A 114,578-nucleotide genomic window follows, 5' to 3' on the forward strand; every position below is an offset into this window, starting at 1 on the left:
GGTCAGGGCCAGTGGGCAGAAATGGTGCCCAGAGTACCACAAGGAGCCAGACAGAAGGGTTCAGAGGCAGCGGCGTGCTAGTGAGAGGCAAAACCCCAGTGACCCTTGAGTCACGGGAAGGGACGGATCATCTTTCTGTTTGCTGTCCTAGTCCTGGGCCTGGCATATAGGAGGAGGTCCTGGTTATTTGGGTTTGTGGATGGATGGATGGATGACAGAAATGAAGCCCCAGCCCTGTCTTGATAACAAACTAAAAAGCCCCTAGAGTACAAGGGACTCCTCTGGGGTCACAGCTGATTGGGGCAATGTTACCCCATCAACTATTCATAATTCTGACCTGTGTCAAGTTCACTCTCCACCTCTTTATTTCAGGGCCCCACTGGAAGACCTGGACTCCCAGTAAGTAACTTATTTCTTCTCTCTCTCTGCCTCCTTTTCATGTGGGCGCTGGGGATAGAGCCCGGGGTCCTGGCATACTTCAAGCATACTCGCACTGAGCCACACTCCAGAGCTGTCACTCAGTCTTTCTCAGTCCCTTGACTGGCTGGCTTGGGGGGCAAGTTCTCCTCACAGTTCTCTGAGTGTGGCCTCCCTCTGGAGTCTTTAATCTGTGGCTGAGGGCAAAACCACACCCATACCCTCTACTTTGGTACACTGGAGAATACCTGGGGCCTATGGCTACAAGTCTTGGCAACCCTCCTGAGGTGTTAGCAGGCAGGCCCAGCAGCAGACCCTCCCAACACAGGAGCTGTTGTCAAGATAGATAGTTTCATAATGGGGGACTGGAACAAGTGGCCAGCCCCTGGCTCATTCCCACCCTCCTTCATGGTAGATGACATTCAAATTACTGTTCTAGTCTTCCTGCGGCCCTCTGGTGAAAGGTGGACTCCAAACCTTTGTTCCTTCCCAGTTGCCACAAGAAGGCTGAGTAACCACAGAGACTTTGGACAACAGTGGGTAGAAGTCATGTGACTAGCCATCACTTCCTGGCGCTTTAATAGGTCCCGGGCATTCTGAGCATCCCCAGCCGCAATCGCCTGATAACTCAGAGAAAAACAGTATCAGCTCGGAGAAGTGGGTATTCCCAAATCCATGTCAGTGACGGGAAGACAAAGGATCAGGCTCAGGAGGCGGCGTGCATTGGTCAACCCGCCCCAGTTTCCCAATAGCGCATTGTTAGTGGATTATCACACCCCCGCTGAGCACTGTGCTTCCTTGTGGCCCACGAATGACACTTATTGGAGCGCCATCTTTAACGTCTCCTAAGAGATTTGTCTGCTTAGGTAAATGAGATGAGGACTGGATATGGATGCTGTGGGCCATGGAGCAGGGAGTGGCTCAGACAAGATGCTGTAGCCGTCTAGGGGGTTAAGGAAAGGCATGGATGGGTTTGGAGTATGGCAGGTCAGGGAGGAGGCGTCTAGGCAGAGTATGGAAGGGATGCAGGGGAGGAGGGCTTACAGGGGTACCTTTGATACCTGTCTTCCCAGTCTCCCTTTGCTAAAGGCCACTTCCATTGGATTCTAGAACCTTCTGGATATGAATTCTACTATAGCCTTTTGACTAATTCAACAGCCTCTAGAATCTGTGGCCAGTAACTTTGTTAGTCAAGTGCTGAGATGCTCCCAGGGCTGCAAGTGACTCAGTCCAGTGAAATCTAAGCAGGGGGATGGTCAGGTGACTGAGAGGAATGTGGATGGGCTTTTTTTCCCTCTTACAACATCCACCTTTAAAAGGCATTTAGGGGTCGATCCGAAGAGCAGGGACACTGCCGAATTTCCAGCCACTGGCCTTCCCATGCTTGTCCCTAACCCAAGCATTTTATGGCCAGGGCTGCAAAGAACATTATTTTCCAAAAAGAAAGGAAAAATAATCCAAGACCCACACACACCCTGGAATATCATTCAAAAGTCCAAGCTTTTGAATGGTGAATGGACTGTGAGGTCGTCGTCTGTCAGAGCAGACAACAGGCACGGGCCTGGCGTGGCCTGGGGGGAGGGGCAGATCTGCTGGTTGAGGGTCTGACCTTCCATGCGAAGGGCCATGAGGTGACCTGCTAGCAGGTGCACCTGTGCTGGCCCTTTATTAGGATATAAAGGACAGGAAGTGTCAACATGCGTACAGAACCGTGGTGCTGTGGGCTTCCGCTTTATTTAGCCCATGCCTTTTTGCCCAGCATTCACCAAATGTCAGGTTCTTGGTATAAGGCAGGAGGAGCATCTCACAGGGACCTCAGCAGCCTCAAAGCTGTCACCCCCCCATCTCCCACTCAATAAGGCTGGTGCTTAGGGAGGATGGGGAAACAGTTGGTGCTTACAACCAGCACTGTGCCATTCTTAGTAAAGGCAGAATGCTTTGCTCATAGATGCCCTTGATCTTGACAATGTAAGCCTACCAGGAACTGACGGTCTTTCTTGTGTGTCCCACATATGTCTTGGGATGCCGCTTGTCCCTTGAGGCATTTTGCCTCTGTGGTTGCCTCTTAGGGATCAACAGATCCAGAGTCACCTCAGAATGTCTCCCTCCCCCAACACACACACACACAGCCCTAGGGAAATTTCAGGGTGATCTTCTCCTGTCCAGGAGCCTGGACATCATCTTCTATACCCTGTTGCTCCTCATCCTTTGAGGCCCCACCCCAGATTTTTATGATGTCTGCGCGCCTATGATTACAAAAAAAGATTTTCTACTGAAAGGGGGACGCATGAAACTTTGTAAGCAGATTTCCAGAGCCAGAAGATGTAACCCTGGCTACAAAACAAAGCATGTGAATGCACATGCTGGAGCAGCCTGCGAGAAGAGGGGGCAGGGTATGACACCAGAGCAGGAGAAGGAGAAGCTGGGGAGCATGGGCGTTGCTTCCTCCCCCCCCCACCCCACCCCCGCCGCCCCAGCTCTGGCAGACAGACATAGGGAAGTCATTCGCCCTTGCTCTGTGTCTTCAAGTCAAAGATGACGACTCCTAGGCCCATTTTGGCTATCACTGATGGGCTGCCACAACACAAGCCTAAGGGAGAAAGGGCCTTGGAGACACCTAGGGACACTGAGGCCCAGGCTGATGACCTTCCCTGGCTGTAACCTTTATTCTGTAGCACCATGCTTGAGTGCAGAAAACCAGAGGTGAGAGATGAGAAGTCTGGCTCCATCCAGGCATGGAGGTCCCGACACTGGTTAGTGAGGTCTCCTGGGTAGTTCATCCACGACATCCACATGACCCTTGGTGCCACTCCAGATGTTGCTCCAGCTGCCCCAAACAAAGCTGCCTAGCTGTGCCTCCAAGCCAGGGCTGCACAGGGCATGGGACTCTCTGGCGGGTGGCAGCCACATTGACTGTTTCCACCTCCTTCATCAGGGGAACAAGGGTGCCATTGGGATGCCTGGACGTGTGGTGAGTTGGCCCACATGCCCCTGCTTGCAGGGTGGCCATTGCTTGCTTCTCCATGCTGGCTTGTCCTCCATGCATAGTGAAATGCTGCCCAGGGCAACTTCAGCAAGGCCAAGGAAGGAGAGGGGAAGATATTTTATTCCAGTCTCCAGTCTGTTAAAAAAAAAACAGCATCTTGTGGTTCATCTGCAACACACAACTTCAGTTCCTAGAGTCCAGTATTTCAAGAGAGACCACATCTGCCCAAACCTCTTAGGAAATATTGTTACACTTGTTCTATTTAATACAAACCATTGCTTTTAATTTCTCACTGGGCCGTAGTACTTAAGGTCCCAATGCCAACCAGGGTTTCCGACACCTACTGAGGGCTTGTTGGAATATGTCCTTGGAGACTCAGGGACTTGGTATTCTGCAGAACACTGGACAGCAGAGGAAAAAATACAAGAAGGTCGCTGAACACACAGGGCGGGATGGAGTGAGAGCTGAGTACTCCCAAGGCACCAGCTGCCCCTGCAACCATCCCCAGAGCTGCCACTGTCTCCCACAAGCGTCCTCTGTGGATGGGCGCTCTACACTCAGAAGTAGTGAAGACAGGGCTTGGTACCAGGGAGTCCCTCTCGGTCCTCATAAGGGTGAATACAGTTCCTGTTTCCTTTGTGAAAAGTGAGGAAAGCATTCAGGGGACATGAGAGTGGTTGGTCAGAAGACGTGAGAAGGGCTGAATCCAGGCCTTGAATCCCTGGCCCCTGGATTGTCCTGTCAGCCTCAGGATGAAGGTCTCCAGGGCCTAGAAACCCAGAAGCCTGAGCGGGCAAAGGGCATGCCCGCATTAGGATGTAGCCAGGACATGGATATAGTCAGGGCTGCCCTCCTCATCTGACTGTTGACTACCCACCAGCATCAGCCTTCACCTCCAGCATGCACCCACTGCCACATGCTGCCTTTGCCTGTGACTCTCGTCTCTGTGACGGGATTGGCCTTAAGCATGACTGTGACATCTCTGTGTGCGAATTTGCATGGCTGGAGGCAAGCATGGAGTTGGGGCACCCCACGCTTAGGCCACCCTTGCTAGTACTGACATCACACTGGCTGTTGAACCAGACCGAAGAGCCTTCACACGTATCAGCTCATTCAGTCCTCGAAAGAACTGCATGCTTAGAGGCACAATTTCCATCCCAGCCCCAGAACTCCAGATAAGAGAGCCAAGGGTTGGAAGGTAAAGATCTCAAGATTCTGCACTAGGAAGTGAGTAAGCAGGTACTTGAATGCAGGCAACCAGGTTCGAAATTTGGGCCCTTGATCCTGGCAGTCCACTCATAATATCACAGCTGAAAGGAAGGGCTGGCCTTAAACTGATGCCTCAGAGGCCTGGAACATTCTAGAGTTCAGTACAGGTGCTCTATGCAGCCCGAGCTGTGAGGCCATCTCCATGGTGCTGGGGGTCGCATTAGTTGATGTCATTTTGCCCAACATTTACCAGGTTCTTAGCATAAGGTTCCCCAGAGTGATATCTCATGGGGACCTCAGCAACTTCAAAGCTCTTGCCCACTGCTCCCTCACACCCCTCCAACACACACACACACACACACACACACACACACACACACACACACACACACACACTCAACAAGGCTTGGTACCTTGGAGAGTGGAAAAACAGTCAGTGTGTACAAACAGCGTTGTGCCATTCTTTAGTATCATAAGGCTGCCAAGACCAGTGGAGTGTGGAAGTCCTGGCCCCCTCCATGGAGCCCTCACACTGATTCTAAACCAGGACACTGGGCATTGTGCCTGCCCTGTGGTTCTGCTTCCTCAGTCTACCCATTGGACAGTGGGTCTGTATGTGCTGTTACCGGATCCCATCCAGAGATGAGACATTACCCTTCCATCCTTCCGCAAGTCATTGTATTGAGTCCACCGAAGTGAAACACAGCCTTAAAGATCTCATTTGATGGGTAAAATCTACCCAGGAAGCGCACAAAGTCAGTTAGGTAAGTGTTAGGAGCTTTCCCCCTTGGGTGCAGCAGCTGGCCTGCAGGAAGTCCCGCTGAGCGCAAAATGTACTTCCGGCTAGGCTACTCCTTCTTGTCCCCCCCCCCCCCCCCACACACACACACCAGCGCTTCCTGTGTGGTGGCAATGGGAAGAGGTAGGGGAGCCACCGGAAGCCTCCCACCTCCTGGGCAAAGCTTTCCAGCCACTTTGGAGCTCCTCACTGCTGGTGCTATTTTAAATGTAGGATGGCCCATTTGGCTGCTCACTAGGGGTCCTGGCATAAGCCACTTGATAAGGACTGAAGTGTCCAGTGACCAGTAGGTGTGAAATTCCTGGGTCATTCCCGTACTTCACCAGAAGTGGCGCCACTGGCCTGTTTGGAGCTGGGTAGACAGAAGCTGCCTCTCCATTGGCCACTGTGATGACAAGGGACCTCTGGCTGGGTATTCAGCTTTTTTTGTCTACAGACTCACCCTCCATCCTCACAGAATTTGTGTCTCCTGCTTCCTACCAATGCTGCCATTATTATTATTATTATTTTTTTTGGTAGTACTGGTGATTGAATGTAGGGCTTTGAGCTTATGAGGCAAGCATCCATCCTACTACTGAGTTCAATCCTCTGCCCTCTTTAGACTTTATCTTTGAGACAGGATCTCACAAAGTTGTCCCTAGCTGGCCTTGAACTCACTCTCTAGTTCAGGCAGGCCTTGAATTTGTATTCTTTCCTGCTTCAGTCTCCAGGTGGTTGGGATTACAGGCCTGAGACACTCAGGCCCGGTAGCCACCTTCTGCCCCTCCCTACCCCTCTCCCCACCCCCACCCCCACCCCGCCACCGCATGTCTCTAGCTTTCCCTCTACCTGGCAGGTGTAGCCCTAAGGGCTCCAGTCTTACTTCTGTAAGTACAGAGTAAATGCAGCAGGGCTCTGTACTTGGTGCTCCAGGGGACCTTCAGAGCTCCTGGGGTCCATGATCACAGGCCTTGGGAACTTCTTCCCAGCCCTGGCCATAGCCCATTGGACCTGGGCTACCCAGGGAGATTTTCTGACTGGGTTGGGCCTCTCTTTCTCTCTGTCCCTGTGCCTGGGTCACACTCGCTCACTCACTCGCTCGCTCGCTCGCTCGCTCGCTCGCTCACGCGTGCACACAGCACTTGGACAGGGTCCCCTGTTTCTCTCCTCGTGATGTAGAGCAGCTGGCCGTGCTTGCTGGCTGAGAGGGCCGTCGCATGTCTGCATCTGTGTTCTGTTGTGCGGTGTTTCTTATTTCACAGTGATTTTTTTTTCAGTTGCTGTGCCATTAACACGGATTCTTGTGCCCATGTCTGTCTCTCATCTTTTTTTCTCTCCCCCTCCCTGCCCCCCCCGTCTCTACCCCTTGCCCTGTGTTTCGTGGGGCGGCCTGCCCAGGGTGTCAAAGGTCAACCAGGAGAGAAGGTGAGTCCTTGCTGCCCCCTTCACCTTTATCCCAGCCTTGTGTCTTACTGGGAGGCTCTGAGGCTGACATCCTCCACACCCTGGTGTGGAGCCCTGGGAGCCCCGGGATTCCTGGGCAAGGCTCCAGCTGTCCCAGTTCAGTGAGTCTGCCCCTATTTGCCTTAACCACGGATGGATCCCATTGCTCTGATTCCTAGCTGTGGGCTGTCACCCACCCTCAAGGAAAGGAGACTGGATTGTCATTGTTGTGTAGCTGGGACTGCCCAGGGGGACCCCAGGGTCACAGAAAGAACCCCCCACCCTGCCTGGGAAGCCAGAAGTCTCTGGATAGTGGGGGTAGGGGTGGGGGGGCCTGGGGGATGGGGGTAGGACATTCTGAAATAGCAGCCTGGTGGGTTCTGAAGATTTCAGACCATAATCTATCCAATCAGAGGAGAAAGTAAGATCCAGGGAAAGACTGAGGTTTGTCCAATGTCCCCAGCAGCAACGTGACCAGGGACTAGAACCTGGGCTTCCTGGTCCTCAGCTTCTCTTCCGTCCTTGCAGACACTGGACACGTCAGTATTGTGGGGCTTTTTTTTGTTCTGCCTCCCCCACCCCCTTTTAAGACAGGGTTTGACTTGTAGCCCAGGCTAGGCTAGAACTCACCATATAGCCCAAGCTGACCTGAAAACTTATAATGGATAATGGTCTTCCTACCTGGTGCCCCTGCCTGCTGAGAGCTGGGATTACAGGCATGAGACTCCCCCCCCCCACACACACACACTGTTTCTGCAACAGAGTATCCTATCCCCAAAGTAACAACAAATGCTAACAGTAATAGTTGCTCCTGGCGTCCAGCACACTCCAGGCTCCGCATGCTGTTAAGTGTTCTTGTTTCTATCCGCCCAGCTAAGGCTGACAGCCCTTCTGGAAACTTTACTATTTCTCTGTGCACTAGGCACAGAGAAGAAAAGTTGCGTGCTCATGGCCACATGGCTAGAAGGTGACAGAGCTGGAGAGGAGCCCTGGATGCTGTGACTCCAAGACTGAGAGGCTACTGGCCATAGGGCTGGGCGGTCTTCCAAATGGAACAAAACTATTGATCCCATCCTATCAGGGGGTGAAACTGCCAAGCAGAGACAGACACAGCCCCTTCCTCAGACCACATGGTGCTTTTAAACTTTCCAGTATTATCCCATGAAATGTCCATATCCCGCCTATATGCTAAGTGCTGTTTTCTCTGCCATAGTTTAGGAAATGAACAGAGAAATTAGCTTGTCCCAAATCACACAGCTGCTAAGGAGCGGGGTTTCCCTTCAAAGCATGCATTTTGCCCTAAGCCATGTCCACCAGTGCTACAGTTACTGGCTTGAGATCACTGCTACCTGTTTGTGAGGTAGGACATTTAACAAAATGCATTTCGGACTCTTCCCCACAAGGGCTGCAGAACATTCCAAGCTCCAGTACTCAGGGGGATTGTGTGAGCTCGGCAAACTGCCATGACTTTAACTCAGGGCTCCGGGCTTTTTCCTTGCCCTCCTGCCTTTGCTATGGACTCCTGGTGGGGACCCCTACACATACACACCCTGTATTTATCCAGCTGGCTCAACCACCTGTGATGGCACCCAGGGCTCCCAGCCAAGGAGCTCCGGGACATGCTGTAGGGGCTCAGCACTGGGCACACACAGCCTTCATCCTTCTGTGGCATTCCCTGGGACAGCCAGCCTTTGGACTCAAGGCTGCTGGGCCTGTAGAGTCAGGGTATTGTATGTCTTGACCCTCTGTTCTCATAATTCCTGTTTAACAATCATGGAGTGTGCTGCCAGGTGAAATGGGTGGAATATCAGCACTGAACCACCTTACCCCGTGTCTCCTGCCCCGGATGTCATGGATCCTGCTGTCTGCCCTTCCTGAACCCATTGTCCCCTCCCACCCACATCTCTCCATTGCTTCCTACTGCCCTTCTCAGCTCCTCTGGGATGTTCTAATCATCGTCTTTGGGCTCCTCGTTTCCAACTGATCTCTGGCCTCCCTTTGGTCTATGGGGTTGGCATCCCCTCTCCCAAATGCAGCTCCCTCATCCCCTTTTTGCATCCTTTTCCCACTACTCTCCTCCCTGTCTACCCTTCCACACACCCTCTGTCTCCCTACAGGGTGCCCCTGGAGATGCGGGGATGTCCATCGTCGGGCCTCGAGGTCCCCCTGTAAGTTGTTGCTGTTCTTTTGCGGGGTGCGGAGGTCGGGAGAGCTAATGAAAAGAGATTTTGGGGGGAGAAGGGTGAGCCTCGGCAGCGCAGGCCTCTGGGTGTGGCCATCCCATGCCGTGTGGTCAGCCCTGCTGGTCTTCAAGCATCGCTGTTGATGTTAAAGAAAGTGGCCTGACTAAATATACCTAAATTACTGCCTCTTGGGAGGGCTCCAGGGCCTAGCCTCTCGCCACAAAACTCCAGCAGCTGGGAGGCAGGAGAGGTGGTTGCTGTTGTTTACATGAGGGAAAAGCAGAAAAGCACTGGCTGCCCTGAGTGGGTGTCCCGGCTTTCTTTGGAACTAATCTCCACTTCCTGAAACCAGGAGCAGATGACACAGTCCAGGTCCACTGGCCCCGGCACCCACTCCTGGTTCTAATGGGGCCCCAACCCACCTTCCACACTCCCAAGCCGCCTCCTCGCGGTCAGTACTGGGTCCCGGGAGGTAACTAGCACCTCCCGGCTTCCCTCTGACATGCTTGCTTAGGAACTTCCTGGCGTGCAGGTGATGGATTCAAGCAAGATAACACAGCTATGGGTAGGAGGAGGAGGAGGAGTGGGACCCCAAGACCCACTCACACAGCTTCAATGGAACCAGCGTCAGGGAGGAGGCAGGAGTTCAGCCCAGTCTAACACAGCCTCTCTGAAGAGGAAACAGGCCCATAGAGGAGAAGGGGTTTGGCCAGGGTCCTGTGTGGTCGTGGGCCTCCCTTTCCCTGATGAGGACCATAAGGAACCTGTCATCTGATAAGGAGCAGAGGGTACAGGGAACACAGTGAGAGAGAGCGGGGTAGTGGGAAGACCAGCGGTTCTCAACCTTCCTAACGCTGCGACCCTTTCATACAGTTCCTCATGCTGTAGTGACCCCAACCATAGCATTATTTCATTGATACTTCATAGTTGCTACTTCGTAACTGTAATTTTGCTACTGTTATGGATAGGAATGCAAATATCTGATATGCAGGATATCTGGGATGCGATCCCCCAAAAGGGTTGCAACCCACTGGAGTAGAGGAGCATGATTAGTGATGGGCACTAATCACACGCTAAGCCTCCAGAACAGGCAGGAGGTGTTCCCCCCCACACATACACCCCAACACATCACAGGAGAAACCCGAGAACCTCATGCCCATGCCAATTACCAGGCTCGTAAGTGATAAGTGCAATTTTGTCCCAGCAGCCCCTTCTGGCTCCAAGTGTCGCTGTATATAAAGGATCTTCACCTTGAGGGGAAGATGACGGTCCTTGTGGGTGCCTGCATTGGATCTGTGACACATGGTGTCCTGACCATGCCCAGAGTCCTCTGACAGTGGCCACTGATCATCAGCCAGAAGGCCAAACCACACTGACTGAGTCCTTTCCAGACACCAAGCTACCCCTTAGCTGCCCCTGCTGCACCAGGCTATGGGAGCAGGAGACAAGCAGACAAAAGCCAAGTAGGCAAGTCTTAGGTGGCAGCTGGAGACATGGGGACATGTGGCTTTCCACCCTGTCAGGAAAGGCCCAGAATAATATTGCTCGTCAGAACCAGCCTTGCCTTTTGTTTGTTTTGCTTTGTTTTGTTTTTTTGTTTTTTTGAGACAAGGTTTCTCTGTGTGGCCCTGGTTGTCCTGGAACTCACTCTGTAGACCAGACTGGCCTCAGACTCAGAGATCCACCTGCCCACTCTGCTGGAGCCTGATCAATAGTCTAAGCAAAAGGAGGCCCTTTTCTCCATTCTCCAGGCCCTTGGAGAATGATGACTCCCATTTCAACAGCACAAGGAGCTGGAACCTAGTGTCTGGGAGTCCTCATGGAAGTCCTATGAGACAGAGTGGGAGGCCAGACCCCAAGATACTCGGCAGGTCATGGCCAAGCTAGGGATGACTGCATGTCAAGGGTCCTATCCCCTCCAATGGGCTCCCCAGCTGCTTTTTGGGGACAGTAGGAAGGAGCTGAGCTCCCACCCACACCCACAAAGAGCTGCCCACACCAGTAGACACACCCGCTGAGTGTCTGTCAGGAACCTAGATCCCGCCAGGTTTTGGATAGATGATGGGATTTTGACTGCTTGCCCTCCAGGCCCGTGATAGCAGTCTCATTGGCCATGACAGCACAGATAACGGGTGCTGCTGTGGCAGGGAGTAAGTAGGGACAGAGAGGAAGGGAACCTCTGGGCTCAGGCCAGTCCAGGAAGGGATGGGTTCAGGGGAAGGGACAACTGAACAACGTTCAAGGTCTTGCAGAGTCCACCCCGGGAAGGAGAGTCAGGCGGGGTGTCAAGCTCCTGAGCTGAGAGAAGAACCCAGAAAAAGGACTGAATGGGAAAGCAAGGACAAGGCGAGGGCTTTGCTTGAAGGACAAGATGTTCAGGAACTGTATCCCAAGGCCGTGGGGGCCCTCGGGTTGTGTTAGGTGGATGAGGGACACAATAGTACACACATACACAGCATACAGAGGTAGCCTCTCCCTGTGCTCAGTGGGAGCACATTGAATGGAAGTGACAGGTGAGTGCTGTTTAAATGCCCTGGTCCAGGCTATATCTCTGTCTGTCTATCTATCTATCTATCTATCTATCTATCTATCTATCTATCTATCTATCTACCCATCCATCTATCTACCTATCTACCTACCTATCTATCCATCCATTCACCCATTCATCCATCCATCCATCCATCTATCCATCCATCCATCCATCCATCCATCCATCCATCCATCCATCCATCTATCTATCCATCCACCCATCCATCTATCTATTTACCTATCTATCCATCCTTCCATCTATCTACCTACCTATCCACCCACCCATCCATCCATTCATTCATCTATCTACCTACCTACCTATCTACCTACCTATCTATCCATCCACCCATCCATCTATCTATCTGTCTACATACACATAGACACACATACCTGCACACACCATTGGATATGGACATGGTGGATTTTGGTGATGACCAAAACGAATTTCAGAAAAGCAAAGGAGTTTTGGACACCCCACACTTCTGAGTCACACAGTTCATGGCGGTGCCCTCCCCAGGAGGAGGAGGGGCAGGTGTTGCCAGGGAGGGGAGATGCCTCAGAGCAAGATAAATTTCAGGGATGGGTGGATGTAGCTCACTTACCCTTCCCACATATAGATCCTCTATCCGTAAATGTAATGTGTGCCTGTCCCTGGTGAATGCTGGTTGTCCAATCAAATGCTGAAGTTCAGTCAGGAAAAACAAACAAACAAACAAAAAACCGTAAGCTCATGACTGTTAGGAAAAAGAACAGGACAGCTGAGACAAGTGGCTAGAAAAGAAACAAAACCAAATGCCCATGGGAATCTGATTTGTGATAAAAGTGTCATTTAACAGTAGAAAGAGAAAGGTGGATTGTTCTGAAATGGGTGTTAAGGCATGAGACAGGTCCTGTGGGAAAAGGCAAATGGAAAGTTTGGTTCTGTATGTGTGTAGTGTGTGTGTGTGTGTGTGTGTGTGTGTGTGTGTGTGTGTGTGAGGGGGGGGCATGCCTGCCATGATGCACATCGCGGAGATCAGGGGACAACTTCACAGAGTCCCCTCTCTCTTTCCATTTTTCCATGTGCTCCAGGGATCAAATTCAGGTCATCAGTTGTCTGAAGCCAAGGCTTTACCACCTGAACCACCTCCCCAGCCCCTGATTCTGTCTTTATAGTGAATCTCTATCCTACCAGATCTATCAAGACAGATTGTCAGTGCAGAAGATATTCTGAGGCAATCTGGGCATGGTGGTGCACATCTATAATATTAGCACTTGGGTGATGGAGGCCAGAGGATCAGGAGTTCAAGGCCAGCCTATATAGTTGATTTGAGGCAGCCTGAGCTACACGAGACCCTGTGTCAGGAAACCAACTCAAAAAAAAATAAAAGAATAACAACAAAATACTAAGATGTCAAATATGAAACCATAAACTGTATGAGCAAAATAATTCCCAGTAAGAAGGCCTCTTTGAACATGACAGAAAACCCAAAAGCCACAGGGAAAGTTTGTCTATCTAAACACGACAATTCTAGGTGAGCAATTCAAAGACAAAAGGTGAGTTAGGTAGCATTTGCAGGAACTGTTCTTAACAAATAGCTTTACTCAGACCAGATCAGAAAAGATAAATAACTTAACAGAAAAGATTAGTGTAAGTCAGGGATTGGGAAGCCTACCATCCCAGCTACTCAGGAGGCTGAGACAGGAGGATCCCTAGAGCTCAGGAGTTCAGGGCCAGCCTGAGCAACATAGATCCTGTCTCAAACATATTTGCTTGTTCATACTCTTTATAATACATGTTACATAATAATTCATATTCCATAAATAATATATAATACTAGTATAACATATTAAAGTATACACCATAATAATACATTGCCTCAAACAGCCGCTCTGCAGCCTGGACTCAGCATGACCAGAACACTGGCAGAGACCCTAAGCTCAGCATAAATTGAGATGTAAATTACAGTCCCTTCCTAAGACTCCACTGCCTTCTCCATGCCCAGGCTCTCCAGGAAGCAGACTCCCATTTCCATGTGGTCAATGACAGCATTCCTCCCCAGAGCCTTGAAAAAGCCCTGGTTAGTCCCGGACTTGGCCCTGGTTTGGAAGGATGCGTGCTCCTTACCAGAGCTGGCACTGTAATTGACAGAGCGTGTGATTATCCCAGCCACGTAAATATCAGCTGAGATGGCTGTGAAGACGCTTCTTGGAACCCTTCCCTCCTGACCTCTTCCCCGGGGCCTCTCCGTGTCCAGAGCAGTTACAGAAAGTTTACATTGGGAGGTCTCAGAGATTATATTGCAACAGTTTCCGGGTTTCTCCTTAGGTCTATTCTTAGCAACCCTTATCCTTGAGAGGCCAGGGCCCTCTGACATATGAGTGGTGTCGCTGCTGTCTTGGCTTTGGACACTTGCCACAAGTCTATCCTGAGCCTGCAGCTGGCCGCAACCAGTTATTCCCTGTGGGCCAGCACCCGACCCTGACATGGCAAGGGGTCCTATACCACCTGGCCAGACGGGTGACGTGGTTTCTCTGAGTACTTCCATGCGCAGATCCAGGGAGCCTGGGAATATTTCAGGGTCACAGCACGTGAGCCCAGAGACATGGTCCCCTGGATGGGATCTTGTTTCTGAACTGCTTCTTGATTAAGACCTCTAGGGATCCCAAGATGCTGGGGAGACGGTTTCGTGGGTAGAGCGCTTGCCTTGCGAGCAGTGAGCACCTGAGTTCAGGTCTCTGTCACGCCCATTAAAAGCCAGGCACTGTGGCATGTGTCAGGAACCACAGCGCCGGAGACCGAGACAGGAAGATCCCCGGAACTCACAGACCACCTAGTCTAGCCAAATCAGTGAGCTCTGGGTCAAGCAAAGAGACACGCTGTCCTTAAAACTCATGTGAAGAGCAGATAGAGGAAGGTTTGGCATTGCGCTCTGGCCTCCAGACTCATACCTTGCACATACATGGATGGACACACACACACACACACACACACACACACACACACACACACACGAGCATGTACACATGCATACAATAAACATAAGCATCCTGGCTCGTTTCTGGTGCCCCGCTGATCAGCTTAATTCAACAAGTGCCCAATGGTGGAACTTCTATTTCCAGATGCATCACAAGCAGAATTGGTGGTAGTTCTGTGACCTGATGAGATTACATGGTTATTCCCATTCTAGGGATAGGGAAACGGAGGCTTTGGGGAGGTTAGACAATGGCTTGGCATCACACAGCTGTTGATGAAGGCTGGACTAGAACTCAGCCTGCCAGACCCAACAGTCTATACTTGCAAAGGAGTTCTTCCATGTAAGCTGAGGGGATCCCAAGCTGAGAGCTGGCATGTCTTTTAGGAAAAGCAGGTAAGCCACTGTTGCTGGGCAGACAGGAGAGGCACAGAGGAGACAGGAAGGGAGATAACCAGGTCTCAGGGATGCGGTGGAGGATAGCTTCATCCTAACAAACAATTATGAAGGAGTATTGGTACACACCTTTAATTCCAGCACCCGGGAGGCAGAGGCAGGCGGATCTCGGTACATTCAAGGCCAGCCTGGGCTACAGAGTGAGTTTCAGGACAGCCAGGATGTAGATCATGAGACCCTGTCTCAAAAGAACTAAAACAAAACACAGATTTTTATCACACGTATTTGTGTGTGCATGTGTGTGTGCACATGTGTGAGTATGCTGTGTGTGTGTGTGTGTGTGTGCGCGCGCGTGCCGACAACTTGCAGGAGTCTGTTTTCTCCTTCCACTTCGTGGGTCCCAGGGATTATACTAAAGTCATCAGGCTTCATGGCAAGTGTTTTTACCTACTGAGCCATCTTGCTGGAGCCTTGAACGATATGAGTGGTAGGGAAACCCTTGTTGGATTCTGAGGAGGGGAGTGACCAGGATCCAGGTTTCTCAGTTCTCTGTTACCTTCGCCCTTTGAGTTAGCCACTCAGACCTTCGGCCACGGTTTTGTGTTGCTTGGGAATCCTGAGCACTAGCCGCTGGACTGTGACCAGGAAGCATGCAACTGTCTCTGTGGCACTCTGCACCTCTAAGGAAATAAGCCTGGGTGTCTCTCCTTCCGAGAGACAGGGGGAATCCAGAGATTGCCCAGCTGCTGGGAGAGGCCTGCTGAGTAGCAGCAATCTGACCCATCCCAGCCTGAAAGCATACGTTTTTGAAGGTCAAGTTCCGCAGACTTCCAAGCCATCCTTAGATTAGCGGCCATGAGCAATGCCTGTAAATCAAGAAAACAGACCCAATTTTGGTCCAGGACTTCTGTGCGATTCAGAGTGAGCCTCCCCTCTCCTGACAGTCCCACTGGTCTGTTGTCTATTTACATGTCAAGGCTCCAGGGGTCCAAACAGTGTGGAGTATCTCCGGCCACTTCTAGAAGTAGGCCCCAAGGATGCTGGCTGCTTCCTTCCCTCTCCCCAGCTTGGTCCCTGCAGGAACTCTGCTAGGATGCTCCCTTTCTGTCTTCCCCATCCTCCCATAGCCAGCACACCAGTGATAACATGGAGTCAGAGATGGGCACAGGGATGAACCGGAAGGATGAGCTTGGCTCCATCCCTCCTCACTCATCCTTACTGTTCTGTTCTTTTCAGGGCCAGCCGGGCACTCGAGGCTTCCCTGGATTTCCGGTAAGTGCAGAGAGCTCAGATTAGCAGAGATAGGAAGGTAGGTCCTGGGCCTGGTTTGGGTTAAAGTGCATCTACCAAGATGATCCCTGAGGTCACATTTTCCCTCCTGATTCCTAACCACTAAGGACCCACTCTAGAACCTTTCATGGGCCAGTAGCTCAGAGCTGGGCTCCTGCTACAAGAAAGGACAGAGACATCCATATAGACAGTGATGGCCAGACAGGAGCTGAGTGAGTGAACTTGCAGCTGATACATCCCATTTGATACCCAGATGTGGGCAGATGGCGGGCCAGAGAACGTGAACTGATTGGCCGCTGGCCAGGCACCGAAGAGAGTCCTACCTGGGAAGTGGCAGTCGGGTGGCCCTAGGGTGGCCCTTGGAGTATCCTTTAACCCTTGCCCATGGAGCCTAGATAGGCTCTAAGGGGCAGAACCAGAGGAGCCGCTGCCTCGGTGCCGACCAACCCTAGCTTTCAAGGAACACACTGTGCCCAGGCTGCCTCCTGGGCAGGAGACCTGGGAAACTTGGCCTTTGCATCAAGCCTTTCTCTTTGCAGGGTCCTATTGGTCTCGACGGCAAGCCGGTAAGTGAACCCTTGGGGTAAGTAGACCCTTGAGTTGGGCTCTGTCCTGCTCACTCACCTGGGGCTCCTGGTCCTCCTCCATCCCAGATCATGGAAAGACAGTTGCCATAGAAAGAAAAACTGGCCAGAATGACTGATGGCAAGAGGAGGAGGAGGAGGAGGAGCTATTTGAGTAAGTCACCTCTGACCCCAGTGGGCTACCACAGGGCAAAGCCTCGGGTGGTCAAGCTGGAGGTTCAGTGAGTGGAGCAAAAGTCACCCGCAGGCTTTGGTGACTCTGAAGGACACGGGATCAGGAGTCAGGGAAGGCAAGGAGGCAGCAGGAACAGTAAACAGGTGGAATAGTACAAGCTGCTCCAGTACCACCGAAGTGCCAAGGTGTTTCCTCTTCTCCACAGCTAAGGCTCCATGTGCACACTCAGGTCCACCTCTGGTCACCTTAACCCTTTGGACTGGGTCTCCTGGTCCAAGCATTCATAGGAATTGGAAGATGGCTGCCCCTCCAGAGCTCTTGGAGTCCCCACAATTGCATGCTCTGGGGCTATAATGTACATCTCTTAACGCTTCCTCAGATCCTCGGGTAGGGACCTGGTCACCTCAGCCCAGCAAGCCACATATAGCCCAGAGGGTATAGTGGTCATGTCTACTTACCACAAGGTCAGCTATCCCCCGCAAAGCTGTCCTGGGTACATGTCGTGGATGTCGCTGGGGTCTGGGGAGACACCCTAAGTTCTGTTCTCCTTCGAAGAGCAGGTAACTATAGCTGAGAAAGGGAAAGTGAGAAGGGCCCTACCCCTGGCCCAGTCAACCTGCAGGTTAGGGTCTGGTCAGATGAGTAAGTGACAAGGGACGCTGAGAAAGAAAAGAAGCTAACTGCATCGCACAAGGAGGACCATGTTGGAGCAGGCAGGGTGAGGGCTTCTGTGTTTAGACAATGTACATGAAACCCTTTTCCTTCCAGGGCCACCCTGGACCTAAAGGAGAGACGGTAAGACCCCCCTACTTTCTTTCCTTCACAAGACAGATGGGGGACCAGTCTGGTCTCACTCCTACAAGGGGACAGAGCCTGCCTGTCACAGTCACCTCCTAGCTGGGTACACCCCTCACCACCCTAGGTCATCATGCAGGGAGAAGTGGGCTTCATCCCCTGCATTGGAGACATCCAGGGTGTCACCCTTGACCCATGCCTCGTACCTTATCAGATCAACTAGTAACAAGCTCACACTCCCAGACTGCACAGACCAACACGCTAACATCAGCACTCTCAGAGTGGGGGTGGAGTGCTCCCTAGGAGATGGTGGCCCTTTGCTTTCCCACAGTGGCTATCCCAGGACTCTCAAGCCCTACCACTGTGAGCCTGCTTGGAATTTTCTAGTTTCCAGGTAGATCCAGTTGTGAGTCTGAAGCAGAAGGACTCTTTCCTACCTCTTGCCACACTGAGACCACTCACCCAGATGCCCAGGGGCCTAAAGACTGGCACTCAGGTGGTTCCCATAGGCCAGCAGAGGGCTCATAGCAACCTCAGAACCTCAGGCGAGGGTTCAGGTTCAGAGCATGTTAGACTGGAAATGGCTAGACTTCCATGATTACATCCTGAACCATGTCTGAACACTGTCATCCTCTTGGTGCTGGGAGGCAGAGGTGACACCAGCCCCTTCATCTTTGGCCCTGTGAGGGTCTGAAGAGCCTGGCCCAGAGGGGTCAGCCCACACCTGCTCCTTTCCTGCCCTCTTACTTCACATCAGCACAGGCCTCCTCAACCAGGGCTTCAGTGAAGTCTCCTGAAAGTCCACCAGACACTGAGCCCTGCTCCTCCCTTGAACCAAACAATAAGGCAACCTTGACAGAAATGCCAAGTCCCCCTGTGTCTTCCAGGGAGCTCAGAACATGGATTAAGGTGTCCATTCTGGCTTCCTGTACACCACGGGCCTCTCAAAATGTAGTATCTGCAGCGCTGGCCTGCCCCACCCATGCTGAAGCCTATTGTTGGCTGTTTTTAACTCTTTGCTATTTTGGGGGGCCCACCACCCATATCCCAAATAAATCACATGGAGTATTATTATTACTTATGATTGCCCGACCTTAGCTTGGCTTGTTTCTGGCTAACGTTTCTTTCTTTCTTTCTTTTTCTTTTTCTTTTTTTTTTTATTTTTCGAGACAGGGTTTCTCTGTGTAGCTTTGGAGCCTGTCCTGGAACTCACTCTGTAGCCGAAGGCTGGCCTCGAACTAACAGAGATCCACCTGCCTCTGCCTCCCAAGTCCTGGGATTAAAGGCGTGCGCCACCACCGCCCGGCTCTAGCCAGCTTTTCTTAAGTTATCTCGTCTGCCTTTTGCCTCTGGGCTTTTTTCTTTCTCTGTTCTGTATACCTTTCTTTACTTCTTACTCTGTGGCTTGCTGTGTAGCTGAGTGGCTAGGCCCCTTATGTCCTCCTTTCCTCCTTTTCTCATTTCTTATTCCTTGTCCAAGATTTCTCCTCCTATTCTCTCTGCCTGCCAAACCTACCTATCCTTTCTCCTGCCTTGCTATTGGCCATTCAGCTCTTTATTAGACCAATCAGGTGTTTTAGACAGGCACAGTAACACAGCTTCACAGAGTTCAACAAATGCGACATAAAAGAACGCAACACATCTCTGCATCATTGAAACAAATGTTCCACAGCATAAACAAATGTAATGCATCTTAAGATAATATTCTGTAACACAAGCTTTTCTGGTTCAATGGCCAGGAGAGTAGGAAATAGGCTGTGTTGGGGTCTCCTGAGGCCCCCAGGTGCAGGATGTATGGTCCTTCAGAATAAAACACTCCAAAACCCAAGCCTCCCATGCAGAGGTCCCTTGAGATGTCAGTGACTGGAGGAATGAGTGTGTGTGGGGGGGGGACAGGGAACAACTAGCCACACCCACTGAGGCTTAACATATAAAGCCAAACCACCTTAGTCAAGTTGGATATTGGCAGTCCTGCCCTGTAGGACTTTGGGACAGTCTGAGATGTGCCTAGAAGCCCAGTATGAGTCTCAATCCCCCAGGCATGTGTCTCTGCTCTGTCTCCCCACTGACACATGTGCTTTCTTCCACAGGGCCTGGTGGGTCCCCGAGGACAACCGGTTGGTAGCTGGCTCCTCCTCTTTGTCCCCAGCAGGGAGGTTGGGGACCATGTGGTCTGGGATCTGAGCCCTGACACTGTCATTTCCTTCTCTTTGTAGGGACCTCCGGGACAAAAGGGAGAGAAGGTGAGTGCAGCGGAGAGGCCTCCTAGACCTGTGCCGGGGCAAATCCTCCTGCCAGGCAGAAAGGGGTCAGAGCAGCTGCTTCCAGATGTGAGTTCTAAAGAAACCCTAGAGACACCGAGGATGTCAGAGAAAAACAATGACACTCCCCCCCCCAACGCCCCCCCCCCCCCCACACACACTGTCAGTCTTGAGTCTGGAGACCTGCGTAAGTTTGGCCCTATCCACCTGCCGTCCCACAGGGCTCCTTCACTCTGTGATATCAACTTAGAGCCCTGCTGGCCTAACTTTTCCGTGGCCTCCTATAATCTCTGCCTTGTTCACTTTCTGACCGAGATTGGTAGGTTTACCCCTGGACAGCGATGCAGGAGCCTGGCATTCTTGGTTTTTTTTTGGGGGGGGGAGGTATTCCCAGAGCCCTGTTAGCCATAAGCCATCATAGGGTCTGTTGGCCCCATCAAGGTTATTGGGTACTAACCCAGGACATAGGCTGACAACTGAGCTGGACATAATTCCTAGTCCTGCCATTATGGTAGGTGGCATTTAGTGGCGTCCTATCCCTGTACCCGATGCAGCCTCCTCCAGGCAGGCCCTAGGGGGTTTCTCCTGTTGCCTACTAGAGGCAAGGGAGTGGGGGGACCACTTCATCTCAGAGGGCCCAAAGCAGAACAGTGGCATCAGCGGATGAGGAGATACATGGTGTGTTTGGGGAGTACAGATCTCCCTGATAAGTGCTTAACACCTCTCTCTTTCTCTCCCTTCCTAGGGTCAGTGTGGCGAGTACCCACACCGGGTAAGTGATACTCCAAACTGAGGGTGCTCTTTGCTTCATCCCGAAGCCCAGTCACTACCTGGGGGTGTGGGGTGGGGGGTGGGGGTGAGGACCTGCAACCCTGTGTGTAAGGTGTGGTGTGCTCCGCCCTACAGCTACTGGTGACCTGCTTTCAGCTCTGTGTCTGGTGGTCATTGATGTGCATGGAGTCAGACTCCTAATGGCCTCATTTGTCTGCTGAACAAGTGTCTGAGAGTCTCTTGAATGTGTGTGTCATCTTGCCCTCCACTGGCCAGGAGGCATGCATGGATCTGGGTGTTACCTCTCTGCCCTGTGGGGTATGTGTGTGGCGGCGGGGTGTCTGTAGGTCTGGAAGTCCTGGACAAATATGAGGGACTTTTGAGTTAGTCATGGTTTCAGATGACCCAGATCTCCAGGAGGGGAGACCATCTGGCCACTGCATCCCTGGAGGCAGCGTGCATCTTGCCTGTTAGGAACACAGGAAACCCTTCTCAGCAGGAGCGTCATGGAGGGGTAGGCTGTTTCTGGACTGAGACGGCTCCTCCCCTAGCCCTCCTGACCCTGGCTTTTCCTGGCTTTCTCTAAGCATAGGAACCCAGTGTTCACTTGTGCGCTGACAGCAGAGCTCCTGCTGGAGACAGGGAGGGTGGAGTCCTTCCCTGATTCCTCCCTGAAGCCCCAATGGGACACAGTGAAGCAACCTGCAGACTACCCCTATCATGCTCAGGCCTGGGCAACTAGTGTGAAGGAGATCATCGTAGGTGACCTCCCATCTCTAGGGACTGCAGTGTACCCAGAAACACACAATCTATCGCCCTGGCTACTACTACAGCTGAGCAGGGTGGAGCATAGGCGGGTAGAGCCCATCACACCCCCTACCCTCCCTAGCCCCCCACCACAAACCAAACTCAGAATGTACTTACTCCCCAGGGTCTCTAGCATGACCAGCCTCTGCCCAGCCTCTCAGGACACAGAATACCACGCCAGTCCCTGACGATCTGGGTCCTTGGACCAGAGAGAGAGGCTGTGTTAGGTCTGGTGTATAAGAGGTAGGAATAGGTTTGAGGCCCAGGCCAGCAGCCACACAGGCAGAGCTGGCCTGTGAGTGGCATGCACTTCAGGGGTGTAGGGCCCTGCTGGTCCCTCTAGCCCAATCCTGATACAACCATAGAAAGTCAGCTGTGTATTTGAAACGATGGACTTGCAAGATGGTTCTGTTACCCAAAAGCAAGACAGCATCCCCTGGCACAGAGACAGTACAAGTGTAAGCGCTTCTACAGCGTATCATTGAATCTGCAGGGGTGCTTAGGGCAGGGAGGGCAGGCTCTCTGCCCCTCAACCCTGCACAAGAACAGAGAAGGGAACTGTGATAGGGAACAGTGATAGTCCCGGAAGCGTAGTATGAAGACTTCAGTCAGGCAGGGATGGGGCGGGGGGAGATTTGAAGACCCAATTGACAGGCAAGTTAATTTAGATGTATGAGAGCAGGGAGCCTCTAATGGATTGCTGGCTGTTCAAGGAGTAGGCACAGCTGGGTCCGCTGGTATCAGGCGGGGTTGCTAGGAGGTCTGTGGGCTCTCCCCTGCTCCATGTGACCCCGTCTCTGCTGCCCTCCTTTGCCTCCCAAACCAGGAGTACCCAAGCGGCGTCCTAGCAGCTCTGCGCTCCAACCCGATAATGTCCCTAAAGGTTTGTCGGTTCTAGGTGGGCTCCAGCCCCTCTTGGCTGAGACACTTCCCTGGACACGGAGCTCAACATGGCACATCCCTGGGCCTCAGCGTGGGAGGAAGGGGCTGTGCATGGCTCATGCGTGATAGCTGCCCCTTTGTGCAGCAGGAATAACCTAGAAGGGCCCCCAGGTGGGCTCCTAATTCCCTGGCTGAGTGTGTTTTCAGCCCAGATGGATCATGGTTCTTAACATCCAGCCCAGGGGCCTCTGGTGCGTTAAGGGGCCTTAAACACATGCAGGTGATTCCCCCATGGTCTTCATACGGGTTCTAACTTCCCAGTCATCTCAAGTTCAGCCTAGCCAAGCAAGGAGAAAAAAAAGCAGCAGAAATTACCCCAAATGAGAATTATGTTAGATAATGTGATCGTAAGCTGCCCATCCCCCTAGACGTGGTTGACCATTCCCAAGACATCTTTTCTGAGCATGCCAGCCGCAGAACGAGGCCTCAGCCGTACTTAGTGCGTGCCTCATAAGCCACACCCACAGCCAACTCAACCCAGGGAGCCAAGCTTAGCTCCCCTTGACCATGGTCCTCAGATTCGCTGACATCAGCCATTCTTGTCCTACCCAAAAAGGAACCCACAGGGACCACACGCCAGCCTGGCTCCACGCACCAATTTAGCTCGTTCTGTGGCTCCGACCCTCAACCCAGCAGCCGCTGTCCACCCGGCAGGCCCGGGTGGGGCAGCGCACGGTTGGATGGTGTGTCATATGGCCTGAGTGGTCTGGCATGGCATCAGAGGTGGGCCTGGCCAGGGAAAGCCCCTCTTCTGGAACTCAAGGAGGCTACTAGCCAGTAGCCGAGCTGAGGCAGGGTGCTTAGGAGGCCACGCCTTCAGAAGGACAGCTGAGGCTGCCAAAGGCAAGATGAGCATTGTGTTCGTCCCTTGAGCTGAGCCTTAGGGATGTGCCCCCCCCCCCCCATCTATCCTTCTGCTGTGCTCATACTGACCTCTCTTCCCTCTCCCTCCTCTCTCCACTTGGCCTTCTCGGTGACTTCCTACATCGTTCTGAATACCTGTGACCTCTGGCCTCTGCCCTCTGGCCTTCCAACTCGTGTCTCTCCTCAGCTGTTGCCTCTCCTCAATTCAGTGCGGCTGGCTCCACCCCCAGTCATTAAAAGGCGGACCTTTCAGGTAGATACTATGTGGGGCTTTCCCAGGGGCTTGGTACATCTTGGGGTCGTGACGGGGCAGCTGGGGTCACCCACCGTGCCAGAACCTGCTTCTAACGGTGACAGTAAGTTAGGCGGGAAGTGGAGACACACAGCACACCGGCCCCGCCATAGCATGACACCTGACAGCCACCACCAACAGGCCTTTTTGCAGGCCTGATGTCGAGTTTTGGTTCATGAGTTACACGCCACCGTCTTTATCACCACGGATGCAGAAATACAGGCTCAAAAAGGTTCAATAAGCTGCCTGAGGTCACAGAGCAGGGATTTATACCCAGGTTCCCTGCCTGTTCCCAGGGTGCCTCGGGCTCCCTCCTCTGTAAAGTAAGAGCAGGCGTAGTGACTGTGGTAGGGCAAGGAAATCGAGTCACAGAGAATGAATGGACTCACCCAACGTCACAGGAGGAGGGAGAAGTGGACATGAGAACCAGGTCTCTGGTGCCTGTTCCCACACTCTCCCTGCTCAGGCACACAGCCTGCTGAGTCTGACATGTCAGAGCCGGGGTGTGAGCAATGAGGGTGTTGCGGCCCACAACCCACAGGCGAACAGCTCCTCTTCTGTCTTCCTGCCTTGCTTACCTCCAAGGAGGCTTGGCCAGGAGCAGGTCCCTGGGGACAAAGCATCATTGCCCATGCTGTCTGAGGTCACACGAGGCCAGGCGCTGCTGGTCTCACCCTTCATCTGCCTTCTATGGCCTGGGTGTCCCCAGGGCCCCAGGGAGCTGGGAGTGGCAGCGCCTTGAGCTACTTGCCTGGTGAGTCCACCGCCCAGGAGCATGGATCCTCAAGTACTTGACTGAATAAGGCTGAAAACTCACTCCAGTGATCAACTAAAAATACAGAGTCACATGATACATGTGCAGTCTATTAAGCATTCAGTCCATTCTTGTAGGCTGCGGATCGCGTTACCCCACCAAATCCTCAAGAGCCTTCCAGGGCTCCAACGGTTGCTCAGGAGGCCGCTGGCAGCTCAAAGCAACACCAGGCCCATTCAGGGCCACTCATCCTGCTGCCGACAGGCCCCACTTTAGGGAAGCTGAGGTAGTGCTCTTGAACACACATCCCCTACACACACACACACACACACACACACAGAGTCACTACGTACGTGGCCTTGCTTGCACTCGCCACTCTTTGACGGACATTTACTGTGTTCTAGGTCCTGCTGTGAGCATTTCTGCCTGATGGGTTGTAAAGTGGGGCTCAGTCAGTAGTGCTTGTTGGGCAAGCAGGACGACATGAGTTTGGACCTCCGGGCACATACTTGTAAACCCAGCCTTGGAGTGGGAAAGACAGGAGATTCCCTGGGGTTCTCTGGACCAGCCACCTGAGCCTAACCTGTGACCTCCCAGTCCCCATGAGAGACCCTGTCTCAAAAGAAATGAGAACAGCCCCTGAGGAACGATACCTAAGATGGATGTCTGCCCTCCACACATATGTGTGCTGTACATACACAACCAGAATCATGCATGATTATCTCATGTAAGCTGCATACCAGCTCCCTGTGGGCCATATTCTAAATTTCCAGTTGGCAGAGGAAGACCCTAGACCAGTGGTTCTCAACCTTTCTAAAGCTGTGACTCTTTCATACAGCTCCTTATGTTGTAGTGACCCCCCACCATAAAATTATTTCACTGCTACTTCATAACTATAATGTTGCTACTGTTATGAATCATAAGGTAACTATCTCATATGCAGGATTTCTGAATATGTGACTCCCAAAGGGGTCTCGATCCACAGGTTGAGAACCACAGTAGATCCAGCCACCACCTGTTGCTGTATCTGTACCCAAGACACAGAGGTGGCCAGGCAAGACTTATCTGTACTGCCCTGACTCAGTTTCCAGAGCAGAGCCAGCAGGAGTTGCCCTCATGGCTGCCACAGATTCTCTGGGGAGTTAGGGTTTTATACCGTCAGTCATCATGGGACATGAGAAGGCTTACCAGTTTCCTATGGATAGATCTGTATTGATTATGCATGTTACACAAGATGGTCTCAAGTGAGCGGAAAGGGGAAGCTTATGTAAGAGCAGATGCTGACTGATGTGTCTAGCAGATGGTGCTGGAGGCCACTTCCAAACAAGAAGGACTTGGCTGATGAGCCCCACTCAACTGAGCAGTGAGCCAGACAAAACCCCGTGGCCTCTGACCTAGGGTCTCATTTGATCCCCTGGAACAGATAATCAAAACCAGCAAATGCTAAGACAGGAAACAAGGACCCCATGCGCCCATCCTGCCACTGGGAGGCCAGGGCTGATGATAAACACGCTACATTAAGAGAGTGATAGAGGCAGGCTGCAGACCACCTGGGTTGAGCTCTGGCTTCGGGCCAGGCCAGGAACAGGGCTTGGGTTCAGGCCAGGGGTCATCTCTCCCTCACTCTCTATCTCTGCCACCAGACTCTCTGCCCTGGGGACCTGTAGAAGCCCCCACAGCTCAGCCACTGATACCCTGGTCTTCTCCCTGCTGCCGTTAGCCCCTGCATGCAATCACCATCACTGGCAACACGACATCATTACCCTCACCACCCACCCACTGCCCCCACTGCATTCCTAGCAGGGTCCACAGAGGCCTCAGCAGATGCATGGCACGTGGGGGGGGGGTCTGACTGCTGCTCTGACACCTCTCTAATGCATGTTTTCTCTAATTTCAGGGGGAGCAAGGCCAGGCTGGCATCCAAGGCCCTCCAGGGCCCCCAGGGCCCCCAGGACCAAGCGGCCCTCTGGGACACCCAGGACTGCCAGGGCCTATAGGGCCACCTGTAAGTATCCCTCCCTCTCTTCTTCAAGATTTGCTCCCTAGAAGTCTCCAGAAGCCTCTAAACCTTGAGGACAGACCAAATGACACAAACGTTTTGTCAAGGCCCGGAACATGGGTGGCCTCTGCAAGAAGCTGACCGTGCCTGAGACTCTACTCAGCTCTTTGCCGTCCCAATTTTACCAACACACCTGCAGGGCTGTGTCAATCATGGTCTCCAGGGTTCACTCTGATAAGCTTATGTCACTGCAGAATAACTGGGAAAAGTCTGAAGGGCCTTTGGCATCTGTCCCTGGCCCCTGGTTTAAGAAAACCCAAGTCAGGGCAGTGGATTCTGGAAAGGTACAAGGGGTGGCCTCCGATGACTGTGTCTTTCAAGGTAAATGCAGGATCTGCGCTGCTGGCCCACCTTCCGGGCATGCCGCTCCAGTCACTGGGGCCCTGCATCCCGGGTCCTGAGGACCGGCAGTGCCACTGCTGGGGAAGGAGGCCATAGACATTCCCTTCAAGTGACAGATCCACCCCCAACTTACTCATTTTCAAACTCTGGCCAAGACCATGTCCTCTGCAGCCACATTATAGCAGAGATATATGTGTTCAACGCTGATAAAGGCTTCCAAGTAGCTTGAAAGGAATGACATCAGAGTCACTCAAATTCATGCCCGGGGCCCTTCGGCTGCTCTGACATTTAGCCTTCTTGAGACTTCGAGGAGGGTCCCTGAGAACTGGACGACAGTTCTGGCCACCACAATCTCCCGTTGGGGTAGGAGGACTAGGCTGTAGTGGGAGCCTGTGTTGCTCAGAGCTGGTTCAGCTTGGTCCCCAAAAGGCATATTTACAGAACTTTACCCCCCAGGACTCCAGCAGGGGTGCGGGGTGAGGGGAGGGGTACGTAGCCTCACCTCCATCCATCTGTAGATGGGAAAACAGAAAAACTAAAAGGAAACGAATTTAGAAAATTGAACCAGACCAAGCCTCCAAAGTGCCCCAAATCCGCTGCTTTGCCAACTATCACCCTCTGCCCCAGTACTGGGCTGGCTCTTTCTCTCTCTCTCTCTCTCTCTCTCTCTCTCTCTCTCTCTCTCTCTCTCTCTCTCTCTCTTTCCATGGCAGCTAGGTATATTGTTTGGTTTGTTTGTTTGTTTTTTCTTAGATTGTTTATACCAGTGGAAACAGACTAGACCTAACTTCTTAGTTTTCTCCAGCCCACGTTTATTGCCTAGACCTCCTCCCAAGACCACAGTACCCAACCACCCCTGGCCTCTCTCTCCCTTGGTACCCACAGGCCCCTGTACCCATACCAGCTCACCATGGCCAGCTGCTGTGGTTACCTCCGGGCAGAGGGGGGCCGACAGGCTCTTCTTCAGGGGTTCGGGGCCAAGGACAAGATTGGGACTTTGTTGGGCAAGGTCAGCTTTCCAGCAAGGGCCCTAAATTAGGAGGTACATGGGTAGAGGCTCTTTGCTAAGCCACACTGCCAATTTAGCCCCAGGCCACTGACCTACTTTCCAGTGGGCAAGCACAGCATAGTTGCCCACAGTGCCCACATGGCTCCAATCAGAGATGCTAGCCTGGTGTCCCCATGTGCCCTCCCTAGGTTTCAGCTACTCTCCGGGACACCCCGGAGCTATCTGGGGCTCTCTGCTCCAGCCTCCACTGTGAGCATGACTAACCTCCCTCACCTTTTCCTTCCTTTTACAGGGTTTACCTGGGCCTCCTGGACCAAAGGTAAGTACTCCCCTAAGTGATAATACATGCTTTAGAGAAAGCATTCCCTGTAGGGGTGTCCGCTGAGAAAGGCTGAAGCTGAGTGATGGGTTAAACGTGGTCCACTTCAAAAATGTCACCTCCTCTTTATGAACTGTTTCGATCTTACCATGTAGCATCTCTCTTGGGTGGGCAAGTCGGCTAAGCAAGGGCTGTGATTGGCATAGAAAGTGCAGTCCAGGGTTGGAGGTGCAGTTTAGTGGCTGAGGGTTTTCCTGGAATACAGGAGGCCCTGGTTTGAATCCCCAGCACTTCATAAACAAAGTGTGATGCTTATGCCCACAGCCGGAAAGCAGAGGCAGGGAGATCAGAAAGTTCAAGGTTATCTGTGGCTACATAACAAGTTAGAGGCCAGCCTGGGCTACATGAGACCCTGTTTTTAAAAACAAAACAAAAGGGTTTTGTTTTGTATGTTTGTTTGTTTTGCTTTGCTTTTTAAAGAAAGACAAAAGACAAAGGCACAATCTTGGATGCCTGGGGAGTTTGTGTTCTAGCTGGAAACACAAGGCAGACAGATGTCATGACATGGTCACAGTGTCCCAAAGCTGTCCAATATGGAAAGACCTCCAAAGAGATCTAATCTCTTGGGAAATGTTGCCTGGAAGCCCACGATGGCAAAGGCACTGTCACTTTGAAGTCAGGAGCCCTGGGGACCAAAGGGCATAAAACACTGAGAGTGGCCACCACTCTGTAAACGTGGAAGCAGAGAGCCGGGAGGGGCTGGGAAAAGACTCTTTGGTAGAACCCAAACTGGATGTCCCGAGTCTCCAACAAGCTGACCCCTCACAGCACCCTTCAGCCAATAGAACAGTATCTGGGGACCTTGGAGGGCAGAGGGCTGTTGCTCCAGGAATAGCTGGGTCTGGGGGACCGCCAGAGACCAGGGGGGCCATGGGGAGGCAGAAGGTGACATTGTGTCGCAAAGGGCACCAGCTGGTCTGGCGTGGAAAGCCATTTGGATTTTCTTTCTTCCCCAGGGAGACCCAGGGATCCAGGGCTACCATGGCCGCAAGGTAAGTGGGGGCAGGGGGAGGGGGAGGACGCTACCTCTTCTATGGGGAACCCAAGAGGGGCCTCATTACAGGGATGCACACAGGCCAGGGCTGGGTGGGGAGCAGCATATACTCACACCTGTGCCAGCCACGTGAGCTTCCTTGTTTATAAGGTTGTCCGAACACTCGGGAAAGGACAGAAGCAGATGGGCCGGGGCCTTGCCCGGCTGGTGGCCCAATCCAACCTCAACTCTCTTACTGACCTGGCTGGCTGTGTCTGGTATCTGGGCTGGGTGAGCCAGAACACTGGGCCCCTCTAACACAGGCTCCATGCTGAGCCTGGAAGGGGGTATAGACAGACCCAGCCCTGCTCTTGGGCAGTTCTCAGGCCAGACAGACAAGCATGCCCACACAGATTGCCTTACTAGAAGCAAACTGTTAAGTGCTACCACTACAAAGCACTCTGAAAGCAGGGTGGAAGGATTGAGCCCAAGTGGGAAGAGTTGGGGAAGCTTCCTGGGAGAAAGCAGTCAAGTGCTCAACCGTATGAGTGGGTATATCAGCTAGCTAGTGCTGTGTAACAAAAGATCCCAAATTGGCTGACTTAAAATCATGATTATTCCTTATGTTTCTGTGGATTGGTGGCCTGGGGTTCGACAGTTCTGCCTGGGTTCACAGGAGTAGAAGATTATACGATAGCTAGGAGGGCAAAGATAGCCTTATTCGGTCCTGTGGGTGATGCGGGCTGGGTGGCTTCTACTCTCCGGGTGCCTTTCATCTTCCAGCAGGCTGGATGGGCTTCCCCACAGCAAGGTAGGCCCAGGACAGCCTTCAAGGTGGGCAGGTTCAAAGACATGAGCACGCTCCCAGCATCATTTCGTGCCACATTTCCTAAGGACCTTCTGCTCAGATGAGTCACGCGGCCAAGTTACCTGCAACAGCATAGGAAGAGACCTAGTTCTGACTGATTGACTGAAGCAGTAGAAAAGCTTTGCGGCTGTTTCCAGCCGACCTCTGTGGCCCTTTAGCAAATCTGAAAGGAAATAGTATTTTAGACAAGGAAACCCATTTGAGCCAAGGCCCGGAAGCAGTCACTACCATAACCATAAGGGTGTAATGCTTTCTATGACTGCTGGTACTTACTGAATGCCAGCTGTAGGCCAAGCATTGTCCTTCAATACAGCCGATACTGTTCCCAATCCTATACCCCTTGGGACCACTGTAATTCGCTCGCACCTAGCAAATGGGGAAACTGAGGCTCACCCAAGTCTCAGCTAGGAGAAGTCAGAACAAGAATTCAAGTCAGGTTTGGGGGGGGTCCTTCACATGGCACCAGATGCTACAAGGATCCCAGCCATTGGCTGGGAAGCTGCAGAATCCTCCAGAACCTTCCAGAAGGGGCAAATGCAGCAGGAAGGGGAGGTATGGGTGAGGGAAGGAATCTTGGAAAAGGAGACTCCACTGAGCTAGGATGTACACGCCTCACTCTCCGGGTTCTGGTGGCTGCCATTGCCGTGGTGTTTTATGGGTGCCTGGTGGGGGAAATGGTGAGACACGAGAGATCTTTAATTAGTTCTGCATAAACTGAGAGGCTTGCGCTGTGTCAGGAAGTGGAAATTACAGCCCCACGGTTGCTTCCATCCACTCTCTCAGACTCACAAAATTTACTGCCTCCCGGTGCAGCGCGGGTCGGTTTTCCCATTAGTAGTCAGATGGGTTCTTTCAAGCTGTGAAGGGGTGGGGCACGGGCAGAGGGGCCCCCGGGGTCATGGTGATGCCCTTGGCTGGGACTGTTGTGACCAGTGGTGTCTACCTCTGCTACAAACAAGTGTAATACTTCAAAAACAAAGCCTAGGAAATTGTTGTCTTGAGGCTGGCGAGGGTCCAGCTATGGGCTAGGGTGTCCTGGAGGGCCTGGACATGGGCATGGCCGTCCTCCACGTGGGCAGATGATAGCAAGGTGCATTCAGCCGGGGCATCCCTGCATTTGCAGAGGAATGGCTAATACCGTTGAGGTAGGGCCAGCTCCTGGGGAGGAGGAAGCTGGCTCAGGCACAGAGTGCCGTAGCCTGACAGGAGAACGGGCCTATGCTGCTCTCCCAGGATTAGATGTGAGCACGGACTATGGTGGCCCTCCAGAAAAGCAGTTCTGTCTCCATCCAAGAGAGACACTTCCAAATGCCAGGTGCCGGGGAGAGAGCCAGGGGCTTGGAACCACTGGCCCGGACTGTCAATGGTTGCTACTGAAGCAGTCGAGGTTACAATCCCTTCTTGCTCTGGGAAGCCACGGTTTCCTGGACACGGACCGTCCACACATACTCCCTAGGGGCCTTACACAGCTTTGTGAGCCGTGGCCTCTTGGCACCTTGGTCCCCATCTTTTCATCTTGTGTCTAGCGCAGTCAGAGCCTCCTCGGCCTTAGGGACTCCGGAGTAGCCCCCTCTGCCCCTCCCCTCGTGCTGAATTCTTTATGGGGGTCTCTTTGCTAGGCCACGCCCCTCTGCTCCTCCATAGAAGTTTCTAACAGCCAAGGCCGTAGCTGCCCCCTCTACCTCTCTGGACCTTCACCCCTCCCAGCCACCTCCCAGGGCACCTCAGCACCCCACACCCATGCCACTAACTCCCCCTCCTCTGGGACCCTATCACCAATTCCTCAGTGCCTCCTAGTCCGGTAGCAGAGGGGTCCCCTGCAAGGAGACAGACAGACACACTGGGACCCTGGCATCTTGACGCCGGCAATCCTCCTGTCCAAACAGACACTGGCTTCCCTCTCGATCCTGATGTGAAGTGATTGTCGCTCGTGCTCAGGCAAGGGCCGCCATCCTCCACATCTTAGTTTAACCAATGGCACCTGTCTCAGAGCCAGGCCTGGGAGACCATTATCCCCCAGGTGTTAATACTTTGGTGAACGTCATGCTGGAATCAGAAGTGAGGTCCCGCCAGCCTGTCTAAAAGCACCTCGTGGATTCTCTAGGAGAGGAAGGCTGAATGGCGACCGCCCCCCTTTACCCATCAGCCTTCCCTTTCTCCCTTTCTTCCCTCTCCCTCTTCCTTTCCTCCCACTCTGTGGTTCGTTAAGGTACAAGGAGGAGAAATTAATTTGGAGGAGGAATGGATATGGATGTCAGAAAGATGTTCCCACCTCTCCCCACTGGGGGAGGAGTGGCCACCACTTACAGTGACACTGAGCCGAGACAGCTGTGCGACCCCCCCCCCCCCCCCGTGGTCTCTGCGAGAAAGGGGAGTCCTTGGTGTAGCAGATGGACCTGCCCCACGAGCTCGGCTTGTTCTGTCTCCCAGGCTTGGCACACGAGGTGGAGTTTAGTTTCTCAGCCTGTGAAGTATGAGAATGAGACACTCCCTCCATCCCTCCATCCCCCCCCCCCCGCCCACCTCCCCCTGTTACCCCCCCCCCCCCCCCCCCCCCCCCCCCCCCGCACTGGCTGGACCAGGCCTGTGTCCTCTCAACCAGGCCAGCAAGGCTTACTTCTCTACTAGATCTTTGAGAGCAAAGCCCAGGGTGGCTGGCACCCTTGTGCAGCCCCTATACCTGCCCGAGGCCAACCCTCCTGCCTAGACATCGCAGGTATTGCCGTATCCCCATGTGTTACCTGCTTGGCTCAAGTTTATAGCAAGCATCTACCTTAACGATATTGCACAGTATAAAGCATGTTTCAAACATCACACATCACACCCTCCGGTCTCCTTCGGACTAGTGTGAGTCACAAACCTGATGGGAGCCTATCTCGTGGTGCATCCAAATTAGTCCTGTGTCTGGTGCACCCCAGATCATCTGCATGGGTCTTTGTAGGACACACATTCTGAAGGAGGCAATTCTGTGGAATGATGACCAGCACTGCTATGAATATTCTCCGAGCCCCTCCCACATGCCAGGTGGGTTATCAGGCACTCCACAGGCATCACTTTGTGCCCCGGCTCCTTTTTTGAGCCCAGGCTTACCTTAAACTCATGTGGTAGCTGAGGATGACTTTGAACACCTACCTGATCCTTCTGACTTCCCGAGTGCTGCCTCACACTCGGTTTATGGGGTGTCAGAGACTGAACCTAGGGTTTTGTGTATGCTAGGCAAGCATTCTACCAACTGAGTCTCACCCCAGCGCCTGTGCATCTCTCACTGTATTGTCTCCTAAATCCACCTCAGAAAGTCAGATTTTTTTTTTTTTGGTATCTCTAGCAAAGCATGGATCACAGAGTCTGTCTCCCTCTAGCCCCAAGCTGGGAGGTGGTGACATCTGGGTCTGTCTAAATTCAGAGCCTTACTCTGAATGACTTTGCTACCTGCCTGCGTGTTAGGGTCTCCAAGGGAAATCTAGTGTTGTGAAAGGCTTTCTCCCTCATCTTCCCAGGAAGGACATGAGCTGGAAGCTGAGATGTCCTCTTTGTGGAGACAGAGACCACGGCTGGGTTCACATCTCGCAGGGCCGAAGGTGTAGGACATGGGTACCTTGTTTAGATGAACTAGAGTGTGCCTTGTTCAGTGGAGTGACCCTAGATAACCGAGCTGCTGCATACTCCTAAAACAGCTCATCTCCAGCCTCCACTACTCCTGAGAGATCCCTGTGGCCCTCTGGCTCCCAGGGGGTCCAAGTGACCCAGGTTCCCTGTGGCATTTCCAAACAGCAGAGGGTATGCAGCATTTTCTGTCAACATTGGGGAGTCCCAGTGAGGACATCCAGACTCTGGAAATGGATGCAGATAAGAGCAGGGAGACATGGGCCTCAAGAGCACCGGACAGCCTCCAGCCCCCACTCCATGACCTCTGGGCTCTGCTCTGCCCTCCAAAGTCCACAGATTAATTAGAACTGACTTTTCCTTTGGAACTGACCACACAATCAACCGATCTCAAATTGCGATTACCAGCCAGCCATCCTTCCAAAGCCCCGAGCCTTCAATGGGGCACCCGACCCAGGAATTCCCTGGATCACTCCCTGCCAGCCCTAATTACCGGAGGACCTGGGATTTCCACAGTTCCGGTCCTTGCTTCTGGGCAGGGAAGCTGGGGAAGCAGGAACTCAATCACCTTTTTCCTGGAAGGACAAACCAAGAACTCTTGCCGAGGACCAAATGAGTCTCCTCTCCCCATCTCTGCAGCTTTTCCAACCCAGGGACTCCCCAGCCTTCGCAGCCCACTCACCAGGCAATCCCCCATCCCCCTGCAGAGAACAAAGATGCCATGTCACTGACCCCTTGTAGGAGAGCCCTGGCCCCGAGTTAGGGAAATCCATTCATCTCCCTAGTCTGCCGGCCCTTTGCTTGGCGGCAGAGAGCGGACGACGCTGAAGCCCCACCCACCCCTGTCCCTCCAGACAGACTTCTTGCCAAGTCCCTGGGCAGCTTGTTCAACAAACAGTAAATCACCAATTAGGAGGCCACACCCGCTGGCCAAGCTTGTACCATCCTGTCATCTCTAGAAAGGATGGGTCCTCCCACCTAGAAACTTCAAAGGACACAGAGCCTGTTGATAGTGGGGGTGGGGACACATGAGGGGCCTCGTAGGAGCTGGGACAGGCCTTCGGGATCACTTAGTGCAGCCCCCTAACCAACTCTTGGTCTCTTGAACCACAGTGATGGTAGTTCCCCCCTCCCCACCTGCAGCTTCCATTCATTGTTTCTTGGCACCATGTTAAAGAGCCAGCATCCCCCAAGGGTGACTAGCTGCATGGGAGTCACAGTCATCGTACGCTGGGCAGAGGGGCCAAGACCCTTTGCGGGCACTTGGAGCACCCACTTGCCCAGCCACAAGATGGTCCAGATGGGTTGTGGAGAACCCCTTGCCACACACACACACACACACACACACACACACACCAGGGAGCCTCTGGGATCCCCACTGGGAAGGCAGAGGCAGAGAGGAATCGGAGCCATAGGTTTGGACAGCTGTGAGATCCAAGCCACAAAGCCAAGCAGGGCACTGAGCCAGCAGGGCCAAGCTGAGCCCAGTTCCACCTGTGCCTTTGGAACTGAAACACTCAAGAGGGCAATAGAAAAGGAGGAGGCCCTAAATCTCACAGAAGCATGCCATAGCTTCAAAGTGTGTTGCTGTCCTTCAGCCATGGCCGCGCCAGCCTCTGCTTCCCCTGCTGAAACAGCGTCTTGGATCCTGGAGGGCGCCTCTCTCTCCCATCCAGGAAGCAATGCTCTCTGGCCTATCCAGAGGTCAGACAGGGCAAGCCCCTAGGCTGGAGCTGAGCAGTGAAGCTAATGGGAGCGGAGAGAGCCCTGGCGTGGGGTCAGCCTGGCGCCCCTGCTTCCTGCCCAGCAGAAGGGCAGGAGGGAGGAGAGTCTTGAGGCCCTGAGACCAAAATCAACCAAGGGGGGCTGGGGGTGAGGAAGAGGGGAGATCGGCCGCCCTACAGAGGACTGCTCCCTAGAAGGAAGTAAGGATGGCTGGTTCTTTTGTGTGGGCAGGCATGTCTTCACCAGGTCAAGCCAATTCGAGCTAAGGACTGTTTGGGTTAGCCCGGGGCCCTCGCTGTGTGCATGGCTTCTCGGGCTGCCTTCCAGCTGCAGGCTGTTTCCCCAGCAGAAGCATCCTTGGCTGTCCTGGAGGTATTAGGAGGGGACAGTGGAACCCCACCAAAACCCCCTCCTAAACTTGTATTTTGACCCAAACTAAGGCTCCCTACGACTCCTTTTTCTGGAACCGTGGACCAAGCGTCTCCAGCTGACTGATCTTCTATGCAGAGCCATGTAGGCTACCAGGGTGGGGCTGGGTGTGTGTGTGTGGGGGGGGGCGGATAGATCCAGTCTGATCTCACTGTGCAAAAGAGAAAGATGGAGTCAGAGAGGAAACAGTCACGCTGACACCTAGACCAGCATCACACATGGAGGATGGGAGAGATTTCAGAGACCTTGCAGAAAGCTCAGGAAAAAAAGCAAACAGGAGCTTCTGAGCAGCCAGGCCTCTCAAGGTGATATCCCTCCAACATCCCTGCACATACTAGGGGACTCTGTCTAGGACAGTGGTTCTCAACCTTCCTAATGCTACGACCCTTTAATACAGTCATGGTGACCCCCAACCATAAAGTCATTTTGTTGTTACTTTGTAACTGTCATTTTGCTACTGTTACGAGTTGTAATATAAAGATCTGACATGCAACCCCTAAAGTGGGTTTTGACCCGCAGGTTGACTAGGGACTCCTGGCTGAGTCAGAGTGGTGGAGTCTATTGGAATCTTATCAGGGGACCTGGTCCTCTAGAGAGGAGTGCCACCTAGGACCCTGAGGGGCCTTTAAGACCACTGTGGCCAAGATGGCCAAGTTCAGAGTCGGTCCTTCTGCACCCTCTGCTGGCCACAGAGCAGACCTGCCTGTGCTGGCTGGACCCCTCCGACACCCTGAGCAGGCCAGGGTAGAAGAGGATTGATTTGGTGTTTGGACATAAAGATTAGGGCCTTCTGTAGAACTCAGGCACTTGTCTCCAAGAGGATGAATATGATGCATGCAGTGTCCATCACAGATGGGCGTGACATGCGTCCAGATGTCAAGTGCAGAGTGAGCTGGGCATGGTACCACTAGCCCATGACCCCAGATAATCAGGAGGCTGAGGCAGGAGGATCACAGTCCTGTCTGGGCTACAGAGTGAGCTCAAGGCCAGCCTTCACAGCTTAGTGAAACCCTGTCTCACAATCTCATGATATCGAGTTTAATAGTAAAACAATTGCGTAGCATGCAAGACACTCTGGGTTCAGTCCAGTATTAGGGGTAGGGAATACAAGGTGAGGACCCAGGACTGGGACATGGGGACAGTAAAGGGTCTCATAGAGTTATAAATATAAGCTTTGAATTGAGGAAGTAGCAGAGAGCCATGAGGCCGTGGAGGTGGATGGCACTTCTAGGAACACAGTGGTTTATCTTCACCAGGAGACCAGGATGGAGGCAGACCTCAGAATACCACGCTCAGGAGCCCAGGGGCCCCCATGTCTTTTATCTTTGGGCAGTGGAGACTGTGAAGTTGGAAGCCTCGTTATCTCGCCTGTGTGCTGGGAGACTTGGAGACATCGGTGGGGAGGGCCCAGCTTGGAGGAAGAGAGTGGGAGTCGCTCTCGCTTTTGTCTGGAGAAGGAAGGGCAGAGCTGTCCTGTGAGAGAGCAGGGAAGAGCGTCTGAGCAGATACAGGTCAGGCAGGAGCAACGGCAGGAGTCAGTGTGTCTGGGCTCTGGATTTCCTACCACAGCAGCTCCTTCAGCACCACTGAGGCAATCCGCTGCTGGCAGAGCACTGCTGCCTCTCAATACTGGGGTGTCATGTGGGGTTCAGTGCATGAGGCAAGAGCTAGCCCCCCTAGACAATCGGATTACAGTCTTGACTCACCTTTTCATGGCCCCTTGCGTCACTGGCTGCCATCTCCTGACCCACTTCGTGATTATGATGGTATGACGGCCTTCCTGGGGCCCCTCCTCCTATAGGTCTGATGGTCATAGGGGACAGAGCGGAGATGGCACAGCCCTGCCCACGAACCCCAGAAAAGCTGCAGTGTGCTGCTGTGTGTGGCCAGGCAGGATCAGAAAGGGGGTTGGAAAAATAAACGATAGCTCACAAACCCAGAGAGCTTAGGAAGAAGAGGCCCCCGGATGAAAGTAGAGAGACGCACATGTCTGCTCCAGCAGTGGGCACCATGTTAGCAAACCCACTGGCGGTAAGAAGGTCTGTAGACGGTAAGTAGCCACATGGCTGCTCTTGCCACAGCCTGACTCCAGGCCCAGCATAGTGGAGGCAGGGGGATCCTCAGCTACGTGTCCAATTCAAGGCCATCTCCCTGGCTAGGTTTAGTGTGTGTGTGTGTGTGTGTGTGTGTGTGTGTGTGTGTGTGTGTGTGTGTGTTCTCCCCATCCCCCTCTTTGTCTCTCTTCTACATCTGTGACTTGGGTCTTCCTTCAAGATGGCGTCAGGGAACTGAGGGAATTGGCGCATGTGGCTCCTGCCATGGCAGGGTCCTCGGAACACATGGGGGTTGGATGAGAAGCTCCAAGCTTGGAACTCAAGCTTGTGGGCCCTAATGCTGAGTCTGGTCCTTTACTCATGGTTGCTCTTGTTTCTTCGTCCAGGGAGAGCGGGGCATGCCGGGGATGCCAGGCAAGCACGGAGCCAAGGTACCTATCCCTCTCTATTCCTCTCCCAAATTCTGGGAATCTTAGTTCCTTCTTGGGTCCCTTCCTTTTCATAACCTGTTGGGAATATGGGATGCACACTCCCTCAACCCTCCCCCTTCCTAAATCTATCTTTCCTAACATGAGCAGGGTGGGGCTGGTGTGATGTGCCTCCGATCGCCTCCTGGGATTTCTGGATCATAAAAATCCTTCTCAGCTTTCAGCTCTAGTATGGTCCTGAGACCCAAAGAAAACATAAGAACCCCAACATGCTCCACTTGAGCTTTTCTTTTTCTTTTTTCTTTATATTTATTTATTATGTATGCGGTGTTCTGCCTGCATGTATGCCTGCAGGCCAGAAGAGGGCATCAGATCTCATTACAGGTGGTTGTGAGCCACCATGTGGTTGCTGAGGACTGAACTCAGGACCTCTGGAAGAGCAGCCAGTGCTCTTAACCTCTGAGCCATCTCTCCAGCTCCACTTGGGCTTTTCTAAGTCGCACTTTGAACAACATTTTCACTTCAAAGTATGGTCTTGGGGAAATAAGGAAATGAATTTCATAAACCAGGTGTGGTGGTACACACATGTAGTCCAGCACTTTGGAGGTAGAGGTAGAAGGATCAGGAGTTCAGGGCTACCCTGAAATACATATCCAGTTCGAGGCCAGCCTGTGCTACATGAGACCCTGTCTATTTAAAAAAAAAAAAAAAAAAAAAAGATTAAAAAGAAAAAGGGAGATAGCTCATCAGAGCTTACTGTTCAACTGTGCAAGTATGAGGACCCGAGTTCGGATCCCCAGCAGCCACACAAATGGGGTGGTACGTGCCTATAATCCCAGCACCGTAAGAAGAAACAGGAAGGTCCTGTGAGCTGGCTGACAATCAGTGAGCACCAGGTTCAATGAGAAACCTTGTCTCAAAAAATAAGGTGGAGAGTGATAGAGGAGGAACCTGACACTGACCTCTGGCCTCCACGTGTGTAGACATGGGTGTGTATCCCTACAAACACATGTGCATACACACATATACCACACACACACAAGAAGGCATGGGGTTTACTTCCAGTTCTTGAGGGCAGAGGTTTAGAGAGCTGTGGTTGGTGGTAACCCCACTTATACACAGGGGTACACTAGGCTTCGGTGAAACCAGAGCCTTCCTATGGTGTTACCTGGTGGTCCCCACCCTTTGACCACAGGGAACTAGCCCAGTTCCCCACCCTTTGACCACAGGGAGCTAGCCCAAGCCTCACTGTCCCTGAACTCCCACTGAAAGTCCTGGTAACCCAGCAGATGGCCAGCCCACGTTCCATCCTCAGGTGCACTCTTGGGGTGCCCAGCTCAGCATATCACATTCTCCCACACGCTGGGGCAGTACTGGCTATCAGTCAGCAGAAATGTGCCGATGGTAAGACCAGGCCGAGCTGCTCAGCTGGCAGCCTCTGACCTCAGACACCTTCATGCCTTTTTTTTTTTTTTTCCTTTGCCAGGGGGCTCCTGGAATTGCCATGGCTGGGATGAAGGTCGGTAAACATTGTCACTCTATGTGTTAGGGGCAGGATACGAGGGTATCGTGAGACCACAGAGCTAGGGCTTGGGCTCAGCAGCATGGCAGCTGGATCTAGGGAGGACAGAGGTTTCAACCAGGTCTCCAGCCTCCACTCACGGCCTCCCCAGTCTGCCACTGAGAGAAGCCAGCTCTTTGCCACACTCCAGAACCAGCTGCCATGAGAGGAGAGCCAAAGCCTTTGAGAGGAGAGCCAACATCTTTTCCCTGAACCCTTAACTAAGCCAGTGGGTACCATGGGGATGCCCAGTGGTACCCAATATGGATCTTAGCAGTGCTCCACTCACAGGTGGCACCTCTTGGGATGCTCCTAACCTACCCATCCTTCTAGGGCAGCAGTTCCCAACCAGTGGGTGGCAACCCCTTTCGGGTCATATGACCCTTTCTCAGGGGTCGCCTAAGACCATCAGGAAACACAGGTATTTACATTACGGTTCATAACAGTAGCAAAATTACAGTTAAGTAGTAGCAATGAAAATAATTTCATGGTTGGGGGTCAGCACATCATGAGGAGCTGTATGAAAGGGTGAGGCATTAGGAAGGTTGAGAACCACTCTAGGGGGAAAATGAGACCCTCAGGAGCAGCTTCCCAGAAGGCCCTTGTCCTGGAGTTGCCCCTGAGCCGAGGAAGTGCCCCTCCCCCCAAGCAGAGAGCCCTTGTCCCCACTTGGTCTCTCTCCTTTCTTCATCCCTGTCCTCTTTGTCCCCACACAGGGCGAGCCTGGGACTCCAGGAGCCAAGGTACTGACAGAAAGGGGAATCCCGAGGGGCGCAGAGAAACGAGATTGGCGGTGGGGTGAGGCTGACAGGGGCCACCATTTTGCTTCTGGTCCCCCTGAGGCCCAGCCCAGGGTGTGTGTGAGCATACTGTAAGGAATTCCCTCTTTCCTGGTCCTGCCTGCAGGCATGGCAGCTGTCAGGGGTGGGGGTGGGGGGAATAAGGGGGTGGGGGGCAGAATTGGTGGGGGACTGGGGAGGGTCTCATCTTATCTAGAACAATAAAAGATGTAGCGTGACAGAAATGTCAAATGAACTTGAAAATGACTGAGTTAAAAATCTTTCATGGGCCGGGCGGTGGTGGCGCACGCCTTTAATCCCAGCACTTGGGAGGCAGAGCCAGGCGGATCTCTGTGAGTTCGAGGCCAGCCTGGACTACCAAGTGAGTTCCAGGAAAGGCGCAAAGCTACACAGAGAAACCCTGTCTCAAAAAACCGAAAAAAAAAAAAAATCTTTCATGGAGCCAGGCCAGGTGGCACAGGCCTAGACTCTTGCCTGTCTGGGGGACTGAGGCAGGAAGGTCACAAACTCAAACAAAGCCCGTTGAACTTGGCAAGACTTTTTGTTCAGGGAATGATAAAAGAGGGCTGGGGTAGTGGTGGTGTATTTATCTGCTAGGGGGAGGCGGGGAAGGGGGGAGTGGGGGGCGTGTTGGATATGCTAATGTGCGCTGGAAATCCTAAAAAGCCAATACAGTCTGCAGTACCCGTATGTTTATCTGAACTCCTCTTGTTGACAAGGAGCCTGAGGGCAGTTGTCTGGGAACCCCCGTCTCTGATTCCACCCCATCCTTCCCTTACCACCATGTCCATTTATCAATGACTTTCTCTTGTCTCTAAGAGAGATGCAGGGAAGCTGGGGCCCCGGGCTTGCTGGGAAAGAAGGGACAGAGGGTAGGACAGAATGCCTCAGGGGACACGGGCCCCAGGGGCTCCACCCTGTAGCTACTGTGCTGGGTAGGCATGATATGGAAAAAGGGAATGTGGCATGGACCAGCAAACCCGGGGACACAAACCCTTCCAGAAGTCCTTGGCTACCAGCGAAAGGCCAGGGACAAGGACTGCACCTCGTCATCTTTGTTACCAAGCATCCCTGTAGGTAGGACCTTGCCCAGGCTAAAACCCACCCCAGGGGCAGTCCAGACAAGGCTGGGCACTGGGGAGGCAGTCTGCCCTTCCTTTTCCCCACCCCCAGTCATCCTTTCCAGGCTCCTGCCTGACTTTCTGCCTCCTTTCCTGCCTCCATACCATGTTACCAGGCAGCTTGTACCCAAGGGCAAGTGGCAGGGATATGACACCTAGAGACTCAGTGTGGCATCATCGCTGCCTCCAGCTGGAAAGATCCTTAAGACTGTGGCCCCAGAGTCCCCCAGATCATATTCTTGTGTATAGGGATGGCATTAACCACATTCTTGGCTGTGGAGACAAGAATTCCAATGCCAACCTGAACCAACTCCCTGCTGGTGGGGTGCCCTTTCCATCAGGCACTGCTCTGGAGTGAACTACACCCTCCAACATTCATATGCTGCAGTCCAGCGCCCGAAGGTGTCTGCATTAGAGGACAGGGATTTTGGGGGAGCATAACGGTTAAATGAGGTCACAAGGGTGGGACCCTAATCTGATGATGGCACTGGTGGCCTTATCAGGTGAAGATAGTCCTCCTCTTTGCCAAGTGAGAGCAGACAGGAGACAGCCATCTCCAAGCCAGGAGAGCCTTTCCCTTCTCCCTCACACAGGCACCCAGATGGCAGTCTGGTGTGATAAGGGACTAGATCTCTGCTCTCTCAGCCACCCAGGCACAGTGTTTTGTTATGACACCGTGTTGACTTATACAGATGCTGTAGAGGCCAAATGAAGACTGTACCCCAAAAGGTGGACCCTGGGAGACCTGGGGGAGACTGGCTCTGCCATTAGTTCTGTCAGGGACTGTCCAAAGTCACCTATCTCATGGGGTAGACTGGCCCCGCCTAATAAATGAGGCTTGGAGTCCAGTAACCCTACAGGTTTTGTGCCATGGGGACAGATAGCCAAGTTCTCAGAGCTGGGCAGAGCCGGAGCAGGGAATACTGCCTCAATGATCCACAGACCAAATGTATTAGCCAGCAAAACTTACATACTCTCACAGCCGTAGAGGCCAGAAGCCCAAAGGCAGGGGGTAGGAGGGGTGTGCACTCTGAAGGCTTTTCCTTTCAAGAGGTTTACGACAATTTTCACGTCCCCTCGGCTTGCAGAAGCCTCACCTCATATGCTTCCATTTTCACATAGCTTCTGTGTGTCTGTGTGTGTGTCTGTCTGTCTCCAGACTTCCCCATCCTATAATGTCATGGGGACACTGGGTTCTGTCTACTCCAGCGTGATCTTCATATTCAATCTTAACCGATCTTGAATGACCCTATTTCCAAAAAGGGTCACTTTCTGAAGTACTGGAGGTGAGGACTTCAACACCGAACTTTGCTGGAACACAAATTTGGCCCATGACACACACTTCTCACAAAGGAACATTCTGGTGTTTGGATTCCGAGGCAGGAGGAGGCAGACAGAAAAGACAGGGGCTGGTGTGGGGGAGGGGGGCGGGAGGGGGAAGAGGGCAGACATAAAGACATGAAGAAGAGCAGAGTGGATACAAGAGAGAAAGAATTCCCAAGCTCTGGCTTTCCAAACTGCCCTCCTCCCTGCTTCCAAGGGCTCTCTGGAGAGAGGGACTCAACTGTGGCCTGTGGCCAGGGTTTCTTCTCCGTTCTGAGAATTCTTTTTTTTTTTTTTTTCTTTTTTTTGGTTTTTCGAGACAGGGTTTCTCTGTGTAGCTTTGCGCCTCTCCTGGAACTCACTTGGTAGCCCAGGCTGGCCTCGAACTCACAGAGATCTGCCTGGCTCTGCCTCCCGAGTGCTGGGATTAAAGGCGTGCACCACCACCGCCCGGCCCCCGTCCTGAGAATTCTAAGAGCCAGGTTCACATGGGAACAGAGCAGGGATGTCAGCCACTGCCGGTGTGAAGTCCCTCAGGGAAGAATAAGTTAGGATGGGGGTCCAAGAGGAAGCAGAGGCCCAAGGAGGGGCTGATAGACAAGAGCCGGGGGAACCACAAGGGAGACAGAGGCAGGCGGATCTCTGTGAGTATGAGGCCAGCCTGGTCTACAAAGTGAGTTCCAGGACAGCCAGAGCTGTTTGTTACACAGAGAAACCCTGTCTTGAAAAAAAAAACAAACCAGCAACAAAAGAGCCAGAGAGCAATGTGCTAAGAGGGTAGTGTGCTGCCTCCCTAGATGTCCTGAAGAAGCTGTTCTTAATCTCTCTCTCTCTCTCTCTCTCTCTCTCTCTCTCTCTCTCTCTCTCTCTCTCTCTCTCTCTCTGCAGGGTGAGAAGGGGGCTACAGGTTCCCCTGGGCTCTCCGGCCTCTTGGGGCAGAAGGTAGGTGGGTACACATTTTCGGTGGTGGATGGTGGGCGCTCTGCAAGCCTTGCTCTCCTCCTGGCCCTGTCCGTTCCCAGACTCGGGAAAAGCAGCTGGGGCACGGCCAGATGGAGGCGTGGGTCCCACAAGAGGGCCCAAGAACGCACCAATTTGAAGAATTCAGGAGCTATGCCCTTGCTTGGATTTCTCGGTGTAGGCTCTGAAAGTCAGCTCATTTGAAGCCATTTAAATCAGTTATTTGTGCATTTGTAAGCATGCGTGTGCTCTTGCACATGGTGCACACGTGTGTGCATTCATATGGAGGCCAGAGGTTAACCTGGTTGTCCTTCCTCAGGAGTGGTCTACTGTGTTTTTTGAGGAAGTGTACCTCTATGCCCCTCCCCCCTTGACCATTAAGCTAGACTGGCTGGTTAGTGAACCTCTGAGATCTGCCTTCCTCTGCCTCCCCAGCATGGAGGTTATAAGCACTTGGTACCACACCCAGCTTTTCACTGTAGGGGTAGAGGCAGGGGGTGCTGGGAATCCAAATTCTCATCCTTGAGCTTGTGAGGCAGATCTGCTTAGGTTCCTTAAAGTTATTTTTAAAAGTAGGTCATTTTAAAAAGACTTGAGGTCCAGTATGTCTGGGGAGAGCTCTGTAAGAGAGGCCCCCAGCAGGGTCAGGAACAAGGGCTCTGAGCATGCCGGACTGAAGAGGCAGACAATGCTTCCTGTCACTCTGCGTGTTCTCAACCCACCCAGGAGCACTCACTGCGCAAGTCCCTGGTGTAATGTGCCTCTACCCCCAGCCCCTGCGCCTCGCCCCCCTCCCCAGCCTCAATCACCAATATGTCGGTCCCACAGGTGGCAGGGCTGACCCAGAAACCCCAAGCCCTTGGGTGGCCTTTGTGCAGTCGGCCTGGCCTCAGGACTGTCCCGTCTGCAGGAGTCCATCAATCACCTCCTCCTGAGGGGAGAGCCAGTGATATAACTCTGTTTTCCATCCCCAGGGAGAAAAAGGCGATGCAGGCAATGCCATTGGAGGAGGCAAGGGGGAACCCGGCCCCCCAGGGCTCCCTGGGCCCCCGGGGCCAAAGGTGAGTCTTTGCTGGCATCTATGTCAACAGAGATGTGGAGCCCCCAAAGAGGGGCAGATGGACAGCTCCGGGAGAGCAAGGTGTCGAGCATGGCTGGTTGCTGCCTTCCCTGCATCCTAGAGAAATGACTGAAGCCTAACTCAGCAGGAGCTGCGGCTTTGCCAGAGGCAGCAGCACCACCACCCCATGCTCTCAGGCCTGGGGTCATAGGTCATGAGGTTGCCACAGCTTGGGTCTCAGTGGGGACTTGAGAATGCCTGGCCACCATGTCTATGTCTTCTGATATAGGGAAGGAGAGTTAGAAAGTTGTATTTGCAAACTCTGGTCCACTTTCCAGGGCTCTGCCTTCACACCTCAATCCACAAAGCCCATCCTGGACTTGTGGGGATCTCTACCCCAATTCCCAGGGCCTTCATGTCCCTTTCTGTTGCCCAGGCAGGCAGGACCTGGTATAGTGTGTCTTTCCAACAGGCTCCCGACTCTCCAGCAGCTGCCCCAGCTGCCCTGAGTGCCCTGACCTCCTCTCTCTTCTTCCCAGGGAGAAGCTGGTGTCGACGGCCAGGCTGGGCCCCCAGGACTGCAAGGAGACAAGGTAGAGTCCCCCACAGTCAGGAGCAGCAGGATGAGGGTGGTTGAGGGTGTTCGAACACAGCTCAGGAGACCAGTCATCCTGAGCCTGACTGGACCCCAGTGCTGACCCCGAGCTAGCCAGCTTTGACTCCTGATTCCTTCTTTTGACTTGAACCTCAGAGAAGCATCTGCTGAGATCATGGGCATGCAAAAGCCTGCCTGGAGAACGGGACACTTTAGCTGGAGAATGAGTCTGAACCCTGGCTTACAGTCGCTCCCCACACTACAGATCTACATGGAGAACTCTTTTCTGTCCACTCCCTACCTCTTCCACAGGCACATGATAACCAAAATGCTGAGGTGGGCGGGACACAGAGGGCAGGCAGTTCCTCAGAGGGCCAGTGGCAGGGTCATCTGAGTTGAGTTGATAAAGCATTCAATTTTTCTTTATCTTTAACTTCGTTTCGTCTTCAAAATTCACATTATCCCGGAAAAATTAAATGTATGATTTATCCTTCACTAGACACCATGGTCCCATCTATTCCATGTCACCTGGTCCTTTTTCCAGCTGGAGCAACCCCCAGCCCCTGACCCACTCTAGGACATCAGTATCCCTCTGGCTGTTCCCTCCTGACATCCCTGGATTCTGTTTTACCCTGTGGTTCCCTCTGTCCCAGGGAGAGTGGGCCCTAAAAAGATCACATGGGCTCACTGGGGCCATCGTTGAACACCAGGCAACGAACCCTTGCACAGTGCAGAATGGAAGTCATGAGAAGCAAAGGGCTAGATACCTGCTGCCAAGGTTGCCAAGGCTGGTTTAGGGACCCAAGGAAAGGTAGCCAAAGGGACAGAGGAAAGTCACTAACGACTAACCTAGGACAGAAAAGAAGGGGTATCATTAAGCTCAAAGGGAGTAGGGCCCTGAGGAACTCAAACTCAGAGGAAGAAAGTGTGGGCAGGTATTGGGAAGTTTCTGGAAGGGGGCAGAGCCTGCAGTGAAACATACAGGGAGGTTTGTCCTGTTGGCTTGAGCCAAGATGAATGAGCTAAGTGTGGCTCACCTATGGTCATCAGGTGTTCTCACATTCAGCCCTATCAATCATTTTGCTCATTTGTCACGCAACAGGGACAGCCAGGAGAAGCTGGGGAGCAGGGACCAGCTGGCCCCAAGGTATGTTCGTCTGTCACCTGGAGTTGTAGCATGAAGGGACTTGACCCTGAGCTCTTGGAGAGGTGGGAAGGGAACAGTGCGCTGGCCCTAGGAGGGAGGTTTTTCCCGGCCATGGTGATTATACTCATCCATCTCTGGGCCTGTCTGGTCTCGAATGCTCAAGCACACGCTGTTTGTTTGTCCCACAAGCCTTGAGCACCCTGACAGACAGTCCTGGATGCTCTACGTCACCCTGTGTCCAGGCAGGTACAGGGACCACCACCACAGGCTACAGGCCCTCAGGCCCCTCCTGTCCCAGGCTCTGGCTGAGAGCTCCTCTGCCTTTCAGGGCTCCAAGGGTGAACCCGGCAAGGGAGAGATGGTGGACTACAATGGAAACATCAGCGAGGCACTTCAGGTGAGTAGGTTCCACTCCAGAGGCTGGAGATCTCCAAGTCCTGGCGGAGCTCTTAGCCCAGGTAGTAAATACTTGGCTCTGGCCAAGCCAAGAGCCATTGGGAATACCCTGGTTCCCATAAAGTGCCAATTATCACGTGCTCTGGGGGCACATGACTCCTGGGCACCCCCTTTACCTGGTGGGAGCTGCCTCCACCTCCCAGAAAACATCAGTTTTCCATCAGTTTCATCCTGTTTCAAGTTCATGAGCCCCCATCTTTTAAATAGATCTTGGCACAGTTATTCATGGTTGGATCATGTGGTGATAAGTGGAAGAGTCGCCCCCGCGTGCTGAAGGATTTTTAGCACATCTCAGTCCACTAGACTGGCAGCACCCCATCTTTAATCAGGACCGGGCAGTTCCAGAGTTCCCCTTGGGGCAAAACTACGCCAGATTAAGAATCGCCCCTTCAAACTGCCTAGGTGTATGAAACTGTAGGGAGGCATGTGGAGCTGGATGGAGTCTGTGGGTGTATGTGGAGGTGTGTGAAGCTATGTGGAGGTGTGTGGAAGTGTGTGGAGTTGTGCAAGCGTGTGTGGAGGTGTGTGAAGCTGTGTGGTGTGTGAAGCTATGTGGAGGTGTGTTGAAGTGTATGGAGCTGTGCAAACGTGTGTGGAGGTATGTGAAGCTGTGTAGTGTGTCAAGCTGTGTGGAGGTGTGAGGAGGTGTGAGAAGGTGTGTGAAGCTGTGTGGAATGTGGAAGTGTGTGGAGGTGTGTGAAGCTATGTAGAGGTATGTGGAGGTGTGTGAAACTGTGTGGAGCTGTGTGGAGCTGTGAAGAGCTGTGAGGAGCTGTGTGGAGGTGTGTGGAAGTGTGTAGAGGTGTGTGAAGCTATGTAGAGGTATGTGGGGGTGTGAAGCTGTGAGGAGGTGTATGGAGGTGTGTGAAGCTGTGAGGAGGTGTGTGGAGCTGTGAGGAGCTGTGAGGTGTGTGGAGATGTGTGGAGCTGTGTAGAGGTGTATGGAGCTGTGAGGGGGTGTGTGGAGCTGTGAGGAGGTGTGTGGAGATGTGTGGAAGTGTGTAGAGGTGTGTGAAGCTATGTAGAGGTATGTGGAGGTGTGTGGAGCTGTGAGGAGGTGTATGGAGCTGTGAGGAGCTGTGAAGTGTGTGGAGGTGTGTAGAGCTGTGTAGAGGTGTATGGAGCTGTGAGGGGGTGTGTGGAGCTGTGAGGAGGTGTGTGGAGGTGTGGGAGTCTTTGTTAGGACCAAGAGGAAGGCTTTTGAGAGGTCCTATCTAGATGTCCCCTATCCAGATGGCAAGCCTCTGGGAGGTGTGGGGGTGACACAGGGCTGAGAGCCAATCTGTGAGGTCTTCCTCCATCCCGCCCCTGCAGAGGGACGTGACTGCAGAGGGGACCTGGCAGGGGGACACTTGCCCTCCAGCTAATTGTTCTGTGCTGTTTTTTCAGGAGATCAGGACACTGGCCTTGATGGTAAGTTACACTCCTCCCTGGTTTTCCCTCAGGCACTGGACTGGTCACAGAGAGCACAGTCTAGATTTCTAACCCCCAGAAGGCATGCCCTGAGCTTCTGGGCCATGCCAGGCAGAGGATGCACCGAGCCTGGACAGGGGCAGGAGCTGTGTGTCCCTGTATCAGGGCCGTTGGTGGTGACAGCTTCTCATCTACCAGGTGGATCACACAGGCACAATGTGGACTCTGGGTGGTATTTACAGCATCTCCAGGGGCAGTTTCTCTCTCTCTGTCTCTCTCTGTCTCTGTCTCTCTGTCTCTCTGTCTGTCTCTCTGTCTCTGTCTCTCTGTCTCTCTGTCTCTCTGTCTCTCTGTCTCTCTCTCTCTCTCTCTCTCTCTCTCTCTCTCTCTCTCTCTCTTTCCTGAAAAATGAGGAGCGGCTGTCTATGCAATCTCAGTATCTGTGCCTGGAAAACCCCTGGAATTCCATGCTGGGTTCTGCACATGTGCCGACCAGTGGCAGGCTCGAAGGAAACATTGGTAGTTAGGACAACTGTCACCGTCACCAACTTCAGCCTCCACGGTGGAGAGGAGAGGGCCCCAAAGTCCTGGAGCCGTGGGAGTCTCTGGTCCTCTAATCTCTGGGAACTGTATACAGCAGGGTGACAGGCAAGGTGGCCTGCACCTGTAGCCCCAGGACTCAGGAGGCAGAGGCAGGAGGGTCACCCCAAGTTCAAGGCCAGCCTGGTCTATGTAGTGAGTTCTGGCCTAGCTGGAGCCACTTATAAGACCTTGTGTCAAACAAACTCCCTTTCCAGGAATACCTCATCCCTGGACACGGGCACAAGCCACAAGGTTCTAGAACCAAGGAACCTCATTTGGGAACATTAAAATATGTGGTTTTAAGGCTGGGGAGATGGCTCAGTGGTTAAGAGCACTGACTGCTCTTCCAGAGGACCCAGGTTCAATTCCCTGCACCCGCATGGCAGCTCACAACTGTCTGTAACTCTAAGATCTGATATCCTCACACAGACAGACATGCAGGTAAAATGTCAATGTAAATAAAATAAGAATAAATAAATTTTTTAAAAAAATGAGTATGATTTTAAAAGGCCATTAGACGTGGTGCAGATAGCCCCGTTGGTAGCATGCTTGTTGGACTTTTGAACACGAGGACCCCAGTTTGATCTCCAGAACCCACACAAAAAGCTAAGTGTTGGACCAGGGAGATGGTTCAGCAGGTAAAGGTGTTTCCTGTACATGCCTGGCGACCTGAATTTCATCCATAGAAAAAAAGAGAATCAGTTCCACAAAGTTGTCCCCTGACCTCCACATTCATGCTGTAGCTTGTGTGTGCATGCATGAGTGTATGTACACACACACACACACACACACACACACACACACACACACACACGAGGAAATGTTATGTTGGAAAGTGAACGATCCCTGTAAACCAGCCCCACATACAGCCCTCTGGTGACAGTCATCCCTCCTACTAGTTCTTCCTTTCCTTCCTAGGGTCCTCCTGGTCTTCCTGGACAAACAGGCCCGCCTGGACCTCCAGGGACTCCAGGCCAAAGGGTAAGACTTGCCCTGGTGGTGGATGGGGAGTGGGGACTGGGGAGGTGGGGGTGCAGAGTGGAGTGTTTAAAATGCCGAGCAGATGAGACATTCTGAGCACATCGCTGTGGGGCCTCCCTGTGTTCTGTGACCCCCTTCATCTTCCCAGGACCCCCTCACTTACCTGTCATCCCTCTGTGTACCTTAGGCCCTACCACCCACTCCAGTCCCCTCACTCCCAGCCTCAAGCTCTGCCATTCTTCCCAGATAGTCTTTGGTCTTGTGCTTCAGAGAACCCCTCAGATACAGTGGGATCTGGAACACACCCATGGTCTCAGCCACCAGACCTGGGTAGCCCTTTTCCAACTCTCTACCTCCCTCCCTCGGTGCCTTTGCCATTATCCTCGCCCTCCACCCACCCTTTCCTCCACTTTTCTAGAAGAAACCTTGTGTTTTCTCTCTGCCTCTGAGAGTCTGCCTTCCTCCAGGTAGCCTTCTCCAGGATGTCACTCCAGACCCATCCAGCAGAATTAAATGCCTCTCTCCTCTGCTCCTTCCTACATCATGTTACTACACCCTTCCCCCCCCCCACCTCACAACCTAAAGTAGGAAGGGTCTGAGATGGCTGTGAGGCTGCTTGTAAGCAGTGAGGACAGGAGGGTTGGGCTAAGGTGACCAGGAACTGTGGGATGTCCAGGGCTCTCAGGGACAGCCCTGTGAGACTGTGGCTAAAACATGGGCCATAGGATGCTCAGCTCCCCTCACCACCGTACTTTGGGATCCTGACCTGTGACACCAAGGCAACCAAAGGTGTGCCTTCCAGAAGCTATGGGGTCTGGGGCAGGGTACCAAGGAGGTGGGCATTGGTATCTCTGCTTTCAACCAATTCTGTTGCCCCTGCTGCAGGGGGAGATTGGACTGCCAGGCCCTCCAGGACATGATGGGGACAAGGTAAACAGCATTGTCTACAGCAAGGATTCTGCAAGTGGTTCTCACCCAGGGAGTGTGGGCAGGAGGGCTCAGGAGCAGGCCCAGCCAGGGAAAGTCAGGAGGGTCAGGAAGAGGGGTTCCAGCTGTACCCTGGCAGAGCCAGCCTGGCGATCTCTTTATCAGCTCCCATCCAGTGAACCTAGCCTTTGACCACCAAGCCTTTTCTGATCTCTCCCCCTCCCTCATCTTTTCTCCATCAATATCCCCAAGAAGTGTCATTGATATTTCTATAGGGACCTCGAGGGAAACCAGGAGATATGGGACCCCCTGGCCCCCAAGGGCCCCCGGGAAAGGATGGGCCTCCGGGATTGAAGGGAGAGGCCGGACCCCCAGGGGTCCCCGGGGAGAAAGGGGAGACAGGACAAGCAGGCCCCCAGGTAAGTGTCTGGGCAGCTGGTACCCTGCATGCACCACCTCCATCCTGACATGGTCTCTGCATGCTGCCAGCTGCTCCCGAGTTCAGAGAACCAAGGTTTACCAGCTGCCGCCTGCCATGCCACTCACTTTATGAAGGCTAGTATCCTGGTATCGTGTCCCCACGCAGGAGGCCTGAGTCCTGTGCCAACCTCTCCTGTGTCCTTAGGGAAGTCACTGAGCCTTGCAGAGCCTCAGTTTCCCATCTCTAAGATGGGAATAACAATGCCTTTCCTGGATCCTCCCATGGAATGTTGAAAAAGACAGAGTCAGGGCTGTGAGCCTACTCCTCCAGAAGCATGTGGAAACCCTACATTAGAAGAGTTTGCATGAATGGAAAAGGCGCCCCCTGCCCAGACCAGCTAGGCTGCTGACTTAGCTAAGGAGCTTTCTCTGGGCCTCAACCGTACCATCCATGAAATGGCACTACCCTTGGAGGAAGGGAGTCACGCATGTGTGCATGCCATAGATGGGCACGTTTGCTCAGCATGATGACTCTGAGCTTCACTGACAGAGATCTTTGTCGATCTGTAGGGTCTAGACGGCCCAACTGGGGAGAAAGGAGAACCAGGTGACCAAGGGAAGCCCGGAGCGACAGGATTACCTGGGCCCATCGGGCTCCCGGGATTCACAGTAAGGCGAGAGGACCGGGTGTCAAGGGTGTCTGCAGGCAGCTGCAGATGAGGGCATAGGAGCGAGAGGCTCCTTGCTGGGTCAACAGCCTGAGAGTGTCTGGCATCATGCCAGGCTGTATTAGCCTGGGCCTGTCAGCGCTGGCTTGGAGTCCTGCTTGGGTCCAGAGTTCTAGCTTCTTCAGTACACAGTGTGGTAGCTTCTGTCTTCAGTGGCTGCTTAGCCGAAGGGTGCTAGACTCAGACTTGGAATTCCCCTCTTAGAACTAGAAAGAGACAGGCAGGTCCCTGGGGTATGCAGGCCAGCCAGCCTAGCTTAATCAGTGAGCCCCAGGTCCCCCAAAAAGTGGGGGGGGGAGAAAGCGAAGAAGCAAACAAGGCAGGCACCTGGGGGACATTTGAGGTTGACGTCCTGCCTCTTACACCCACACACCAACACCCACAAAAAAGTCAAAGACCCTCAGAGATCAAATGTGACTCAGTGGACCCTGATAGTGAATGTCTACCCAGCAGGGTCAGCCACGTAGGTAGATGACACATAGATCCTCAGCGTGCCCACCTCCAAGATGGAAGCTGAGCTCCTGGGCTTGGTATGGTCTCTTCCTTGTCCACCACCCCCACTGGCTCCCCCGAGGCTCTGGGATCTGAGCTATATCCACTTTCTATCAGTGTTCCATAAGTCATCACCAACAGCAGCTTAAAATGGCACACCTTCGTCATTGTGTCCATTCTGCGGCTCAGGAGCCAAGGCCTGTCATCGTTGGGTTCCCCAACCAGGGTCTCCAAGGCTGCAGTCAAATCAGTGGCCATCTGTGTTCTTACCTGTACCCTGAATAGTCTTCTTCCAAGCTACTAGCTGTTGACAAGATTTGGTCCCTTGTCATAGTAGGATTGAATCCCCCAGTTCCTGCATGCCACCTACAATTCCTCGCCACATGGTCCTCCACATGGTGGACAGTTCACCTCACAATAGCTTATTTCTTGAAAGTCATTGAGAGGATTTTTTTTCTAGAATCTAGAACTAGCAAGATGGCACCATATGCATGCATGTGTCTTCATATATAAAACATGTCTTAGCATGCATTACATTTTCCTATGTATAACACATGAATGTGATGGTGTATAAAATAGTCACAAGAGTGGCAGGCATCATGATGCCATAGTCCCTCTTCCAATACTGAAAAACAGTTGGTCACAGTTCCACCCTGCAGCCTGTTTGCTGTAAGAAGCATACCCAGGACTAGCCCTTCTCCCACCACTGGAGTCTGAGATCCTTGAAGATGGTTGTCACAGGGCCATTCTTGGTCCACTGTCCTGTAGGCTGACTACCTATACAACCTCTCCAGGAGCAGCCTAGTCCTTGTAGCTTATCACAGATGTGAGGGTGGCCCTGTGGCCGAGCTCCTGGCTACCAGCTCTCACACTGGGATGTCTTTGTGCCCACAGGGAGAGAAAGGAGAAGCTGGGGAGAAAGGTGACCCAGGAGTAGAGGTAGGTCCACCCTGCTCTTCCTTCCGTGTGATCACCTGACAAGGGCCTCACTAGAAATACCAGTTTTTCTCCAAGTTGCTTAGCATCTCTGACTGGGCAAGGGCAGAAGCTGGGCAACTGTCGGGTACTGAGCCCCAAGGCTGCCCTGGTCACACACTGACCAATTCCTACAGTGCTCAGAGAACATCCTGAGGCTATAATGGGCATAAGAAAATAAACAGAACTGCCTGGCTGTGCCAGAGGTTGAGCTATTTGGGCAAGTTCTGAACGGCCATGTAGGACTTGGTCGCAAAGTGTCAGAGGGATGCTTTCCATAGAGGCGAGATTCTCTGAGAGGCGGAGAGGAAGGGTAAGGAGCAAGAAGTCGGCCTGGAAACAGGCTTTGTGGAGGATGGAGAGCACCATGCATAGTTGTACAGGGGAAGCGGCAGAGATCCTGGAGATGGGAGGGAGTTTGGCAGGAAGGCCTGGGCAGTCCAGTAGCCACCCCAAAGGAAAGCAAGAGACCCTCAAACTTCATGGTCCCCCACGAGGCCCCCTAGCCTGGCACCCTTTAATGTCACCAGCCCCATCTGAATTTAGTAAAACGGACCCAAGTATTCCACCACTGTTCCTTATTTAGGAATGGATTGCACCCTAAAGAAGTAATCCTAAGTTCTGGAAAAGCATTATACACACAAATGTTCCTTCCAGAAGTATTTCAAGTCAAAATTGAAAACAGTGTTCCTAACAAGAAGGAAAGGATTAAAATCCTCAGGCTAATAAGTCAGTAGTGCTGGCTTTGTCCATGGCTGAGGTCATCCTCAGGCCAAACACCATTCTCGGCCCAACTGTCCAGGTAGACACTTGCTCTCCTACTCAAGGGCCAATGTGTTATCAAGGAAGGGGGCTGATGGGGGAACACACCCAAAGATAGAAAATTCAGTTTCACATCAACTATAAAAGACTAGAAAACCAAATTATATTTATGTATCATTGTAAGCACATAAATGTATTCAGCTATAGCTAATATTTCCAAGAAGGCGGGAGAAAGTCGGGCAAACTATTAACAGCCCCTCTCAACTTATATGACAGCCATATATTATTTTCTTCCTTTCGATTCTCTTTCATTTATAAAATATTTAATAAGTCCGTGTTACTTTTAAACACTTTTTTGTTTATTTGTGTGGTTGGTTTGGTTTTTTCAAGGCAGGGTTTCTCTGTGTAGCCCTGGCTGTCCTGGAACTCACTCTGTAGACCAAGCTGGCCTTGAACTCGTAGAGATCCACCTGCCTCTGCCTCCAGAGTGCATCACCATTCTCAGTGGGGTTTGGGTTTCTACAAGCACTCTTATAATCAGATCTATACATTGTTTATTTATAATAAGAATAATAAGTGTGAGGGTGGGGTGGGGGGTGTCTAGAGCCTTCACGCATGCTAGCCAAATGCTCTCACCACTAAGCTACAGCCCCATCTGAGGGCCCCAGTTTCATTTATGCTGTTGTGATAAAATACTCTGACAAAAAAGGCAACTTGGGGAGAGAAAGGGTTTAGTTTCGCTGACAGTCCCAGGCTATAGTCCATTATTGCAGGGAAGTCGGGGTGGTGGGAGCTTGAGTCAGGTGTGGTCACGTCACATCCAGTCAAGAACAGAGAGCAATGAATGCGTGCTCACTTATTGGGCTTCATTTCTCCACTCACACAGTTCAGGTATTCCCCCAGCCTAGGGAATGTGCTGCCCACAGTGGGCTGGCTCTTTCCACATCAGTTAACTTACTAATGTACCACAGACATGGCCATGGGTCAACCCGAAGTGAATAATCCCTGAGACTCTTCTGGGTTGTGTCAAGCTGACAAAGCTAACCATTGAGCCAAGAACAGGAAACCTTTCAGAGACTGTGTTCTCTACAAGGAGGTAGTCATTGAGCAGAAACACCACGGTTCAAGGGACACTGGTGGTTTCCTGTCCAGCCTGAATCTCTCTTGCTGCATCTGCCCTCAAAAGAAACACAACCGTTTCTGGCCTACCCTTTACAAACATGGAGCAGAGCTAGTCTTGAAGAATACCCTTCAGGAACACCTCAGCCTCCCCTGGCTTCGGATAACCAGTCTCCATTCCCATAAGCTCTAACTCACATGTTTAAGAGGTCCAGGCAACACATGAATGCAGAGGCCAGAGTTGAATACAGCAGGGGGTGGAGTCTGGGCAGACTGGAGACCACGCTCCACCTAGAGGGCAGGGCTCTCATTCTTTTCCTGGGCAGTGGTTGTCATGTACAACATGGTAGGAATCCACTGCAAGCTAAGTGGTGTTTCAGGGCACCCAGGAGGAGCAGGTGTTCTGGAGATGTTTCCTGAAAATGTTTTTGGGCCAACACTGTGTGAGGCTAACAGTTCACCCTGAATTTCTGACCTAAAGTCTCCTTTAGGGAGGCTGTGTATTGGCCTACCCTTCAGGGGCATTCCTATTCTCTCGTGAACTTAGCTGGACCAGGACCATAACAGAGCATAACAGAGCTTCCCTTTTGGATTATAGGTTCCCGGGCCGCCAGGGCCAGAGGGGCCTCCAGGACCTCCGGTGAGTGTCAAGGACTCGGTAGCATTTCAGCCATTGTGGTTGGACCTACGGTATCCCCTCCCTTGGCCATCACTGAGCTCAGCTTCAGCCTTGGGTCCTCCCCAGGAGAGCTTTTCAAGTCCACAAACCCTCCTCATCCGGCTTCCCTCCCGTCTCCAACATGTCATCCCAGTGACACACGCCAGGAAGCCCTGGCACCGCCTGGTGGACTGGCATGGTTGCCACTGCTCTGCCAACATTTGTCTAGCCCTTTTCTATCAGATGTCTGGTCTTGCCCTTTCCTCCTTCCAGAGAGCAAAAAGATGGCCTTTTAAGAAAGTGACCCATGAAAACCAGCCCAGATGGATGCAAATAGAGGGTCCCCAAACACCTCAAATGAGCAGGTGTTGCTCTGTGTCTCTTCATGTTCCACGAATGCCCCTTACATTCTGGGTCCTCCATTGTACTAGCAACAATACTGCTAGTCGACACCATTTAGTGGACGTTCCCACGTCCCACGCACTAAGTGTTTCATATCCTTCGATTCCCTCTGTTTCCACTGCTGCCTCCTCGGCCCTTCATGAGACTCCGAGCCAGCTGTGGGAGGCCACAGAGAGACTGTGTATCAGCCCCTGGCTGGGCAGATGGTTCTGACTCCACCCCAGGAAGCTCCATGTTTACAGGGCCCTCCCTCACATTCCCTCTACCTCTCAAGAGCCAGGACCTGAGACTATACACCCCAAACCCTTGCCCTCCTGGGGTCACCTGCACATGTGGTTCTTTAAAAAAAAAAAAAAAAGATTTATGTGTTTATGCAGATGAGCACTCTATTTGCATGTTTCCCTGCATGACAAAAGAGGGCATCAGATCCCATTATAGATGGTTGGGAGAATTGAACTCAGGACCTCTGGGGGAGCAGCCAGTGCTCTTAATCACTGAGCCATCTCTCCAGCCCCTACACATGTAGTTCTAATGCTTCTTGTTCTGATTCCAAATGCAGGGCCTCCAAGGTGTTCCTGGACCAAAGGTAAGAAAAGGTCATGTGACAGATGCTGTGGCCGGGACACGCTTCTGAGACCTAGCTGATCCATCTCCCTAAATGGTACCACCCACTAGGCGCAGCCAGGCCATCAGGGCAGACTGAAGTCCTATAGTCCCTATAACGTCCACCACTGACGCCTGGCCTGCTTTGGGATGTGAATTTCCCCATCCACCTCCTGAGCTCCGTGGAGTGACTTGCTTAGCAAATGATCAAACTCTTGCCACATCTCTCCAGACCTTTCCCTCAACCTAAAAGTATGGCAAGACTACCACTCCCAGCCTCCACGACCTCAGGGAACAGGACTGGGCTGTCTCAGGCAGACCCCTTCACTATTTTCTACCATCTCCTTTTCCTGCAGGGAGAAGCAGGCCTGGATGGCACCAAAGGAGAGAAGGGTTCCCAAGGAGAAAAAGGAGACCGAGGGCCTCTGGGATTGCCTGTAAGTACCTGGGAGCCATAAGGCTTCTGGGAGGAGCTGCCCTGGGTAGCCCTTCCCCCAGGCTTCGTTGCTGGGCAGGGACCAGGGAGGACGCTGCTCTGCACCCAAAGTTCTGAGCATCCCAGTGTGCTGGGTTCTTTCCTGTCATGGTGGGGGAGGAAGGCAGGCCCTCAGCATCTTTCCCAGGCCTAGTCTTAGTGCTGGAACAATGTGAAGCTCACTGGGGTAGGGGCCATACCTAAGGAACAACCTGATGGAGAACCAGAAAGGCCTGAGGTCAGCCTCAAGCCCTCTGGGGCCTGACTTGAAGCCATCAAGGTGTGTTCCCTGAGGGGGTAAGCATGGAAGACTTGGGGAACTGTGGCAATGGTCATCTTCCCCAAATAACCCCAAAGGAGACCCCAGCTCTCTTCTGCTATGCGCTAGCCACAGCACGCGGGCATGTATGAAGCCAGCTCTGTGATCCCGGCAGGCTAAGGCTGCTGCTCCCACAGCCTGGGCTCTCAGTCTTCCAGAGCTGGAGGGCTCCCTCATCAGCCTCTGAGGACGGCCTCCAGGATTCTGCGTGCCTAGAGGTACAGCCCAGGCTGTGTGAGCCCCTGTCCCACCCTCCCAGTGGCCTGGTGGCTCTTCCTGTGTCACTGTCTGAATCTGCTTTTCAAAAGCTAAAGGAGACTTCAGCAAACCATCTTGTCATTCTACGGAGGGTCACTTGAGGTCACTGATGGAGTTGGTGGCAAGACTGGACCGAAGGCTGCTCATCCATTGAAGCTACATGGGGGGGGGGTCTTCCGGCTTCCACTGTCTCCAGCTCCAAGCCAGTCCCCAGCCCCAGGTAGCTGTAAACAGCAGAGGAGCCATGGGAAACCCATGCAGTCAGGGACAGTTTCCCTCTTGCTGGTGCAACTAGCATGCGAGCGTAGGAAGAGCTAAGGAGCTGATTGACTTGACAGACCACAAGAAAGTGATGACTTTAGCAGATGCTGGCCCTCTCACAAGCTGTGTCTGGAATGGCTTACGTACACAAGGAAGCACCTTCCTGACCCCGTCAGCCACAGATCACCTGTTGTTCACCTTCATAAGCGCCGACAACCCTGATGAACATGAGAGGCTTCAGTTAGGGGTGCCCAGGCCAATAACCCAGCAACCCAACAGGTGACGTAAACAAAGACAGTGCCAGATGAGTGACAGAGAAGTCCTCCCATGTTTGTGTCTCCAACAGTTTCTGGTAGAGGCATGTACAAAGAAATCCTTTCCTTAGCTTGAAAGAAGGCCCGGGGTGATGACTCCATCAAGTGCAAATGTGAGGCCTGTATTCAAATCCCTGGGACCCATGTTAAGCCTTTAATCCTAGCAGGGAGGCAGAGGTAGGTGGATCTGAGTTCAAGGCCATCCTGGTCTACAGAGTGAGTTCCAGGGCAGCCAGGGCTTCACAGAAAAACCCTGTCTCAAAAAAACCAAAAGAAAAAGAAACTGGGCAGCGGTGGTGTGTGCTGGCAATCTCTAGCAATGGTAAGACCGCAGATCCCTGGAAGCCCACAGCCAGCTAGCCTGGGCTCTGTAGAGAACTTCCTGGCCAGTGAGAAAGCCTGTCTCAAACAAAAGGAGGAAGGTGATTAAGGAATGACATGGGAGGTTGTCTTCTGACCTACCGTATGCCCTCACCTACATGCATGTCTCCATGCTCACACCTACAAAATCAAACAAACAAGAAACAACAAGCTCCATCACAGACTGCTGTTCACAAGGACTTCGGGTGAGGCAGTAGGGAGTGGCAATGACTGTGGTGTCCTGGAGATCTTGCGGCCCTTCCTAGGGAGAAGGGTCTCCTCACTCAGGTGATATTGGCTTTGGAGGGAGGAGAGCTCGGCACGTTTGAATCTCTCAGCCCGATGCCTGACATCTCATAGGCAGTTGCCCCGTAAATATTCTGAGCAATAGACCAATAGCATTTATAGTCCTGGAAGGAGGATGCCAGTGGCTCACCAAGGGTCTGAGTGCTTTGGTCCATGCCCTCTGACCCAACCACCTCGAGAGCACTTGGTGGTGGCATTGCATCTGCAAATCCCGTGGATGCTCCAGGCTGTTTCTAGGCTGCACCTGGATGTCAGCAGCTATGTGGCGGCAGGTAGCAGCCTCTCCAGGCCTATGTTGCTGGCTCCCCCCTTCCATTTAGCTCCCAGTGATGCCAGTACACTGGAGTCTGCTGGGAGCATTCTAAACATGCCGTGACCCAGGGCCCTGATTCTTGAAGAGTTATGTGACTTGGTCAGCATAGAACCTAAGTGGCTGTATTGTAAATAAAACCCCAGGAGAGACACTACATGTGCAGCCAGAATTGGGAACCTCAGCTCTAGCTTGGGGTCAAAGTCAGTCCCAGAGTTGGTAGTCTCAACACCGAAAACACAGCTTTGCAGCCTCATCCTACCCAGTACCCTTTCGAGGACCAGCCCCTTACACTCCAAATTCTGGTCCCTCCCCTCATCTACCCTGAGACTGAGGCTCATTTCTGAGTCTCAGTTAGAAGCAGTTTTCAAGAACTCCATGCTTGCTGGCTAGGTGTCCCGTCATGCCAACCCCAGAGACCACTTCAGAACCTGGCACTATTGCAAAGGCCCCCTTCCCACCAAGTCATTGTTCATCGGTCAGCAGGGAGTAATGAGGTCACAGGACACCCTGGCTGAATAGCGACTCACCTTCAGGGACTCATTTACCACAAATGTGTAGCTTTAGACCTATGACCCTGACAGCTGCCTCCAAAGCCTTTGTGTGTAAAAGGACACTTGTTTGAAAGTATGTGAATGGACCAAGTTGGTGTCTAACTGTAAAGTGCCAGAGAAATGTCAGGATCATCATCCAAGGGTTGCCCCCCTGCCTGCCCAGATGGAGCAAAACTAAGCCTGCTTCTATTCAGGTTTAAAAGCTAGTGCTGGGACCAGTGAGAGGGTTAAGTGGGTAAAAGCGCTTGCTGTGAGGCTAAAAACCTGAGTTCAGTTGTCTGGAACCCACATGGTAGATGGAGAAAATCAATTCCCAGAAGTTGACCTCTTAGCTACACACACACAGAGAGACAGAGAGAATGAGAGCAATTTTAAAATTGCTCCTGGGGGTCAGGAGGTGCAGAATGGACTCTCTCTATAGGGGTGCAAAAGAAGCTGGGATCACACCCCCTCCCCCAGGATACCCTCCACGTAGCCTGCCCTGGAGAGGCAGCGTAGCTCTGGATCCACCTGTACATCCGGGGAATGCCTTTCTGTGTCCCCTTCCCCGAGCACCAAAGCACCCTGGGAAGAGGGGTTCCTGTGGGGTGAAGGGAGAGAGGGGTGACAAGAGCTGTAGAGGGTCAGAGCCTCTGTCCCCAGGGTTCACGCCCGCTCAGCAGCCAGCCACGGCCCTCGGTGTCTCCGTGTCCTTGTTCAGTGTCCGTGTGCAAACACACCCCCCTGTCCTCCCAAGCTCATTCTCCCATTGTGTTTATGGCATTTGTGTCTGTCCAGAGTCACGCTCTACTCACCTCTCCCCTCCCCATTGTCTCCTTTTTTCTCTCTCCCGCCCCCTCCCTTCCCTTCCTTTGGGTCAAACCGTGCCCTTCGTGCCCTTCGTCCAGGGAGCTTCAGGTTTGGACGGCAGGCCTGGGCCACCGGTGAGTGTCATTTCTCCATCACCCCTCCCCCCTGCCCCATCCCTGTCTGGCCTGTGACCCCTCTTGTCTTTCCTGCTGTGGCCTTGTTGGCTCCCCGCCCCCTGCTCCCCCACAGCAGTAGCAACGATCACGCTTTGTCCTGCCGTAGACACCAGAAGGTCCTCTCCGTGCCCACATCAGAAACGCCCCTTCCAGCCCCACACAGGGGCCACAGTGAGCATGCACTCAAGGACCCCAGACATGCGAAGCGTGGGATAGCAGAAGTCACTCTAGCAACAGTGACCCCGATGCTGAGTCCAGCCTGGGAACCCTTCCTTATCCTGGGGCTTGAGCCAAGACGCGTCCCCGGCAAACACAAGTGTCTGTGTGTGACCTTCACGCTGTGTCGTCGTCATACTGTGAAATCTGTCCATCTCCTGTCTGCCCGTCAGGGCCTCCCAGTCACATGCAGTCACCCCACCTGGAGTGTTTGTTGGGGAGCAGAGAAGGGTCAGGATGGGAGCGGCCTGTGGGAGCTCCGAGGCCAGTCTCAGCTCAGTGTCCTGTGGGTGCGTTTTAACCACACCTGTCACTGTGGGTGGCACCCAAGCCACCCTGCGCGCACAGGGGGTCTATAATAGAGCAAGTGAGGGACCTGGACCCTCTGTGACTCCATTCCTCCTGATTCCAGAAAAGAGCTCTCACTATCTCTTCTGAAGGGCCACAGAAAACGTCCGCTGCTTTACCTGCACAGAACGCCCTGCGGACTTCCCAGCTTGGAAGCCACACCAGGGCTGTGTGCCCAGCCACTTGTAGCCAGCTCGCTGTGCTTCCATAGCCAGCTAAGGTCCATCTTAGCATTCTAAGGTCCATCACACTCCAGTCAAGGCTATCCTTAGCTGGCTGGAGAGCCATGGGGGAGAGAAGAACACCAGCTGGGTTCCGTTGTGGAAGACACTCAGACAGGGTCAGGGGACAGAGCCTAGATAGAGCTTTCAGAGGTAGGAGGGTGCCAGGCCACCCATCAGAGCCTCATCCTACTGAATGCCAATTCTATCTCCTTGTATGAAAGAGCCACGGAGTGTCCTGTCCTGCTGATGGTTGGGCAGCTTTTGCACATTTATCCCTGGAGGCCTTGGAACGTATTCCCTCATTGACCTTCTAGATTTACGGAGGAGAGACTGAAGCCTGGGTCAGTCTGTGGAGTCTGTGGGACGTGGAGGCAGGGGAGCTACCTCCAGTCCTACTCAGAGTGAACCACTGCTGTTACCCACAATCTACTACTCTCTTCCTCCTCATTCCACGGAGGACACCAAGAACTTCTCCTGTGTGGCCAATCAGCATTCTCCCAGACGCTCACACCCCACCTCCCCCAGCTACATACACTCAAGAGTGCCAGACAGCATCCTCCTGGGGCCAGCCCTAGGCCCCACAGTCTGGTCTGAGTAGGACACATAAATACTGAGAGGCCAATAAACAGGAGGCTGTGAAATAGAGACTTGGTCTAGTTGGGATGCAGGTGGGAACCTGGGAGAAATGTTTGCTGATTCTGTAGCAAGCCCAGCTCTGTCTCCAAGCAACCCCCAGCTTACTGAAGTGCCCCCTACCTCCCTAGGACCCCAAGTTAAGAGAGAACCTGCCCCTACTCCCTGAAGGCCAGTGTGGTTCTGACACTGGAGAATACTAACTCATGACTATTTTACCTGTTCCTCAGGCCCGGGGGTCTGTGGGGTCTGCAGTGGGTTGGGGGGGGGGGGAGCTGGATGGCCCTCTCACACCTGCCTCTAAGTGTGTCTCCTCCGCACGGGTCTCTGTGGCATGAGGACCCTCCCGCTGCATGTGGAGCTGTGACCGCAAGGGGGCGCCGTCCCCAGGCCCCCACTCCTGGGACGGGGTCACCTCCCTCCCCAGTGCTTGTTGGTGGCAAACCAAGCAACCGTCCTACTCTTTTTCAGCCTCGGCAAGCTTGGCTGTGATATGAGAGGTTCCACGAATCTGGCTCTGAGGTGGGGGAAGGAACATTCCTCCGAGGCCCTTAAATCCAAAATGGATCGCGGCCCAGTCAAACGGCCTCCTTGAACAAGCCTGGCTTTACCAAGCCTGAAAACCGGGGCTCAGGCTTTGCACATCTTCAGGTCCTGGGTGGGATTCTCAGGGCTCTCTGCAGCAACTGGCCCTTGACCTCTGCTTTCTTTCCCCTCCCCAGGGTACTCCAGGACCAATCGGAGTTCCAGGCCCCGCTGGACCAAAGGGCGAGAGGGTGAGTGCTCAGTGAACTGGGAGCTTGGGAAACCAGGAAGGCTTGCTCATCCCCCCCCCCCAAAAAAAAACACACACCTGGGACCCATCCCCCAGGGTCTCAGCCCTCACCCCTTCTCCCGTCCATCACTCCTGGTTATCCCTGTAGCAGCCTAGGGGAGAAGCAAACCCTCGTATGGCTGTGAGGGGACACGTGAGAAGGAAAAGCTCTTTCTCTGCTGGTAGCCTGGCACCTGGCACCTGGCACCTGGCACCTGGCACCTGGCACAGCCCAGTCTCTCAAGGATGCAGGTCTGCTATGCTCATTTAGAGAAATAGTATGGGACAGAAGGCCATGTGGGATTTAGAAAGTCCCCAGATGACATCAGTAAGTCAGAAAGTCAGGGTACTGGGCAGGGCAGCAAAGGAGACCCAGGGATGACAGGACCAACGGGAGCAGCAGGGCTTCCTGTGAGTCTCCAGGGCCTAGAGGTTTCCTTCTGTCTATCCCCCCACCCCCACCCAACACAGCCCAGGGGTCACCACCATCAGTGTTGAGTGGCCACAGCCATGTCACACAGTATCTGAAGTCCAACCCATCCCTCACAGAATGGGTGTGTAAGAGGATGGGTGTGACAAGAATCAGCTCAATGTGTGTGTGTGTGGGGGGGGGGTGAGCACTATTCCTCTCAGCCTTCCAGGTTCTCACACACCCAGGATCTGTCATCCTTAGTGGACAGACTCCATGGCTGATCCAAACCCATGGAGCATCTGTGGAGTTCTCCGTCCATACCTTTCTCCCTCTGCCCTTTGCCTACCCAGGAGAGGCTTGTGGTGGGGAAGTGGGTGGCTTCTACATAGACCATGAGCCTCTCGGAGATCATTCGCCCCCTGGGGAAACCAGAATTGCCTCTCCATGATGATGGCATGGGCTTCGGAGAAGAAATCAAAGCTCCTCTCGTGGAACGGGAGAGACAGCAGGAAGTTCTTAGAGCACACCCTGCCTCACACACACTCAATTCCTTAGGGCTCTGGCTCCGTAGGGAATCAGAAAACGGTCATGGAAAGGAAATCATCACAGCGTGGAAAGCTCATGCGGCATCTTTCTCTCTTTCAGGGCAGCAAAGGAGACCCAGGGATGACAGGACCAATGGGAGCAGCAGGGCTTCCTGTGAGTCTCCAGGGTCTAGAGGTTTCCTTCTGTCTATCCCCTCCACCCCCACCCAACACAGCCCAGAGCCTGGAGCCCATACCTGGGGTTGAAAAAGAAGCTGGGCATATTTAACTGGGGATGGGCCAGAAGTCCCTGTGGGGTATGACAGGTGTCAGGTGCTCATCATAGGGACCATCTCATCTCACCTGTGTAACAGCATGTCTGGAACCTTCCACTTTAGCCCCTGTGCTGTCCAGAAGGGTCCCGAGGCACCCCCACTTCTGCTGTCCAGGACCCAGATCCCCACAACACAGAAAGGGGTGCTCGCCTTGAAGACTGATTGGCTTCCATCTGCAATGCATTTGCCTGTAGCTTTGCTACAGAAGCCAAGTGGCTGTCTCACAGAGCCTGGATTCTGTTTCCCCATCCACCGAGGTTCATGTGGATATGGACTAAACAAGCGTGTCTGCACCGGTGGATGCTTAACACTCCTTCCCCTAGGGGGTTCTGCACTCTAAAAGAGGGGCTCAGCAGCTGTGCAGCCAGGGGCTGGCAAGAGAGCCATGGAAATACTCAGCCCAGAGTACCCCATCCACACCCCTGCCTGCAGCGTGAAACCTACCCCTCGCCCCGTGAATGATCCCAGAAGAACGCAACTACCGGTGGGGACATGGGCTACAGGGCAAGAAAATTAAGACCCTTGTCCACGGATGTGCTTGTAAATCCATGTGCCTCTAGGTCAAGCTCCTGGATGCATTTGCTTCTCTGTTCCCCTTCTGTAAAATGGGGGTAATGAGGCCCATCTCCACTGAACTGGGGCATCTGCCTGTTTCCGAGCCCGAGGGAAGGACCTCACGGCCGTTTCGTGTTTTCTCATTAACATGTCTTCGTCCCTCTGATTTAATACAGGGTTTGCATGGACCACCCGGGGACAAAGGAAACCGGGTAAGTCTGAGCCCTCGCACTCGGGATCTGGTTACTAATGTCTTCATGATGGGATGGAATGATCAATTGGAGACTCCTGACCTAACAGGACAAATAGGCTTTCCTTATCAATCATCCTAAATTGAAAGGCTTTCCAGTGAGGGGCTCCATGCCATGCGTGCCGGGAAGAGTAGGTCTCCCCGTTTCCAGAGACGGCTAAATGAATCCCACAGCAACCATCAGACCAGCATGGCCGTCCAGTAACAGGAGCCTCGCTCGCTCGCATGCAGCCCTCTTTACGCTGCCCTGATAACTGGCCCCTTCGTGGTATTTTTAGATCCATCGTCATCTCAGCTTTGCCTCCTGAAACTTAGATTTGTTAAGCATTCCAGTCCACTGGTGACCAAGAAAATAAATTCCAGCTCCAAGAACAGACAGCCAAGCCCTTAAAAAAAAAAAAAAAAAAGAAAAAAGAAAGAAAGAAAGTATCCCAGCTGCTATTTCTCTTGGAGACTTGGCAGGGAATGGAATGAACTGCACCCTCCAGACCCCCCCCTCTCCTCTTGGCTCCTGCTGCCTTCAGCAGGGCGCATTAAATGTCCCCAGCATGATAGGCATGTAACACTCATGGCCTTGGGCATTTGGGCACAGCAGCAATAATCTAACTACATCGACCCGAGGGATAGCCCTCTCCATCACCTCCTCTAGTGCCCATCTGTGTGCAGGGCACACCCCCTGAGGACCAAGGGCATCTTCTAGCAGACAAAAAAAAAAAAAAGCTCAAGGACCTTACATGAGAAGAAACCACTGTCCCGAATACTGAAATACGCTGAGCTGAGTTCCCCCAGTGCGACAGAGGCAGCCAGCGCACATGGATTCCAGAACCTGACTGATCTTCGACCACTGATCATATCTTCAGGAATAGAACATGTCAGAATCTGTCTATTTCTATCTGGCCGTAATTAAATGCATTCTCCTCAATTTGTGAAGTATTTACCAGGCACTTCTAAACCCCTAAAGTCTCCTCACCGGCAGCCACACAAAAGCAACTCCACTTGTTCCCCAAAACCTATGAATAAGTGAGAGGAGGCAGAGCCACCCCTACCAAACTGTCTATGGCAAGACCACACGGAATCCACTGCAACAAACCGATTCCCTTTCAGCCATGTGGCTGGTCTCTGAGTCTCCACAAAACCTGATCATTCCATTTCTTCATTGGCATACAAGCCTCCCTAACTCATTTCTAATGTGTTCTGGTTTTCTTTCTCACACTCAATTAACATTTTTCAAGCCTATTTCTTAAGACTTTTTCCGTTGGCTGGAGGCACTGAGTCACTTGAGATAAAGGTAATCCTTCTGCTGTAGCAGGGAGTCAGGGCCAGTGAGGTACCCTTGTCACACATGGGGGAGGGTGAGAAAATGGGCCAGCCTGGTGTCTCTGATGCTAAACCATCATCAGTGGAAGCCCCAGAAATTGTGGGAAACCTTTCTTCTCCGTTTCCTCTTCCCACATCCTTTGATAGATTCCCACATTCTATATATAAATTAGAATATATCTCTTCCTTGGAGTCAAAGTCAGGGGCTGAGGGTGTAGCTCAGTTGGTAGGATTGCTTACTCAAAGCCCTGGGTTCCAGTTTAACTCTGCAGAGAGCTTGGCAGTTGGCACACACCTCTAATCTCAGCACTCAGGAGTTGGCACACACCTCTAATCTCAGCACTCAGGAGGCAGGAGGCAGGAGGATCCAGAAGTCAGGGCTGTCTCTGGCTATATATCCTCTGAGGCCCGCCTGGGACCTTACCTCAGAAAACCAAAAAAAAAAAAGAAAGCCATGTTCAGAAAGCAATGTGGTACACCACAAAGGTCCAGATGAATTGTCCCAAGCAGCAGGTTTCAAAACAAGGGACAACTCATTTTTCTCACCCAGGAGTCAACTCTCAGGATGCTAAATGTGCTTTAAAAAAAAAAAAAAAAAGACACTCTGAAACTGGCCGCCTCATTCGGGCCTCTGAGCCACCAGCCCTAATGGGGCCGAGAGGGATATAGGCTACTGACACTTTGATTCAGGTGACATGTCAGAGGCTAAGGTTCTGATCCAAAGTGTCACTGTTGCTACCTGGGAAGGTGACTCTGGAGATATCCAGTGTTAACCTGAGTTTTAGAGAGCAGCTCCTACAGGCAGCCCTCAAAATGTACCCTCATCAAACTTTGCCTTCCTCATGCCCGGGGAATCATTGGAAATGTGTTCCGCCTTACCTAAACCAAGACGCAACCTTAAAATCATACTGTTGGGCTGGCAACGTGGCCGCACAGGCAAAGCTCTTACCACCAAGCCCGACAACCTGAGTTCAATCCCATGTGGTAAAAAGAAAGAACTGAGTCCCACAAGTTGTCCTCTGCCACACACACGCACACACACACACACACACACACACGCACACACACACACGCACACACACACACACACGCACACACGCACGCACACACACACGCACACACACACACACACACACACACACACACACACACACACACACTTACACTGTTGCATGTCTTGCCCAAAAATGGTCCTACGCCTCTTTCCTGTTCATGGAATGAGGAAGGTCCTTGTAATGACGGGCAAAGACCCAGAATCCAAAACAGCAAGCTTGCCAAGGACACACAAGACCGGCAAGGGTGCTCTGCTCCCGTCCCTGCAGGTACCTACCTTCTCCCACCCATGCCCCACTTGTCTCTAGGTGACTCAGGGAATGTGGCCCAGGAGCCACATTTACAGCAGAAACTGGTCAAAGCCAGACATGGCACCTGAGGCCTGTAATCCCAGCGTTTGGGAGGTCGAGGCGGAAGGTCCAGGAGTTCACACAGCCATCCTCAACGACACATCAAGCGCGAGGCCAGTCTCGGTTATAGGAGAACACACAGTCGAAACAACAGCCAAAAGGGGGGTCAAAGAGTAAGGGTATCACTACTCCGGCAACGTAATTATCAGGACGTTGACCGGCTGGTTGTGACCATATCGCTGCCTGCGGGCTGGCCAGCGGAAAAGGTCCGAGCATGCTGAGGCTGTTTGCACATTCTGCCATGCAGGCCTGGGGGTAGGGGAGTGTCTGGGGGAGTGCATGTCTTGCTTCCTGAGTCCTTCTGTCCCCTCCTGTCCAGCCTCCTCCTCTTCTATTCCCTGTCTTTCCCACAACATATGTGCTCCACTGAAACCCCACATCCCTCATCCTTCCCCCACCCCCGATTTGTGTCTCCTGAAGTCAGTTTTCCACAGTCTTCAGGAATGTTGAAGGCACCTGTGGATCACTCTGTCTGCCCTCCCTTCTCACCAGATGGAGCTGGGGGTGGGCGCACCTCTTGTATGTCCCGCTCTGGGGTGGGCAATAGGGGACATGTAGGTAAAGCAGTAGCTCCAGAATCTTCCAGAACACCTGATGTGGGGTGATGCCCCATAGTGTGGGTGGCCCACACTCTGTGACCTGTAGGCAAATTATCTAAGAGCTGGAACCAACTCTCCAGCGACTCTGCCCATCTCCTTCATTAGGAAACTGTACACATGACTCTGAGAACAAGGTCACTTCCCTGGGACTTCCATTCCAACCACTGGTGACTCGGCTCGTCCACACGAAGGGAATCCTCATGCCAGAGTCTTTTCATCGGTGGGCGTGCCGTTGACCCAGTGAAATGACTGTGCACGTGTGTCCTCTTCAACACCCATCATTCTGAAAAGCCAGTCAGAGTAATGTGTGGACAAATTCCAGATGACCTCTGAAATAAAAACTACTGGGGTCATGTTGAAAGATCCGGGAAAACATCAGAACTATCGTTAACCTCTCCTGTCTAAGAAACCTAACACAGCAGCAGCCTGCAACTCCAGGAATGCTGTAGACCCCAAACCCCCTCGGGGAGCACCTGTCCCCACACTAGGTAGTAGGAGACTGTCATCACCATGGGTGACAGAACCCACCCTCCTTATTGAGGAATGCACCATCCCACCAGTGAGCATTTCTCGTACACAGGTCACACACCAATTTTGGAAGCGAGTGTAATGGACCCATTCTACAGGTGAAAAAACTGAAGCCCGGAAGAGTTAAAGTTAGTAACTGGCAGAACTAGCTGTACCTTTGGCCTTGCCATGATGGAGCAGCAATATACAAGTCCCCGGGCATGAGATAACCCACCTTCTACAGAGCAGAGTGTTTGGGGAGACTCCCTAGGGACCTACATGCCCCATTTTAAAAGACTGAGACATGAAAATTTAACTACAAATTCATTTCCAGATGACTTTTAAGAGGAATGCCCTAGAGCCCTTCTTTAGATGAACCCCAAGACATAAAACTAGGGTTCAATTAGGAGGAGGATTGCCGATGCTTTTCAGAGAGAGATGAACTCCCTGAGCTAGCGGTAATAAAGTGTGCCATGATGTACTCGTGGAGGTCAGAAGACAAGCTGTGGGAGTCACTTCTCTCCTACCATGTGCGGAGTGAACTCAGGTTCTCAGCCTAAGTGGCAAGCACCTGTAGCACGAATCCTAATCGGTCTTAATAAAAACCTGGAGCCAGATACCAGGGTAAATGCTGAAAGATCAGAGAGCCAAAGGAACAAGCCACAGCCACCTCCCACCTCACCAACTCCTCAACTGAAAGGGACTGAGCTCCTGTCTCCTCCCGCCTTATAGTCCTTTTTCTCTGCCCAGCCTTATCACTTCCTGTCTCAACCTCCCTAGTGCTGGGATTAAAGGCGTGTGCCTCCCAAGTCCTGGGAGTAAAGGCATGAGATCCCAAGTGCTGGGATTAAAGGCGTGTGCCTCCCAAGTCCTGGGAGTAAAGGCATGAGATCCCAAGTGCTGGGATTAAAGGCGTGTGCCACCACTGCCTGGCCTCTATGGCTAACTAGTGGCTGGCTTTGCCCTCTGATCTTCAAGCAAGTTTTATTTGCACAAAAATATCACCACAAGCACCTTTACCTGCTGGGCCGTCATGACTGCCCAACAGTACAATTTTCAGTAGTGATGATGTGAAACCAGAATAAACCAGAGAGACGCATCATAAGAGAGGATATCAATCTGAGAATATATAAACGCACAGGTGTACACGCAAGCACACACCATCCTGCATACATGCATATGGGCTGCAGTCATTCATGCATGTGCACATGCCGGGACTCTAAACAGAGTCATCTTGCCTCCTAAGGAGACAGCAAAGGCATGAGAGCTAATCAGGACAAGAGAGGGCTAGAGAGATGGCTCAGTGGTTAAGAATGTGTACTGCTCTTACAGAGGACCCGAGTTCAGTTCCCAGCACCCACAGGGGACAGACCACAACCACCTGTCACTCCAGTTCCAGGAGGCTCTGACACCTCTGGCCTCCATGGACACCTGCACTCACATGCACACACATGCACAGACATACACCTGTCTAAAAAGAAACTAAACCTTAATTGGGACTAGAAGTTGTCAGCCCAAAGCCCTTTGCGATTAAACCCTTAAAGAGATGGAAACGTAACACATCATCCTTTGCTGGCCTTCAGATCAGCAGAATTGGGCGCCACTGTCTTTAGGGGGCTCCTCCTTCCGCGCCATCTCAGAGATGCCCCTGTTCTCACCTCCCTCTCCCCCCCTCCCCTCACCCTCTCTCCTTTGCCAAAATGCTTAGAGTCGGGAGGTGGGTGTGTCCCATAATCCTTCCAGGATGCTAACTTGATTAAGAAAAGCTCCTTGTCCATTGGTCCTTCTCTGTCTCGTTTTCCGTCCCTAACATGTGAATGATCCTAACGTGTTGACGGTGTGCTGATGTTGTTTTTCTCCCCCCTCACCTTGGACTAAACCATTGCTTGCAGGGGGAGAGGGGGAAGAAAGGCTCTAGAGGGCCTAAAGGGGATAAAGGGGACCAAGGAGCACCTGGACTAGACGCCCCCTGCCCGCTGGTATGTTTTTTGTTCTTCGTTCGCATGGTTCCGAATTTTTTTTTCCACAGGGTTTCGGGCTGGGAACAAAGGAGGCAAATGCATGAGGAGCCGAGCTCCACAGATGCCACCGAGCCTGTCTGTGCCTTGGCAGTCCTGCCTGCAGAGGGTGGGCCCCAGAGCCACAGCTGCAAGCCATTCTGCTAAATCCCTTGCCTTTGAGTCCCTCTCCTTTGAAGATTCAGAACAATGGATGGGTGGAAGGAGAGGACCCGCAGGGTTTGGGGAGAAGGTCTCGGGCTCTCGGGCTCTGGTCCCATCGTGCTCTGCAAACCCACGTGGTGTTTATGGCGTGAGATTTGCATCCTTTGTGTCATGGTCACCTCTGGGGCCTGCAGCTCTAGCTGTCTGAGACCTCACTCCGTCAGGATGCAAGACCCCAGAGTTAGTCTCCTGAGGGCCACTGAGTCGGTGCAGAGCAGAACAGGGCCAGATAAGGGGCTTTTCATGCACTGCCCAGTAGTCAGACTCGGAAAGCTGAAGACCAAAATGGGTAAATAGTCCCAAGCAGCCTTCCCAAGAAGCCAGCAATTAATGACTGTGGTGCACCAGCCTGGCTTCTCAAGTGATCTTTCAAAGCTCTGGAAGGTTTTGAAAGCCATGCTGCTCTCCAGCGGGAGGTTGTCTGTGATTGTGCCAGGGAGTAGGTGGCTGCATACATCAGGGTCTGCATCCTGGCCGGGATAGGACTGGGCCTTTCCACTGCCCAGTTGGAGATGGCTGACCTTGACCTCAGTAATCATCGTGGTTGGTTTTATGAACAGGGCCACCGAGGTTTTAAAGGAGAGAAAGGGGAGCCGGGGCTACCAGGGCTGGACGGACTGGATGCCCCATGCCCACTGGTATGGCATTTCCCTCCCTTGCCTGCGTGGCCAAGCTGGGCTACCCCCACATGTGTGGTGTGTACCCGTGTGCCTCCTGACCCTCTTGCTCCATTCTCCCAGCTCCTACTTACTGCTTCTTCCCTCTGTGGACACCAAGAGTCACGTTGCCCGGAGCTTTGGTGGCTCCCAACCATGCTGTCCTCGTGCATGTGACGCGGCCAGGTGTCTTCTTAGCTTTCTCCTGCAACTACTTCTGAAGCAACCCGGCTCCCCCATAACATCAGCCAGCCCCCTGCAAAGCCAGTCTTGGCTGCATCTAATCCTCATTGCCTGATTGCATCTAGACCGTTCTGAAAGCTAGAGCAGCACATGGGTTGGGCAGGACTTTAACACTGACTGTTTTGCCTCTACACGGTGCACTTAGCCATGAATACACAAGCTGAGCAAACGGACAAAACACTGAGTGAGCGGCCAGTCACCCTGCCAACCAAGCCCAGATGCAAACCCACCCCTTCCCCACAGTTTGGCAAGGGACATGGGGCATGCTTCTAGACAGAGACATTCTATAATTGAGGTGGAGGTAGGGGCCACCCTGTCCATTCTTCCAGACTGGATCCTGGGTCATGGCCCCGGTGACACCATCAGAACTAGCGTATGGTCTGGGATCAGGTGTTAGATGCTAAAGACCCCAAAGGCTCTCCTTTGGTGTCTCTGCCCTTTGTCTTTAGGCAGCTCACTAGGAAAGAGAGTAGAAAGGTCTAGACTGTAGTTAGGAGGAGGTAGGTGGTGGCCAAGGTCCCCTGAGCATGTCTGGAGCTGAAACTCAAGAGCTGGTTTCTTCCAGTCTTGCTCCAGATGGTAACTTCCGGAGTATCTGCATGACCCTCTTAACTAACCATAAAGGAAACAGAAGGCAACTCTTGACCCTGCAGGCACTGGTCTAGGCACGCCTGCTTGCTTTCCATTTCCCCGGGAGATTCTGGAGCTGCCATCACCACAGAACTCCCTGCCTCGAAATCCTACCTCGTCACTCACAGATCCTCTTTGAATGAAAAATGGCGTTAGAAAGTCTGGGTGATCACAGGGTTGCTTGAAGGGCACCAGAGACGTTTTAGAACAGAAATGCAAAGCCAGACAGCACAGGTCAAGCACACAGAGTAGCAAGCCTCTTGACAAGACTCGCCCTGCCCCCCATCCCGAGCATGCAGCATGCATGGGTGCCTGTCTCAACCATGACTTCCAAAGCGCTTCCATTAATTAAAACTGGGTCTTTCCTGGGCCACAGTCTCACACACACACACACACACACACACACACACACACACACACACACACACATCCCATCTGAGTACTCTTAGTTCTGCAAAGGCACCTTGGCCTTTCTACTCTTTGCCTGCTCTTCCACTGTGCCCTGCCACCATCCATGTCCGGATGGAAATGCCACTGTGGCCCTCAAAGGCCCCTCTCCTTCCCAGGGTCTGTGTGCAGTGTGCCGCACTGTGGCAGTGGGGTGACTTGGCATGGCATGATGGACTGTGAAGGGGACAGAGGGGTACCATGAAACTGAAAGACACCGCCCTCTGCAAGTCCTCTTCCAAGGCCAGAGGAGAAATGAGGAGAAAGATTATTTGACCATTCAAAATGATGTCTTTCCCAATAACATCCCATAATGATGTGTCCTTTGTTTCGAATTGTCAGGAGTGGGGTGCAGGAACTATTGGCATGACCCTAGCACATGCTAGGTTTCTTTGGGCTGGGACAATCGCTGCTGCCTGCTGGGTGATTGGGGGGTTCCCTGTTGGGGTGGGTGGAGGAGACCCTAGAGACTGCAGTTCTAAGATGGGGTTGCCCTTCTGCTAGACCTAGACTGAGACCCTGTGCTCTTGATTCCGCCTGACCCTCCCCTCAAGCCTGATCTCTGAGAGATCCCTGGATTGCCACACAGTATGCCAGAGAGGCCAGAATGTTAGGCCCGAGAAGCCTCGTGAAGGTTCCCTCGCACGGGCACAGCATCCTGAGGTCGCTTTGCCTCAGACAATGTCCAGTCACTTCCCAGCCCTATGCTCCATTTCCCCCCCAGATTCGGGTGTCTGAGGCAGGGCCAGAAAGACGTCTCAAGATCCTGTTGCAATCCCCCTGAGGCTGCCCGTCCCTGGTCACCCCATCCCCACCCAGTAGTGACCGTTATCTGGGACTGTTTGGATGACACCTCCCGTTGCTTAGGAAGAGAAACAAGCTCAGGCCGAGTGGGAGCCACGGCACACCATTCCCTCGACAGGTTTGCAGAGGAAGACCAGGGTCCCACGTGCCCAGGGACCTGAGATCTTAGCACTCCACCGAGTCAGAGCAAAGACGGTCCTCTGTGCTCTTCATGGGCATCTGTACAGGCTGAGCCCACAGGCCACAGCAGTCCCTCTCAGCCTTGCGCTCACTGCAGCTACACTCGGCATTAGCCAGAGGGAAACCGGTGGCATCTAAATGCTTCCCACCCCCTTCTAAGAAGCAGACCACAGTGGGCAGGCCACGTCCCAGTGAGGCCGTGGAAATGTTTGTGTCGTTGTTACCCTACCCGCTCAGCTAACTGTCTCAAGAGTCTAAGCATTCTCTGCCTCCTCGCAGGGAGAAGACGGCTTACCAGTCCAAGGCTGCTGGAACAAGGTAAGATTCCCAGAGGCCCTTGCGCTCGGAGTCAACCCTTTCCCAACAGTGCCATGAAGCTGTCAGTTTCCATCCTTTTCCGCAGATGAGACAGCAAGATGTGGGTCGAAAAAGGTGCTACCTCACCGGTGGTTGGCAGAGGAGAGGGGTACCCATTAAACATCCACTCACTGCACACACCTGGAGAACACTTAGAGATGTTTTAAGAGACCAGACAGGTGGATCAGTTGATAAGAGTGTTTGCTTAGCGTGCACAAAGTCCCAAGTCTGATCCCCAGCACTGCATAAATCCTGCATGGTGGTACATGTATGTAATCCCAGCACCCACTCACCTAGGAGGTGGGGGTATCCCGAATATGGAGCTATCACCAGGTTCACAATGCCATTGTCATTTACCATCATTAAAGCAGTCAGCCGAAGGCCACAAGGCCAGCCCTCTCAGCCACAGCTCCCACCCAAGTCACAGGACTCCCCAGCCTAAGGGCAGAGGCCTACCTTTGTCCTCAGCAAGGTCTGCAGCAGGAGGGCAGCCATCTCCCTGTACCTCACCTCCCTCTCAGTATCTCTCAGCCCCCACCACTATCATCTAAGGCTATCAGTATGTCCTCATAGTAGGGCTCAGGACCCCACACTCGCAAGAGTTTAGGCTTAGTCAATCCAGTCCTGTGCCTGTAACTCAGAATTGTACAATGAGATCACTCGGTGCCCCTGTACCCCTGACACTCAAAATCTCATTGATGTTCAGGACTAGAAAGAGTAAGGAGACAATCAAGGCATCAGATCTAGATCAACACCTAGGTACCTAAAGCGCTCACAAGCCACAGAAAGGGAAAGTTCAGCATTGAGGGGGCAGTGCCTCCCTTCCCCCGCCCCCAAGAATCTGCCCCTCCCTCAGAGCCTCATCCAGGAGCTGTGAGAGGACCGTTAAATAAGACCCTCCTCAGTCCCCAAAGATTCTCCTTCAAGGTTGTTGCTGGTGGGCAAAACATGGAATATGTTGAACTTAGCAGGGGAACCACAGCTGCTGTCCAGAGCTACAGCATGCTCAAGAAGCAACTAAAGCATCCCAGGTCTGCTGGTTCACACCAGACATGACATCTGGGCAGATGTAGTGTGTAGCGTAGTTTCCAAGACAGCATAGAGAGACTGCCCTCTAGTGGCCACAGCCAGGAATAGCTTCAAGATGAACATTGGGTTTCTCAACCTGGAGTTGGGTGTGTCTTAAATTCAGATGGGGGGGGGTCTTACCTCTAGCAGGTTTAATGTTCCACACTTCCCTATCAGAGGTTCTGATGCAATCGAAGACAAATCCACCTCCCTTCCTCCAGGGGAGGCAGCATTCAGGCCCCCTGATACTAACTCTCCATTGTTCTGGTTTTGTTTTGCAGTGACGCCTCTAACCTCGGATTGGCCTGTGTGTGTTTGTACATAGGATATTTATTTTTATACAGTTTTCACTTTTTGAAAATGCCCAAAGTATGATGCATCTTACAGATCATTTAAAAAGAGGAGGAAAGCCTGAATATTTTGTACAGAAAACAACCCTTTCCCTTTTGTTTACAAGACATTTTTGTATAAATCTGTTTCTAATACGCTGTCTGTGAGTCTGCTCCTAATGTTGCATGATATTTGTGCACACTTATTAAACATCACAGCTTAATAAATTATTGTGTTCCAGTGCCAAAGGGGGCCCGCCAGCACAGAGGTCTGCAGGCTTACGTGTGAATTCACAAACATGTGGAGGTCCATGATGTTTGCCAGACTAGATGTATCTGATAATATTTTAAACTTCAACTGACTTTCATTATTATTAAAAAAAATGAAACGTGGCGATTTATGATCCTGATTAATCACTAAATTAAATCCATCCTGTCTTGTGCAAGCAGGAAGTTTCAGAAGCAATAGCCCTCAGAAGTGTGGAGCAATATTGGGAAATGTTAGCGTCAACAAAAGGAGGGTGGGGACTTACTTAGGAGATGTTCCTTATGTCACATCCCAAATTCATCACTTGAGCATTTAGGGTTCAGCAAAGGGGACTTACGTATTGTTTCAGGGTTTGGTTGGGGCTTTTATTAGTTCTTATTTCTGTTGCTGTGATAAATTATCACAACCAAAAGCAACCTAGAACACCGAAGGGTTGATTTTGGCTTACAATTCCAGAGGGGTTGAGTCTACCATGTTAGGGAAGGAATGGTAACAGGAGCAGGGAGCTGGCTGTTCACATCTCATCCACACACAGAAAACAGAGGAGAACCGGAAGTGGGCCCTGGCTATAAAACCTGAAAGCCCGCCCCCAGGGAGGGACTTCCCTCAGCAAGGTTCCATCCCCTAAAGGCTCCATTAGCCTCTCAAAAAAAAAAAAAACAGCGCCACCTACTGGAGACTAAGCATCCTAGTCTCATTTCTCATCCGAACGTCTATACCGCCTTTTGAGTTACTCTGGCTAGTCATGGCTACTGCAGAGCACGCTGTGTACTTCACAGAAATCTGCAGATCCAGGAGCAGCTGGCTGAAGGAGGGGGCTTTGCCTCGTGTGCCAGTCTACTGTAGCAAAAAAGAATGACCCCACCACCACCACCTCCGCTAGATCTCCACCACATGTGACAAACTTCAGGTTGTGTTGTTTTGTAGGAAATGGAGTTGTTGTGGGGCTGAAGAGACGGCTCGGTGGCCTAGAGCACTCGCTGCTCTTGCAGGGGCCCATGGTTCGATTCCCAGCACCCTCGTGGTGCACAACCATCTGTAACTCCAGGTCCGAGGGATCTGGCGCCCTCTTCTGACCTCCGTGGGCACCAAGCCTGCACATGGTCCACATACATCCATGCGAGCAAGACATGAGCACACATGAAGTAAAAGAGTGTTTTTAAAGTGTTTTAAAGGAATGGAGTGGTGCTGGAAAGGTGGATCAGACAGCAGCATGTCTGCTGCACTGGCCTGAGGGCGGTCAGTCCTCCGAGCCCATGGGGAAGAGCTAAGGGTGGGCATACGTGCTTGGAATCCCAGTGCCCAGAAGCAGATCCCCCAGCCTTGCTAGCCAGCCAGCTAGCTTAGCTTAATCAGAAAGCCTCAGGCTGGTGAAAGACCCTGTCTCAAAAAAACAAGGTGGGGTGGGTTCTGAGGATCGGGGCCTGAGACTGTCTTCTGGTGCAGCACTTGTTCATACACACACACACACACACACACACACACACACACACACACACACATATGTGCATACATACACACATGCATACACATTTACATATTCATGCATACGCATATATGTACACACATATACATATTCATACATATGCATATATACATACACACACACACATATATATATATATACATATATATATATATATATATATATATTGCACACACACATAAGAAATAGAGCTGTCAAGAGGATGAAACAGAAGGATTGCAAATTTGGGGCCAGCTTGGGCTGCATAGTAAAGCCCTGTTTCAAAAAAAAAAAAAAGGGAGAGAGAGAAAGTTGTATGTTTTCCTGTCACCGTGCCTGCTTGGTAAAGGTCTCAGGAAACCTCTTCCTTATTTTTTTTCCACGTTCATATCTGTGTGTAGTGTGTGTGTGTGTGTGCATGCTTGCATGTGTGTGAGTACATGTATGGGTACCTGTGCACGTAGGTGTGTGGCATGTGGAGGCTCTCCGGGTTGATGTCAGGGGTCATCCTCGATCCCTCTTCCCTCTTACTCAACAGGCAGGGTCTCTCAGTCAAGCCCAGAGCTCACCAATATGGTGTCAGTAGCCAGACTGCTCTGGGGAATCTCATGCCCCTGCCATCTGAGTCTGGGAGCGTTCGTGTGGGTTCGGGGACCTGAATCCCCGAATCATACTGGCTCAGCAAATACCTTAACCCCTAAGCCACCTCCCCAGCCCTCAGGAAACCTCTGTTGATGAACAGGTCAGTATTACTAGGGTGTGTAGCCTGTGGTGTATTGTTAACTGTTTAGAGTGTCCTTGGGACTTCTAAGGGAACCTGAAACCAACACTTCCCTCCCTTTCCGGATCTATTTTCATTTTACATTTCTTTTCTAGAGCTACTGTTAACAGACTCTGCCCCACCACACACACACACACACACACATACACACACACACACACACACACACACACACACACACACACACACTTTATCCTTCACATTCCTAAGAACCTGCCAGGTGTGAGGGTGAGCGCACACTCATTAACTGTTACGTTAATGGAACCAAGCTGCACAGACTTCAACCCAGGGCTCACTTCCAGTAGGCTATTCTGGAAATCAGACCGTTTCTCCCGGGTGCCAGCTTCCTCCTGGGTACTTACTGGCTCCCTCATCTGAAAACTGAAGCCACTGATCTAGAGTGAATCCCAGGGGACACAGATAGCGCTCCCCTTTGTGGGGAAGAAGTGTGCAGCCACCCAGGCCAGGTCCAAACCTCCAGCTGGTCTGATGAGTCCTTTCAGGACGGCCCTACGACCCCACTCCAGCACCTTTCCCATCTTGTCCAGGGACAAGGGCTCCCCAACACATTTTAATTTCACTGTCTTCACATTCAGAAGTGAAATATAACAAAGACACCAGCCAGCAACATATCTGTCTTTCTACCAGCAGCCACAAAACAGAATGTCCTATGTTTTTTTTTTTTGGTTTTTCGAGACAGGGTTTCTCTGTGTAGCTTTGCGCCTTTCCTGGAACTCACTTGGTAGTCCAGGCTGGCCTCGAGCTCACAGAGATCCGCCTGGCTCTGCCTCCTGAGTGCTGGGATTAAAGGCGTGCACCACCACCAGAATGTCCTATGTTTTTATGGAGGAAGGAATCCACAAAAATGCCCAGCCTTCCAAAGTCACACGGCCTATCTCAAGTTGTGTTTATTGAAAATGGCCCTGGAGGGCCTGGAGGGATGGCACAATGGTTAAGAGTACTAACTGCTCTTCCAGAGGACCCAGGTTCAATTCCCAGCACCCGCATGGCAGCTCACTACTGTCTGTAACTCCAAGATCTGACATCCTCACACAGACATATGCAGGCAGAACACCAATGCACAAGAATAAATAAATTTTTTTTTTAAAAACTGGCCCTGGGGGTTACCTAGCTCCTGGGCCAACTTCCCCACTCCTGAATGAGGACCTGGGAACTCCAAGTGCCACCAGGTTCTCCAAAGGCCGCTACCCGAATGTAGTCACAGCTCAGCGATGACGTCATCGTAGTAAGAGTGAGACCACACAGGAACACGCCCCCCCTCCCATTTGCACCCAAGACCGACATCAACTGAGTCTTCTGGGGACAGTGGGCAACCTCTCCTGTTCCGAACCTGTGCTTTTCACCCACTCAACACCACCAAGAGAATTCCAGTCACCTACCATGACAGAGAACTCCTGGCCTGGCACTAACCACAGCACTAGAAAGGCCGGGGCCCAAGGATGGAGAATCTGAGGCTGGCATGGGTTACAGTCCAGCCGGGGCTGTAGCTCAATGGCAGAACATTGCCTGGCACTTGAGAGGCCCCGGGGTACAATCCCCACCTAAAGACAGTCCAAGGAAAATATGGGCGAAGGAAACAATGTGGCATTGTCATTGCCGGGGAATGTCATCCCTAAGACTAAGGTGGGGCTCACACATCACTTCAAGCCTAGCTGTGGAAGAGTCTCCACCTTCCTGGCCAGGGGTTCACAGTCCTGTGTGCACAAACACACCATCTTTCCATGTCATCGGACCCCCCTGTGCCCCTGGGCCAGGAACCCCCTCATCTCCCTCAGGGCACTGAGCTGCACCTCAGCCCCCATCCTTACCCGAGCTTCTCCACTTGGATCTTAATTGTGTTGAGTGCAGAGAAGGAAGGTTAGAAGCACACGAGGTACCAGCCCTGACTTGAAGAAGATGGGCGCAATCAGAAGGGTGGGTGTGCTTGCAGGGTGCCCAGCAGGGGCCCTCAGGGAAAGGTGATTCTGAGCGTGGGGATGCAGCTCAGTTCTAGGGTGCTTGCCTAGCATGGGCAAAGCCCTGGGTTCCATCCCTGGAACTATCCAAACCCAATCTGGCTGGTGCATGCCTGGAATCCCAGCACTTGGGAGAGTGGAGGCAGGAAGTCAGAAATTCAAGGTCATCTTCAGCTCCGTAGGGAGTTTGAGACTAGCTCGGGCTACATGAGACCCTGTCCAGAAAAGAAAAGAAAAAAAAAAAAACAATGCTCAAGATTCTCACTGTATTCTTGGGGCCAAAGGGCAGCTCCCGCTGCTGCCTGCCCTGTGTTCTGCCACAGAGGACATATTGCCCACCTTCATCTATGTGGAGTCATGTGGGCATCTCAACCAAGACACGAGTAATGGCCGTCTCCACAACTGGTGACTTCAGCATAAAGCTGAAAGAAGCCACGCCTTGCTCATGGAGCGGCTTAGCCCCTTCCCACACGCTCCTCTGACCCCATCTATGATTCATCATGCTTACCACCCTTCCCAGCATCTTGACGTCACAGATAGAACATGGCGTGACAGTGACCTGACTCGGCCTATGGACTGGTCCACAGACTTGGCTTCTGGCCCTTTTCTCTAACATCTGCTCTCTGGTCACGGTATGTCCAAGTTTCAGATGAGGGTGTTAGGCTTGGGCGATTTCCAGTGGCTCTGTCATCTCCGACACCCTGAAGCCCTCTGATTCTACTTCCAGGTCAGCTGTAGGGATGACTGTGGACATGGAGGGGGGCATCCTGTGCTCCGCACTGCCTGGAGTCTTTTGACTGCAATAGCGTCATGCATGGAGCTGGCTTTGCAAGCTTGAGGCATGCGCGTGCTCGTAACCCTGGATAGGGAGGGGCCACATGTGCTGAGTGCTCGGTGAGGGTCACAGCCAGCCAGGGTTCATGGGTCCTGAGGACAGAGGACACCAGGGGCCAGCGTGGTCAGGAAGGAGAGGCTGAGGTCTTTGGGAAGGATTTACAAAGCAGAAAGGGAGGAGCTGGCGGCTGCCTGGAGGTGGTCCTGTGGTTCATTTCTGTAGCAGAATCTCCCCATTAGTATGAGCCCAATGCCTCTTAGTTCTGAAGTCAGAGGATACAACATGAGACCACAGTAGAAGAGAGAGGCGAAGATCCCATCCTGGCTGTGAGGAGCTGGTGGTCTGGCTACAGCTATGTGGGAGCTGGGCTGGGGAGAGCTCTGGTCCTAGGAGGTGCCCATAAAATGTGCCGATGCTCAGCAAGGCTCCTTCTCAAACGTCCCCTTCTCTATGCCTTCTCAAGGGCCAGAGTCCTTGGCTAGTGGCCAAGAAGTGAAGGCAGCCCTGAGCCACGGGGAAAGTACCTAACCTTGGAGGAGGACCAAGATGGAGGATCTGTCCCTGCTCAGAGGGCTGTCTGCAGAAGCCTTCCTGAAGGCCTGGTTTGAGGAGCCGATCGGAGCGTGACCGCATGAGAGCGAGGCCTCTGCCCTCTCCACACAGGAGCTCAGCTAGACCACCGCAGGCCTCCAGACCTGCTCCCTGCAGAGGTTCCTCGTGCTCTCTGCGGCCAGGTGGGCTGGCGTGACACCCAGAGTCTCCTGCCTTGCAAGAACTTTTGAGCAACCGTGTCTACAGGAGGGGTAGTTGGCAGCTTCCTGTCCTGGCCCCAGGGACCCTTCCTAGGAGGCTGTGGCCTGGATCCTGTCATCTTTCTCAGCTCCTTCAACTCCACAGGGATCCTTGTCTGTCTTTGGGGGCTGCCTCCATTAATCCTGTCCCTTCTTGGGTTCTTTCAAATGTCACTTGCCAGAGGAACAAAGAGCATTGGCCTCAGGAAGGAAGCAGCAGGGATGCAGAAGAAAAACCCTCATGAGCAAAGGTAAGCAATAATGGCAGCTGCCTGGCCTGGCCCTCAGAGCCCATCACCTTACACACACACACACACACACACACACACACCCCTGTGTAACATGGTGCGATGCCCCAGCTGCTACTGAGCCAACGCCAAAGGAACACACTCACAATCAAGATGGTCTGGAATCAGCTCCGTTCCTTTGGCAACACTGTTGGAAGCCATGGACCACCTTACTTCCCCATTGCCTCGCTACTTCGCCAATGAGCACGCCTGTCCGATCCACACCGCTTTCGAGGGAAGGAGGGCAGCGTCACTAACCACGCTGGTGACCACAGATGCGGGAGTCACACTGAGGATAACCCAAACCCTCAATTCAGTCTCCAGCCCTCAGCACCTCCTCTCACTTAGTGCCGTAATCAGAACTGATGGTCTCAGGTGTCCAGGCAGGGAGAGGACAAAGGTCCCCTCACCTCTGACAGGGAGTTTGAACTGGAATACGAAGAGCCGCTGGCCTAGGCAAGGAGTGAAGGTCACCGGAAGGTTATCGAGGGCAGCAGCCCTCAAAAGGAAGAGGCTCCATGGGAATAAATCATCATCCCAAAGGAGCCTCACCCCAAGACTCCCATGATGGAAAGGCTTAGACATGGGGGGGGGGGGATTCTGATGATTCTGACTTTGAACCTGTGACAGCATCTTTCTTTGATGTTTCAGAACACTTTTAGGGGGGTCCCCTACTCATAATGTCTGAACTTGAGGGGTGCCACTCTGATCTTCATGTGGCAGCTTCCTTCTTCCCCCTTTTTGGGGGGAATCTCTTCGCCAGTAGGAACAGTGTCCGTTTTTTTTTTCCATGACTGCAGACAAATCGCATGCAGCCATCTTAGATTCCTTTGGGAGTCAAGGACACATGCGCGTAACTGGGCATGGACACGGTCCCAGGAAGTGGACCTAGACATGACATGGGGAGCTAGTGGGTACCCTGGGATTGCCACAGCCAAATCACTGGCTATCGAACCCTCCACCTATCCCCAGGGCATGAGAGAAGCGAACGTACCCTATATAATGCAAATGGGCTTGAGAGCTGTGGACGGCTGACAGGATCCTAGACATCTGTACATGGTTGGACAGTCTACCACCTGCCAATGGATCCCAACTCAGAACCAGCGCCCGCGGAAGAAGACATACACCGTCTTGGTCACCTTTACAGCTGGGTCCCACTGCTCCTTGCAAGAAAGACTGTGAAACCGTTTGAAAAGAGACATTTTTACTTGCACTCCACTCATTCCAAAGACTGTTTTTAGGGGGGGCGTCTGCCAAAGTAAACGTCCCTGAGACTCTGGCCACTGAGAATGTGGTCCCTGGTAATTAAGTCTCTGTGTTGAACCCAGCAGCTTGCTGTCTGGGGGACACTGGCCAAGAGCCTTCCACACAGTCTGAGTACCAACTTCGTCATCTGCACAGGCTGCCCGCCTTCAATGACAAACGATGAGCTCTGGAAAAGCATGAGAAAAATGGAAAGAGCTATGCCGAGGGGCTGGGCAGTAGACGCAAGCTCTTGTGTTTAGAGGGAGGGAAAAAGCTTCCTTTTTTGGAGACGAGCTTGATTTAACTAGAATCATCGAGGAAGGGTCACTAAATTTCCTGGTGAAATTAGGTTCAAAGAGGTTCCCCCTCACACCTGCGGAGGACCTTGAGGGATGAGCCATTTGGATGTTGAGTAACTGGGCTGTAGAAATAACAGGGCCAGTTCTAGGTAGGACATGAGGATGGACTGGCCCCTGTGAAGTTGCTTTCTGAAACTAAATTCCATAAATGTCCATAGGGTTTTGATTTTCCTTTTCCTGAAAGAGAAAAGTAAGCAACGTAAAAAGAATAATAATACCTCTTGCTTTAAAATCCCAGTTACCTTGTTAAGTGAGGTTTTCTCCTTCCCTGGCTCCCCTAGCCCCCACCCTCACCCACACACCACCCACCAACTCACCACTACCCCCAACTCCCCGGAGGAGGATGCTTCCTTTCCCCAGCAGCCTTCCTCCTTTTGATTGCCCATTGTGCCCTCTTGACCCACCTGGGCAGACTCTCCATATGGCCAACCTGATGTCTTAAGCTTAAAAATCGTCAACACAGAGCATCAGTAAGACAGATGTCATTCCCTCGTGTCTTAACCTGCACAGTGGCTAGTGGAGGGTTGGGTGTATTTTCTAAAGATCAGAAACTAATTTTCTGAATGGCATCATGAAAGCAAGAGGTCTGTCTGACTGGCCCCACAAGTCAGCACGGAGGAGTAAAATGGTTTTTGAGAAAGTCATAGGCAGGTCCAAACTTCTGACATTGTGACAAGCTGTTGTGGACCATAAAATTTAAACAGGAGAACCATGTGGTCAGTTATAACAGCAATAACAACAACAATAAATACAAAAAAATCTCATAATATTTTAAATAAGTTTACGATTTTGTATTGGACAGAATTTATAACTTCCCTGAGCCGCAAGCTGCCTGTGAGCTGCAGGTTGGATATAAGATGAATTATTTGTTGTTTTTGATTTTTTTTTTATGGACCCACTCACACTTCAGCCAGTGGGTCTTGTGCGTAAAAGAAGAAAACGTTCACTTGAATCCAGTTTGTGGTGCATCCTGTGTTCCTGTGATTTCTGTGTCGACATTCAGGCAAAGTCACTTTTCCCTGGTGCTTTGGACGGTCTTCCTCTGAATCCGCTGTCATCCGCTAAACCTCCTTTGAGGCCACTTGGTACTGAGTGCCCTGGAGTGAAACACGACACCCCCTTCACAGCTGCCCCTGCAGAAGTGCATACACACCCTGGTGCTTTACCACAAAAGCGCTCCCTGGCCCACACTCAAGACCCCTCCTGAGCGGACGGGGACCTGGACTCCACAGTTTGACGTCCAGGCAGAGCTCTGTGGTTTGCTCCTTGCTTCGAGGGAATGGACTATGAGAGAGCTGGGAGGGCTTGAACCTTCCTGCTCCGTTCTGGACCTCCGCCAAATGGTTTCCAAAACACTCAGCAACACCCCCCCACACACACACCTCCTGGAAAGGAAGATGGAGCCCGCCCGGGTCCTCAGTTCAAATGGTCCCTTCGCCCTCGCACTCACTAGCTCCGCCTCTGCTCCCCACCAGTAGCCCCTGCTGGTTTCTCGGCTCATCCTAGCGTCTCCTTGGCACATTTTATTTTGTTTTTTCACTTTCCGATTCTGTCGTCTCACCCCCAGACCACTTGGATCTATCCCCTGCCTCCAGGCCCATCACTTCAGGCCTCTATTCCCTCCCCCAGGCCCTCCACCACCACCACCACACTTCTTGCAGATCAGCCTCCATGCCTCCGATGGCTCTGCAAGGTTTCCTGGAGAGGGAGAAGCTATGTCTGAAGGCTATCTGACCTTGCCTGTTTTCCTGGTCCCTTGCCTTTAGACAGACTCTGACAGATCTATTGCAATTCTTTCCCCCATCAAAGAGAAAACCGGTCGCTGGTCCTAGCTTTACACTGAGTCTCTGTTCTAAGCCTTGGATTGGTGGTGAAGAGGCGCTCCGCCTTTTCTTTGTTTTGGCTTCGTGATTAAAAGCGGAGTCTAGACTTTTCCTGTAGGGTTTTAATTTAGTTCCCACGGAAACAGGCTCCGGGTCTGTGACTCTATCTCCGCAGAGGAGGGTGGCCGACTTCAAGCAGAGCTTAAATGAAAAAGTAACACCGGATGTCATATTCAGGAACTTTTCAGCTGGTTTCATTCATGTTTTTCCTTGTGCCTGCGAGTTTCACTGTTCAGAGCCACGCAAGCACCCGTGCCTTCAGGTTTAAAGCCGTTCTCTGCTGGGCTCAGGCCTCCACTGATGGCCGCCCGCTTGCCCACCAAAGCATGATGGAGGGTTGTGAACAGGGGCAACTGTCCCTCATGCTGGAAAAGCCTCGCAGAATGCTTCCAGATGTGTCCTTCGCTTTTGCTGGGAATGCACCTAGTGTCCCTTCAGAGCACAGGCTGCTGAGATCTGGGATTAGGTCTCTGATAAAGCGACCAAGGGAACAATGGTTCTTTTACTTAAAAACCCAACTCTCTGGTTTATAACTTGAACAAAAATAAAACAAGCGAGCTCTGTGGCCATCGCGTCCCCTATGAAGAACTCTCAGTGTCTCCACTGGGATTCCACAGAGTCCCTGGCACCCACCACCCTTAGAGCTCTGCGCATGCGCTCTACAGTGAAGAAAATGTGTAAGTGGCTTGGTGAAATTGTTGAGACATTCACCTGTGCTTTCTGGGGCAAGGAGAGGTGTTGCTACTGGTCCGTATGGGACAGAGTGACGTTTCTGGGAATACGATTGGATGCAGACCGCGGTAAAGCAGGGGTCACGTGAGCCCCTTGCCCAGGCACGATACTGGGAAAGCTGTTGACTGATAACTTAGAGCCCTGATGGCTTTTGTTGGCATCCCACGGCCCTGGACTCAAACTCTGCCTCACAATATTGAAAAACGAGGCCCTTTCGGGCAGAAGTCTTGTGCCTCCCACCGTGGCTTTTCTTCACCAACTCGGGTCTGCAAGCCTGCAGGACTAGACTAGACTTCACCAAGCACGAAGTCGCACTTGATGTCTCTGGTTACCACTGGGAAAAGACTTCGCGATTCCATGTGTCTGAGAGCTTGCTTTCTAAGACAGACATGGAGCCTTGCATCCTACTTCAGTGAGTTAGCCAAAACGCCATTCCACCAGGCAAAGAACACCAAGAGAAAGGTGATGTTCCCCCTCAGTCCCTCTGTACCCAGAGGAACTGCACAGGACCCGGTGCCCCAGACTGATCTTCCCAGCTGCTTATAGAAGCGTCTGGACGCTACACAGCTTCCGCCTCGCTGAACCGCTCTTTTTCCTACTTGGTGCACTTGGTGTAGTATTTGACCCAGGGTTTCACTTCCATGGTGAACAATCATGGACTTGGTGAGTTGGGATGTTGGACTCTCCATGCCCATCTTAAATCTGGGGCACAGCTCCCGGTTTCCCACTTGCCAGCCCCTCTTCGCCTTTCCCGATGCCTTAAATTCTCGTCTTTCTTTCTCTCGTTTTATTCTGATCATCTCAACCATTGTTTTATCATATTCTTCTTTTTGACTTTTTCCTCTTTTCCTGGTGCCCCCAACTTCATTTTCAGTCCCCTTGGATACGTTGAAAGTTGGTTCATTTTTTGTGTTGACACAGGAAAGCGCTTTGCCGACAGATTCCAACTTCCAGGACTGGGCCCTTTTCAAGGGCACCCACACGTTACGTTACTCACCATTATCAGGTGCTAGTTCAAAACCCCGGGCTCTCTGCTGGGTCTCCCTTTCCATTTCTGACGTTGATTTCCGGTTATCAGTGGTTCCTTTGGTTCCTTTGGCCAATGCCTGCATACTCCAGGTCAGAGACAAACTCTTGGCTTTCCTCTGTTGAATAACTTCCAGGTTAAGCGGCCATAGGGACCCCTAGTGGCTAAGGGTCGGCATGTCACAATGCAGCGGACACTGTGTCCCCAGCTAATCTAATACACAACCTCGGCTGTTTGAAATGCTCTGCTCCCTCCTCTCCACCTGACAGGGGTGGGCTTCAACTTAGAACTCGACTGAACGTGGCACAGCAGGGCTGGCTGTGTGGTCTCTCCCCAGCCCTAGAAGTGTGGCACGGGTCTAAGGTCTTCCCAGAGAACAGGGGCTTCAGTATCAGACCCTGTTCCAGCCCTCAGTTTTACAAAGTACGGGAATCAAAGTTCACTGCAACTGGAATGTTCCAAATGGAAAAACCTCACCGTGAAAATTAACTTCTTCTTTGAAATGTGACTTGGCATGCTGCCCAGATAAGCGCACCATTTTTTAAGTAAGAGGACCCTAAAAGAAAAGAAGGAAGAAAAACAGCTAACCATATTTGGGCTGAGTATGTAGCTCAGTGGTTGAGGGCTTGCTTACCCTGCTCAAGGCCCTGGGTTCAACCCCCAACACTGTCAAAAGAAAAAAGAAAGAGAGAGAGAGAGAGAGAGATCCTAGTCCCCACCCCCACCCCACCCAGAAAACCCACGGGAGGGCAGTGACTCCAACCACAGCAATGTCCCAAACGTCAAAGATGAACCCACGAGAGCCTCAGTTCTCAACCTGTGGGTCTTGACCCCACTAGGGGTCGCATATCAGATATTTACATTAGGATTCATAACAGTAGCAAAATTACAGTTATGAAGTAGTAATGAATACTTTTATGGTGGGGGCGGTCACCACAACATGAGGAACGGTATTAAGGGTTACAGCATAAGGAAGGTTGAGAACCACTGCTTGAGGGAGATGTGGGGAGATCGGTGAGTAAGCACGCTAACCAAAGGCATCTGGGAAAGGTCTAGAAATACCAAGAGGAACCATTCACTGCCTACAGCAACACAGGCAAGCAGGAGTCTCACCAACTCAGTCTAGACTCTAGAAGATGCAGAAGAGGCAGCCGAGAGCCCCTCGCTCCAAGTGTGGTCCTTGACGTCTGCGTGGCCCTAGAGTTTCACATTGCCATTTTGTATTCTCTCTGGTGTAAATATTTTCCACTGTAAAAAGAAATGTAAATACTGATTGTATATTTTGTTCTTGTCTTTTCTAAAGTGGAAGTTGATCTGGGTAATAAATCACAATTCATTTACATCTTGTTCCTTTTCTGTTAGTTTTTTTTTCTTCTTCTTCTTCTTAGAAATCGTATACTTTAATATCTTTCAGGAGGCAGAGGCTGATTAAAGAAGGTCTTCATTCCTCACTAATGGAAGGAAGATGGCGCCGGCTGAGGAGATGGGGATTAGGGGGTCGGAGCACAGACGAGCTTTGAGTCTTTCATTAACAGGTGTGGGACCCTGATTGAAGCCTCTTAACCTCTTGGGGCTTCATCCAAAAGTGAAAACAGCTGCCAGGCTCTTAAAACACAACAGAGTAGCAGATGCAAAATACTTTGAAAGTAAAAACTTGTATTCAAAGACACCAAACTGCTAAATCTTAACTGTCGGGGTCTCTATTGGTTGGGAGGTAGATCTTTCATAGATGGGAAATCTCCACCTATTTCATGTTATTTTTTGCTTGAACCCTATTTTAGAATGAAACCAATAAGAAACTGAGTGTACTGTTAATTTCTGGTGCTACTTTTAAAGACCCATAGTTAATAGTCAAAATTATTTTATGGGCTTTAAAAGCACTTGAAGAAGAAACTAGGTGTTTTTTTTTTATTTGAGTGTGTGTGTGTGATGTTTTGTCTTGTTGTGTGTTTGTGTGTGTGTGTGTGTGTGTGTGTGTGTGTGTGTGTGTGTGTGTGTGTTGTCTGTTTGCCAACATGGATGTCTGTGTCCCTCATGCATTTGGATCTCCTGAGACTGGAGTTACAGACGGTTGTGAGCTGCCATGTGGATGCTGGGGATTGAACATAGGTACTCGGCAAGAGCATCAGTGCTCCTAACAGCTGACCCACCAATCCAGCCCCAAGAAGTAAGTTTTAATAATCTTCACAATGCCTAGGATTTAAATATGTTCTTGTTTAACCAAAAATGTATCAGTTTCTAACATACCTTGAAGAACGGTTCGAGCCAGCAGGAATGAAACCAAACGACCTAAAACTGACAGTCTGTCCAGTGTGAGTGGGAATCTCATAGAAGAGCCCAGGCACACAGAACCAAGAAGTGCCTTTTTAGCCATTCAAACAGCCAAACTGAAGCCATACAATTCAAAAGCAAGCCGAGGTGCTTCCCATAGCATTTGATTGTGGCTATTTACCATTTCAGAGTGAGAAAAAAAAAGCCTTCAAAGTCAGCATCCCTCACATCTTGCAGAAGAGAAACTGACCATTTATGTGACTTGTGCCTCTAATCCCAACACTCATGAGACAGGCAGGAAAATCAGAAGGTCAACTACATAAGCAAATTTGTGGCCAGTCTGAGCTATATGAGACCCTGTCTATAAATAGATAGATAGATAGATAGATAGATAGATAGATAGATAGATAGATAGATGGATGGATGGATGGATGGATGGATGGATGGATGGATAGATAGATAGATAAACAAACAGCTATATGAGACCTTGTCTCTAAATAAATAAATAAATAAGCAGTCTCCAGAAAAATTGAACTCTGTACCCACATCTCAGAAAGAGTTATCAAGCCCTTCCATGAGCAGCCAGGCTCCGAAAGAATTTAGTACTCAACGAGAATGTTGAGTGAGAATGAGGAAGAGGTAAAGTCATACCAATTTAAAAGTGAACATATGTTGAAGATTTTATCTGAATTATATAACAAGAGAACCAGACACAGGTTTTAAAGGCCATTCAGAAGAACAATCGGCACAAGTTTATATGGAGTCACGGGACATTGGGAAGAACCGCCAGATGGAAACAAAGTAGATTCTCACTACCATCGGGGATGGGACAGGAAGGTCTACCAGTTACCTGCACTTTATAAAGTGCTGGGAAGCACTGGCGGGCCGTTAGTAAGTCTAGAAGCTGGTAGCCCAAGAGGTTGAACCAGAGGTGAGTCACCGCTTTCCACTGAAACCCAAACTGTTTTTCTACTGTATAAAGCTCTCTCTGATTCACTGACTGCCCCGGCCTAATTCATAGCTGTTAAGACACATCATTTTCAACTCTTGCATTACTCTGGTAAATGGGCAATCAGGAAAAAAAAAAAAAAACCCTTGGGCAGATATTGATGGAACCCTATATGAATGTTAATCTTCTGACCTCTGACCTCTGAGCCCTTCCCCTCTCTCTGTTCACTGTCTCTGAGCCCACCCCCACCCCCACCCCCACCCCCACTGAGCTTGGGGCTAAGAACTCTTGACATAAATAACTAGATCTGCAGGGCTGATCAAAAGCAGATGTGGTAAAGGACATCGGCCCTAGATTCCACTGCGCTCATCTCTGGCAGAGCAGTAAATCTCCAGGTTTATACCACCGGAGTCATTCCTCTGAATGAAACACCCCTAACCCTTCACATGGGGGGCTGTTACTGGGAAGAGCCTCTTTGCCTCTGACCCCTTGGTTCAATACGCTGACAGTTAGGATGTTCTGAGAATAATGGACTGCAGTCTCTCTCTTTTGACCCCCTAGAACCTCATCCGATGCTACTTAATATAGCTCATTCTCCAGGGTTTGCCGTTAGCCTGTCAGAACGGCGGCATCTTAGTGCCGGAGACAGGAGCCACGTCTCCCTCCCCCTTCCCTCGTATCAGTTAATGTGGCCATTGTATTCTTGCCATGGCTAAACAGTGGTTTCCTTAGCAGTTTAAATAATAAATCAGAATATTAATTCAAGATGTGGCCACAGCACTAACAAGCTCTGTACCTTCCCCCAGCCCTTTACCTCCCAAGGCTGAACTCTAGATCTCTTCCGGTATCTACAGTGATGGCTGAACACACAGCACGGCCGTTGGCATTTCACTAGGATGTGACTGTAGTTGCCGCTGGCAGCTGTGAGTGTGGTTGAAAACTGGCAGTGTACACGGTCTCTCAGACATCTGGTTTGAACGGTGGGGAAGAGAGCGGGATGGCTCAAGCTGGACTGAGGTGGCTTCCCCAGCTCACGCATCGCCAGAGGACACAACACGTTCCCCCGTGTGAATGGCTGAATGGCATTTCCAGGGATTCCAAGCTTGAACAAGCCACCAAGTGTTGGGGATCAGATACCCCCCAAAGCAGAATGTTTACTGTTCTAGCTTTGGGGAAGCAAAGATGGAGAAAGCTGAGTTACGCCCACTCAACACCTGGAGGTGGCAGCCCTGTCACCTCCAAATCCATGCTGGTGACATTAAATGTCTGAAGACTGTGTCCTGGAGGGGAGTCTGTAGAAAGCTCTCCTGCTCTCTCTAATAATCAATGTCATGAAATCCTGGAGAATTGATCCAAAATGATGAAACCAATAAAGAGGCATGGAAATGGAATGGATCCCGAGCCAGAATACGTATGGCCAGCAGCCTTTGAACACACCCTAGATCATCAAGGTCTATCCAGAGGGCCTGGTATGGTGACACACGCCTTTAATCCCAGCACTGAAGAGGCAGAGGCAGACAGATCTCTGTGAGTTTGAGGCCAGCCTGGTCTACATTGAGAGTTCCAGGAGAACCAGGGTTACATAGAGAAACCCTATCTCAAGAAAGAAAGGAAGGAAGGAAGGAGGGAAGGAGGGAGGGAGGGAGGGATGGAAAAAGGAAGGAAGGAAAGGAGGGAGGGAGGGAGGAAGAGAGGAAGGGAGAAAAAGAAAGTACACAAAGATGGCTTAGAAGAAAAAGCACCTGCCTACAAGTTTAACCACCTGAGTTCGATTCCCACCATCCACTTGGTGGAAAAAAACAACTCCAGCAGGTGGTCCTCTGACTTCCACACATGCCACACATGTCTCACCCACACACATACACATGGAATGCATAAAAATATAATAAAGAAAACACTATTTAAAAATAAAATACAGCTGGGCGGTGGTGGCGCACGCCTTTAATCCCAGCACTAGGGAGGCAGAGCCAGGCAGATCTCTGTGAGTTTGAGGTCAGCCTGGGCTACAGAGTGAGTTCCAGGAAAGGCGCAAAGCTACACAGAGAAACCCTGTCTCAAAAAACCAAAAAATAAATAAAATAAAATACATACCATGTATTTAGAAGAAAAGGGAAAGGTAGCCATAACTTGTTCTCAGATGGTTAAAAATAGAAAGAGATGAAGAGACAATAATAAATAAAACAAATGTGGGAAATATTAAAATGAGTGTACGTCTAAGTGAAAAGATAGACAGGAGTTTTATATTGTGGTTTTTCCTAATGTTTGATATTAGGAAAAATATCAAATTAGTCAAAAATACATTTAAAAGAGGACATTTAAAAGAAGATAATTACAAAATCATTTCAGTGTTTTAAACAAAGGAATTTGGGGCCAGCGAGGAGGCTCATCAGGTAAAGACACTTGCCACCAAGCCTCACAACCTGAGTTCGATTCCTGGGATCCACATGGAGAGACCCACCTCTCCCTCTGTACACGCTCAAAGAAACAGAGAAATAAATGCAATAATTTTGAACTTCCACTCTGTATCCAAACAATTATTCAGTTATTAAAATGAATATATGTTCAATATTGGAGAACCCAGAACATTTTCTTCAACCATTAAATTCTCACTGAAGTCAGTAAAAGAAATTATATTCACAAGGAAAGGAAGACATTGACCCAAAAACGTATTGTGGACATACTGAAACATATGGCTAAGCCTAACTAATTACTGTTCATGGTTTTTTTTTTTTTTTTTGGTAGAATCCAGAACAAACAAAATTCCCAGTAGCCACTGTGAGAAAAATAATCTTCTTGGCGTACTGTCCATCAGTGTACAGAAAACAATAAAGGGCAAGTAGGAGTGAAAACAGATCTTCCAACTTCTTTTAAAAGATGTATTTCTTAGGCCGGGCGGTGGTGGCGCACGCCTTTAATCCCAGCACTCGGGAGGCAGAGCCAGGCGGATCTCTGTGAGTTTGAGGCCAGCCTGGGCTACCAAGTGAGTTCCAGGAAAGGCGCAAAGCTACACAGAGAAACCCTGTCTCGAAAAACCAAAAAAAAAAAAAAAAAAAAAAGATGTATTTCTTGCCGAGTGGTGGTGGTGCAGACCTTTAATCCCAGCACTCGGGAGGCAGAGGCAGGCGGATCTCTGATCTCCGTGAGTTCCAGGCCAGCCTGGGCTACAGAGGGAGTTCCATGACAGACTCCAAAGCTACACAGAAAAACCCTGTCTCGGAAAAGAGAGAGAGAGAGAGAGAGAGAGAGAGAGAGAGAGAGAGAGAGAGAGAGAGAGAGAGAGAGAGAGAGAAGAGAAAAAGATGTATTTCTCACACCAGGTGGGGCACACCTTTAATCCCAGCACTCAGGAGGCTGAGACAGGTGGATCTCTGTGAGTTCGAAGCCAGCCTGATACACAGAGCGAGCTCCAGGACAGCCAGGGCTGTTACACAGAGAAACACAGCCTTAAGGTGAAGGAAGAAAGGAAGGAAGGGAGGGAGAAAGGAAGGAAGGAAAGATGTACTTCTCATCTGCACTGTGCAGAGTCAGAGACACCTTTCTGGAGTTGTTTTAAATGTAACAAAGCCAGCTGGGTGTATACACATCTATAACCCCAGTACTCCAGAGGCTGAAAGGGGGAATCCTGAGTTCAAGGCCAGTCTGGGCTTTTTTCTCCCCAGAAATGAAAATAATAAAAAAGCATTGACAGCCATATTGTCAAAACTGTGAAGTTTTATATAGTGTGAAATTTGATAACAAAAGGAAACAGGTTCCCTGTACAAGACCAGAGAAGGTATGACTTCAAGACAGTGTGACATCTGTCAGACTTAATATATCTACTGTGTGAACCTGAAACTCCACAGAGAAATCCTTTCACTCGTTCTAAAAGAGAATGAAGGAGAGTATTTACCCAGCATTCTCTACTAAAGAGAGGATAGCAACTGTTATGCCAACCCGCCACAGAAACATCTTCGAGTTCTGACTGGATCCCACCTACGGTACACTAAAGTGGCCGGAAAAGAAAGTCACGTAAGAGATGGGGAGGTAGTGGACACCCATAACCCCAGGAGGCAGGTGGGGGGGGCAAGAGAATGGTCAGTTTGAGGCCAGCCTACCGAGTGAGACGTTATCTGTAAACAAACACATAAATAAGTACAATAGGGAGGAAATGATTTGCACTAACATGACACCAGAGTAAAACATACTGTAAACTGATTGAAGTTTTAGTAAGAGAGTGTGTGTGTGTGTGTGTGTGTGTGTGTGTGTGTGTGTGTGTGTGTTTTGTTTTTTCGAGACAGGGTTTCTCTGTGTAGTTTTGGTGTCTGTCCTGGATCTCGCTCTGTAGCCCAGGCTGGCCTCGAACTCACAGAGATCCACCTGCCTCTGCCTCCCGGGTGCTGGGATTAAAGGCGTGCGCCACCACCGCCCAGCCAAGAGTGTGTGTGTGTGTGTGTGTGTGTGTGTGTGTGTGTGTGTGTGTGTGTTTAAGAAACAGAATGGAGGAGTGAGGCAGTATGCACTAATAAACACACGTGCGGAGATGGGGAGATGGCCCAGTGGGTAAAGCCCTTGCCCTCAAGCATGAGGACCCATGTTTAAAGAAGAGAAGTGGGGGGCTGGGGAGCTGGCTAAGAAATCAGGAGTACTTGTTGCTCTTGCAGAGGACCTGGGTTCGGTTCCTAGCACCCACTTGGCAGCTCACAACCATCTTCAATTCCCATTCCAGAGGATCTGAGGCCCTCTTCTGGCCTCCAGGGGCACTGCATGCACATAGTGCACTCACAGTTGTCTACAGTGCCAGTCCCAGGGGCTCCAGCGCCCACTGCTGGCCTCTGCAGACACTAGGCGTATATGTGGTGGCCCAGGCATATATGCAGGCAAACCCCCATACACCTCAAATAAAAAATAAATACATTTTAATAAGAATAGATTTTTACTTTATTCAAAGGGGCGGGGAAGGAAACAGGCAGGAAACAAATAGGAAAGAAACTTCCCCGAAATGCGGAGGCGTTGTCCATGGAGGAAGCAAAAGGCTGTAAGAACCAGCAAAGGGGGAGGGAGCTGTGAAACGCTGTCCTCAGGCACGACACGGTTGCATGTACACATGGAACTATTGTGCGATCTGTACAAATCAAGCCAGTCAAAAGTTCCCGCATGAAGCGGGGAGGGGCTCCCGAGGCCCCGCCCCTAGCTCTGAGGCATTATTGGCAGTTGATGCTGGGGGATGGACAGTCACGTTTCTTTGGAGGGGTGACCACTGGTAGGCTGCCCATGTCCCAATGGATGCCTCACATCCATGCACATATAGGAAGCACTAACAAGACTCAATGGGTCATTAAAAAAAAAAAAAATGAAAGATATGAAGTTGAAGTTGGGAGGGAGAAATGCTGGGGGAAAGGAATTGTAAGGGAGAGTGGAGAGTGTGATCAAGATGCATTTGTATGAATGTATAAAACAAGTAAACAAATTATCTTTAAAAAAAAAACAGAAAAATTCTGATCAGTAGTTCCAGAAATTAATCTCTTTGAAACACTTTGGTTTTGTCTACCATTATCTGTGTGTAGTGTGTGTGCCCTGTGTGTGGTGTGGGAGGGATGTGGGGAGTAGAGGGAAGGTGTGCAGTGTGTGTGACCTGTGGGGGGCTGTTGGGGACAGGGATGTGGTAAGGTGGGTGTGGGCGGCGGCTGTGGGGTGAGGGTATGGGGGGTGTGGTGCACTTGCTCTGTGTGTGGTTGGGCCTGCAGGGAGTGGAGGGTGGGGGGGAGTGTGCAAGCTCATGTGTGTGTGCTTGTACACATCACTGTAGCTAGAGTTTTCCTGCCTGGCCCACAGTCAGGACAAATCTCTATCACCTGCCAGTCCCACAGCCGCTCAAACCCGACCAAGTAAACACAGAGACTTATATTGGTTACAAACTGTATGGCCGTGGCAGGCTTCTTGCTAACTGTTCTTATATCTTATATTAATCCATTTCTATAAATCTATACCTTGCCACGTGGCTCGTGGCTTACCGGCATCTTCACATGCTGTTTCTCATCATGGCGGCCGGCAGTGTCTCTCTGACTCAGCCTTCCACTTCCCAGCTTTATTCTCCTCCTTGTCCCGCCTATACTTCCTGCCTGGCCACTGGCCAATCAGCGATTTATTTATTGACCAATCAGCAACACACTTGACATACAAACCATCCCACAGCACATCACAGCATCTCTTTTCTACTAGAAATGCAAAGTCGGGAGGTATTTTCTTGGAATCAGATCTGGAGACATGAGGTTTAAAGGGCATTGCAATATCCTTCCTTTGATACACTCAGATCACCTGGACAACTGGGTTCTCAAAGGAAGTTTCGGAGACCTTTCCCCTTCTTGGGGGAGATCAGAAAGCATATGGCACAGGGCTCTGAGTACCAGCATTCTGGTGTCCTTAGTCACTGGGGAAAAGGTGCACTAGAAAGATGCCTAAACCATGCGGGCACATGGATGGTAAACCTAAGGATGGGTACAGATGGTCCTCTTTTATATGCCAAAGTCACACACGACCATGGACAGGTCATTCACATAGAGTCAAAACTAGGGGTTCTAAAACAGACAATCCTCTTAGAACACAAGCCAGGAGCCATCCCAAGAAAAACACTCCCCGGAAAGCAGGTTCAGGACCTGCTGGCTTCCACAGCCCAACATAAAATGTCCAGCCTGGTGGGTGGTGCAGGCTTCATCACAGCTATTCCAGAGACTGAGAGACAAGGGATCTCAAGTTCAAGGCTGGGCACGGGGGCAGTACTCGAGAGATGGCTCAGCAATTAAGAGCACCCGAGTTCCATCCCCAGCACCCACACAGTGGCTCACAACCAGCTGTAAATCCAGTCCCATGTGATCTGTTGTCCTCTGAGGGCCTCTGAGGACACCAGGCACTCCTGCCGTGCACAGACGTACACGCAGGCAAAACACTCATACACAAAAATTTAAAAATCTTAAAATAAATAAATAATAATAATAATAATAATAATAAAGTTCAAGGCCTAGGAAGACACTATTTTAAAAGAAAAGGTGAGAAGAGGCAAGCAGCCTAGATGTCCATCAACCTGTGAACAATAATGAAATGCGGCATATGGACACAGTGAAATTCTACTCAGTTCTGAGGAAAACGGAAATCATGAGATTCCCGGGTAACACATGGAACTGAAAAATATTATAGAGCGAGGTGACCCAGACCCAGAAAGGCAAATGCCACGTGTTCTGTCTTATTTGTGGATCCTGGCTCTGGATCTTTAGGTTTGAGTGTATAACCTCAAGCGTAACTGGAGAAGCCAGGAAAGTAGAAAAGGACTGTAGGGTGCTGGGGCCTCAGAAACAGTGAGAGCAGGAAAGGATGTAAACATAGCGTGCTTATGTACGAAACTCAAAAATAATTACAATAAGCTCAAAAATTACATGCATTTAAAAAAAATAAATAGTAAATGGAAAGATAACGTGGCCGTATGCGCATTTAACGGAGGAGTATCCGCGCAAATAAAGGAAGAAATACTGAACCATGACGCCGTGGCTGCCTGCTCCGCTGGTTCCTTAAGAGACTGGCTCAGCGGGCACACAGCAAGCAGAAGGGCCAGGACGTGTCACCGCAGAGTCGCCCTCAACGTGTGACAGCCACCTCGGCGCTAGGTTCTAAGCGCCACGTCCCTGGGCCCTAGGGCGAGCCTCTGGGGAGCGCGACAGTAACTTCCGGGGTAAGCAAGCTGGGCACCCCGCCCTCACCAGTCACGTGTGCCCCCTGCAGTGCCCCGCGACGCCCAGGAGGGGGCGACGTCCCTGGCGATGGCTCGCAGCTGACCACAGCTTCCCCATCTCCCTTTCTCTCCACACCCAGACCTCTCTTCTTACCAGACTTTTTTCTTTTTCCTTTCCTTTTCCACATCTGGGGTTGAACCCAAGGCTTCACGTGCCGGACTTTGACGCTCAGCTGCATCGTCAGACCTTTTATTTATTTAATTTTTTTTGAAACAGAAGCCTGCTAAGTGGCTCAGGATGGACTTGAACTTGCAACCCTCCTACTTCCGCCTCCCAGGTGGCTGGGTGACAGGCATTCACCAGCAGACCCTGCTGTCCTGAGTCTTTATCTTCGGTTCCTTACCCCAGGGCTACCCCAGGGATGAAGCACCCAAGCCCCTTCCTGCCCGGTAATCTCACCTGCTTTTCTTTTCTCTTCCCCCACATCCCATCACTGCCCCGTCATGTCCAAGGTCAGGCTGGGTCTGCTGAGCTGGGCACATCTGCCTCTGCGTGTTCACTTTAGAAAGCCAGCCAGAGCCACTCACTTAACACCAGTGCACATTACTCATTACAACACAAACACACACACACTCATACATATTCATGCATATACTCACACACACCCATACACATACACACTCACACACACAGACATATACACACACACATACATACACATACTCAACACATATACATGCATATACTCACACACATCCATACACACACATACACACACATGTACACACACACATACACATGAAGGAGAAGGAAGAGGAAGAAAAAGGAGTTTCTGTTCTTTTTTTTTTAAGGTAAAAGGAAAGGGAAATTATTTTGGGAATAAACAATTAGAAGAAACACGAGAGTAAGCCATCACACTGCATAATCCTTCAGAGCAAGCAAGGGAAGTTTTGAAATAGAAACTCGTCCTGTGAGAGGTGTGAGGAGACCGGAGGTCGCTGCTTCGTCCCAGTAAGTAAAAAGCTGAGCAAACACTGTACCAGCTGCTGTTCTTAGAGCTGACACTACACAAGTCCCAGGGCAAACCTGGGCATCCACGGACGAGGGCCCAGAGAACTACAGCCTGCAAGGACAGAACCCACTGACAGATATCTCTGGGGCGCGCCGTACCAGCATGGGGGAACCTGAGCTGCGGCTGAGGGACTCCTGGAGGCCGCTCCAGGGCTTGCCAGAGAGCGGATCTTCTAGGAGGATTCGGTTTCAGTGACAGTATTCACACTTGGACAGTGTCTACCTCCACGAGCCTCTAGCTTCTAGCAGGGAGTAGGGAAGTAAAGTAATGGTGGGATTTCATCTTTTTTATTTTATTTTTTAATTTTTTTAAAGATGTGTACGTCTTGTGTCTGTGTGTGAGTTTGTGCACCTGAGTGCAGTGCCTGCAGAGGCAAGAAAAGAGTGTGTCAGATCCCCTGGAGCGAGAGTTGCAGGCAGTTGTGAACCGCTGGGAACCTAACTCGGGTCCTTTTCTCTTAAGCACTGAGCCATCTCTCCAGCTCCTGGGATGTTAAACTGCACGGGACTGTTCGAAGCTTAGCCAGGCCCGCCCTGGAGTGAAGCTAACCAGAACTTAACCTCCTGGGCTTTGGCAGAACCTGGCATTCGACTGCCACCTGAAGGGACCAATTCAAATGAGAAGCATGGTGACAGTCATAGGCGGTCAAAGGCCCGGGCTCACTGAGGGACTGAGGCCTAATCCAAAGCCTCTCCTCCCCAGCACATCACGGAAGGCCTGCTCACCACAGTTCCTATTGCCTAGTACATCACATCTGGTTTCCAACAACACACACACACACACACACACACACACACACACACACACAAAAAAAAAAAAAAAAATTGCAAGGCAGAGCACGAAGCAAACAACACTTGGAAGCTGACTTGAGGAAGATTTTCAAGACCAGTCTGGCCTGGGTGTGATGGTGCCTCCCTTTAATGCCAAGGCTCAAGAGGCACAGGCAGGTAGATCTCTGTATGTTCAAGTCCAGCCTGGTCTACATCGTGAGTTCCGGGTCAGCCAGGGCTGTACATTAGGACCCTGTCTCTAAACAAAGATCCCAGGAGAATAAAAACATGCACCAAGCATTTCAGAGGTGGCAAACTAGTCATCCATGCATAGAGAACATAAACTCTTGTCAACACACAAAAATTACATGAACTTCCAGTCCCTGGAGCTTTGGTCAAGCCCGTAAAGGCTAGTGATAAGTCACAGCATGTAGTTATTTATCGGAAGTAACATCAAGGGCTAAAAGGAAAGCATCATATAGGTAATATGTGAAAATGAGGTCGGTGGGTGGTTTGCTGCATCTGGGCAGTGCTGAGGCTGAGCCCAGGGCCTCGTGAATACAGGCAGACTACTCCCAAACGCCATGTCCAGACCCTGAAAATGTATGCTCAGCAGAACGGAAAACCATGGCTGTAGTCAAATGAGGCTGTCTCTCTGGGAGTGTCTGCGGGAATTCGGGGTAAAAGAGGGGATTCATTACCGTAAATACTAATTTGTTTTCTAATTCTAATTCTGTTTGGTTTCCTTGAGAAATGAGAATTTTTTAGTGCAGAAAAGAGAAGATTCCAGGTACAATCTGGAAGAGTTTGAGTTATAGCTGTATGATTAAATGTGTGTGTATGAACTCAGGAACCGTTTAGTCTTTTAAAGAGGGAAATGTGGGGCTGCAGAAATGGCTCAGGGTTGAGAGCACTGGCTGCCCTTATGGAAGACCCACATGGTGGCTCACAACTGTCCGTAACTCCAGTTGCAGGGGATCTAATGCCCTCTCTTGGACTCTGAGGGCACCAGGCACACATGTGGTACACAGGAATACAGGCAGACAAAACACCCATACACACAAAATAAAAATAAATGAATATAAAAAAAAACTTTTGAAAGAAGTGGAAATGTTTTCACAAACATGTCTGATAGGTTTTCTACAGCCCGATAATAGGTCTCTCCACCAACATAGTAAGACAGATTAAGCCAAATTAAAAAGTAAAAGACCAGGTATATTTGGGCGAAGCAACTCCCAGGTGAGCCCTCCAGCCCCCAGAGATGAGGTTGGGGGAAGGGGACAGGGGAGAAATCACATGGCTGATCAGAAGGAGGGGGCTTAAATACTCCCATAGGTGCGGGGCAATGACACATCCTCCACAAGCTGGGTTTGTGCCCAATGTACACTTGGGGTGGAGCTTCGGGGGAGGAGCCGCCTGCCATCCCTGGGAATATGGAACTGGGCTTTTTGGCAGTTCTCTTAGAGATCAGGGTTTGGAGAGAGAGAACTGGGACCAACCTGGAGACTCCGGCCAAACATCTCCACCTTCTTGGATATAGTCAAACCAGTTCAAGTCTGGCTACTTCCTGCCGGCATGGGACAATGTGGGGAGGGGGAGACGGGAGTCGGTGGGCTCATGCTCAGAGGGAACACTGCCTGTCATCCTGGAGTGGTTACAGAAAACCTATCAATGTCATCTAAGTTCTACTCCCTGCAGGAGCCTGAATGCAACAACCAACTTGCTCATACTAACTGTCTCCAGCACACACACACACACACACACACACACACACACACACACACACACACACACACGGTTTGAAGTAACAATTTTCCTCTAAACAAAATGACTTGGTTACTGTTCTATTTTGTGAAGAGACACCATGACCGTGGCAACTCTTATAAAAGACAACACTTAACTGGTACTTACAGTTTCATGGGGTTAGTCCATTATCATGTCAGGGAACATGGCTGGACACGTGGTGCTGGAAAAGTAGCTGAGAATTTTACAGCTGGATCCAGAGGCAGCAGAGAGAGATACTGGTCCAAGCATGGGCTTCTGAAACCTCTATGTCCACACCAAAGCGACACACTTCCTCCAGCAAGGCCACGACTCCTAATCCCTCTCAAGTAGCACCTCTTCCCGGTGCTAAGCATTCAAACATATGAGCTTGTGGGGCCTTTTTTTGTTTTTTGGTTTTTTTGTTTTTTTGTTTTCTGAGACAGGGTTTCTCTGTGTAGTTTTGGTGCCTTTCCTGGATCTCTGTAGACCAGGCTGGCCTCAAACTCACAGAGATCCGCCTGGCTCTGCCTCCCGAGTGCTGGGATTAAAGGCGCGTGCCACCACAGCCCGGCTTGTGGGGCCAATCTTATTCAAACCACCACCCAAAGTGAAGTCTTCTTGGAGAAACTGGTGGTGGAAAAGCCACAGCTGGGCCTGGAATTCCCGGCCAGTCTGCATAAGAGGAAGTTGAGGCTTGCTGAGATGCTCAGAGGCCACCGCAGATGCTCACTGCCAAGCCTGACGACCCGAGTTCAATCCCTAGGTCCCACATGGTGGAAGGAGAGAACTGACTCCCAGAAGCCATCCTCAGACCTTCACCCGACGGCTGCAGCACATACATTCACACACAGCTTCGCACACACATTCACACACACCTACCACCCACAATAAATAAATGTAAAAAAAAAAAATTGAAAGAGGGAGTTGAGCTATTAAGATATAAAAAGGGTTCAGGGCTGATTTGAAGAGCCCCCACCACCACCAGCAGCCAGGAATGGGACAATCATTACAATTTATTAAAATCCATCAATCAATGTGCTCATCGTTATATTCAAATTTATTTTGAAGAAACTAATGGTTGGCTGTAACAAAATGACAGGAAACCAATTTATTATCTCACATGAAGCATTTCTTCTGCCTCCCCACATCAACCATGCCCCCATAATCAAACAGTAATGAGCACACGTGTCTCTTTATAAAGGTTCTCTGTCTAATAAATGAAAAAGAAATGGAAGAATCAGAATATAACATTTTGCACCTCCAATAAATTAATAAATTTAGGCATTTACACTAATGGCTGAAACTGTCACAGGAAAATAAAAGATAACTAGATATCCTAGGAAAGAGAACACAGCACCATGGAGTCAACGGATGTACCAAGCCCAGCTGATCGATCTCTGGCTTTTCAGTACCTGACCTGAAACTGGAGCTGTGTGTGAACCACACAGGCATCAGCAAAATCCAGACTGTGAGGGAGATGTTTCGATTCTTCAGTAGACATCCAATCATGGGAATGATTCCTTGAAAACTGAGTCTTCTTGGGTAAACTAAAAAGAGAGGATGAAGGAGTCAGTCTGCAGATTAAAGGAGATGTCAGCCATGTGCAGTGATTTTTATACTTGGTCTGAGCCAAAAGGCTGAGCAGTGGTATCATACTTTGTAAGAGGGATGACTAAGGCATAGTGTCTAGAAAGAGACATTTAGGGGATAAAATTGCTAAATGCCATGAGGGAGTGAGTGGTACAAGGTTCATGAGGTACACTTCCGTTCTAACGAAGACAGAGTAACGAAGACCAGATTTATTCTCCAGTTCAAAATCAGTAAGATAAAAGCTACACCGAGAAACCCTGTCTTGAAAAACCAAAAAAAAAAAAAAAAATCAGTAAGATAATAGGCCAATAATATAAAGCAGGGGGGTGGGGAACCCTTGACTTCCGACACTGAATGTCTCGCTTCAAAGAGCGGTGGCCACTGAGAGGGGTAACAAACGACGTGGGCTCTAGAGTGACCCCGGCTTAGCCTGTGTCGACTATCCCGACCAGGCTGAGAGAGCACTCAGGAAAGTGTCCCTGTCCATCCGTCCATGTTGTCCAGTCTCCCGGAGCTGAGGAGACAAGGCTGAGAGTTTGGGATCAGGTGGCTTGTGCCAGGGAGAGACCGAGGCAGAGAGAAGGTGCCTCTGAGGCACTCATCAACTCAGGTATGGATGGAAATTGCCAAAAGCCTGGGGATGAACCACCCAGGGGTCATTTTCAGGAGCCCACCAGCAAAGCCTGTGGCCTCACCCACCACAGGAAGAAAACTACTGGAGCAGGGGGATTCTAAGATCCAAGTCATGAGGACAAATGGGCTCTGGAGCCAAAGCTGCTCAGCCCCTTTCCAGAAATGCTTAAACCGCAGGCCTCAAAATGCCCCAGCAGTTTCCAAGCAACTTGCATTCCAGAAAAAAAAAAAAAAAAAACAAAACAAAACAAAAAAAAAACCCTCAAGAATGTGTTCCAGGAATGTAAAACATCCACCAAGACAAAGATCACAGCGTGCGAGTGTGCGTGCGTGCATGCATCATGACCCAGGTTACAAACGAACAGCAACTTTAACTGATAATGAGAGAAAAAATAAATATGATAGAGCTGACAGGCAAAAGTGTGAAGCAATTGTTAGAACTGTAGTCCAGACAGCTGACAGCAGAGCAAGATCTGAACACGTGAGAAAGCCTCAAATACATTTTGAGAGATTGAAACTAAAAGCAATTGAAAACTCAGACACACACACACACTCAGAAGAAGAGTATGACACACGGCAAAGGAAAAGTTTCAACTTGAAAATACAGAAATGGGAATTATTCAAAATAATTTTTTTTTTCTCTGGAATTTTTGTCTCTGGAACACAGAGACAAAAGACAGGAGGAAAAACCGCGGCAGTGAGCACAACAGTGTGTCCCAGCCTTAGAAGGGGTAACTGCATACCCCCGAAGGAGAGGAGAAAGGAAGGGGTCCTCGTTTGCTTCTGCTTCCCTGTTGCTGGGATCAACACCATGACCAAAAAACAACCCGAGAAGAAAGGACATATTTCAGGTCACAGGCGCCACTGAGAGACGTCGAGGCAAGATCTCAAGATGGGAATTTGAAGCAGAAACTGATAGCACCTGGTGTGGGAGCACAGCACTGGGAAGGCAGAGGCAGGCAGATCTCTGTGGGAGGCCAGCCATAGTGAGTAAGTTCCAGGACAGACAGGGCTATGGAGAGACACTCTGTCTCAAAAAAAAAAAAAAGAAAAGAAAAAAAAAAAAGAAAGAAAAGGAAAAAAGAGAAAGAGAGAGTCACTTTGCTTACTGACTTACTCTCCCCGGCTTGCTCAGCTACCTTTCCTGCATGGAGCATGTCCACTTGCCTAGGGATGGCACCACCCACAGTGGACTGGGTTCTCCTACATCAATCAGCAATCAAGAAAATGCCCCCAAAAACATGCCCACAGGCCCATCTGATGGGAGCAGTTCTTCAGCTGAGGTTCCTTCTTCCCAGATTTTCAACCAAGTTTAGCCATAGTAAGAAAATTTTTTGGTTTTTGGTTTTTTAAGACAGGGTTTCTGTGTAGTTCTGGATATGGCTGTCCTGGAACTCACTCTGTAGACCAGGCTGGCCTCAAACTCAGAAATCCACCTGCCTCTGCCTCCTAGGGCTGTGCTCCCACACCAGGGATTAAAGGTATGTGGAGTGTGCCACCACCACCTGGTAGGAATTTTTATTAAAAGAAATAGTGGCTGAAGACAGATGTTCTGTGGCATATGCCTGTAATCCCAGCATTCCTGAGACTGAGGTAGGAGAATCTTGAGTTTGAGGACAGGCTGAGCTATATAGCAAGACTCTGTCTCAAAAACCAAAAGGAGCCAGGTGGCGGTAGCACATGCCTTTAATCCCAGAACTCGGGAGGCAGAGCCAGGTGGATCTCTGTGAGTTCGAGGCGAGCCTGGGCTACAGAGTGAGATTCAGGACAGGCACCAAAACCACACAGATAAACCCTGTTTCGAAAAAAACAAAAAAAGATATGCTCCAAGAGTCTTCTCTTGGTAAAATCTAAATCCTGTCAAGCTGAAAACCAGTACTAATCACCTACTTCTGTCTTGTGAAGAAACGGGAAGGGAATGAAGCTAAGATTTAGCAGTGACCATTTTGTGTGTGTCGAGAACTTTTTTTCATTCACTTTGTAACCTATGTAAACAAATATTTCAAATGAAAATACTCCATTCATAAATCATGTGTTCCTTGGGAACAAAATTCATACTTTTGGAACCAATTCACCGTCTTAGTTTTTTTGAGGACATCAGTCCTGGCTGTTCCTGTCTGAATCACTTTCTGATACTTGGTGACAACCAAAATCTAACAAAATTAATAAGCATTATAAAAGAAAATAAAATATATACAGGAGCAAATTAGAGACAAGATAATATTATGTTTCAAATGTAGAACTTCCTGTCCTGGTTAGTGGTAATATTTGGCAGGGAGATGGCAGGTGAGGAGCAATAATCCTGAAGTCAGATCTGACAATCTTCCAACCCTTAGGATGTCACCGAGGGACTCTGGTGTGCTTCGAAGGGTTTTATGGTTGTTTTGTAATCCAGGAGACTGAGGTGCCAGCATTATAAATGCTGCTGAAAGATTTTCATGTTTCTGATATTCTAAATCAACCATAATCATGTTTCTCAATTTCATCTAACAAAAACCTCCATTAGCTGTACCCCAAATAAGAACAAGCTTCAGTAAGGCTGACGATGGGCCACACACCTTTAACATCACCAAAAGACCATGTCCCACAGCAGGGAAAATCAGCACAGCCTGAATACTAAACCAGAAATCTGAGAGTCTGATACAGGCACAGTCTGCTTTGAAATTAATTGCTCACAGAGCCAGCCGGAAAGTGAAAAATATACTGTCGAACATCTGTTGTTCGTGAATGACGAGGGTCGGGCCACGTAAGATCAGCTGCTCACAGCACCAGTGCTCCTGCATTTTCCAAGAAAGTACCTCCATTCTGCAAAGATCAGCAACAGGACTGTGATGTCCTTCAGTTCAAAATGAATGCCAGCTTTTCTGCCTGCTTTCTGATCCACCAAGATGTGAGCAAGCAGCCTCCCCTGCAAACCCACACCTACCCCTCCCTGTACCCATTACGAACAGGACCCGTGATGGACCATATCCCTGAAGCCAACCACCCAAATAATGCGCCCCCCCCCTTAAAAAGCAAACAAAATGACTGTCGGATTGAAGTTAATCAATTCAATGTGGGAATAAAAGACAGAATAAAACCAACCTCAATAGTCGGGGAGGGGGGAAGACTGCCTTTTAATACCAGAACGGCGAAGAATACCAGTTTCTCCTCAGGAGTGGCGACTATGCCCTGGTACAGGGGGCTTGGGGCTTCTCAGGGCGGAAGAGGGGACTATTGGAAAGTTTTATCAATGGATGTGTTCTTTATAGACCCAAGGCCAACGTTCAGCAGATGTTCTCCTTACTGAGTTAGCATCTTTTGTCAGGCAGGTGGTCTTATCAGGATGCTGAGTCGGGAGTTTCTCAGCTCAGCTGAGGTTCCCTGTTTTAGGTCGCTAACCCTTCAACGACAACAAAACAGCAAAACCCATGAATGTCCACTTTGATTACCAATTTTACAAAACGTTTTCAAGGGACTATAGAAGTGGCTCAGCGGTTAAGAAGACCCAGGCTCAGTTCCCAGCATCCACAGTGGACAGCTCTCAACTATCTGTAACTCCAGCTCCATGGGATTTGGCACCCCCTTCTGGCCTCCACAGGTACTGCATGCACATGGCGCACATACAGACAAGTAGGTACACACACACACATACACATAAATAAATTTTAGAAACATTTCCAACTATGAAAAAGGAGCATAGTATTATGATACCATGCCCACTCACTCAGTGTGGAACAGAATTCAAAAGTTGAGGTTTTACTGCAACCTTTGATAAATATAGGGGGGAAAAATTTACTTTCAGAAGAAGCATTGGGAGCTCTTAATTCAACTGAATCACAAACATGCATAATAGATCTCAGGATGTGTACACATGAACTAAAGGTTATCTTCATTCCAAATGCATCAGCAATGCAAGCATGTATGTAGCACAGGGAGACAAGGAGCAAATGAACAGCACAGCATCTCTCAGGCAAAGGACCACAGTGATAATCCTTAATAGTCCAACTCCCTGAGGGCACACTTCCAGGGATACATTCCAACAGTCACGGAGGGCAGCAGCCATCCTCTGTTCAGCCTGGCTGGTTCCCACTCAAGGGTTCTGGATCCCTAGGAGTGGCCTCAGCCAGAGACCCTCTGCAGAGATATCTTCTTGGAAGTGGGGGATGCCTCCCTTGATTTCCTCACCACATGAACAAGGTAGAGACTAACCTCCTCCAATGAGATGGAAAAATGAATGAGCAGAGAGGGGTGGGGGTGCCCTATGAGGAGAGCGGGGTGGAGGTGCCTTGGCCTCCCGACAAAGGCTGACTCTAAGGCTGCTGTGTCCTGGTACTGACAAAATGACTTGCCAGTGACATACTGGAGCAGCCAGAAGATCTGAAGATATGAGCTGGGCACGATGACACATACATAGAATGCCAGCCCTCAGAAAGCTAAGGCAGGAGGATTGCTGTGAGTTTGAGGTCAGACAGTGCTAAGTAGTGAATACCACGTCACTGAGGCTACATAGGAAGAAGGAAAGGTGGGGAGAGAAAATTGCCAACATATCATGAGAGTCTGGGCATGAAGCCGTAAGTTTTCTCAGGTCCCGCCTGGCCCTGCAGTCCCATGTTCCTCCTGTCCCACCCAGCCCCACGGTCCCTGAGACACTTATAAAATAATCATTCAGAGGTTTAATATTAATTATCAATTGTATGGCCTATAGCAGGCTTCTTGCTCGCTAGCTCTTATAATTTAACCCATTTCTATACTTTGTAAGTTGCCACGTGGCTGTGGCATTACTGGTCTGCTGTCTCCTTCAGTGGCAGCTGGTGTCTCTCTCTCTCTCCTCTCCTTTTGGGTTCTTCTCTCCATATATCTGCTTGGATTTCCTGCCTGCCTCTAAGCTGCCTTGCCATAGGCCAATGCAGCTTTATTTATCAACCAATCAAAGCAACACATATTCACAGCATACAGAAAGACATCCCACAGCATGGGCAGATCTATTATACTTAACACCCTCTTAAAAGAGCATTATTGTAGTCTTTGGGAGGCTGCTAGGACAAAATACCAGAGGCTAGATAATACACAAACAGAAAATTTACTGTGCACTGTTTCGGAGACTGGGGAATCAAAGCCGGGGATGCCAGTGGGTGGACCTTCCTGAGGCACTCCAAACAGTAGAAGAGAAGACACTGCTCCAGCCTCTTTTCAAAGGCCACTAACTCACTTCCTAGTGCCTCACCTCTTAATACAGTCATGTTAGGGGCTCAGCCTCACATAGCAAGTATCCTTCTATGTAAAAAGCACATACAACAGAGATCTGGCAGTACTCTTCCCAGCGGGACATGGAATTCCCATGTAGAATAAAACTGCAAAATTCTTATGTCCAATCATTCTGGCATCTATTTTATCCTATGCTGTCACATGAAGCACACATTATATCTTGTCTGTATACATACATTTATCTTATATGTATAGTTATCTCTGGGGGATCCAAGACCCCTAGCAGATAGCAAAATGCAAGGATGCTCAGATCCCTTATATAGAATGATTCCCTATCTGAATCTAACACAGCGATACCCTGTCTCAAAAAAAAGAAAGAAAGAAAGGAAGGAAGGAAGGAAGGAAGGAAGGAAAGAAGGAAAGAAAGAAAGAAAGAAAGAAAGAAAGAAAGAAAGAAAGAAAGAAAGAAAGAAAGAAAAAGAAAACAAAAAAGGAAAGAAGGAGGTGTGCTGTGTACATCACAGGAATAAACAGACACAGTGGTGCTTACGGCACAGATGCCGCAGGGGTTCACTGTCAACATCAGCACCATTATTAAAGCACTCTGCAGCTGCTGACATGTGGGAAATGCCGAATAAATAGCAGCTATTTATATTACTACTACACTGTACGTTCTCATATTAAGTAACATTCATAATAAAGATTCATAAGGCAAATATTTGAAGACACAATTGCAAAGCAGAACTTGGAGGCCCGCCCCCTCCCTCTTCAACCACCGTTATCTCTCTGAGATGAAGAGACAGCCTCACGGAGGCTCTACTGCTTGTCCAAGGCCACATGTGCACAAGCTGGGCCTAGAGCTGAGTCTGTACTGTCTAAACACCCCCTTCTTCCCTTGAGTGAAGCAGATAAGGATAGAATAAATTGGAGGAATGTTTACACTTCTTCATTCATCCAGTCAACGGGAAAACACGTTTTCCCCTCTACTGTTTAGTCACCAATGAGCCCTATGACAGACCAACATAGGTCCTAGAGGGAACCTGATAGTTGTCTTGCCAAATGACATGTGGCCACACTACATCTAAATATTCATGCTTAGACACACAGGTTAGTGCTGCCCTCAACCCTGGCCATAGAAGCCTCTTCTGCAGTGGGCAGCAATTAATGCAGAGACGCATAACCACTCAAGGTGCTAAGAATAAATGACTGCTTACTGGATACTCAACTCTAAATGGGACTTCTACATCAACCTTACCCTCAAGGCTCTGGGAACATGGCCAAAGAGGATGCAAGGAAAGATGTTAGAGCCAGCAGATGAGGATGCAGGATATTAGAGCCAGCAGATGAAGATGCAGGATGTTAGAGCCAGCAGATGAGGATGCAGGAAAGGATGTTTGAGCCAGAAGATGAGGATGCAGGAAAGGATGTTAGAGCCAGCAGATGAGGATGTAGGATGTTAGAGCTAGCAGATGAGGATGTAGGATGTTAGAGTCATCAGATGAGGATGCAGGAAGGATGTTAGAGTCAGAAGATGAGGATGCAGGAAGGATGTTAGAGTCAGAAGATGAGGATGCAGGAAGGATGTTAGAACCAGAAGATGAGGATGCAGGAAGGATGTTAGAGTCAGAAGATGAAGATGCAGGAAAGGATGTTAGAGCCAGCAGATGAGGATGTAGGATGTTAGAGCCAGCAGATAGGAAGGGGTGCTTTGCTATGGAAATGCTGCCTTCCAGACATGACATGATTGTTGTGCTCATGAGCTCACTACAGCTGTGGTCACCTGAATGAGATCTGCACAGGTCAAGCTAACAAAATCAGTCAAGATCCCATCAGGCAGCAATAATTGGACTCAGTGGGTTACAAAAAAACAAAGTCTTGAAGGTGGGAGGAAGGCATTTGGGAAATGTGGTGTGTGGGAAGGGGAAGTTGGAGGGTATGATCAGGATACATTGTAAATACATATGCAAAGAATAAAATACAAAGTATTCTAAAGAAAACATGACATACCAACTATGAGCAATGGGGGTCGTAGTGTTAAGAATTCAGAGTGCAGATGGTATAAGAGTCCCTTAAGTCAGGCGTTGGTGGCGCGTTCCTTTAACCTCAGCACTTGGGAGGCAGAGGCTGGTAGATCTCAGTGAGTTTGAGGCTAGCCTGGTCTACAAAGCAAGTTCCAGGACAGCCAGGGCTACATAGAGAAACCTTGTCTCGAGAAATAAGAGTCCCTTAAATAAGGTGGATGTGTCATCCTCCCTCCTCCCCATAATAAAGGATATTAAAAGACCAAAGTCCCTACAATGCTGGGGACTCACATGCCTTCCCCCCCACTGCTCAGGCTTCCTAGGCCACACTGCCTCCTATGCCGCTCACCCAGGGCCAGGTGACAGGGAGCAAGAAGATGTGCCGCTTGCCTCTAAGAGCTTGATTTAAACGTTACACAGATAATGTGTGCAGAAGGAGCCAGAGCACAGTGGTGCAATCACACACAGCTGCAGGGGAACCTGGGAAGTGCAGTCTAGCTGTCTGGCTTCATTTGGAGAATCTGACTAATAAAGGAAAACGACAAGGGGCTGGAGATGTGAGGCGGCTGGCAGAGTGCTTACAAAGTGTGCGTAACAGGCCTGGATTCGATTCCCAGCATTACACAAATTGGACGTGACGGTGCCTCTGGACTCCCAGAACTTGGCAGGTAGATGCAGGAAGATCAGAAGTTCAAGGTCATCCTTGGGGCTAGCCTGGGGCTACCAAAGAGAGGCCAGCCTGGGCAACATAAGACCCTGTCGCAAAAAAAAAAAAAAAAAAAATTGAAAAGTGGGTAAGCAACAGCCAATTCTGCCCTCCAAGTTTATTTCCACTCTCTGCCAAGACTGCGCTACAACAACCATAAAAATGTTTAAAGGCATAAATTTTCAAGGACAGACGAAGTAGGAGAAATGGCCACAGATGAAAAATACACTAGCAAACCATATTTCCAGGCTGGTACCCTTTCCCAGGCAGTTCCTGGAAAGTATGTCCTACTGGATGAGTCCAAGTCCATTACTATAACAAAATACATGTGATGAATTATAGAGAGAAAAAGGTTATGGCTGACAGTTTTAAGAGGCTTCAGTCCATGATCAATTGGCTACTGCTTTTAGACATATGGCAACATAGCACAGTCTGGCGGGGCAAAGGTGTTGAAGCAAAACAACTCACGTCACGGCCCAGAAGCAAAAGCAGCCAAGGTCCCATACCTCCCACTGACAGCACGCCCCTAGTGACATAATGACCTGTGTCACAGAACAATTTCCTTTGAATTGAAAGCATTCCACCATAAAAGGAAGCTCCTTAGGATCCAAGAAATTCTAAAGGGAACTTCATTAAGACTCAGGAAGTAGGGGCTGGAGAGATGGCTCTGCGGTGAAGAGCACTGGCTACTCTTCCAGAGGACCCGGGTTCAATTCCCAGCAACCACATGGCAGCTCACAACTGTCGGTAACTCCAGTTCCAGGGGATCTGACACCTTCACACTAATGTACATAAAATAAATTATTTTTTAAAAAAGACTCAGGAAGCAAATGGGAGTTGGTACACACCTTTAATCCCAGCACAGGAGACAGAGGCAGGTGGATCTCTGTGAGTTGAGGCCAGCCTGGGCTACAGAGTGAGTTCCAGGACAGCCAGAGTTATACAGTGAGACCTTTAAAAAAAAAAAGCTGAGGAAGTAGACAACTCATAAGTCTCAAGAGAATCCCTGAAATTTACCAGATTTGCATGATTACATAAGCAATAAGGGGTCCTGAAGAGAGACTCTTTCTGACTTGTCTAGCTGCCTGTAAGTCCTACAGAGAGCTCGAGGGTTCCAGCTGGAATCATCACACTGGCTGGGGTAGGTTGTTGGTGACGTAGCTGTCCTGGGGCATCCATGTGCCTTTACATAACCCCAGTAAACTCACTGGCTCAGCATGTTAGACTTTGGTGGTGTCCTTCTTTGGGTCCGTCATTAGTTCCCCTCTGTAGAAGGCATTTCTACCATTTCCTGAAAGCTCCAAGTTGGAAGCTAAACCTTTAACAAAAGAGCCTTTGAGGGGCATCCAAGAACTACACCAATGTGCCACCTAAGCAAGCAAGTCCATCAAGAAAAAAGGTGGAAGGTCCGATACAGAGAGGGATAGGAGATTGTCGAGGGAGTAGGAAAGGTGTCCTAGTTAGCTTTAATGGTCAACTTGACACGGGCTGTAGTCATCTGAGGAGAAAGCCTTACCTGAGGATTTACCTACCTGTGGGCATGTGTAGGGGCCAAGTTGTCCTAATTGTTGACTGACGCCATCCCTAAGTAAGGGCGAATTGAAAAAGAGAGCTAAGTAAGCATGCG

At 51.0% G+C, this 114,578-nt stretch overlaps 1 protein-coding gene and 1 long non-coding RNA gene across 6 annotated transcripts; one reads left to right on the plus strand and one right to left on the minus strand.

Moving 5' to 3' along the window:
• Nucleotides 1-348: 348 nt before the first annotated feature.
• Nucleotides 349-77,033, plus strand: LOC128114691 (collagen alpha-1(XIII) chain). The gene is made up of 38 exons (XM_052744877.1): nucleotides 349-399; nucleotides 3,353-3,388; nucleotides 6,789-6,815; nucleotides 8,951-9,001; nucleotides 16,132-16,167; nucleotides 16,725-16,751; nucleotides 17,713-17,739; nucleotides 19,830-19,856; nucleotides 19,956-19,982; nucleotides 20,746-20,772; nucleotides 22,405-22,461; nucleotides 26,328-26,435; nucleotides 28,133-28,159; nucleotides 29,176-29,211; nucleotides 38,258-38,302; nucleotides 39,786-39,818; nucleotides 40,577-40,603; nucleotides 43,993-44,046; nucleotides 45,039-45,125; nucleotides 45,664-45,717; nucleotides 46,822-46,866; nucleotides 47,195-47,263; nucleotides 48,712-48,735; nucleotides 50,236-50,298; nucleotides 51,184-51,228; nucleotides 51,501-51,644; nucleotides 52,216-52,314; nucleotides 53,760-53,804; nucleotides 56,320-56,361; nucleotides 57,341-57,367; nucleotides 57,741-57,821; nucleotides 61,429-61,464; nucleotides 63,650-63,703; nucleotides 64,799-64,852; nucleotides 65,744-65,779; nucleotides 71,596-71,682; nucleotides 75,165-75,203; nucleotides 76,592-77,033. Exons 2-38 carry the CDS (start codon nucleotides 3,374-3,376, stop codon nucleotides 76,592-76,594), a joined length of 1,785 nt encoding a protein of 594 aa, XP_052600837.1. The 5' UTR covers nucleotides 349-399; nucleotides 3,353-3,373; the 3' UTR covers nucleotides 76,595-77,033.
• Nucleotides 77,034-84,235: 7,202 nt separating this feature from the next.
• LOC128114692 (uncharacterized) lies at nucleotides 84,236-99,215 on the minus strand. Of its 5 annotated transcripts, XR_008219868.1 has the most exons (4): nucleotides 89,402-91,719; nucleotides 88,766-88,844; nucleotides 85,550-85,743; nucleotides 84,236-84,823 (listed from the first exon to the last, which is right to left on the minus strand). It is a non-coding gene; the product is annotated as an uncharacterized LOC128114692 (long non-coding RNA). The 5 variants fall into 5 exon arrangements; XR_008219865.1 differs by adding an exon at nucleotides 99,014-99,215 and having other exon boundaries at nucleotides 85,550-89,893; XR_008219864.1 differs by having other exon boundaries at nucleotides 85,550-89,536; nucleotides 89,630-91,719.
• Nucleotides 99,216-114,578: the final 15,363 nt, after the last annotated feature.

This window comes from Peromyscus californicus, unplaced genomic scaffold (assembly GCF_007827085.1).
Source record: "Peromyscus californicus insignis strain IS unplaced genomic scaffold, ASM782708v3 Scaffold_19__1_contigs__length_69161282, whole genome shotgun sequence".
Taxonomy (NCBI): domain Eukaryota; kingdom Metazoa; phylum Chordata; class Mammalia; order Rodentia; family Cricetidae; genus Peromyscus; species Peromyscus californicus.

What these genes read in the sequence shown, in the direction of transcription:
- LOC128114691 (XM_052744877.1), top strand. An exon ending in CTGGACCTAAAGGAGAGACG is followed by an intron (nt 17,740 to 19,829) that starts GTAAGACCCCCC and finishes TTTCTTCCACAG; the next exon opens with GGCCTGGTGGGTCCCCGAGG. An exon ending in AGGGGCCTCCAGGACCTCCG is followed by an intron (nt 56,362 to 57,340) that starts GTGAGTGTCAAG and finishes TTCCAAATGCAG; the next exon opens with GGCCTCCAAGGTGTTCCTGG.